Source organism: Gossypium arboreum, chromosome 10 (genome assembly GCF_025698485.1).
Source record: "Gossypium arboreum isolate Shixiya-1 chromosome 10, ASM2569848v2, whole genome shotgun sequence".
Lineage (NCBI taxonomy): Eukaryota > Viridiplantae > Streptophyta > Magnoliopsida > Malvales > Malvaceae > Gossypium > Gossypium arboreum.
Window position 1 is genome coordinate 23,501,754 of NC_069079.1, and position 144,179 is coordinate 23,645,932.

Sequence of the window (144,179 nt, forward strand, 5' to 3'; positions counted from 1 at the left end):
TTAGGGCACTTTACATTTTAGCCCTTACATTTTCACACTTTGACAATTTAGTCTATTTTTCATAAAATCACCAATATGCAAAATTTCTTTGCAAAAAGGGCTAGCTGAATTTTCATGGGTTCTATATAAGCCCATACAGCATGTTCAATTCACAATTTAGTCCTTCTAAACCTCATTTTCAAAATTTAACCCAAATAGCTCAATTTCATCAAAAACTCAATGACAAAACTTATGAACCATCTACCCAACCTTCATAATTCATTCAAAAACATCACAAAACTCATGATATCAACAATCGCATTTCATGAAATCTTTAATAGAAATAGAAATTTAGACATGGGTTTTGAAGAACACGAAGCAACGATCACAGAAACGTAGAAATTATCAAAAACGGACCAAAGTACATACCTTAATCAATCAAATCAATGGCCGAACCCTAGGTTGGTCTTCTTCTTTCTATTTCTTTGTATTTTCGGCAATACATGCATGAAATGGCTTCATTTTCATGTTTATTTTCATTTAATAACTTTAATAATCATTTTCCCATTTTGCCCTTAATGACATAACATTAAATTTACCAACTACATGGCCGTTTTTGTCCACCATTAAAACAAATGGTAAATTTGACATGCAAGGACTTTTATTTTTAAAAGCCAAGCCAATTAGGTGCTTTAGCATCTAGCACTCAACTTTTACACTTTACGCGATTTAATCCTTTTTCATAATTAAGCACAGAAACAGACAAATTAAATCACAGAAATTTCACAGATGTAAATTCACATATCACAGACACAGAAAATAATATTAAAATATTTTTCAGACTCCAATTTGTGGTCCCAAAACTACTATTCAGACTAGGGTCAAAACCGGACTGTTATAGTGGTCACACGGTCGTGTGACACTATTAAAGTCGTATAGTGCAGGGACATGGCTGTGTGGCCAACTATGTACCATTCGAAATAAATTCACGCGGCCGTGTCGTAGGCCCTGTGCTAGCCCATGTAACGTTCAAAATACCCTGTGTTAAACTGTGTTTAACTCGATATTGGGTCACATGGCCATGTTGCACGCCGTGTTCAAAACTGTTTTGAGTCACACGGCCATGTCGCAGACTGTATGGATATTGCACCTAAACACGTTCATAGCACACGCCCGTGTGGGCTACCCATATGTTTCACATGGCCGTGTGTACCCAAAATTGACCTAAATCATACTCATTTTTCACCTATATTCTTAGGTACCTAAACACTTTCAAGCATACGTCTTTATGAGCCATTTAACACCTTTAAGAGCATTCATTTCATGTAAACACAACAACCTAAGTGCCTGACCAATGTGCCATCATTGACACTACTATACAATTCATATCAATTCACTTCTATAGTTGCTTATACAGGTCTCAAATTACACATCAATTCTACATTCAATTCATTTCATACCATAATTCAACATGATATTATTTTATTTCATTCATGACCAACAAACTTAACTATGATGAAACATGCATACTTCATAAGTTATTTAACACAACTTCACAAGCTCAAAGTATAATACTTGCACCAAGCTAAAAACTAATACAACATATCCATAAAGGTCCTATTATATGCCATATAACCATACAAAATCAAAATCTACCAAAGGTTTCCGGATAGTGTGATTTCCCGAATTGACTTGATTTTCCAATTCTATAAAACGTAATCTACAAAAATAGAACCAAATACAGGTAAGCTTACATAAAGCTCAGTAAGTTTGTTTGATTAAACGAAAAACCTTACCAACTTAAACAAGATAAATCAAATTTGTAATTGAGCAATGTAATTCCCCTCAATCACCATTCTCAATAGACAACTAATAATCAGAGCATTACTTCAGTGTATATTTCTGAATCATTAGTACCATGAGCTCTTTATTTCACATAATTAGTGGATATAGCTCATTTGAGCTAACATTCAGTATTTTAATCGGTTCATGATGCTTCTCACATAAGCTGTAGTGAATCTGCAACACATGCAGGACCTCAAGCCATCGCTACAGCTTATATCACTGTTTTAAACCTTGACAGTAATCTCCGACCTAAGGCCTGATAGAAAAGCCGTATTCCACTTTATTCATTTTCAAGGTCATACTACGTACAATATCAATTATAACATTATATTAAAATATAATATACAAGGATCAATAGAAATATAAATAACCATACGAACTTATAGGACTAATTTGTAGAAATGCCAAAGTACAAGGACTACACAACAACTTTTTCTTTTCCACGATTGCCAACTCGTTCTTGATCTAACACAATAATTTTATTCAATTAACTAATTCAACAAAAAAAATTAAATCACTTAAAACAATTAAGTCTTTTTGACATTTTACAAAATTTCCCTCAACTTTTCACTTTTATTCAATTTAATCTCTAAGCCCTAATCATACAATTCCACCATTTCTACTTAGAACCCAACATAACCGAACCTCTTAAAATCTCAAGACAGTTGATATATGTTGTTAATTTACAACAAGTCATTTTAATTTATCATCTTTAACAATTTATTCCTTTAACATTAAAATCATAAAGAATTACTATGCAAAATAGTTTAATCTAACAACAAGGCTTATTAATCTTCCACAAACATTCATTAACTGCTCAACTCATCAATGGAAAAAATTATAACTTTTAACAGTTTTATAAATTGGTCCTCGGTTAGCTAGATTAAACCATTACAAGCTCAAAAACATAAAAATTACTAAAAAGGGACAAAGTTTGCTTACCTAAAGACCAAGCCAAAGTTTGGCCAAATATGTTCTTTTCTCCTCTAGGGTTTTTTGGTGTTGAATTGTAAATAAGAAAATGACATTTGATTTTAGCATATTTTGCTATAATAAGGTTATTTACCTAATTACATATTTACCCCTTTTATAAACAATTGACATTCATAAATTTTAAACCCACTATCGCCCATAATAAATGGCTTAGCTACCACTCAAGTCCCTTAATTAATCTTTTATAGCTATTTAATAACCTTAACTAATGGAGACCAACTCTCACAATTTTTACGATTTAGTCCTTTTTACTTAATTAACTATCCAAACGATAAAATTTCATATCCAAATTTTAATAAAATACTAATAACATCGTAAATGTTAAATAATTAATATTTACAGATGATTACGTTAGAGTTGTGGTCTCGAAATCGCTATTTCTGACACCACTAAAAAACAAGTTGTTATAAATACGACATTAACAGGGAAATATACAGAGGAAGAAGTATTTGCGGCTTTAAGGGATATGGGTCCAACAAAGGAACCAGGTTTGATGGTTGCCCAATATTATTTTATCAAAGATGTTGGCATATTGTGGGATGTGATGTAAGTCTCTATTATTTGGGTGTTTTAAATGATGGTAAAGAACTTAACCTTGTGAATGTTACGAATATTATTTTCATACCGAAAATCCCTCATCCTACTAATATGGTGAATTTTAGACCTATAAGCTTGTGTAATGTTATATAAGATAATAGCAAAAATGGTAGCTAATTGGTTTCAAAAGACTCTTAATATTTGCATTGATAGTGCTCAAAGTACGTTTGTGCCAGGGCGTTTGATTTCGAATAATGTATTGCTTGCTTATGAGATTTTGCATATTTTGAGGTAAAAATAATTTGGAAGGAGAGGTTTTATAGCTTTAAAATTGGACATGAGTAAGGTATGTGATCGAGTTGAGTGGATTTTTCTAAAGGTAATGATGGAACAAATGGGTTTTGCACAGGCTTTGGTGGATATTGTGATTTAGTGTGTCTTGACGATCTCCTATTCTATTAGTATTAATGGGATCATGAGGGAGCTCTTTCGGCCTTCTAGAGGATTACGATAAGGGGACCTTTTAAGCCTATTTTTATTTCTAATTTATAGTGAGGGGTTGTCTTCTCTCATGAGACTTGTAGTTAGAGAAAGCTTGGTAAAATGAGTAAAGGGGAGTAGGAGTGGGCCTCAAATCTCCCATCTACTCTTTACAGATGATTGCATTCTTTTTGGAGAGGCTTTAGAGAGGGGTAAACATGTCATTAAATGGATTTTAGAGGAGTATGAAGACTATCCAGAACAATGTGTGCATTTTGAAAAGTCTATGGTATATTATAGTGCAAATACTTCCGATATGGTAAGAGTGCAAATATCAACAGAATTGGGAGTTCGATACTCAAATAACCTGAAGAAATACCTAGGTCTTCCTAATATAGTGGGTAGAAATAAAAAGACTTCATTTCAGATCTTGAAGGATCGGATGAAAAGGAAAATAGATAGTTGGAATACGAGATTTCTCTCACAATGGGGCAATGAGGTTGTAGCACCCCAAACCCGGCCCAGAAGTTATGGCCGGATCCGGCATGCTACATCAAAAACGTAAAAAAAAAATTTCCATTCTAAGTCCAGAAAATCGTACTTGATGTTCAAAAGATTAATTCATTAAAGGTTAAAATGAATGGAAGCTATGCACCAGGTAGGAAATCGGAAAAGAGGTGGTGAGTCCATCGGACTGCTTAAGTACCAAGCTCCCTTCGGATCCAATCCTAGACATGCATACCGCCATTGCCACACTTTAACGTCATGGATATTTCTAGGAAACCGATTTGATTAAGTCATTTTTAGGAAAAGTGATTAATTTTGGAAAATACTTTCATTGCGGAAGCTTTGCTTGTTATCGTGTTATTTTGAAATCAACTGTTGTTTTTGAAAACGCCTAAAAAGCTATCCAATTTCAACAGTTAAAATAAGTATTACCTATCTTAGTAATACATATAAAAAAACCATCAAAAATAAATAAGCGGCCTTATTACATTTAAAACCCAAAACTTCAAACGTAAATAAAAGGATGTCCATTCACCACAAGAAAATCAAACTTTCGAGCAATGGCCACTCAAGATTCCCTCACGACTCCAAGCCCACTATGGTTGGGGATTACTGCGTGGATGAAAATAAAAGGGATGAGTTTGGGGAAACTCGGTGTGTAAAATAACCCAACCATAGTCTAAATCAGCTCAACCCACGAAGCAGAATAAGTTGGCCTTAGCCTGAGCGAATTGAATAAAGCCCATAGGCCCATAATGAGCGAGCAGATATTACATGTTTATGCGAAACCCAACCATATCCAACCGTATACACCCCGTACCAACCTTACACCGTGTGAGAGACAACTCGACCCACCCAACCGCTACACACCACGAATTTGCAGCATGGCTGCGAGCGAACAATGTGACAGAGTCACGGATCTGAGATAATCGTGGCGAGCCACGAATAGATATATGTGGCAGAGCCACTAGATCAGATATTTGTGGCATAGCCACCAGAAAGCTTCCTCCATAATATAACCCATGTCCCCATGCAACAGATATATAATCATTGCATACATCATACAGAATCAGATCGTCATGCTTTTTAGTCAAAATTAACCCTAGGGGTATAACGGTAATTTTGCACTTAGGGGTATAACAGTAATTTTCCATACATAGGGGTATTATAGTAATTTAGCCACTTTTAGGGTTTTCATGCATATCCTAACTATTTACGTACTATCAGAACACTTACCGCGCATACTTACCAAATTGGACCCGTTGGCCCATGAACCCAATCTTTGGCCCATTAAGCCCAAATTATCAAAATGCACGAAATCGCGCGTACTGCGGTTTATTACTTTAGATTACCAAATATACAAACCCAACTATCTTACGAGCATTCGCACACTCGCAAATTCCCAAAATACCGACTTTTCGGCATTTCGACTTTTCGGCTTTTGCCAATCTAGTCTATGAGAAGGTGTCAGTTACACACCTGTTTGCGACGATATGCTGACGAGATCCACATACGAACTGCCTACAATTGGATTACTAACACGTTAATTTAACTATTCAAATACAAACTACGTATTAACCCCTTACAATATTCGGCCAACCACACCTACAGATCATAGTAAGCTTATAAGAAATCAATAAGCAACTCATTAACAAATTTTTGTCAATGTTTACCACATAATCATAATTTCACTGCAAGCTGTCTTCCTGAGCAACAGTCACTAAATTATTTATAACTGGAGCTACGAAACTCCAAATCAAGTGCCGTTAATTTTCCCTGAAAATAGACTCATATATCTTTTATCCATAAAATTTTAAGAATTTTTGGTATGGCCAATCAATACCAGATTTTTCTTAAAGTTTCCCATGTTTCACTGTTTGACTAATCTGACCACTCTTCATTACAAATCAAATTTCTCATTGTACAGAATTCAAAATATGTTCTCGTTTATTTTATTAGAAATTAGACTCAATAAGCTTTAATTACATAATTTATTCAGCTTCTAATTCATCTCCCAAAATTTATGGTGATTTTCCAAAGTCACGTTACTGCTGCTGTCCCAAGCAGATTTATTACCAAATCACTCTTTCACACCTAACTTGCATGCTTGTTATTTAAACATGTAAATCACCAATCAATCATCACATATCTATGATTTTACTTAAGTATAATCTCCATTTCATCATTTTAAAGCACAACGTGTTAGCCGATTTTTCCCTTTAGCATCTAAGGCACATGCATGCTCATTTGTTTGGCTCAACTTCACCTATCTTCCATTTTCATCAAAAGAACATGAAACAATAACCATTTCCTTCATTTTAATTCATGACTAAATGCTCACAACACAACTAAAAATCAAAATATACTTCAAGAGTTAAGGTAGAATCAAGAAGAACTCATGAACCTCAAAATAGAAGTCATCTATTAATCTAGCTAGCTATCCAACTTAGTCGCCTTCTACTCTTTCTTAGCCTAACTTCCTCTGTTGAGGGATAGGAATGAATCTAAACTACTTAAGAATCTACTTTAAGGTCAATCACAAAGATAAATTATTAAATAAAGTCTCGGCTCGACTTTATCAGATTGGGAATATAAAGTACTTCCTCCCTGTCCTTTCTTCATCTCAACTACTAGGATTGGAAGACTTCCACATCAAGTGGAGAGTATAGAACAAAAAAAAGTGGATGTCGGTACCAGAACTCATGAACCTCAAAATAGAAGCAAGGTACCAAGAACTTACCTTCAATTTTCCTCCTCCTAATGACCAAATACTCAAGAGCTTTCTCCTCTCCTTTCTCTTCTCTAACTTTCAACTATGATGAACAAAGATGGACAAAACTTTGTTCTTTTCACCCCTTTTTCTTTTAATAAAACTTCATATTTCATCCATCTAATTCTTTAATACAAAAGACATGAAATTCTTATCATGAAACATTTACCTAACCCATTATCATGAAACATTTACCTAACCCATTATCATGGAACATTTACCTAACCTATTATTATTGAACATTTACCTAACCTATTATCAATTTGTACCATAAATTATGGATATCAAGTGTACATTTTATCTACAACAACATGATGGCTGGCCACTTCATGTAAAATGGGAGGTTTTTCATGCAAATCCTCCTATTTTGCACTCCTATTTATTTGGCCACTTCAATTTAGCCTATAGCATTTTCAAGCATTTTCACATAGGTTCTATTTCATAATTTCACCCTCTTTTTGTTATGGAACAAAAATTAACTAAAATTGCCGGGTTCTATCTTAAGCTTGGGCTTTCTAGAGGCCCACTAACATAATTAAACCTATGCCAACATTCACAGGATTCCCGAAAATTGGGGCGTTACAGAGGTATTTATAAAGTCAGTACTTCAAGCCATACTGATGTTTTCAATGGCTTGTTTTTTATTGTCGAAGTCTTTGTGTGGTGAAATAGAGAGTATTGTGGCAAGATTTTGGTGGTAGAAGGGTCAAGTGCAAAGGGGTATTCACTGGTGTGAATTGGAAAGAATGTGTGACTAGAAAGAGCAATGGGGTTTGGGTTTTCAAAGTTTTGAGAAATTTAATGTGGCTCTTTTAACCAAAAAAGGGTAGAGACTTATTAATTATCCTAATTCTTTAGTTGTTCGGGTTTTGAAAGTTAAGTATTACCCTCTATCTAATCTTTTCAATGTTAGTTTAAAACATGAGGCGTCGTATACTCGGAAAGGTACTTAGTCAGCGAAGAAGTTGTTGTGTGATGGGACTGGATGGAGAGTGGGTATGGGAGAAAAGATTTCAATTGTTAATCATGCATGGATTCCGGGTTCAGATGATTATAAATTAAGCAATATGGTTCGCAATGACAATTATATGCTTGTTGCTGATTTAATTGATAGTGAAAACAGAGAATGGAAGAGGGAACATATTTTTGATACTTTCTCGAGTGTCGATGCGACCAGAATATTGAGAATCTTATTGGCTAGTATTTTTCATGAAGACGTAATGGTGTGGAGAGGCGAGCCTTCGGGGGGATTTTCTGTACGAAGCTCCTACAAACTATTATAAACTAGTATTTCTACCCTATTTTTAATAAGGCATAGACCAATGCTAGAGAATTATATAGGAAGCTATGGAGCCTAAAACTTCCAGCTAAAATCAAGATTACAATGTGGTAAATTTCGAAGAATTATATTCCTACTTTAGCTAATTTGTATTTTAAACGACTTGTGTCAAGTCTGATATGTCTGAGGTGTGGTAGTGTAGATGAAACTTTGGACCAAGTTTTTTATGGCTACCCTGTAACAATAGAAGTTTGGAATTTACTAAGGTTCATGGGATTATATCAAATTTTGACTAGGGATTTTTCGAATGGCTTACATGGGTCTTCAATGAAGGTTTGGTTATTTAAAGGCAAGTATTCTGTGTTGCATTATGGAGCCTATGGATAGAAAGAAACAAGAAACTGCACGAAAGAATCAGTAAAACAGGTAGGAAAATTGGCACTTCCATATCTTGTTATATAACAGAACTGGAGAACCCCGAGGTAATGGAAGTTACCAGACAATGTGAAGGCAGGAAATAGGAACCTCCTATAGGGGCGAGAATCAAAATAAAGTTTGATACAACATTTGATAAAGTGCGCTTCAAACCGGATCAAGAATCGTAGCTAGAAATACTTTGGGTAAAGGTTTGGTATCTTAATCGATTCTACTTAAGGAGGTTGAATGGGTTTTGCAGCTGAGGCCCTTGCTTGTTCATGGGTAATACAAACGGGGTTAGAAATGGGGTTAACAAAAGCAGTTATAGAGGGTAATTATCTAAAAATCATCAAGAAATGCAACAAGAATATACAAGATAGATCTGAAATAGGCACCTACATCTGAAACATTAAACAAAAGATAAACAGTTTTAATTTTCTTCGGCTTAAACATGCAAGTTGCTTTGAAAATCAGTTAGCCCATCTTTTAACAAAAGAGTGTTTGAGATCTAGTGAAGGTTTTTACCTGGAAGATGCTGTCTCGAGATTTACGATGTAGATGATGGAAGATGAATGGACACGAGAATTGGACTGAGGATAATCTTGCTTCACCCCTTAGATGAAGGAAAGAGAGGATGTGGTCTCTTTTTTTATTATTAATGGTTATATGCAAAAGGGGTGTTGGAAAAAGAAACCATCATATTTTGAAATGACTATTGAGGGAATAAAGATGGGTATACATTTTCTGTTTGGTTGGGCTAGGCTGGGTAATTTATTTTTTAATTGTTGTCTTGGTTTTATGTTTCATTGGTGGTTTTTGGGCTCATTGGGGTTGGCCAGAACTTTTGTTTTGTTTTTTCTTTTAATATAACCTGGTCTTTTATTCAAAGAAAAGAAAAGAAAAGAAAAGAACTAATATACTTTTTCTGTTTGGTTGGGCTAGGCTGGGCAATTTATTTTTTAATTGTTGTCTTGGTTTTATGTTTCATTGCTGGTTTTCGGGCTTATTGGGGTTGGGCCAAAACTTTTGTTTTGTTTTTTCTTTTAATACAACTTGGTCTTTTATTCAAAAAAAAAAGAAAGAAAGAAAGAAAGAAAAGAACTAAGATACTTTGGTTAAACATTGCAATAGATAAAACATGTTTTGAATCTTGAGTAAATATAGGCACAATTGTAACTGCTTGGTGTCACTACTCCCATAACTACCTCAACACAAACTATATTATTTTAAATAATAATTAAATTTTTATTTATATTAAAAATAAAATTAATAATTAATTTTTTTAAAAATAATTAAGGCCGTAAAAAGGATTACTCCTTCCACTTGATGCCTAGTGGAAATTTGAACTCTTATTAGGTGAGTTTTCTCCATTGAATACATAACAAAGGCATTCGTATTGAACATGTAGTGAGGTTGGAGAAAAATCCTCTACAACAAATTTACTTATTAGTAGCATATAAAATATTGTCACCAGAAGCTACATTTCTGTCACCATTTGTTTTTTATGATGCAAAGTTTGTTATCACGACGTTCGTCACATAATGTGTGTCACTAAAGGTTAAATGTGAAAATATATTATTGTTCATCACATACCATAAATATTAAATTTGTCATGAATTTAATGGAATTAGAATGAAAGATTAATTGAGAAATTAATATAGTTAATATAAATTAATAAAATAAAAGAAATAATTATTGAGTTGGATAAAAATAAAAAAATACATATAATTGGATTCAATATATAAAAGACCCAATTTAAGCCTTCCTACATGATAAGGATGACAAATCTTAATATTTTACTAGAGGTACCACTGCCACTTGTATGTCTCGAAGGTCCGCCCGAAAAGTGAGAGGGTTTGGGTAAAAATATAGGCCCAAAAAATAAGTTTGGGCAAAAATAAGGCCCGTTTAGAAAATGGACCGGGCCTCGGGTAAGTCATTTTTGCTCGGCCTGGTCAGGCCCGAATATGCAAAAAAAAAGAAGCAGTCTTTTTTTTTACTGTTTTATTGTTGTTATTATTATTATTTTGTTACTATTTTCTTGTTTTTTTTTCTACTATTTTGCTACCATTTCATTATTATATTGCTACTATTTTGTTGTTATTGTTTAGATATTGTATAACTCTTGTTATGTTGTTAATTTTGTTATTATTTTAGAGACATATATTTGTTAAGTTACATCCATATTAGTGTTATTTAAATATACATATTTTAAATTTATTTTCAATTTGTTGAGAAACATTTATTTAATTTTTAGTATTTTTAATATATTATTTTTAAAAAAATTAGATGTAAAAATGATATTAAAAATTAATATGGGTGGGTCGGGCCCAAGTTTTAGTATTTTTATTCGGGTCAGATTTGGGTAAAATTTTAGGCCTATTTTATGAGCCTAAAATTTTAGTTGGGCCCAACCCATGATCACCTCTGCTTGTATTCTAGGTAAACTAGAATATTGTATCTTGTATTACAATGTTATTATTTAATTAGACTTTATTCGAACATAACTCTTGTACCGATTCCCTACACATAATTCTTAAGTGTCATTATTTTGTTAGAAAATAGTGAAAATTTATTTTACATGATAAATTCCATTTGTTGGAAAAAATGCATGGTTACTGACTATAGAGAGAATTAGCTTTCCTATTGAAAGTTAAATAAAATTTTCATTTTGTGCACTCATTTGATTTGCTTGAGCCCGCACACAAAGTAATTCAAGTTTGAGGATAGCAGAGAAAGTTGATTGATTGAAAGTTGGGGAATGACCTACATCACTTTCACACAAATCACAAGTATAATTTTAATTAAAATTTATTACTATAAACATCACAAAGGCTCAACTTTAAGAAAATTTTAAACTTTTGTTGTGCCTAAAAACACTATTTTCTAAACCAATTTTTGAACAATAGTGATTATACATAGCTATTGAAATATGTCAATCGAATATTCATACAAATTTCATAATCAAGTGATTAAGACCAATAAATAATTTCAATGAAAAATCATATTTATATTTAACTTAGGCTCTAATACCACATGCAAAATTTTTATGATCAATATATTATGTAAATTAAGTTTTTCATCTTGCATAAATAATGATTTTAGAATATTTAGAATAATATGATTTTCACTAATATAGAGAAGTACTTGATGCAAAATTAAAGTCGGCCATTGAATTTGACGAAAAGCACCACAATGAATTGATTTTTCCCTCTTAACCTTTTCTTTAATGTAATAAGCCTATTTTGCCCGGCCCGGGCCCAATACATTAAACAGTCCATTAACAATCCATTTTTTTTAAAAACAAGCCCAAACCCTAAACAGGCCCAAAACTAAAACCCTAGCCTAAAAACTTGAAATTTTTCAAAAACCTAACCTTAACACCCCCATGTGCGCCGCTCCTCACGTGGTGCCAGCACGTCCAACGCCCAAGGACTGACCACCCCTGGCCTCGTCCTATCGCTTCCGTCAACACTTGCAAACATGCAACAGAGACAACAGAGCAGAGAAATATGACAAAGAAATAGTAAATATATTGTAATATATTAGGTTATAAAAGCCTCGAAAAATCAGTGTATTAGGGGGAGATTTTTCAATGAAAAAACAACAGATTCGAAAATAAAAAGACACAAAAGTTTGAAGGTTATTTTCTATACACTCCTTTTCTTAAAAATCCTTTTTTTTTACATGCGAAATAAAAAGAAAGTAAAAAAAGAGTTTCGGGGTTCACCTGGATCGTTCGTCGTCGGACACCAAAAAATCCTTCCCCATTTCGGCATTTTAGGCCATTTTTTGGGAAAGCTAACCCTAGATCCAAAATCTAAGGGTCGGGAAGAAAGAAAGGGGAAATTTTGGGCTCTCGGCCACACGATGGGCCAGCATTGTCGGCCGGCGATCGGCGGCCGCCACGGTGGTCTGGTGACTGAACTTTGTCCAGATATTGGAGAGAGAGAGAGAGAGAGAGAGAGAGAGAGAGAGAGAGAAAACTTGAGAGAGTTTTCTTATGTTTTTAAAAGAAAGAGGAGAGAAAATGAGGTTTAAAAAAATTGATTTAAATAGTAGAAGTAAAACGGCGTCGTTTTAAGCTAGAGACCCAGGCTCCAAAACGACACCGTTTGAGGCCTACCCGCGCTCGACCCGACCCACTCTAGGGGGAATCCGCATGTTTTCGTCTTTTGGGCTATTTATGCCCCTGGTCCTCCCGCTTTTTCCACATGTTTTAATTAGATCCTTTTTATTTTTTTGTTTCTTTTAATTTGGCCTAATGATTTCACTTTTATTTCATTTTAATCCTGCATAAGGTGCCGCGTTTTGGAGGGCGGGGATATTTTCCCTTTGGTCCCTCCACTTCATTCGCGCATCGCAGTATGGTCCTTCCCCTTTCCATTTATTTCAGATTTGCCCCGAATTTCTGTTTTGAGTCCAATTTTAGTCCTTTTTTTTGGTTATTTTTGCTATTTTATTAGTAAAATTAATTAATTAATTATTATTATTGCTAAAATATTATTGTTATCCTTATTAATGTATTATTATTACTATTATTTTATTTTTATTTTTATTACTATTATTATTACTATCTTTGTTATTATTATTATTATTATTATTATTATTATTATTATTATTATTATTATTATTATATTTTCTTTACTTATACATTATTGTTATTATTATATTAACCAATTTAATATTATTATTGCCACTATTATTTTCTTTTTAATTTACTTACTGGTTATTATTATTAGACTAATTTGATATATTATTACTATTGTTATTATTATATTTCTATTTCTATTTATTTTCTTATTCTAAAACTACTATTATTTATTTAATTTTTTATTTGTTATTATATTTCTATTTCTATTTATATATTAATATTATTTTCATTATTATAATCGTATTTTATTTCCACTCTTGTTATTATTTTATTTATTTATATCCTTTTATATAGTTTTTAAACTTTAGATTTTTTATTATATTATTAATATCATTATCATTATTTTTATTATCATTATTATTATTTATTTATTAGTACCTTTTTTAACTCCAAGCTTTAGATTATTTATTACTACTATTATTATTAATATTGTTCACATTATTTTTAAACCATTCTATGTAATGTACTATTTGTTTACATGTTTATTTACTATTGTTTTAATTTTGTAGTTTTCCTTACTATTGATAATCAGTTTGTTTATTTTATTTATTCGTTTATTATATTCTCGTATTCCTCATTGTCATTCGTGTTAGCGCATTGATCGTTTTGTTATGCGTATTATCATCATGATTTCTTTTTATATTTTTTACAAGGAATTCGTGTTACCTAAATTTTACCCAATACATTAAAATTTTATTTTTTGAAATAAGTGATACTCCGTGTTTCGAGATTCGAAAAAGTCGTTCCCTAACTTACAGGGTTTCAATTTTCTCAATAAATCCGAATACACAAACTTTTTTGAAACATGAACTTTAAATAATCTCAGAAATTACGAAACGATCATGTTCTAACTTATGAAATATGATTTTCTTCTAAAACTGAGATAATTAAATATCTTTTAAAATAAATAGTTTTTGGTGTTTATCCTCGTTTCGGGGATTCAAGATATTGTGTCCTAACTTACGGGACATAATTCTTTTTCTCGATTAACGTGAAATACGCTATTTTCTAAAAAAAATTTAATTAAATAATATTTTAACAAAGGATCGTACTTTTAAAATCTTCAAAGTTCTCAAATTTTTGATACCAAGACGTTAATTAATCAACTAGGTACCAATTTTGGGCGTATCGAGGGTGCTAACCCTTCCTCGTGTGTAACCGACTCCCGAACCCGTTTTCTAAATTTTGTAGACCAAAAATGTCGTTTTAGTAAATCAAACATTCAAATGATCATGAGTTGATCCGATCACACCTCATAAAAGGGATTGGTGACGACTCCTACATTTTCATTTTCAAAATCAAAGTTGACCCCGTTTTAAAAAAAATGGTTTCGACACTTAATTACACAAATCGTCAGCAATGAGAGGTATAATTTTTATTTGTTTTTGTATATAACCCTATATAAGTAGATAGATGTTTAGTTTATAATGATCAACTTTTAAATTGAACCACATTATTTTCGACTTATTTCTATCCACATAATTGAGCTAAAAAATGTTAGAAAGTGCGATATAAATTGGTTTGAATATTTTATGGTTTTTAGGAGACTAAGCTAAAGAACGTGAAGAGCCTTTAATATCAACTTTAACAATAATCTTTGATTAAGCTGAAAAAAAACAAAGAATGAGAAAAAGAGGATCGTGGGGGAAAGAGTTGAGTAATGTTAATTGTCATGTTTTATTTTTATTAATTTAACTTTTTATTTATATTAAATATTAAATAGCATGTATTTTATTTTAATTAAATTGCCATGTGTTATCGTTTAATTGGTTTCAACATTTTTTTAAAACAAAACTAATGGTTGGACAAAAATTTTTAATAGAATCAAAGTTTAGTCATCACTTTTAATAAAAAAAAAATTTTAGATACCTAAGTGAGAAAACTTTATAATTTAAGGTTAATTTTTCATTTTTTTTTGGTACATTTGCAAGACCATAAGTTAAGAATGGCTTTGAGTTTCAGAGATCATGGCCAAGAGAAGCTAATAATGGCTTTGGATGCACACGTAGCCCATTGCTTAGTATCTTCCTTGAGATGTTAGTTGTTTCCTTTGCATTGTTGGATCGAGATCGCTTAGAGGAGGTGCTAGATGTCTTCAAAAGTCGGTTGGAGTTTCCATCCTGTATTGGTTCGACCAAGAATAATATTACTCCATTTTTTATTTATTGAGATGTCCAAAGCAAGTGATGTTGTTTGTTTTGAGGAGGGCAAGATACAACAAAGAATAAGAATCTTGACTTGAAGCATGCTGGATGATTTGAAACTTTTGACCTGCAAAACATGAGAGCCATTAGGGCCTAGAGCAATGCCTGCACTACTAATACCACCGTTGATTTTGCACTTGCAAGTATCAAGATAGAGGGTCAAAAGTGGAACCTTATGATCCAAAGGGAGTGTTCTTTTGAGTATGAGGATGGAGATAAAAAGAGGTTTCAGTGTCAAAGAATGCATAATTAATTGGTAGAAATCTTAAATCTATATAAGTGTTCCTATCGGGTTAGGATTATATTTTTGAAGATTAGCTCGTTTTTAGATTTCTAGATAATATAGAGAGTGTTAGCAATAAAAGTGTAAAAGATCTTGGAAACGTGTGAGTTGATGTCATTTGATTTGAGCCATTGGAGGAATTAACTAGAGGCAGAGGCATTGAGAGAGTTCGATCGAAGTGAGAGAGGAGAGCAAATGCTTGAGTGAATTGGCATTGAAGAAAAAAGCGCTCAAAAGTTTCCCCTATTATTTCGCAAATTAGGTAGACATGATCCACTAGAGACAATCACTTTGAAAGTAGATCCTTAGTAGGGAGACAATTATTGCATATCTTTCATGAGAAGGTTGATTTTAAGCGGAAGTTTGAGATACTAAAGGTTCTTTCTGTAGCCGTTAGAAATGGGTGAAAGTTATGATTTTACATTTAATGTTTTATAAAATATATAAAAGAACTAAAAAGTTATATAAGTATATAAAAACTTACAAAAATGTCTAGAATGAATTTATATAAATGATTGTCCAGTTATGTTTGACTATGGACAATTAGCAATTTAAGTTAATTTTTGATGTAAATTTTTTATACTCTTTCATTAATTTATATATTTTAATTTTTAAATTTTATATATTTTAATTTCAAAATAGTAATACAAATAATTTAATATTTTATGAAAAATAAAACATATTAACTTATTAAAAATACGTCGAGATGTATCTAGACAAATGAGTGTCCAATTTTAATATATCCGAATAATTATTATTCAAATTCATTATTGATTTAAAAATATTTATTAATATTTATATTTTTAAATATCTTTTAATTTATATGGATCAGGTAAGTGATTGTCACATAAGATTAAAAATTGATTATCAATTCCATATAAACTAACAATGTTAATGTTAAGGTATTAATATAATTAACAGGACATATGCGACTATACCAAATAAGTATTTAACTTGATCGCTGTTAGCAGTGAGTTTGGTTAAGGTTTAGGTGGTCAATTCCCAAAGGAAACTTCTAAGAAAGTTCCTTTTAAAAACAAAGCGTGAGTGGGGCGACGACTCGTATGGGAAATCAACGCAAAGTCCTTGCCGTCGTTTCGTTCATCAACCAAGCCATCGGTGGTTGGATTTCCCCCTGCTTTGCTGGTAAACCAAACAATCTAACTGTCTTTGTTTTTGGTTTCTTGTTTTATTTTTCTTTTCATTACTGGAGGTTTTGTTCCTTCCACAAAACAATCCAAATAACAAATAACAAAAAGCAATACACAATAAACGAAGTTCAATTTGGCCGTACAAAATAAAGAATCTGGTATTTTCTGTTATTGTGACAGAATGATATTGGAAGCGAATTCCTCCGCTTTTTGTGGATTCCCCTCTAATCCACATTCATCCCTTGCTTCTCTACGGTTTGCTGCTGTTTGATTTTCCCTTTTCTTACTCTGTTTTGGTTTGCTTGTTTTCGAAAAGTTAAAGCAAGTTTAGAAAGAAAAAAGACAGTATATGAAGTAAAGATTTGGATGTGGTTTTCATAACACTAGGGTTCTTTCTGTATTCCAGGTGGCCCAACTTTGTGTACGGCGATTGTGCCATTGTGTTGGACTGGCGAGCCATCTCCGTTGCGACAGTTTTTCTGCTGAATAGCAATCTCCAATATGAGCGGCACTTCATCCGGAAATGGTCTCCTCCACCTCAATGACGTGGAGGCTGGCCTTTCTAAGGACAATGCTGATCTTGACCATCACCTTGATCCTGATGCTGGCACCTCCGATCCCTTCGACATTGCTCACACCAAGAATGCTGCCCCCGAGACTCTCAAGCGCTGGAGGGTAATCCCTTTTTCTCCGTCTGTTGGACTGTCTCTTTCTCTACCTTGTTTCTTCTCTCATTGTAATTGAAAAAAAGAAAAGTTGTTATATAGTATTTAGTGGTAATTAAATGAACTTCCATTTTCACTTGTCTGTTTAAGCTTATTTTTACTTGTTATTCATTGCAATGGGTTAGGGGAACTTTTTAGTGATGCTTTGAATGTTTAAATGCAAGCTTGGAATGATTAAATTGCAAGTTTTTATTTCTTATGTAATGCTTGCTTGGACTAACATCAGGGTGGGTGTTCAGTGTGAAATTTTTGCCCAAGTTGCCATCATGTTATAAATATGTGAGCAAACAGAATACAGAATGAACTGAACTGAATCGTGGGTGAAACATTATGCTGGTTTTAGGTATCATGCTGCATTCTTTGTGTCAATCACTGTGTTGAATAGGTGGTTTCCAATTAAGTGTACAGTATGATCAGTCTGAAAATGGCTGCTCTATGTTTAGGTCTTCTTTTCAGGATACTCACTATATCATTAATCCAAAGGAAGCGTAATGTCCTGCTCCAAACTTAAATATTCAGCGGATGCATTGCTGCAAACAGGAGATAGATTGAGTGCCTTAGATGGGATTTGCTGTTTCTTTCCCTCCAAACTATGTAGTGACCAAGCTAATTTTAGAATCATGATGCTGTTGCAATTTAATTTCATTTTCTACCTTTTTGGTTTTGGCTGTTTTTAAGTATATTTCTAAAGCTAAGTCTTATCTAGGATTATGCTTGTTGAGTCATACGGCCGATATGTCAAGGTCTCATTGTGATTGGGTTGGAGCTTATGGGCCTTTTTGAAAAAAAGAAATTAATTCATGCCTTTATAACCAAGTTTTGCAAATTTCATATTGCTTTTGATTATTTGCTATCCCATATTCAATTCATTATTTTTTCAATATTTTTTTAAGGCATTAATTATCTGTTAGTTTGTGGTCTTTGGGTAAGATGAGGAGAGGGGGACACTTGTTTTTCCTGGAGCTTGGGCTAATTTTTTTATTTTCTTTTACAGCAAGCAGCGCTTGTGCTAAATGCTTCTCGTCGATTTCGCTACACTTTGGACTTGAAAAAGGAAGAAGAAAAAGAGCAAAGAAAGAGGATGATAAGAGCTCATGCGCAAGTCATCAGAGTAATTTTAAATATTTTTGTCAACATTTTAATTGGATCTTTTTTTCCAGTAAAGTTGAACTGATTTCTGCTTGTTTCTGCAGGCAGCATTGCTTTTCAAATTGGCTGGGGAAAATCAAATTGGTATGCTGCTTTACCAAAATATTACCTATAGTTTTTCTCCTCAATTTTATTTTTGTTGACTTTCTTTGCTCTTGTTTTCTCTCCAATGTCCAATTTTAGTAAATAGTAGCAATATAATGGTTCCTTGCAATTTAGCTTGCACAATGGGGAAGTGCTTGGGGAAACATGAACACAAAATAGTACACAGGAATCCTTTCAAATAAGAATTCATTGCTCAAGTGGTGAGAAATAAATTATGTCTTCTAGTTACAACCATTTACTGTTGAGTAGGAATGTAACATATAAGCCAAGGTAATTGAGAGCTACTTGGGCTTGGCATGATGTTAAACCAAGCTTAATTGATGTAACTATGAGTCAAACTCAAGCTCGTGGGGATGATGAATTGGTTGAGCAAAGTTATAAGTATTTTGATGTTTTTACTTGAGCAGTTTGCAATCTTAATAGTACATTTTATACTTTTAAGATAATATAAACATATATGCTAATACAAATACTCCCCATTTTCATTGCACCTGTCTCTTCTTTTCTTGATGCCTCAAAACCACACTATTTTTCCATTTTTGTACCTAATGCTCTTACAGTTTCTTTGCTACCTAGTTTTTTATTTTTATTTTTTACTGTCTTCATGTTAACATATCTGTGCAATTTCAGTATCTAGTGCACCAGTTGCATCGCCAAGTGCCGGTGATGATTATAAAATTGGATTAGAACACCTTGCATCCATGACCCGTGATCATAAGTTATCTGCACTTGAACAATATGGTGGAGTAAGTTATCTATACATGTAATTTTCCTTATTTTCTTGGTGCTTTTTTTATTGTTAATGTCTGTTATTCTTTGTGAATTCCTTCATCAGGTTAAAGGGTTGTCAGGTCTGTTGAGAACAAATTTAGAGAAAGGAATTGATGAGGATGAGGCTGATTTATTGAACCGGAGGAATGTGTTTGGATCAAATACATATCCACGGAAAAAGGGGCGGAGTTTCTGGGTATATTATTTTCTTTGAAGTCCTTATTTTTTTCTTTCAATTCTTGCAATTATGGTTGAAATATTACTGATACTGATCGATACCTATGCTGTTTTGTAGATGTTCCTCTGGGAGGCATGGCAAGATTTGACCCTCATCATATTGATTATAGCAGCTGCTGTGTCACTGGGGTTGGGAATAAAGACTGAGGTAAAACATTTCTTTGCTTTGAATTTACTAATGGCATGTTTGGATTGAGGAGATGGAAGCGAAAGGAAAAGAGGGGATATTGGGGAAGTTTTCCCTTCATTGGGATTGCAGTTGCACAAAAGGAAGGAAAGTGAGGGGAGCTCTGTAACCCTCCATTTTCTTTTGTTTCCCTTCCTTCCCCCCCCCAAATTTAGGGGAACTGAAAAATATAACTTTCATTTCCTTAAAAACTCCCATTTTTTTGGTTCCCTAAATTTGGGGAAAAAGGAAGGGAAGGGAAATGATTAATATTTAAAGGCTTGATATGACTATTATGTTGCTATTGCCTGTTCCATTTTATTACTTTGCATTGATTTTACTTTTTCTTTGTTCTTTTCTTTATCCTTACTGGTAATTGTTTTAATTGATATCATTTATAGGGTTTGAAAGAAGGATGGTATGATGGGGGTAGCATTTTCTTTGCTGTTTTTCTTGTTATACTTGTTACAGGTATCAAATTTGATAATTCTCCGTAAATAGAATGCAATTTGTATCAAAGCAGCTTCCTGTAATTAAAGTTTGGCTTAGTTGTATAATGTTAATGCTTTTACAAGCAGTGTAATTGTTATACTGCAGGATGATCTGTATCTAACTTTTTTTTTAAAACAATTGTTTACCAGCTACTAGTGATTATCGTCAATCACTTCAGTTTCAAAATCTAAATGAGGAAAAGAGAAATATCCAGCTAGAGGTATGTGTAACTTCTTGCTGTATGACAACATCCATTTTTAGCATTTCTATAGTTACCTTAAAATTTGGTTATTTTTTTAATGTCCTTTCAGGTCGTGAGAGGTGGTAGAACTGTAAAGGTTTCAATATATGATCTTGTTGTTGGTGATGTTGTCCCGCTAAAGATTGGTGATCAGGTGTGTTTCTCAGTTTTTCTCCAGGGCATTGATATTCATGTGCACTTGGATTAAATAATAGTTTGATGCTTTTGTTAGGTTCCTGCTGATGGAGTCTTAATCGCTGGCCATTCTCTAGCAATTGATGAATCTAGCATGACGGGAGAAAGCAAGATTGTAAGTTGCTTGTTTGGTAATGCATTTATCTAATGTTAGGCTTCATTGTTTTAAGCCCGAGGTTTCTTGTAGGTTCACAAGAATCAAAATGACCCATTTTTGATGTCTGGCTGCAAAGTTGCTGATGGTTTTGGTACCATGCTGGTAATTAATATCTTGCATTTTTTCTTTACTTGGTGCTCATTGTTAACCACTTTGATTATTGCTGGTAACTTATTAGTTCTATAGATGATGTTTGCCAAGTCCTCTAAGCTTCTGTCTTTCTTGTTACGGAGACTGTAGAGAGATAGTAGGAATTGGTTTGTGCTTTTGTTTTGGCATCGTACTTACGTTTCTAATTGTTGATTGATCTGTCTATTATATTGGGGGGGGGGTGCGTTTATTGAGAAGCTGTGTAAGCTGGTTTTGGTGTGAGATAATCTTTCTTTTTTTATCTCTTATCTCAATTTATCCTTTGTGTTTCATTTATTACCTGATATGATTCTTGTATAGAGGTAGTAGTTTGAGAAAGATTGTTAGTGTTGATCACTTTATGAATGGCAACTAGATTTTGATTTGTTAAGTATGTGTTGGTAAAATGTTCTTTTCTTGTTGGATTTGAAAAACAATTCTGTTTGATCTGCCAAAAATTGTAAGGTTTATAGGATGAGTTGCATAATGTTTGTTTTAAGCTAAGAAGAACAGAAAAAAATTGATGAACTTAATTTGGTGTGCTCGACATGTGGCACTTGATTATCCGTGTCTTAACACGGCGTTTATGTCTTTAGTAGGGAGTTTGTCTTTTAGAAGAGGTCGTCTTTTGTAGATTCTTATCTTTCTTCACTCTGCATTTGATCTTTCTTTAACATCTTGGATAGCTTAGCCTGGTTCGCTGTTTCACTTTCAAACCATTAAAATGTCATCTTTCCTAAATTGTTTGTAGGTGACTGGTGTTGGAATCAATACTGAGTGGGGACTGTTAATGGCAAGTATTTCTGAGGATACTGGTGAAGAGACCCCCTTGCAGGTTTGAGTTTGGTGTATCTTAATATTACCTAGTTCCAATTCTTATGATGCATCTTAAGCTTATTATTTATAACATATTGTAGGTGCGGCTGAATGGAGTTGCAACTTTTATAGGCATAGTTGGGCTTTCTGTAGCTGTTTCTGTGCTTGCTATTCTTTTGGCAAGGTATGCTAAGAATCAATAACTTATTACTCATGATAGATGAATTGCATGCCATCTAACGTCTTACTTTTGATTGGTTTCTAGATACTTCACTGGAAATACTGAAGATCCAGATGGAGCTACACAATTTATTAAAGGACGCACTAAATTTGATGATGCATTTAATGATGTTGTTAAAATTTTTACAATTGCAGTAAGTACACCATGGTTCATTAGGTCTTGTTTGGTATAGAGGGGAATGAGATTGTAATTATTAAGGATTATAATAGTGTGACAATAGAAGGGAATGGCTTATGACATAGGTTTATTAAAATAGAAATACATCTATGCTATGACGTGGTGGGAGTAACCGTGTCTGGTTTCACAAGTAACAACAACTTGTTGAAATTACCAAAAGGAACAAATAAACAGTAGTAAGTGGACCAAAGTAAGCATATAACTGTTTTGCCATCCTATAAATGATTTGGGTCTCAATTTTTATTTGATTTTTCCCATAAATTTCATGTTCCTCCTGCACTATATTTAGCACTTGAACAGAATAGCTAATCCCATGAAGCAAAGGTGATGTTAATATTTTAATGTTTATTTACTAGCAAGTCCAAGATTTTCTGACTTGACTTGTTCAGGTTACAATTGTTGTCGTTGCTGTGCCTGAAGGCCTTCCTTTGGCTGTTACCTTGACGTAAGTTTAATTCGTAGCTTTTGGTACCTATGCATTAAATATTGAACTCATGCAGTTGAGTATATTTTGTGCTTCTTTTCCTACTCTTTTATTCATGGTTCTGTTCTTACATGAACTTTCACTTTCACAGTCTTGCATACTCGATGCGGAAGATGATGGCGGATAAAGCTTTGGCAAGTTCATTAATTCTACTTTTAAATGTTTGATGTCCACGATTGCTTCTATGATCAACGTGTTTTTCTTTAATGGAATGTTTATCTAACAGATACAGATACACAGGTACGCCGGCTTTCAGCTTGTGAAACCATGGGCTCCGCAACAACAATTTGCAGTGATAAGACTGGAACATTGACTTTGAATGAGGTTAGTTCTATATGGTTTTTGTTACACCACTATGATTTTGTGCTTTCTGTTTTCACACTTGATAAATGGGGAAATGTCCAATATATGTTGGGCCCTTTCAATTGGAAAGAGGCTTACAGGAGGCAAGTAGTGATAAAAAAGTGTAAAAAAGTTATTGCTTTCTTTCTATTAAATCAGATAGGGTTAGGGCTTATATAACCTTCTAGTTTCCAATTGTAGTGAAAATATATTGCAACTTTTGTCCAGCCCACCTCATTTATGCCACACTCTCTGAAAGGGTCTCCTGCTCAGATGTAGTCCATTCGTTGCATGTTATTAAGTGTTAAACTTTTTTCAATGAAAACAAGCACTACATGTGAAAAGTCTCTACAGTAGTGATGATGATATATACACACTCTTGATTGCAGTATCTTCATATCTTTCTCACCTTGAATTTGTACCTGGTCTTAATCATTGACAAATTCTTCTTGTGTCTTTTTTCTTCTTCTAATAATGCCATATTTTCATCCTTGCTGCATGGCTTTGCCTCATCAGGGTTGCTCTTATTCGGTCAATTCTTTTACATGGCTTTTAAAGATGTTTGGTTTTTGAAATTTATTTAGCTGTTTCAATTTTTTAATCCAGTTGTTTGATAGCTTTAGATTTCAGTCTGATTAACTAGTATCACAGATGACTGTTGTTGAAGCTTTTGTTGGGAAAAAGAAGATAAATCCACCTGCTGATTCTTCTCAGTTGCACCTATCAGTTGTGTCTCTGTTGAGTGAAGGAGTTGCACAGAGTACCATGGGGAATGTTTTTGTGTCTAAGGTAAGATTGTCTCTGTTCATCTAATTCATTATGCTAAGGTCAAGAGATAAATAATTATTATGCTTAAGAAAATATTAGTTTTTGGCTAGGCTTAAATATTTTCAGTAGGCAATGACCTTTGCTTCTGACTTATCAATTGCTTCTTGTGATTATAGTTGATATTGTTCATAAGTCACACTAGAAATCTCATTGAATAACATTCATTTTCCAGGATGGTGGTGATGTTGAGATTTCTGGATCTCCCACAGAAAAAGCTATCCTTTCTTGGGCAATAGAGGTACCCCATAACTTGGTCTGTCATCTACTTTTGATTTAATTTGCTTTTACATACTAATCATTGAAAATTATATTGCAGCTGGGGATGAAATTTGATGCTATCAGATCAGAATCCACTATTCTTCATGTTTTCCCTTTCAATTCAGAGAAAAAGCGAGGTGGTGTTGCATTACGACGGGTAGTGGCTTCAGTCTCACTTCTTAATGCTTTCTGAATTTGTTGATGCTCCCATGTTAGATTATTTAAAATGCTATAATTAGAAGTAACAAAAAAGAATTACTTTCTTTGTTTATGGCTAAAACACTAATGGCCTTCTGATGATTTCTCTCCTAGGAATATTGACATTTTTGTGCATGTTTATTTTGCATTGAATTCATATTTGAGCAGTTTGTCAGAAGCATCTTGGTTGTTTCCTCAATTTAATTACTTTTTGATAGACAGGTTTCTTAGGCTGGACTTAGAATAAGACATTTTCTACAACACCAGTTTCTGTTTCAAACATATCAAAGTGTGATTGGATTTTAAGGGTGAATTAAAATAAACACTGTTAACGGCATTGAATGAACATTCAATCAAATATTGTGAAATGACAACATTTTGATTCCGTTTATAATTGATATTGTTAGTTGATTATAGGACCGGAATAAGGACATGAATGGTAGAAACATCTGTTGTCCAGGCCTTGTTGACCGGGTAATGCAGGCTTGTCTTTTGTTTTGTTAAGCTGGTGGATCAGGAAATAAGTTGGCTAAATATAGTCTGCTTAATAATTTGGTATTGTGGGATTTGTAGTACTTAAGGTGAAAAGTAAATCCTTAAAAAATGTAGAGAGAAAAACTAGGAGAGAAGGAGAAGAGAGGAGAGTGAAAGGGGCAGCTTTAGCTTGAGAGGCAGCATAGATGGAGGTCTTATGAGGGTATACTAATCTGGCACCTCCATGCTGAACTGTGCCAAGTGAGGCAAGAGCCAGATCTTGGCCCACTCAGCTGTGGGAATGAAGGGATAAAGGAGGGAAAAAAAAGAAAATTAGGTTCATTTTAGCAGGACAAAAAAGTGGTTCTGTTGGGTGAAATTATGTTTGGGTGGGTAATAGAATTTTTGCCTTTTCAATTTTTGGTGAAAGTAGAACTTCAAAAGAGGGGGAAGAAAGAAAAAGAAAGAAGCCAATGAGAAGCCAATGTGAAAAATGAACAAAAACATGAAACTATTATTATCGTCTGTTTCTGGTTTCTCTTTTTCCCTTCTTTTTTTTTCTTTGCTTGACTTTTAATTGTTTTCTTATATTTGTTTATAATTAAGAAAAAAGTAGTTTTAAGTTTTTTTATTGATCTATTGTTTTAAAATAAAAAAAAAAAAGTTTTTGCAATGCCGCAGCAAAATGTGGTGGATTTGCTAGTATTTTATCTTTGTTCAGCCTATGAGATATGAATCTTTCATATGTGATTTGTGATTTTTGGGCCTAGGAAAACTGAGATTTCTTAGCTGTCAAGTATTTGACTTGCCTATGCACTTTGATGCTTACTTGATCAAGTCTTTTTCTTGATGGGAATATAGCTGAAGTGCTCAGGTCCAAGCTCATTTTAGTAGAATTTAGTTAAGGTGATTGAGAACATTAAAAAAAAAAAACGAAGCTTCTTTGCCTAATGTTTTGAACATACCATTGATATTAGTAATTTAAACAATCTCCTTTAATATATATACTTACCTATTTTCTTATGGCAGTCTGATGCAGAAGTTCATATACATTGGAAGGGAGCAGCTGAGATAGTTTTGGCTGCATGTTCTGGATATCTTGATTCAAATGGTTGCCTGCAATCCATGAATGAGGACAAGGTTAGTGATTATGCATTTTTACACACACAAGCACATGCATGCACTATTGAAAGATCTCTTGGGTTAAAAATAAGGGAATTTCCTCTCATTTGCAATACACTGACACAATTTGAGCTCCATAATTAACTTTAGCTTTGAGCTCTTTTTACCGTTTGTATATGTTCATAATTTTTTTATTACATAATTATATTAGTATTATATATTTGCATACAACAATTTTAAGGGGTGTGTGTGTGTGTGTGTTTTTTTTTCTGATTCCTAAATTTGTTTTATCTATTTCATTGTTACTGCTTAAAACCGGTGTTGTCAAGGGTGCATGACACACTCTAGCTGTTAGAAACTTTATATTGTCTGCAGTGCAAAAGTAGTGCTTGCTTGAGTGAAGTAAGATGCAATATGTATGTGTGTGTGTGTATATTTATAAATAAGTTCTAAGATATCTGGTTATGATAATAGAATCTGAAAGTTTCATTTTCTTTTGTTGGTCAATATGGAAGATTTTCTTGTGGGCCAATATGCATCAGTTCCCTCTAACCATAAGTCATGGCTAATGATTTGACATCAGTATATGCTTCAACTTTTATGTTTAACCATCTTTCTGCAGGAATTTTTTGAGGCTGCTATTGATGAAATGGCTGCAAATTGCCTGCGCTGTATTGCCCTTGCATACAGATTGTGTGAACAGGAAAAAGTTCCTAGTAATGAAGAGAGCTTTGATGATTGGGTCTTACCTGAAGATAACCTTGTTTTGCTTGCTATTGTTGGTATAAAGGTAAAATTTTTTTAGTATGGTTCCCACTTTTACCTAATGGTACTTCCCCATAATGGTTGGTCATCTATTAGTAGCTCGACTATTATTGTAGCTTTGACTTTATGTTTGATCTACAAATGAGTTTATGATAAGCTGCGCTGAATGACGATATGGAACTTTTTTTCTGAAAGAAAGCAATTGCTCTTTTCTCTTTTAAGTGCAACATTTTTATGATATATATCACTAAACAAAGTGTTACTTGCATGCACATCCAAGCAAGTAGATCTGTCTTTAGAAACAAAATTACTCATTGAAGTTTACTTAGGTAGATTAATTCTGCCACAAAAGGAGAGCTTTTGCAATGTTCAATGTAACCTGAATATCATAGCTTTTCTCCTTTTTTTCCCACTTTAAGCATTATAGTGCCATTCTTTTTGTGCATGTTGGAACTTAGGAGTGCCTTTAATGATTATCTTATCATGTCTACTTTCTGCCATACAATGACAAATATGCCAAAAATAAACGGAGTAATGCTTATTATTAGATTACAACCATCTAAAGGTGGATTTCCTTGTACACATTAAACAAAAAGGTTCTTTATACAGCTGAACTATGCACTTTCTTTTCCTTATAATTATTAGTTTGGATACGTTTTTCAAATTTGATGTTACTTTTGGTGCTGAAATTTTAGTGTTTGTGTTTCCATGTATACAAAGGCAGTTTTGAAGTGTTTAGGGAGTTGCCGTTTTGTTCAGTTATTATCCTGCTTTATTGAGCTAGACTCATGTGCAAAGTGGAACTGCTTCCTCTTTTAGCTTAATATGATTTTCACCTGCAGGATCCTTGTCGCCCAGGTGTTAAAGATGCTGTGAAAATTTGTACGGATGCTGGTGTCAAGGTAATTTTGATGGCTTTGTAAGATTAGCTTCAGAAGTTATTATATCCTTGGTGCGTAGAATACTAGTTTTGTAGACAGTTGGATGGTCAAGTTTCCATTTTTTTAGAAAAAGAAGTTAAAGATTTTTAATTACTATAATTTAGAATGAATACTTGGAATTTTTATCAATGATAATGCCTTATATGAGCTACACACACTTTGATACATATAACAATTAAATTACATGAAAATCATGAAAATCATGAAAATCATGAAATGGAACCCTAACTTTTTGAATCTTTAGGTACGCATGGTCACTGGAGATAATATCCAGACAGCACAAGCAATAGCTTTGGAGTGTGGGATACTTAGTTCTGCACAAGATGTTACTGAGCCCACTATCATTGAAGGAAGGGTGTTTCGTGCCTTAACTGAAATAGAAAGAGAACAAGTGGCCAGGAAAATAATGGTATCAATTGATTATGTTTCTATATTGGCTTTAGATCCTGTTATCTTTCTCCAAGTGTAGAGCATATTTATTGATTCAAGCATGAAAGAGTGGTTAATTGGGAGTATCATGCAGGTAATGGGGAGATCTTCTCCAAATGACAAGCTTTTGCTTGTTCAAGCCTTACGCAAGGGAGGGGATGTTGTGGCTGTGACTGGAGATGGTACCAATGATGCTCCTGCACTTCATGAGGTTTGTTTTTGTGGTTAACTGACAGATTTATTTATTTATCTTGTAATGATGATGCATTAGGATGCATATTATATTTGGTAAGCATTGGCTTAAGGTGTCTTTGATAAACTAGTGAAAGTTGAAATTTTGAATGGTTTTAATTTTTCAATATGTTCAATAATTATTTGTAGGAACTACTTGATGGAAGATTTTCAAACAATAATTGCTGAAATACTTAGTAGCTTTTGCTACTTAACGTATTAATTCAATTTAAGACATTTTTTGAAACGCAATAATCTTATGTTCTTTCCTTTTTAACTTTTATGAATTGAAAATAATTATAAAACCATAGTTCTAATTTATAAAAGATAAATAAAATATCCAATAAGCATATAATTTTCGATTGCATACTAAATTACCTTTATAAGGTAAATTCTGTAGGTAAATTTTCTAACTAAATTCATCACTTAATTTATCATTATTGAATTTGTTTAGTTATCAAACAGTACCTTAGTATCTCTGTATATGCTTAAAATACTTGCATATTCACTATGGTTCTGATTAACAATTATGCCCTTTCCAGACTAACTTGGGAATTCACCAATGTTATAATGTAAAAATTGTGAGATTGTCAGTGAGTCATATAATTGGGAAATAGTTCTTTTGCTTACTACCAGCTATGTGAAGTTGTGAACCATCATGGACCAATTACCTTCCATTCAAGCAGCTTTGTTCCTAAATCTAATGAACTCATACTCTGCCTCTAGTACTGATTGGTGATTACACCATGTCTTCCATAGCTTAATTTGCTGATCTCCACATTTTTACATTTTATATTCTGTTGATTGCTTTTTTACTTTTTCTGTATTTTAGGCAGATATAGGTCTGTCTATGGGCATTCAAGGGACCGAAGTTGCAAAAGAAAGTTCAGATATCATTATATTGGATGATAATTTTGCTTCAGTTGTGAAGGTTAGCATGCATGTTTCATTCTTTCACATGGATATGATTGTTTCAATTTTCCAGCAATTGTAGCTCAGCTTTGTATTCCTAATGTAGGTTGTTCGCTGGGGTCGTTCTGTGTATGCCAATATTCAGAAGTTTATACAATTCCAGCTTACTGTGAATGTTGCAGCTCTTGTAATCAATGTTGCGGCAGCAATATCTTCTGGTGATGTTCCTTTAAATTCGGTGCAGGTACTGCCCTTTCTTGTAATCAATGAAATTTGGTGTTTTAGTTAACTGTTCAAAGGAGTGTTGAAAGTTATGCTTCACATTAGGACCATAGTATCATCATAGACGGTATGAATGATCTAGGGATTTCATTTGTTGTGCGCATCAATGATAGTTTAAGTTTTGTAGATCAATGTTATCTGAACTGGACCGAACATAGGTGGGACCAGCGAAATGGACTGGTTGAGCCAAGAACCAATACAGACCAGTTCAACCAGGCTAAAAAACTGGTTGAATTGGTTTTTAATATTTTTATTAATTTTTGATGATTTATTTAATCTAACCATCCAAACTGGTGGGTTGGTTTCATAGTTACCCGGAATCTGATATGTCTCAGAAGCTTTATGGGACAGGGTATGCTGTTTAGCAAATGTTGTGTTAAAAGGGGTATAGGTTTGGTTGATAGCTATTTCATGTTTTAGTTAGTGATCATAAGCAATTTTTAGCAAATAAGTTATTTTAATTGAATGAAGGTGATGAGGGGGGTTGAAGTGGTTTTTTCAAATTAAAAATGTAATGAGCTTTTATTTTTCTCCAAGATTATAAATGGACTTTTCTAGTGTTAATTCATTAGGGGCTTTCTTACCATCTAACCCTCACAAAAAAGAAAAATTGAACATTCTTATTTACTACTAAATAAAATCATAATTACTTGGTTGGCCCTCTCAAAATAAATTTTTATTTCTATCTATAACTTAAATTTATGCATTATAAATAAAAAAAATATGTTGTTATTTGTCTTTTCATTTTACCTACCAATCATTATTCATAAACTCTAGATTAATGATTTGTTATAAATATAAGTCACAATCATGTAAGTTTAAACTTTTTCCAAAAACAAGTGTTCTCTACAAAACTTTGACCAAATCAGATTTTCTTAATGCTTTTACTGTTCAATTTCTAATTCACAGCCTACAGTATAGCAATTAGTATTATTACCTGCCGCTCTTCCCCCACAGAAAAAAAAGTGATCAGCCACTGTTTTTATGTTTAAAAATGGGTGTTATGGTTTAAAAGCTTGTATGACATTTGTATAATTGGGTTCTTTCAAGGGGAAAGTTTTATTTAATTTCCTGGAATATAGTTTTGGGGTGCTGGGCCATTAATTAAATAGCTGTTCACTGATCATTTTGTCATTCTGTATGTGGTGATTGAACTTAAAAACTAGTGAGCGTGCATGTTGAATAAAGTTCAAAAATCATGTTTCTGTTAGTATAGAGATAGGAGAAAAACAAGTAGGATAAGTTACTCTGTGGTCAACCTAAGAAGATATGTACGTTCAAACATCTCTTTATGGAGACAAAAATTTGAATGATTGAATTCTTTTGCTACAGTTACTATGGGTTAACCTGATCATGGATACACTTGGAGCACTTGCATTGGCCACTGAACCTCCAACAGACAACCTTATGCATAGGTCGCCAGTTGGCCGAAGGTTTGAATCCTTTCTCATGTGAATGTTTCATGTAATTTGAATCATAGCACTCTAGTTCTATAATTACTATCACTTGTGCAAGCATAGATGTGGCAATTGTCTTCAAGATTATTTATTGATCAAAATTAACTTATTTCTGTTTTCTAATATGTAAAAAGCTACATTTATATATGGCTCTTTTAATCTTTTTCTGAGAAAATTTACAAGGCTTTCAATTTTTGTAAAATTTCAGAAACATTTAATGTTTGGTTTATCTTTGAACATTTCCATCTGGCATTAAGGCTGATATCTTTTTACAAATATTTTAATCTTTATCTGAGAAAATATTCAAGGTTTTTGCTTTTTTTGGAATTTCAGAAACATTTTACATTTGTTTTGTCTTCAGAACATTACTGAATGGCACAAAGGCAGACAATTCTACAATAATTCCTTTTTACTGCTGCTCAATTCTTGGATTATCTGTGTGAAAGAAATAAAGTGTGCACCTCATCTGGATTGTTTTTACATCTTCATATAATTTTTATTGTCAAATATTCAAGTATTTTTTTTTTAATCTAAGGTCACCGACACAATGAATATTTCTGGCTAGCACATAGTGATATGCTGCTGATTTCATTCACCATAACTTATGGTCCTAAAATGTCAAATGGTTGTGTTTCTTTTCATTTGAATATTTTTGGTGATTTCAGTTAGGGAAGGAAGCTTCCAGCAAAAAATAGAACCTGTCTTCTCAGTCTGCAGTATTTTTTTTTTCTAAAATTGATTTCTGTAGGAAATGAAATGCATGTTTGCATGCAGAAACATTGATGTAGAATCAAGCAGGCAAATAGTAAGGGGATTCAGTGGGAAGAAAGGGAAGGGTTTCACTTTGCTTTTCAATGTCACTTACTGTATTCTGTTTTCAACTTGTCTACTCTTTCAAGCTGGTCTTTTTTTGTTTTTTTTTTTGGTTCAAATTAAAGCTAGTATATACATTAGTTATAGATTATTAGAAATGACTGAATGTACCTTATCTAGTTGATCTTTTAATTGTCTTGTGTTGTTGATGTAAATATTTTACTTTTCCAGAGAACCTCTAATTACAAACATCATGTGGAGGAACTTACTAATACAGGTACCTGTTCTTTTTTGGTCCTTGCCATATGACTAATTATTTTCACCTGTTAACTTTTTACTTGTCTTAGCTTGTGCCGCCTTGCAATTCATTTTGATTGAGTGTTGCTAACTCAGACCAAGGTCTGGAATATAGCTCTATGTTCCATGTTCTCTTATGATGTTTTCACATGTCATTTCAGGCTTTATATCAAGTCACTGTCCTCCTTGTGCTCAACTTCAGAGGCATGACCATTCTTCAGTTGGAGGATGATGGTAACAGGGAACATGCCTATAAAGTGAAGAATTCTTTGATATTCAATGCATTTGTTATGTGTCAAGTAAGTACTTGTTGACAAGTTGAGATTTTGGGTCTATTTTTTGGATTTGTTGCTATTAGTTCACCGTCAATTACACATTTGGGTGCATAAGCTATAGTTAAATTCTTGACTTGGCACCTAAGTTGAAATATTCTCAAGTAGACGCTACAATTTTGTCATCATCTCCATCAATTTGCAAACGTGACTAAGACTGTTAGTAAAAAATGGATGACATGTCCAGAAACAGTCTATAACCTACATGCCATGTCTAAAGGGCACTTGTTGCAATTGGATGATTTGGACTTGTGAACAGAGTATACATGACTGCTGAAGCATACCGATCTAAATAATTTTTACATGGTGTAAAGCTTAAGGTTGATAACTGTTCAAATTGCAGATCTTTAATGAGTTTAATGCTAGAAAGCCTGAAGAAGTCAATTGCTTCAAAGGAGTGACTAAAAACTACCTCTTTATGGGAATAATTGGATTCACTTTCATACTTCAGGTGATTAATAATCACGTCCTTTTTTAACTCAATCCATGGACTGTTCTGCTTTGTTTGTGGTCCTCCTTTTTAATTGGTCTACTCATGTTACTTTTTCCAACTCTTTTGTAGATAATCATCATCGAGTTCCTTGGAAAGTTTACCTCAACAGTGAGACTTGATTGGCAACTGTGGCTTGTATCCCTTGGCATTGGCATTATCAGGTAGTTTCTCGCTGTCAATTTTAGTCTCCAATTACCTTCATTGATTGTTCGAATATTGGTATTAACTGTTACTATTTAGTGCTAATGCTAATTGATGTGGTCAAACACAACTGAAAAGTTTTTTTCCCCCCTCATTGCAAGAGCAGTTAGTAGTAAATCTCTATGCCTAGGTTTCCAACTGTCAAATATTTTATTAGTTTTGCTTTGGAAAATGCTTCATTAACTTATTTACCAAAGCCGAGAGAGTGATATATATAATGTTTGTAACCTTACATTGACTGGCAATTATCTTTTGAAGCTGGCCTCTTGCAATTGTGGGAAAGCTGATTCCGGTTCCCAAGACACCGGTTGCCTCGTACTTCATAAAGCCATTTCAACAATGCAAAAGATCCAGGGATGCATGAATTTGTTATTTCTGTTGTTCCTTGCTATTTAAGTAAAATTGACAATCTGAGAATTGCTGAAGCTTGTGTATAGAAAGGGTTGTCTAACCGCAAAGCGGTTGATTGCATCCTAACTTAAAAAGGCAAAACAGAACAGAAGAAAATATGCTTGCCTGAGTGTAATCAAGGCAACTGATTCTGAAAGATCATTTATGTATTTTGTACAAGGTTTAAGTGAAGGGTAAATTACAGATATGGTTTAAATTATGTTTTGATCATCGAACTTTAAAAAGTTACGGTATGATCACTAATATTATTTATTTGCTGTATTTTGGTTATCTAGCCGTTAATGGTATAATGACAAGCTGACATAACATGTTATATCATCATATTATATAAAAATTTTAAGTTGAATTGCACAAGTAGTCTCTACATATATATTTTTTCTTTTCGAGTAACAACTTCATTTTCTTTTATTTTCTTCTTATTTTCCCCTTTTCTCTGTTTTCTTTAATGACCCTAGCCATTACTTATAAAATAAATGGATAAGCAGAAAACGAATAACTTATGGCATAGGGAACCTGCAATCACACACAAGCAACGTTTGTGTCATAAGTGGATAGATATTCTAAAGACAAATATAGTAAGTTCTGAAATGAAGGTTAGAGGTTAAAAGTTAAAGCACCATGTATACCTTTTACTGGTAAGGTACACAAAGAACAAAAATAAGATATCTAGGTTAGACTGGAAACTCAAGTAGAATTTAAAGATGGCTAACCCCTAATTGGGAACAATATGGTTATATAAACTCATCAAGTAAAATATTTATCATCCCGAGCAAATGTAGAAATAAATGGTTCAACTTGACAATAAAGGAGAACTTGCCCCATATTCATAGAAATATTCAACTCTCCATCATAAAACAATATCCCAAGCCATCGAAACCAGGATTGGCCTGTAATTTCCTTTCTTGCTTTAATAGAATGGATGAATTAGCTCCCCCGTAGTTCCAATTAGGCAATTCAAAGTTTCAAACGACTTGCCTTTAACACGGCTAACACTCTGAAACCTTCTTCAAGCTTTTTGCCACCATTGGATCATGCAACTGAAAACACTCTTGTACCTCCCTACCAATGATTGCAGAAGTCTGACTTGCACTCACCAAATCAATGAACAATGAAGAATCACAAGTAACAGAGAGTAAGCTGGAGTAGAGCAAAACAGACTGAGAAGTCAGAATCCATTGAATATTTCAAATAGCTGATTTCAATTGTAAAAATCAACTCATACCAGAGTACAAATGCAAAGTACACATTTATCACGCGTTAAAATACCCTATACTATTTCACAATATTGTAAAGTGGTAAAAGTACCACGGAAGCTTCTATATTTAGAGGCGGATTACATTTTGGTCCCTCTATTTAAAAAATAGGCAAATTAATCTTTATACATAAAATGTGCAAATTAGCCCATCCATTAAATTTTGTTAAATGATGATGTAGAATATTAAATTATTAATTTGGTCCTTGAACTACAGCTAAAATATTAATTTTATTTTATTTTTAAAATTCTTAACAATAATTTTAAAATATCTAACAAAATATTTAAAATAAATATAAATTATTAAAATATATTGAAACAATTAGAAATCATGTTAAAATATTATATTTTTAAAAATAAAATTATAAACAAAAACTTCTAAAAATTCAAAATATATATATGTAAGAAAATCTAAAATATTTATCAAATTTTCATGTTAAAACCCAGAAGCCAAGGTCTTTTTCAAGGATTTCTTCTTTATTTTACAAAATCCAAAAAATAAAAAGATTTCTCCTTGATTGAAGCAAAAATAAAAAAATAAAAATAAAATTATTTATTTTCAAATTTTTATGCTTTCACTAATGTTCAATTTCATCTTCATCATTCATGCTTTCAAAAGGTACATAAAAATTTATTTAATCTTCATCTTCGTATTTAGTTTGTAACTAAACTTTTGAGAGTAAAATCTCAGTAAATAAAGTAATCTGGTCCATGCATAAGAACGGAATTGTAAATTGATAAATAAATTGAGTTTTAACTCATGTCTTGCACTATTAATTTTTAGTGAATTACATTCTAAGGAACCAACTTGTGATTCAAAATTTTTAAATTTCAACCAATGTGTCCTTTCCCCTTTTTGGTAGACAACCAATCTGTCCTATCCAATTTTTACCACACAAGTTCATAGAATCTAGTACAAATATAGAGCCGTGGTAGAATTTGGTAGTTGTCCGTCCTTGTACACTAGAGAAAAACAAGATATTGAGTGTTGACTTTTGAATCTGGTCGTCTCAAACATGATGATAATGATTATGAATGAATGAATTAACAGTAAAAATGGCACAGGCAGAGGGGGAGAACAAACTCAAGCTGTATTCTTACTGGGGAGCTGTTAACTTATTGAAAGAGATAACAACAAGATGAAGATGATAAGGAAATAGAAAACTAAGATGATGAGTACATCGATTCATAATCTAAGAGCCTATTTATATAGGCTTTTACATAACAGAAAAACTAAAAATAGGCACTAACAACTAGAGAAAAAATCTAAACAAAATAAATCCATAATTTTCAATCACTAAAACTTTGATGTGCATCAACTATTTGCCTAGAAATAAGGAAAACAATCCGATTTTATTAACAACCAGATTTATTAACAATCCCTCATTTAAACTGAAAAACTCCTTAAACTTCAATTTACTGGTGCCATTCTTCAAACAGGATCTTCCAAAGTGCAAATTCTCATTAACCTCTTCAAATTTTGGAAGGAAAACAATTTGAGAGGTTTGGTAAATATGTCAGCTAGTTGATCTTCGCTCTGGTAGTACTTGAGATCAATTACCTCATCATTGTTAAGATCTCTCAAAAAATAGTACTTTACATCAATATGCTTGCTTCTACCATGTAATACTGGATTTTTTGAGAGTTTGATAGCTGAATTGTTGTCACAGAAAATTGTTAAAGCTCCCATTCTCTTGAACTTCAGCTCCTCTAAGATTTTCCTTAGCCAAATAGCTTGACAAGCACAGGTTGTTGCAGCAACAAATTCAGCTTCAGTCGTTGACAAAGTAACAATGGATTGTTTCTTGATGACCATGAAACAACTCCGGTTCCCATCATGAAAACATAACCTGAAGTGCTTTTTCTATAATCCAAATCTCTTGCAAAGTCACTGTCAGTGAACCTAAATAAATCTGAAATTTCACCTTTTCTAAAAAACAACCCAAAATCCTTGGTTCTTTGTAAGTAACGAAGGATTTTCTTGACAGCTAATAAATGCAACTATGTAGGAGTCTCCACAAACCTACTAATCAAACTCACAGAATACGTTATGTCAGGTCTTGTACCAGTCAAGTACATTAAGCTGCCAATGATCTGCTTATAAAAAGTGATGTTCACTTTCTTTCCCTCTTTTCTCAACTTCAAACCAAACTCAATGGGGGTGCTTGCTGGATTGCAATCCTTCATATCAAACCTATTCAGAATATCTTGAACATATTTCCTTTGAGAAATAAATATTCCATCAGCTGATTACACTACTTTTATGCCTAGAAAATAATGCATCATACTAAGATTTGACATTTCAAACTCAATCATCATAGACTTCTTGAATTCATTAAACACGGAACTATAGTTTCTAGTGAAAATAAGATCATTAACATATAAACTCACAATAAGCATTTTCTCTTGATCGCCAGTTTTAATAAAAAGTGTAGACTTATAAGGACACTTGGTAAGACCAACTTTCAAGAAATAAGCCTCAATTCGACTATGCCAGACACGTGGGGCTTGTTCCAGTCCATATAAAGCCTTTTTTAGTTTATAAACCTCATTTTCACTTCCATGTTTAACATAGCTAGCAGGTTGTTCAATAAATACCTGCTCTTGGAGCTCACTATGTAAAAATTCCAACTTCACATCCAACTAAAAGATAGGCCAAGAGTACTGGGTTGCAAGCGAAATCACCAATATGATTTATCATGCCTTGCAACAAGAGGAAAAACTTCTTTGTAATCCACCCCAAACTCTTGCTTATAACCTTTGGCCACTAAGCGCCCCTTATACTTGTCAACTTCTCCATTCTCCTTCAACTTTGCTTTGTATACCCATTTGACACCAATTGTCTTGTGCCCTTCTGGAAGCTCAGTCAACTCCTATGTATCATTCTTTTCTATAACTGCAATCTCTTCATCCATTGCCTTTCGCCATTTCGACTCCTTTATAGCAATTTTCAAATGTTGTTGGATCACAATCTGCAAATAAAGCAAAGTGGATGATTGGATCTTCAGTTTGACTAATGCCAGTTACCTCAAAATCTCCCATCCAAGCTAGTTTTCATCGAATACGACTAGGACGAGGTTCGGTTACTTCTACTTTAGTGGTTGTTGGAGCATCATTTGGTGAACTCTCAAGCTCAAGTGTTGCTTGAGCCTGCTGATCTAAAGGCTGTTGCCTTTCAAATTCAATTTCAGTGTCAACAAAGGTTTGAGAAGGTTGTTGGTCATTCCAATTCCAAGTGTTCTCCTCATAAAAAATTACATCCTTGCTAATCACAATTTTCTCCGTTAAAAGATTAAACAATTTATATGCTTTAGATGTTTCACTTACACTTAGAAAGACAGACTTCTCTCATTTGTCATCAAGCTTCTTTCTCTTTGCATGAGGAACATGTGCATAAACTATGCAACCAAAAATTCTGAAGTGATCTACCGCTGGTCTCCTTCCGCTCCAAGCTTCTTCAGGTGTCATGTTTTGAACAAAAAAAGTTGGGCTTCTATTCAAGAAGTGGATGCTCCAATTCACTGCCTCTGGCCAAAACCGTTTTGGGACCCTTCCACTAGCAAGCATCCTCCTCACCATATTCAGTATGGTTCTTGTCGAAACCCTTTTTTAAATTGAGTTTTGGAAAATGGGAATCGACTTTTAAAAATGAAAACGGGAGTCACCACCAATCTTTTTAGGTGTGATTGGATCACCTTTAAAACATTTTGTTTTAAAATAATTAGTTTTGGTCTACGAAATAAAAGAACGGGTTCGGGAGTTGGTTACGTACGAGGAAGGATTAGCACCCTCGTAACACCCAAAAATTGGTACCTAATTAATTATCAAATGTCTTCAAGGTCGGAAATTTAAGAATTTTAAGATACAATCCTCTTTAAAATATTTTGATTTTGAAAGTTGGGGTTCACTTGTATCAAAATATTGACACTAAGTTAGCATTTTGGAAATTCCTATTTCGAAAACAACAAAACGCCATATCCAGTAAGTTAGGACACAACGCTTTGAAATTTTCAAGACAGTTGCTCGTATTTTGAAAATCTTTAAAAACTTAGAAGGGTACCTGACTATTTGAACTCAACGAGAAAAGTTGCAACCCAATAAGTTAGGGCACTACTTTTCTCGATGCTTCCAAATACCAAGCATTGCCTTTTTATTTTTTGAAAACTTTGAAGTCCCTTTTTTAAAACCGATGCATGAAGGAGCATATTAACATAACATACGAGATAACATATAATTCAACATAAAACATAATATGTATTTAAAAAGAATAGGTAAAAATTCCTAAACACATAATTCAACATATATTTAAACACAAATGATGTATGATATACAATTTTAACACGTATATAAAAAATGCATTTGAAAATAAATTATAAAAGTCTAAGATATTACATAACATACAAAATACATAACATAGCAGTAATACATTAATTCTAAAGTAAAAGCAAATATTGTATAATAATAAAAACATAAGTTTTTAAAAAAAAAATGTATAATATAAACAATTGATAAATAGAATGAGCATATAAAATGTGATATTTAATGATAGATTTAAAATATAATATATAATAAAAATATATTTATAAGAATAATACTTATATAAAAATATAAAATATATTGGTTTAGAAAAATAATGTATAAAATATCAAATATGTAAAAGAATTTGTATTTATAATAATTATATAATATATATAAATATAAGTTTAGAGTAAGTGAAATAAGTAATTAATGATGAAATATACGTATTGTACAAATTACAATATTATAATATATTCAAAATGTGTAATAATAGAATATAAGTAAAGTAATTATTAACATATAAATAAAAATAAGTATATAATATAAGTTAAAACCTTTAATGATAATAATGTAGAAATAAAAAACATATAATAGTATAAAAATGACATAATATAAAATAATTATAATATATAATATGAAAATATATATGTAAAAATAATGTATAATATATAAATAATTAATAAAGATATAATACAAGTAAAAATATATAAATAATAATGTAAAATAATAATAATTAAAAATATATAATAAATAATAATAATATGAAATAATATATGGTTAATACAATAGTGTAAAGATATATAAACATTATGTGATAAAATATACTATAATAAATGATATATGTTAAAATATATATTAATATGATAATAGGAAGATATTAAGTAATATAATAAAATATAAGTAAATAATATAAAATATAATACATATATTCATATTAAAATATAATAGTATATGTATAAAGTTTTAAAATAAATAAGTTATAAATAGATTAAAAAGGATAAAATGGGCTAAATTGAACGTAAATAAAAAGTCAGAGGCTAATCTAAAAAGAGAATAACTGAGATCAGACCTAATTGAAACGACCATTGAAACCCTAGGGACTCATCGGGAAATTTTCCCTTGTCCCTAAACGGTATCGTTTTAATCCAGGACTTTAAACAGTTACTGTAAGGACTAAATTAAAACTGAAGCAAAATATCAGGGCTAAATCATAAATAAAATAAAACGAAATTTTAAACACAAAAAGGTGGAAGGACCAATTGGGTAATTAACCCAATCCTCAAAAAACACACGGATCCTCCCCGAGTATTAGGGTCAACGCGCGGATCCTGGGGCCTTAAAATATCGTCGTTTTAAGCTTATCAGACTAAGCTAAAACAGTGTCATTTCTCTTGGGCTATATAAGCCAAATTTCGACCAAAAAAATTATTTAGAAGCCTGGTTTAAAAAAAACTCAGAGAAATCCTTTGTGGGAGGATTTGGGGTCGGCCTTAAAGCCTCGTTGGGCCCCTGTTCTCAGTCGTTACACGCCCACGCGCCACCGCGAAGGCCTCCGCGCACGGTGATCGCAGGGCTAAAAAACCCTCGTCCTTTCTGGGCGAAAATACAGGTAACTCTTTCGTTTTAATATTTTAGTTGTCGATTTGCTGATGATGCTAAATATTTCATAAAAAAACAGTAGAACATGAAGTATATATATCACCTTAAAACTGCTTGTAACCCTCTGAATGAATATGTGTAAGTATATTTTCTATTCTGTCAAAATCTGGTCCCTTTACATTGTTTTGATTTGGGCTTTTATAGCCACTGCTGTTATTACATAAACTAGGAAAGAAATCTTTTTATATCTTTCCATATTTGTTTTGTTTTCTGCTGTGGTTCTTTCCTTCTTTCGCAGGTATCAATGGAGAATCTGGCATCGGAGTTGATTCGGCCGTATATCACGGTGAGGCCAGAGTCACGGCGCTCGGTCGTGAGAGGGACAAACTTATAGACAACGCATTAATGGTGCGTCAATGTACATTGATGGCCTTGATTTGGGGAGTTGAATAGATGCTCCCCGAGGCTTCCAGAAGACGTTGCGGTGCTGCAGTCTTCAGGAAACCCTAAGGTTTCCTGTTTCTCTAAAGTCAATTGGGCCATTTGGGCCCCTGGGTGTAATGAGTCTGCTGGGCCATTGTGTTTTGGTTAAGGGTATAACGGGTATTAGGGTATTTTAGGCTATTGGGTTGTAACTGGGTATGGGACTTTTGCATTTGGGCTTATAAGGTCCTGAGGCCTATTTATTGTAAATGAACTGTTTAAATAAACATTCATTTATTTTCTATTTTTGGTTTTATTTATTTAACCATGGGCCCGGGCAGATTTGGGCTATTACAGCTACCCCTCTTTGCTCATTGCTGTATAACAGGAATCGAGCAAAGACTCATAAAAAGACCAAATTTGCCCGGCCTTATCGAATCATAGTCCTCAATCTACTCGATGCAAACTCAAGACTGCCATGTTGACATCTTCGATCTGTTCTCTGCTGAACACAGAGACGCCAAATCTGCTTCTTCGATTTGTTTTCTGACAATACAGAGATGCCAAATCATCTTAGATTTGCTTTAGCGTAAGCACGCAAAAACCAAATCAGCTATGTCTTCGATTTGTTCCTTGTAAGCACAAGGATACCAAACTATCTTGGATCTTGCTTCAGTAAAATTATCTGAAGGTGAGATCTGCTATATATCTGCTCTCCATCGAAGTGGAGATGCCAGACTTCCATTTTTTCTCTGACAATAGAGATACCAAATCATCTTAGATTTGCTTCAGCATAAACACGTGAAAGCCAAATCAGCTACGTCTTTGATTTGTTCCTTGTAAGCACAAGGATGCCAAATCATTTTGGATCTTGCTTCAGTGAAATCATCTGAAGGTGAGATCTTCTATGTATCTTCTCCCTGCCAAAGTAGAGATGCCAGACTTCGATTTGTTCTCTGACAATACAGAGATACCAAATCATCTTAGATTTGTTTCAGCGTAAACACGTGAAAGCCAAATCAGCTATGTCTTCGATTTGTTCCTTGTAAGCACAAGGATTCCAAACCATCTTGGATCTTGCTTCAGGCCAGATCTGCTATGCTGCGACCTATTACCCTACTGCTTTAGTGGTTTAAGGCGCGTCGTCTTTGATAACCTGTAGAATGATTATGCCTGATAATTAGGATGCTATGATCGAAGTGAGTTGAATGTTCCTAATTAAATATGTTATGATGTAGAATGTTGTGAACATAACCCCTATCCTAGACGTCACCACTCATTTCTTCATTTGTCTTTTCAAAGCATTCTTCTTGCTCAGCCTATAGGCCTGTACCCTTCCTCCAATGCTATGATCCGCTGAGGATGTCTGTAAAACAATCTTTCCTTAAAATCGAATCGTTGGTTTTGTCCATTTTCCTTTTAGACTAGGAGAAGGAAATTCCTCGAGTTCTTTCAACCTTTACTTACGTGAATTTCTAAAACAATTTTCCTGTTTTAGTTTCTTGTATTATCTAGAAATTCCAGAGTAATGCGTAAAACTTCGTTTGTGAACATATTTAGTTCATCTGTCATTATTTCAATGCAACATAATTAAAGAATAATGGAAGATGAATAAAATTTATTGGATTAGAATGAATTATCGAAAAGATACAAAGGAAATTAATTTGAAAGCCTATCTTTAAGAAGAAATAGGATCTAAAGATAGCAAACAGGATAAAAGTTAGGTGCCCAAGATATCGTCGCTTGAGTGTCTATACACCAGCTCCATGAAGTCTTTCTTGAGTTCAACATGTGTTTAAAAGATCCAAAGTACTTTTGTTGATGTCCCAATATGCAACATGCTTCGCTTTTTGTTGGATCAAATATAGCAAGATCACCGTGTACTCTTCAAAATTTGAGCTGCCCTTTCGGGTTTTCAACTCAAAACCCCTTTGGTCACAAGGTGCCCTTTGCAGGTTTTCACTTTGGCCTCTCTATTTTTTTTTTTTAAATCTCAAGGCGCCCTTTGTGGGTTTTCACCTTGGATTCTCTTCTCCTTTAGACAAAGTATTTTTTAACTGAGTTTGAGTTCACTGGGTTGGGTAAACTTTTCCCATCCATTTCCGTTAAGATCAATGCACCGCCAGAGAAGGCTTTCTTCACGACATACGGCCCCTCTCAATTCCGCATCCACTTCCCCTTAAAATCTTTTTGAATGGGAAGAATCTTCTTCAGTACAAGGTCTCCCTCGTGGAACTCTCTGGGTCGAACCTTCTTGTCATAAGCTTGCATCATTCGCTTCTGATACATTTGACCATGTCGAATGGCTCTTAGCCTCTTTTCCTTAATCAAGTTCAACTGGTCATATCGGGATTGAACCCATTCAGCTTCATCTAACTTTATCTCTGTCAAAATTCGAATAGAAGGTATTTCTATTTCAATAGGTAACACTACTTCCATCCCATAAACTAACGAGAATGGGGTTACCCCAGTAGAGGTTCTGAAAGATGTTCGATAGGCTAGGAGTGCAAACGGTAATTTCTCATGCCAATCTCTATAAGTCTCAGTCATCTTCCCCACTATTTTCTTAATGTTCTTGTTGGCGGCCTCCACTGCCCCATTCATTTTTGGACGATAGGGAGAAGAATTGTGATGCTTGATCTTGAACTGGTCACAAACCTCTGCTATCGTTTTATTGTTCAAGTTCAATGCATTGTCGGATATGATCTTCTCAGGTATTCCATACCGAAAAATGATCTCCTTCTTCAAGAATCGACTCACGGTTGACTTAGTAACATTTGCATAAGAAGCGGCTTCTACCCATTTTGTAAAGTAGTCAATTACCACAAAGATAAACCAATGTCCATTCGAAGCTTTCGGTGATATTGGTTCAATGGCATCCATGCCCCATATGGAGAAGGGCCATGGAGAAGTCATAACATGCAAAGGTGAAGGTGGTACATGAATTTTGTCCCCATAAATCTGACACTTATGGCATTTCTTGGTATAGTTAACACAGTCCCCTTCCATAGTAGCCCAATAATAGCCAAACCGCATGATTTGCATTGCCATTGTGAACCCATTTGCATGTGTCCCACATACACCTTCATGAACTTCTTCTAAAATTAGCTTAGCTTCCGCAGCATCGACACATCTCAAAAGTACTTGGTCTTTCCTTCTCTTGTATAGGATGTAACGCTCCAATTTTCGGGAATTCTGTGAATGTTGGCAAAATTTCATGCTTTAATTTTGTCATTTGTGAGTGAAATTATGAAATAGGACCTATGTGAAAATGTTTGAAAATGCTATAGGCTAAATTGAAGTGACCAAATAAATAGGAGTGTAAAATAGGAGGATTTGCATGACAAACCTCCCATTTTACATGAAGTGGCCAGCCATCATGTTGTTGTAGACAAAATGTACACTTGATATCCATAATTTATGGTACAAATTGATACAAATTGATAATAGGTTAGGTAAATGTTCCATGATAATGGGTTAGGTAAATGTTTCATGATAATGGGTTAGGTAAATGTTTCATGATAAGAATTTCATGTCTTTTGTATTAAATAATTAAATGGATGAAATATGAAGTTTTATTAAAAGAAAAAGGGGTGAAAAGAACAAAGTTTTGTCCGTCTTTGTTCATCATAGCCTAAAGTTAGAGAAGAGAAAGGAGAGGAGAAAGCTCTTGAATGTTTGGTCACTTGGGGAAGAAAATTGAAGGTAAGTTCATGGTAGTTTGCTTCTATCTTGATGTTCATGAGTTCTTCTTGATTCTACCTTAACTCTTGAAGCATATTTTGGTTTTTGGTTGTATTGTGAGCATTTGGTCATGAATTAAAATGAAGGAAATGGTTGTTGTTTCATGTTCTTTTGATGAAAAATGGAAGATAGGTGAAGTTGAGCCAAACAAATGAACATGCATGTGCCTTAGATGCTAAAGGAAAAATCGGCTAACATGTTGTGCTTTAAAATGATGAAATGGAGATTATACTTAAGTAAAATCATAGATATGTGATGATTGATTGGTGATATACATGTTTAAATAACATTCATGCAAGTTATGTGTGAAAGAGTGAATTTGGTAATAAATCGCTTGAGACAAAGAAGATAACGTGGCTTTGGAAAATCGTCATAAATTGTGGGAGATGAATTAGAAGCTGAATAAATTATGTAATTAAAGATTGTTGAGTCTAGTTTCAAATGAAATAAACGAGAACATATTTTGAATTCTGTACAATGAGAAATTTGATTCGTAATGAAGAGTGGTCAGATTAGTGAAACATTCGAAAATTTGAGAAAAATTTGGTATTGATTGGCCAAACCAAAAATTCTGAAAATTTTATGGATATAAGATATATGAGTCTATTTTAGGGAAAATTAACGGCACTTGATTTGGAGTTTCGTAGCTCTAGTTATAAATGATTTAGTGACTGTTGCTCGGAAGACGACTTGCGGTGAAATTATGATTATGTGGTAAACATTGACAAAAATTTGTTAATGAGTTGTTTATTGATTTCTTATAAGCTTACTATGATCTGTAGGTGTGGTTGGCGAATATTGTAAGGGGTTAATCGTAGTTCGTATTTGAATAGTTAGATTAACGTGTTAGTAATCCAATTGTAGGCGTTCGTGTGTAGATCTCGCCGAAGATATCGTCGCAAAATTGTGTAACTAACACCCTATTTCTTAGTCTGGATCGACAAAAGTCGAAAAGCCAAATGCCAAAACGGTATTTTGTAGATTTGCGAGTGTCTGAATGCTCGTGAGGTAAATCGATTAATATTTTTGGTAAACTGCAAAATTTGGACCAAAGTGTATGATTTACGTGCCTCGATATTTTTGGGCTTAATGGGCCAAAATTGGAATGATGGGCCAATCTGCCCAATTCGTAAGAACCCTCGATGCGTGATTACATTAGTACGTGAAAAGTAGGAATATGCATGAAAAACCCTAAAATAGATAAATTATGAAATACCTTTAAAAGTGGAAAATTTATAATTTTACCCTTAGTAGATAAATTACCAAAATACCCCTAGGGTTAAATTGACCTAAATGCATGTTTGATTGTTGTTATTTATCTTGCATGCCATGTTGTTATTATCGATGGATGGGATGGGATATTGACGGAGGAAGTAATTGAAAGTGGCTTGTCCACGTCTTGGAGGCTTTGCCTCAATTTATCGTTAACCAAAAAGAAGGTCAAGAATCGTGGAGTGTTAAATTTGGGTGGGTTGAGCTATTCCCCACATGGAGTGTATGGTGGTACGGTGGAGTGTAGTGGTTGGTGGGTTGAGTAGTCTCCCAAATGGGCTTGCATATGTTTACTTGATGTTGCATGTATTTTGAAATGGGCCTATGGGCCATCTTCATTATCTGAATAAGGGCTAGGGCCCGGTTTATTATAATCTGAAAAGGGCTCGCCCAGACCACTGTTCCCCAAATGGGCTTGCATATGTTTATTGATGTTGCATGTATTTTGAAATAGGCCTATGGGCCATCTTATTATCTGAATAAGGGCTAAGGCCCGTTTATTGTAATCAAAAGGGCTCGCAGGCGCACCACTGTTACCTAAATGGGCTTAGGCCCAATAGGCTTGAGTGACTTGGGCTTTGAATGGGTTTTCCTTACACACCGAGTTTCCCCAAACTCACCCTTTTATTTTCATCCACGCAGAAATCCCCAACCATAGTGGGCTTGGAGTCGTGAGGGAATTGGAGTGGCCACCCGTTCTGAAAGTTTGATTTTCTTCTGGTGAACTGGACATCCTTTTATTTACGTTTGAAGTTTTGGGTTTTTAAATGTAATAAGGCCGCTTAATTATTTTTGATGGTTTTAATATGTATTACTAAGATAGGTATTACTTATTTTAACTGTTGAAATTGGATAGCTTTTGGGCGCGTTTTCAAAAACAACAATTGATTTCAAAATAACACGACAACAAGCAAAGCTTCCGCAATGAAAGTATTTTCCAAAATTAATCACTTTTCCTAAAAATGACATAATCAAATCGGTTTCCTAGAAATATCCATGACGTTAAGGTGTGCCAATGGCGGTATGCATGTCTAGGATTGGATCCGGAGGGAGCTTGGTACTTAAGCAGTCCGATGGACTCACCACCTCTTTTCCGGTTTCCTACCTGGTGCACAGCTTCCATTCACTTTAACCTATAATGAATCTTTTAAAACACTAAGTAAGTTTTTCTGGTTCAACAATATAAAATGTTTTGAATGCTTCGATGTGGCATGTCGGATCCGGTCATAACGTCTGGGCCGGGTTTGGGGTGCTACATAGGATATCCCCGTCTAAGATATAGTCGCAACCTAACCTTCTCAAAGTTCGTTTGTTATTTTCATTAGCCTGTTCAGGGTATTTACAATCTCTCACATATCGTAATATATACTGATACCAAGGGTTATCATCTTTTTCTTCAATGTTACAACAATGAGCTGGAGCATTGTAGACACTCATTTGAATTGGTCTTATCTCTTCCTATTTATTCGCCTTAATCATTGAGGCCAAGGTTACTAAAGCATCTGCCATTTGATTTTCATCTCGTGGGAGATAATTGAAGGTGATGTCATCAAACTCCTTAAGTAACCCTAAAACTATCTTTCGATAATTGATCAATTTAGGGTCCCTTGTCTCCCATTCTCCTTTAAGCTGATAAATTACCAATACAGAATCTCCATATACTTTTAGGGTTTTTATACCTTGCTCTATGGCTGCTTGAAGTTCCATGATGCACGCTTCATACTCAGCCATATTGTTCGTGCAATCAAAGTCCAACTTGCACGTGAACAGGTAATGATCGCCATTCGGGGATACCAAGACTGCCCCAATTCCATTTCCAACTGCATTAGAAGCCCCATCAAAATTTAGCTTCCAAAGAGAATCTTCAGTTGTTGCTATACACATTAACTCCTCATTTGGAAAATCAAAATTCAATGGCTCATAATCCTCTAGAGCCCTACTGGCCAAAAAGTCTACTACCGCACTTCCTTTTATAGCCTTCTGACTTGTGTTGACTATATCAAACTCTGAAAGCAAAATTTGCCATCTCGCCATTCTCCCATTTAGAGCCATTGACTCCATCATGTATTTCAATGGATCAAGCTTTGAGATGAGCCAAGTGGTATGGTATAGCATGTACTGTCTTAATCTCCGGGTTGTCTAAATCAGCGCACAGCACAACTTTTCAATTGGTGGATATCTCATTTCACAGTCAGTAAATTTCTTACTGAGACCCTGACTCGTCATGCTGACCAAGCACACATTCCATAGAATTACTGAATACTGACAAGTACAGTATTAACGGTTTATTTGGGCTAAGTGGAGATAATACCAGAGCATTCAACAAATACTGCTTGACGTTTTCAAAAGCATTCTGACACTCCTCATCCCAAGTACCTTGATTGTGCTTTCTAAGGAGATGAAAGATAGGATCGCATTTCTCGGTCAATTGTGAAATGAACCGAGCGATGTAATTCAACCTTCCTAGGAATCCTTGAACTTCTTTTTGAGTTTGTGGTGGAGGCAATTCTCATATTGTTCTGACTTTGTCTGAATCAACTTCTATTCCTTTTTCACTGACTACGAAACTCAATAACTTTCCCGATTTAGCTTCAAAGGTACACTTCGTTGGATTGAGCTTCAACTGAAATTTTCTCAATCTTAAGAACAATCTTCTCAAGACCTCAATGTGTTCTTTTTCTGTGCGTGACTTGGCAATCATATCGTCAATATACACCTCAATATCCTTATGCATCATGTCGTGGAATAAGTTTACCATGGCCGGTTGGTATGTGGCCCCTGCATTTTTCAACCCAAAAGGCATTACCTTGTAACAAAAGGTACCCCACAATGTTATGAAGATGGTTTCATCCATGTCTTCTGGATACATCATTATCTGATTGTACCCTGAGAAACCATCCATGAAGGAGAACAACGAATATCCTACTGTGTTGTCTACCAGAGTGTCTATGTGTGGCAGAGGGAAATTATCCTTGGGGCTAGCTTTATTTAAATCTCTGTAATCAACACACATTCATACCTTCTTATCTTTCTTGGGAACTGGTACAATGTTAGCTACCCATTCGGAGTACTTCACTTCTTGCAAGAATCCCGCATCGAACTGCTTCTTGACTTCATCCTTTATTTTCATAACAATGTCTGGCCGCATTCTCTACAACTTCTGTTGGGCTGGCTTACAATCCTGTTTTATTGGGAGACGATGCACCACAACATCAGTATTTAGACCTGGCATATCTGATAAGACTATGCGAAGATATCCTTGAACTCACGTAGTAATTCGATCAGCCCTTGCCTTGTGTCTTCGTCAATAATCGTGCCAATTTTCACCTCTTTTCCTTCCTCTAAGGCTATATTCTCTATTGCCTCTTTTTCATGTAGCATGATTCGTTTTTCCTCCTGTTTTACTATTCTTAACAAATCAAGAGACACATCACAATCTTGAACATCTTCAAAATCCTAAGATTTCTCTAAATACATGTCTCGCTCGCAAGAGAAATCCGGAGTTGCAGTATTAGTGCTCATATCATTTATATCTAGGGACCTGTGGGGGTATGAAAGAATATATAAAGAATGAATGAATCTAAGAATGATTGTTTATGTGCTATGAATAAAAGAATAAGAATTGCCAAAATTTAAGGAATATTGGTTGATAAAAATAAAACCATATTCGTCCAAATTGATAACATAGTTATGTTTTATTAAAATAATAATAGATGAACATAAGCCTATTTTCAAAAATGATATCTTACTACTCCTAGGCCTTAGAGTAACAGACATGTTTCGAGAATTACTCTGAAAAATTCCTAAAGACTATAGGAAGGTCTTCAGTAGTCCAATTGTTCAGAGAGCTCCCCGGTTCGTAAGGGCGAACGCCCTCGAGGCTTCCTTGCTCCAATCCCTCATCGTGTACAGTATTAATTTGATGACTTTCTTCTACCAGTAATCCTCCTGACTTAAAGGATTTGGATATAGGTGGGAATATCATCGGTTCCCACTCCACTTCTCCTCCGTTCAAACGCGCCTTTCTTCTCGCTTGGCGCCTCTCAATTTCTTGCCTCTTGTGCTTATGGTCTAGCTTGAAGCCCAAACCAAAGCGATCCTTCTTCTCAATCAGTTTTGGGATTTGAATCCCTCTTTGCAACCGTCTTCCTAATCCTTTTCCTGGCAATGCTCCCTTCCCCATCATCATTTGCAGGGCCATCTTTGTGGCTCTAGACATTTTGGGTACCAGCACCTCACTTCCTTCTAAAATGATGGTTGTATTGATGATTTCTAAAGAGCTGAAAGAACACTCAATAGCCTCTTCATTTGCCTCGATGTAAGGGATCTTGCTAGTGACTGCTGCTATAATGTCTTCCTCCACATTGGTGGTTATTAACCGTCATCTGTCACTAACTTCAATTTTTGGTGCAATGAGGAGGGCACCGCTCCTGCCGAGTGTATCCATGGTCTCCCTAATAAACAATTATAGGAGGGCTTGCTATCCATTACTAAGAAATCAACTTCATATGTATTTGGCCCGATTTTCAAAGGGATGTCGATTCGTCCCATCAATTTCCTTTCAGTTCCATCAAAAGCTCTTACCACGTTGTGACATGTTTTCATATGCGAACTGTTAATGGGTAATCTGTTCAATGTGGATAATGGAAGGACGTTCAAAGTAGACCCATTATCAACGAGTACACTTGGCAGCATGTATCTTTTGCATTGAGTAGTGATGTGCAAGGCTTTGGTTGACCCTATGCCCCAGGTGAAATTTCATCATCATTGAAGTAGATGAAATTGTCAGCACTGATGTTATTTACAAACCGGTCTAACTTGTTAATGGATATGTCGTGGGTGACATATGTTTCGTTAAGCACCTTCGATAATGCATCTTGATGTACCTCAGAACTCAGAAGTAGGGCTAATACTGATATATGCGCTAGCTGTTTACGCAACTGCTCGACCATACTATACTCACTATGCTTAAGGAACTTAGGAACTCCTCAGCATCCTCCTCCTTCACCGGCTCATTTATGAGTATTTCAGTCTTTTTCTCCTTCTCAACCTCGACACCTTTTGCCTTTGTGGGTTCCATTCCGACGCCCCCTATATCATAACGTTTCTCACTCCGCGTATGGGAACCTTCATTTTGTACGCCCCTAGACGCACTGGCTATACTCTCCCTTTCAGGTACTGTTACGCTGCAATCATAACTCCAGGACACCCTCTTGCCATCCTTGTAAGGGAAAGGAATGGGTTTATGGATGACAACCCTGGGCCCGATTTGCGCCCCCACTTCATTATTCCCCGGTAAGGAAATAATAATTCTTGGCCTGCTTGTTCCTTGCCGTTCATTTTCCAGCACACATATTTGTCTTTTGTAAGAACTACCTTAAAAAATCTGTAGCTCTTTGTTAAACATAAGGCCTTGCACCATGGCCTTGAACTCTTCACAATTTTGGATCATATGACCTACATCTCCATGGAATTCACAATAAGTCTCTATTCCTCTTCTACCTTTTCCAGAGGTCAACATACCTCTCTTCACCATCTCCTCCCATATTACTTTCATGAGTGTCTTCACCTCAGCAATATCTTCCTTGATTCTTCCTTCCCTTGTTTCATCGATGGCATTTACTCCTTGATTGCCATGATCTGGTAACGGATTTTCAGCATTAGGGGTACTGTCAAATTTTACAACCCTCATCGTGGTAAGCCTCTCCACGGCCTTCTTGAATCCAGTGTAGTTTTCAATCGAATGCCTCAGTATTCCTGCATGATACTCGCATTTAGCATTTGCATCATACCATTTGGGGTACGATGGCTGTAGCAGTTTCAAGTGGAATGGAGCAATGGCATGTGCATCGTATAAGCTTTGATAAAGCTCACGATATGTCACAGGGATAGGCGTGAATTGCATCATTTTTGAATTCTGTCTTGTGCCCGATTTATGTCTTCGGGTACTTTGCTGTTCGACCGCAGCTGCTTTGGGTTGACCAACTGTGATTGCCCTCGAGTTGATACTATTCGTGTTATTCACCTCGTTGTCCTTTCTCCTTGGGGCCGATCTTTTAGCTGTTTCCCCTTCAATTTTACCGCCTCTTATGGCATCCTCAATCATCTCTCCTGCCATAACTATATCCGCGAAACTTTTCGTGGTGCTTCCAATCATGTGAGTGATGAACGGCGCCTTCAAAGTGTTGATAAATAACATGGTGGTCTCCTTTTCTAACAGTGGTGGTTGTACTTGCATTGCCACCTCCCTCCATCGTTGTGCGTATTGCCTAAAACTTTCATTAGGCTTTTTCTCCATGTTTTGAAGCGTGATCCCTGTCTCAGCGCCATATCACCACATGGTTGTACTGTTGCATGAAGGCTTGTGCAAGGTCTCTCCATGAACTGATTCTTGCACGGCTCAACTGATTGTACCATCTAGCCGCTGATCCTATTAAGCTATCTTGAAAACAATGGATCAATAGTTGATCATTGTTCACATACCCAATCATTCTCCTATAAAACATTGTTATGTGTGGCTCTGGGCAAGTAGTCCCGTTGTACTTTTCAAACTCCGGAATCTTGAATTTATGAAGAAGTACCAAGTCTGGAACCAAACTTAAGTCTTTGGCATCAATCCCATGATGATTGCCAGCGCCTTCTAAAACCCTAAACTTCTCCTCCAACCACTTGCAACGATCCTCCAATTGTTTTGAGGATTCGGTTGCCATTCTTTCCTTCTCCATCAGATCTAGATAAGGTGTGATAGGGTTAATCGGGCTATCTTCTAAATTATTTCCTGACCCAGATGGGAAATTCATAGGGATTCCAGCATCAACTGGCCCATGTTGAGATCTCACAGTGACAAATAGCCTTATAGGAGGTGCCTCGGTTTGCAGTGGCACATGAGGCTGTGTAAAGCCTGGAGGAGGACCCTCATTCTCCTCTTTCGTGATTTCCATGGGAGCTTTTCCTTTATCAGTGGCCCTCAGCAGCTGAGCCATTTCAGCCATCATATTTTTCTGAGCCTTTAGCATTTGCTCCCTCATGTCATTCTGCATTTTGGCCAACTGCTCTTGCAATTGGTCTTGCATATCCTTTTGCAATTGCTCGAACCTTTGATCCATACTCTTAGTTTTAGTACGAGTGCCGTAACGATGTGTGATTTCCAGATTTTCTTTTCTACCTTTAGAAGTAAACTTTAACTAATTAGGGTCTTTCTATAACTTTGAATGCAAACGATGCGATGAAATGCTATGAGATGCAAATGCATGAATGCAAAAAGCCATCGATCTCAATTCAATCTCATTTAGAAAACTTTATTTAGAAAAAGAATATCTTTACATATAAATAGATTATATATACGCCTTTGCCCTAATGCCCAAAGTTCTAACTTTATTTAATAAAAGGGCTAACTCTCGACCTTTATCAGACGCTGACTCATACATCATACTCAAAGGATCAGCTCGTACTGCTAAGTCTTGAACATATTCAGCAACCTCTCGAATCTGGGCTAAGGCTTCACCAATGACGTGATCCCTTTCTCCGACCTGTCCTCTAGACTATTGAAGCTCTCCTTTTAGATAATCTTCTCGCGCCTCGGGCTGCTCAATCTGAAGTTTACCATCATGCAATGCCACTTCTAAATCTTCAACTTTACTTCTTATCTCTTTTAACTCGATCGTAGGATCATGGTTTCGATGCCAACGAAGGGATCTTCCCAACTTAGTTACCTTGGTCTTCAACCCTTTATTTTCTTCCTCTAATGCCAAATTCTGTGACCGTATCTCTTGGAACTTCCTCTCCCAATACTCGGCTCTAGCTTTTTCTTCTTGGGTCTCTTTCTGCAACTGGTTTGAAGACCCTCCTACTTTGGCTCTCTTCAAGGATACTTGTGCCTTTTTGTAATGCTCCTTTAGATCATCTCGATCTTCCTCTTTTCTATCCTCTCTTTCTCAACCTCCATCTTTTGAATATCGACGTCTAAGCTCAAGTACATCTTTTCTTCTTCAAGCTTTGCTATCCTCTTCTCGAGCTCCAAGTTCTTTCTCTCGAACTCTTGCTTCATAATTTCTAACTCCGAGGGCATCACTTGCAAATATTCCTCTATCGGTCGAGCTCCTTCCACGTTTGGCTTAGGGATGTTATCTTTAATCCTTTTGCCTCTCCATTCAACATACTCCGGAGTCGTAGCAGGGTCAATAGCTACTCCTTTTAATCATCAAGTCTTATTCCATGCACTAGAGATCTCATTGACTTTCCTCTTGTAGTCAGCTCCTCTATACATGAACTCACTTTGAGCCAGCCCATGAGTTGCTGGTATGAACTGCCTTAATCCAAGCTGCCTCAACACAAGCAAAGGGGCATAACCAATGGCATCCCAAATTCCCAACAGAGGAACCTAATCAAAACTGCCGCATCGGTAAAGAATCTCACCAGGAATCACCCACGGAGCCCTCCACTCAACATCTTTTGACTGAAGGTTCTGAAGTAGCGCTATCCAATTCTCTTCCGGCACATCCACCTTCCTAGATGAGGCTACTATATCTTTCAACGGTGAGTAATCCTCAAAGAAGACCCTAAAAACCACTTTGTCTATCAATCGGAAGTGATTGTAGAACCAAGCTAAAAATAACTGAGCACAACCAACAAACCTGCTTGCACTGTCCCTCTTACATACATTTAAGGACCTGAATGTCTCTGCCAAGATTGCAGGAACAGAAGTGACCTGTTTCCTAAGTGGATGGAAGAGATCCGTGGTTGCCTCGTCTACATATCCCTATAAGCTTAAGGCAAAAATGTCTACCCTCTTTGCCTCGTCTGGATGCGTCTGAATTAGTTCTTTCAGAGCCCCCCACGGAATGTATTTACTCTCACCCTTTTCCTTAATTCTAGCCATGATCCACTGCTCACTCATCCCCGTAATGGTCATCAGCTTCTTACCAAAGGCTGGGACACAAGCGGCTCGAGAATAAATCCTATCACACTGAAATCTAGGACACCGAAGTAAGGCAGTGTACTTTTCTACAGTAGGCATTAAATCCACCTCCTCAAAGGTAAAACAACTGTATGGAGGGTTCCAAAACTGAGCGAGAGCTCGAAACAAGTGCTCATCAATCTGAATATCAAGTAAGTGAGGTAAATCTCCGTAATTACCGTAGAATGACTGTTTAGTCTCATTGCCCCACTGATCCCAAATTTCCTTAAGCTCTTGCAGATTATTCTGTGTGACACTGATGCGAGTGTAGTCTGACAGCTCCAACATATACCCCACAGCTATACTATCCCCCTTTTCTAGTTGAGTTTGCTCAGACCATCTATGGACGTTAGTGTTGCTCTCCACTCTATCAAGAAGTCCGTTCTCCATAATAAAACTTTCTAACTTAGAAACTGACCGTGAATCGATACCTTTAAAATGCAAAATGACATGCACAAAACAAAAGAAAAGAAATAGTTAGTATCACATGATATCAATAAATCTCAACGATAATTTATAAGGGTAATATCTAAATTTTAACTCTAACTAAGTTGGGCTCTTACGGTTTTTCTATATGAGGTTTCTTCTAAAGTTTGTGGTACCCGAACCAACAGATTCCTCGATTCTCACCCATTATAGGCTCATTTGAATCAAGTTCAGTTCAGGGGAATACATTTCCCTATGGCTACACGGAGATGAAAATCTCACGAAACCACAGGTACGGATGTATCCCAAAAGTGATCCACTATCCTGCACGAAGGCAAAAACCTCACGAAGGCGTAGTTTCTCACTCCCACTTAAGGGTGTGACCACAACGGTCATGCAAATGCAATGCGTATCAGAATATAGCAACACATGTAATAATACAAACACAAGTAATGCAAAGAGGATTAAATTTTAAAATTTTTAATTTCCAACATTAAGACAAGAGATAATCAATTACACGGCTTGACTCTTTTATTTGTCCCCAGTGGGGTTGCCAAGCTGTCTAAACCCTTTTTTGAATCGAGTTTTAGAAAATGGGAATCGACTTTAAAAAATGAAAACGGGAGTCGCCACCAATCTTTTTAGGTGTGGTTGGATCACCTTTAAAACATTTTGTTTTAAAATCATTAGTTTTGGTCTACGAAATAAAAGAACGGGTTCGGGAGTTGGTTACGTACGAGGAAGGATTAGCACCCTCGTAACACCCAAAAATTGGTACCTAATTAATTATCAAATGTCTTTAAGGTCGGAAATTTAAGAATTTTAAGATACAATCCTCTTTAAAATATTTTGATTTTGAAAGTTGGGGTTCACTTGTATCAAAATATTGACACTAAGTTAGCATTTTGGAAATCCCTATCTTGAAAACAACAAAACGCCATATCCAGTAAGTTAGGACACAACGCTTTGAAATTTCTAAGACAGTTGCTCGTATTTTGAAAATCTTTAAAAACTTAGAAGGGTACCTGACTATTTGAACTCAACGAGAAAAGTTGCAACCCAATAAGTTAGGGCACTACTTTTCTCAATGCTTCCAAATACCAAGCATTGCCTTTTTATTTTTTGAAAACTTTGAAGTCTCTTTTTTAAAACCGATGCATGAAGGAGCATATTAACATAACATATGAGATAACATATAATTCAACATAAAACATAATACATATTTAAAAAGAATAGGTAAAATTCCTAAACACATAATTCAACATATATTTAAACACAAATGATGTATGATATACAATTTTAACACATATATAAAAATGCATTTGAAAATAAATTATAAAAGTCTAAGATATTACATAACATACAAAATACATAACATAGCAAGAATACATTAATTCTAAAGTAAAAGCAAATATTGTATAATAATAAAAACATAAGTTTTTTTAAAAAAATGTATAATATAAACAATTGATAAATAGAATGAGCATATAAAATGTGATATTTAATGATAGATTTAAAATATAATATATAATAAAAATATATTTATAAGAATAATACTTATATAAAAATATAAAATATATTGGTTTAGAAAAATAATGTATAAAATATCAAATATGTAAAAGAATTTATATTTATAATAATTATATAATATATATAAATATAAGTAATTAATGATGAAATATACGTATGATACAAATTACAATATTATAATATCTTCAAAATGTGTAATAATAGAATATAAGTAAAGTAATTATTAACATATAAATAAAAATAAGTATATAATATAAGTTAAAACCTTTAATGATAATAATGTATAAATAAAAAAATATAATAGTATAAAAATGTCATAATATAAAATAATTATAATATATAATATGAAAGTATATATGTAAAAATAATGTATAATATATAAATAATTAATAAAGATATAACACAAGTAAAAATATATAAATAATAATGTAAAATAATAATAATTTAAAATATATAATAAATAATAATAATATGAAATAATATATGGTTAATACAATAGTGTAAAGATATATAAACATTATGTGATAAAATATACTATAATAAATGATATATGTTAAAATATATATTAATATGATAATAGGAAGATATTAAGTAATATAATAAAATATAAGTAAATAATATAAAATATAATACATATATTCATATTAAAATATAATAGTATATGAATAAAGTTTTAAAATAAATAAGTTATAAATAGATTAAAAGGGATAAAAGGGGCTAAATTGAACGTAAATAAAAAGTCAGAGGCTAATTTAAAAAGAGAATAACTGAGATCAGACCTAATTGAAACGACCATTGAAACCCTAGGGACTCATCGGGAAATTTTCCCTTGTCCCTAAACGGCATCGTTTTAATCCAGGACTTTAAAGAGTTACTGTAAGGACTAAATTAAAATTGAAGCAAAATATCAGGGCTAAATCATAAATAAAATAAAACAAAATTTTAAACACAAAAAGGTGGAAGGACCAATTGGGTAATTAACCCAATTCTCAAAAAACAAGCGGATCCTCCCCGGGTATTCGGGTCAACGCGCGGATCCTGGGGCCTTAAAACGTCGTCGTTTTAAGCTTATCAGACTAAGCTAAAACGGTGTAGTTTCTCTTGGGCTATATAAACCAAATTTCGACCAAAAAAATCATTTAGAAGCCTGGTTTAAAAAAAAACTCAGAGAAATCCTCTGTGGGAGGATTTGGGGTCGGTCTTAGAGCCTCGTTGGGCCCCTGTTCTCAGTCGTTACGCGCCCATGCGCCACCTCGAAGGCCTCCGCGCACGGTGATCGGAGGGCTAAAAAACCCTCATCCTTTCTGGGTGAAAATACAGGTAACTCTTCCGTTTTAATATTTTAGTAGTCGATTTGCTGATGATGCTAAATATTTCATACAAAAAAATAGTAGAACATGAAGTATATATATCACCTTAAAACTGCTTGTAACCCTCTGAATGAATATGTGTAAGTATATTTTCTATTCTGTCAAAATTCGGTCCCTTTACATTGTTTTGATTTGGGCTTTTATAGCCACTGCTGTTATTACATAAACTAGGAAAGAAATCTTTTTATATCTTTCCATATTTGTTTTGTTTGCTGCTGTGGTTCTTTCTTTCTTTCGCAGGTATCAACGGAGAATTTGGCACCGGAGTTGATTCGGCCGTAAATCACGGCGAGGCCAGAGTCACGGTGCTCGGTCGTGAGAGGGACAAGCTTCTGGACAACGCATTAATGGTGCGTCAATGTGCATTGATGGCCTTGATTTGGGGAGTTGAACAGATGCTCCCCGAGGCTTCCAGAAGACGCTACGGCGTTGCAGTCTTCAGGAGACCCTAGGGTTTCCTGTTTCTCTAAAGTCACTTGGGCCACTTGGGCCCCTAGGTGTAATGAGTCTGCTGGGGCCATTGTGTTTTTGTTAAGGGTATAACGGGTATTAGGGTAGTTTAAGCTATTGGGTTGTAACCGGGTATGGGACTTTTGCATTTGGGCTTATGAGGTCCTAAGGCCTATTTATTGTAAATGGATTGTTTAAATAAACATTCATTTATTTTCTATTTTTGGTTTTATTTATTTAACCTTGGGCCCGGGCAGATTTGGGCTATTACAGTTCTATTTTTCCTCTCTGATACGCCATTTTGTTGGGGGTATATGCAGTGGTAAGCTCTTTTCGAATGCCATGAATTTTACAAAATGCTTCAAATTTCTTGGAGCAATATTCTCTACCACGATCAGTGTAAAGAGCTTGAATGGTTTTCTCGGTTTCATTCTTGACAAGTGCTTGAAGCTAGTAAATATATTAAATGCTTTTGATTTCTCCTGCAAGAAGTAAACCCACGCTTTTTGATAATAATCATCAATGAAAGTAAGGAAATAATTTTTACCTCCATTAGATGATGGTTTTATTGGTCCACAAATATCTAAATGAACCAATTCCAACACACGTTTTGCTCTCCAAGACTTTCCTTTGGAAAATTGTTCACGATGTTGTTTGCTAACAACACAATCTTCACACACCTGGGATGGAATGACAATTTGAGGAAGACCGCAGACCATCTCTTTCTGTCTAAGAGTCTTCACACCCCCTAAATTAAGATAACCATAGCGTAAATGCCAAACACAATCAATCAAGGTTGAACACAATCAATCACTAATGGAAACAACCTGTTGGTATTCATAGGAACCACTACAATAGCACCTCTGGAAGGATCATAAATTTCACAAACACCTTTTGATATCATAATCACATATCCTTTTTCTTGCAATTGACCAACATTTAACAAGTTACTTTTTAAAGCAGGTACAAAGAAATCATTGGAAATTGTCTCTATAAAACCATTCTTGGTTCTTATACTAATGTCACCCTTTCCCACTACATGAACAATAGATTTATCTCTAAAAGACACAGTAGTGTGAAAATCTTCATTTAGATAAGAGAAAGAAGACTTATTACCGCACATATGGTTGCTACACCCCGTATCCACATACCATAAATATACGTTTTGGGACTCCTCTTGCTTGTTATGAACTGCCATCAACAAGGTTTCAACTTCTTCTTTTTCTAGAAAATTTGACTTTTCTCCCTTTTCCTTGTCATTAGACAGATTAGTACGACATTCAGAACGATAATGATCAAACCTATAAGATCTAAAACATTCTACGTTTGATTTGTCAAATTGTTGATCCCATTGTTTGCCTTTATCATTTGGTTTGGCATGCCTACTACCATCTTTATTCCAACTGTCTCTTCTACTTCTTCCCCTTCCCTTCCCTTTCCTCGACCTCTACCCCTTCCTCTAAAAGAATGAGTTGAAACTTTCAAAGCCTGCTCTATTGAGGTAGAAGTTCTGTTCATCTTCTGCTCATGGACCAACAAGGAGCTCTGAAGTTTATCAAGAGTGAGTTCATCAAGAGTAATGAGTTGAAACTTTCAAAGCCTGCTCTATTGAGGTAGAAGTTCTATTAATATTCTGCTCATGGACCAAAAAGGAGTTCTGAATTTCATCAAGAGTGAGTGCATCAGTATCCTTAGATTCTTTAGTCGAGCAGACAACATACTCATACTTTGGTGATAAAGACCGCAGTATCTTCTCAACAATGGTTGTGTCATTCATCTTCTCACCATGAAATCACATATTATTTGCGATTCCCATGGTTCGTGCACAATAGTCTATAATAGACTCACCATCCTTCATCTGAAGAACCTCAAAGTCCCTCCATAGGACCTGAAGCGTGCACGCTTGAAATATCCTTGGAAGTTTCTTTGCAAAGAATGGTTTCTAGGATCGAATAATAAATAGCCTGAAATAAGTAATTCTTTGCTTTCAAATGTTTCAGTTTCAGCCGTTCCAAGACCTTTTGCTGTGCTTCTATAAGCCTTTCTCCATTTGTTGATGCTGTTACATCGTGCTCAATGACCTGCCAATATTCCTTAGACTGTAAGAAGTTCTTCATCAACATGTTCCAATGATCATAGTGACCATCAAAACATGGAAGAGCTAGCTGCACAAAATTTTCAGAAGCCATAGGAACTGTTTCCTCTCACTACCACTGTTAACTTACTAAAAGAGATAACAGCAAGACAAAGATAATAAGAAAATGGAAAACTAAGATGATGAGTACATTGATTCATAATCCAAGAGCCTATTTATATAGGCTTTTACATAACAGAAAAACTAAAAATAGGCACTAACAACTAGAGAAAATAGCTAAACAAAATAAATCCATAATTTTCAACCACTAAAACTTTGATGTGCATCAACTATATGCCTAGAAACAAGGAAAATAATCTGATTTTATTAACAAGCAGATTTTATTAACAGGAGCTCCTGCTGCTGTCGTATCATTATTTCCCTTAACCTTAAAGGTAGCTTTCCTATGGGTTCTTTTCTCCATTTTAGTCTATTACTTGCAACTATTAGTTTCCGCGTTCTTTTCGTTTTGCAGGTCTGGAATACTAGTACATACCCGTTAACTTACATAAGGGGGAGCAATTCAGTCCTGGTAAGAACTGTTTTTTCATTTTTGCTGGTTGCACTAATTCATTAATTATTGTAATTAAAACATTGTGGAAACTTGGAAAATGGGTAGAATTCCAAAAGCTGAAACCTATTGGTTATGTGCCGGTGCTGGTGGATGGTGACATTATCATTTTAGACTCTTACAATTTTTATGGTCATTTTCCTGTTCCACTACCCTATTCTTTTCATTACTTGGCTTGAATGGTTTGCTTTGGATAAATCAAAATTTTGATCCAACAGTATTTGGAGGGGAAATACCCTCAACACCCTTTATTTCCATCTGATCTTGCAAAGAAGGCACTCAATTTCCAGGTCTCTGCTTTCCTTCTTTGATTCACTTTTTCTTTACCTTTTTATTTCCTCGTCCTACTTAGCTTTGTATGATTAAATAACTATATTTTACTAATTTGCGCTACACTAATGAGTACTCGCATCATTTTATAGGCTGAAAATATTGTTTGCTTTAGCATTCAGCCTCTTCAGAATCAAGTTGTATTGGTTCGTTTGTCTTAAGTGTTCATTTCATTTATGAAAGCAGACATATCTTCTTTTTTGGTATTATTAAAATATTTAGGAATTGCATTTGAGTTGCCACTTTCCCCTGTCTAGGAGTACATTGAGGAAAAAGTAAGTCCGGATGAGAAAATTCCGACAAAATTTCATATTGAGAAAGGCTTTGAAGGTAAGTGATTAGTAAGGCATCCTCCTACGGTTAAATGCCATGAGGATTATTGTTTACTCTAGTGGATTTAGCATTTGATTTGATTAATGTTTCTTTGTTTCAGCACTTGAGAAGCTGTTAAAAGATCATGCTGGGAGATATGCGACTAGAGATGAAGGTTCCTTGGTTTTTTCATCCTCTCCTGTTTATATATACAACTTCATGCTCAGTTTACATGGTAAATCTGTAAAACTTTATAAATTTGATATTATGCATACAAAAAACTTAATATTGCATAAATAATAATTTTAGGATTTTTAGAATAACAAAATACAAAATATAAAGATTTACCTGATAAGGAATTGTAGTCGACTATTGAATTTGACAGAGAAGAACACCACAATAAACTGATTTCTTCTTGACTTTTTCTCTTGATCACACAAATCCTAAGTGATGTAGTCTATAATTTTTCTGTATTTTTTTTCATTTGTTTATGTAACCCTAATAGGTAGATAGAGATAGATCAATTTATAATGATTTAACCTTTAATCAGATACATTCATCAACTAAGCGAATGATCGAACAAGATTTAACTTCTGTTAAAGTATAATGCTTAATCATTTTAAAATGGGCTACTTGATTTTAGACGGAGTCCATAAAATTGGACTAAAATATTACATTCTCCCACTTACCTCAATGTAAAAAAAAAATTAATAGAATCAATGTTGAGCACACAGAAATAATATATAACATTGATCATTATTACCATATTATAGTGAATTGCAACTGTGAGTAATGAAATTTGTATATAGTTTAAATCACATACCCCTTCCATATGCTATGAAATTATAATCCAATATATAATAGGTCTTTAAATAATATACATATCAAATCATGACCATAATAATATCTTATAAAGATTTTCCTATTTCAAATAATTTCAAAATTTATCTGCACACAATTACATTAAACATAAAATAGGTCAATGTTATATAAGAAACACAATAACTAAGTTCAAAGTGTCTCATTATCATAAAATATAATTCATTAATACAACCCAGAGATATTCTATGTAGATGTTCTTTACATTGTTTTCGTAAGACTTCAATTAACATATCTACAATCATGAGATCGGTTCAAATGTGTTTTATAGACACTCTTTACTTTTGGACTTCCTTCTTAACGATAAGATATTTTAACTTCGTATGTTTTGCACTTTTGTAATATTTTTGTCATTGGAGAAAATACTACTGTGAAATTATCACAATAAATTTTTAGCAACTTGGTAATGGTGTCAAGTCGACTACCCAAGTCCTAAAATAAGTTCTACAATCACAATTCATGAATTGTAGCGTCAAAACATCCAACAAATTCTGCTTCCATCATAAATGATGCAATAACATATTATTTAGCACTTTCCTATTATTTGACTCTTTTAATAAAAAAATAAATAAATAACCAAAAGTGTTGCTACTATCTAAGGCATCCTTACTAAAAAAATTTAAATCCAAATTTACTTTCAACTACTTAGATATATTATAAACGAGCATGTAACTATTTGTTCAAACTGCTCATGACATATGTATAAGGAATTGATTCATTTTTTATTCTATATCATTATTTGAACATTGCATAAGACTAAATTTATCCCTCTTTTGTTTAGGAACAATTCCTCAACAATTATGCATATTAAATCTCTTTATAACTCTTAGATATGTTTGTATGAAATAATCCTAACAATCAATGTGATATATCATGGTATATTTTATTTCCTTCACACATTTGTATGTTTAAGAGAAAAACTTTTGTATCATGCAACAAACCTAAATAATTTGCAGCAAGCAAAATATTGTCAATGCATAGAATTAAGTATATAAACTTGCTTCCATTGATCTTTTGATATAAACACCTACCAATAATGCTTTCATGAAAAACAAAAGACTTAATGGCATCATTAAACTCGATGTACCACTATCCTGAACTTGTTTAAGTCCATAAATTGATGTATTAAGTTTACATTGTTAGAAAAAATTCAGTTTGAAAATGATTCTCTATCACAACAGAAAATAAAAATTTGAAAACTGAGTTGGTTTGTAATATTTATAGCAATAAAATTTTCTCGAAAAGTACTTGTACACTACAAGAAAATAGACTTTTAGCGGCGTTGGAAAGCACAACTAAAAGTCATGGCTTTTAGCGGCGTTTGTTGGGAAAGCGCCGCTAAAAGTCATAACTTTAGGCGTTTTTTGGCAAACGCCGCTAAAAGCCATTACTTTTAGCTGCGCTTTTCCCACAAACGCCGCTAATTTTGGCAGATTTGCAATATATTTTTTCACCAATATCTAGCCCTTCCTGCATTAAAATCCAACCAAATACAACAAATATAGTATAAAATGCAGCTAAAAACAACAAATTTAGCGTAAAAAATACAACAAAAAACATTAATTCTAAATGATACTTCAAATTTAACGAAAGATATATGATATAATTAATAAATAAAGTATAATTTAAAATATTCTTACAATAATGTTAAACGTGACAAAGTTAAAAACATTCTTACAATGAGAAAACTAATGTCTAAGATGGCGACTTTTGCGATTGCTGAAACATCTGCATCATCTGCTGAAGCTGTAGCTGGAGGTCATCGTACTTTTTTCTCTGCTCTGCTGCCATCGCTGCTGCCTCTACCTCCTTCGCTCGTGCCTCTGCCTCCCTCGCTGCTGCCGCTGCCTCCCTCTCTGTTGCCTCCACTCTAAGTGTTGCTGGAGTTCTTCATATTTTCGTTGAACCTCGGCAATTTGCTCAACCATGTTCGCTTGCATCTGAGCTATCTGGTCTCTTAACCTCTGAACTTCAGCTTGAGCTTGACTTCCGGAAGGCATGTATTGCTGGGAGCCGGATCCAAAATATTGGGTCGGGGTAACACCAGATCTTTGAAATCGAACCCGACCGTACCTTTCAGGACCCAAAACTTCAGTGATAATTCTGTTATCAATGTTCTTAAGACTAACAGAATTATCAGTCTAAGTAATTGCTTCATATTCCGCCTTCTTCTCCTTTAGTTTCTCCTAAAAAATCAATTAAAGAGTTAGAAACGAAATATATAATAAAAAGGAATGCAACATAACTTAACATTATTTAAAACTACTAATGATGAATTGAATTAAACAATTATAATTAAACATTATAAATATTTAGAATAAATCAAATATTATTAAGTAAATATACCATAATTTCTCCAGCTTCGGATGTCATAGGAGATCCATCTTTCTTCCTATGCGTAATCTCAAAAAGCTGAAGGCGTCCAACTTTTGGTCCAGATTTGACTTCCTACAATATAGTAGTAAAAATATTATTTAATAGTAGAAAGTTATTAATATTTGAAAGAATTAATAAATTCATAATACCTAGACCTCAGTTACAGAAGCAAAACTTCTCGACCCTGCCGTGTGCGTGAATTTTTGTTTTTGTCTGCTGCTTGTTCCAATTCGCTCACGGTCCTACACAATGAAATTATTATTACGTATATAGTAAACACTATATATAAGAGTTTGGAAATACGTAATACCTCTCCTTTATTTGAATTCCAGAATCTAACCGCATCTTCCCATTGGTACCTCAGCATTCCCGGCGGGACATTTCTCAATTTTTCCTCGAGGCTTATGTTTTTCTTAAAATATTGTTTTTTTAAAGTGCTTTTTTTGTCTCTCCATTTTTTACCCAATGCCTTCTTGATATAATCATCAGAGACCTCTAAAGCAAATCTCTCCTAAAAAAACACAAGTTTAGAATGTAAATATAAATGAAACTTAAACCGAAGTATTATAAATTACATTCACATTTTGTTACCTTAATATTAACGAGAGCCTGATTTTTGTTGCTATCAGGCATGTGATGCCATGATTCGTAGTTGATGGGCAACATATTGGCATTTCGTGCTAAAATGCCCAAATAGCCTGCTAAAAGTCGTGCTTCAGATCCAACAGGCTGACCATGAGTATTTCTACTTACTTTGACACGCTCGACAGGATCTAAGTCGTATAAATCTCTAAGCAGCGTACGTCCTCGAACTCTGCGTGTCCCACCACTTTTAGCTGAAAAATGATATACTATAATTATATTAAAATTGACAAATAAATCAATAATAAAAGTCAACACATGTAAAATGAACTTAACATTACTTTGAAATTCTTCAGGCTCGTCAAGTGTCTCCAGCACATTCGAAGATCCAACAACTGTCTGCTGTTCACTATTTCCTTCTTCCTAATTTGGAGTATTCTGGACAATACTTAAATATTGTAATCTTCTTTTACACATTTTTCCTGCAATACACATAAAATAGTTAAAGTTTTAGTAACAAATTACAACAATAATAGTACATATAAAATAGTTAAATTATATAACATGAGCAAGATTAAAATTATAATATTATATATAATTAAAAAATCGTAAAATCTTACTACATAATTATTCGTAAATATCTTCATCCACATCATGTCGAACTCATTGATGTTGTGTACTAGTACTAGGGATATTTTCATCTAAGTTTTGTTCTGGAAAAGGTAATGTTTCTGATCTTTCGACGATGTCATCTCTACTTCCATTACCCATGTCAAACAAGTCTCTAGGGGTGTTCCGGAGTACAACATACCAATCCTCATCATTTGGATCTTTCGAATAAAAAACTTGTTTCACTTGAGATGAAAATACATATGGCTCGTCCATCAATTGTTGTCCAGTGTGAATCAAGCGAGAGAAATTCACCATTGTAAAACCAAATTGATCTTTTTAATTCCTCGAGCAGTATTAACATCAGCCCAATCACACCGAAATAAGACAACTTTCCATCTGCCATAGTAATCCAACTCAATAATGTCGGTAAGAAGTCCGTAATACTCCATATTACCCTCAATCGGATTACTGTCCTTAGCCCTAGCATAACTTGTAATTGAAGAATTAACAACAACTCCACAATTTTGAGTTCTTCTCATTCTCTCGCGATACTTTGTATGAAATCTGTATCCATTGATGAGGAAGGCACTATATCTTTTTATTACTCTGTTCGGACCTTGAGAAAGCCATTTAACTTCATCATTGACGTCCTTCCCACTCCAAACCTATTGAATCGAAAGTAAATTGAATAATTATAAATGTATTATGTAAAAACGTTCTTATTTTATTAACTAAATTTCGCGATTATATGTAACTTATTCACTTTAGTTACATACCGTTTGGCTTAACCATTCATGAAAAGATTCTGTGAATAACTTATTAATCTCTCGATGTTGTAATCTTCGAGAGCGTGCACGAGATCTCAAAATTTGTTTGTACTCACTATGTTAAAAACAAGTTTAATTGGTTAGAAGATAAACAAATCAAAACAACGAATATATGAGGAAATTTTAGAACTTACTTGCATAACGGTTCAACTAAATCATGGTGAAAAAGTACATATCGATGTGCTTGTATCCACGATATATCATCTAATTCTTCAATTTCAACTTTGCCAATTGGTTCTCCATAACTTTGGAATAAATAAGTTTCGGCCAAGTTATGATCATTGAGCCCAGCATTTCTACTTGGTCTATTTAATCGTGTTTCAGCATCTTCTAAATATCTAGAACAGAAGGTCATGCACTCCTCTGCCAAGTAGCCTTCAGTAATTGATCCTTCTGGATAATGCTTATTGCGACAATATGACTTCAATTTGCTTAGGAACCTAAACACGATATACAATATTTATCAAAATCTGTAACTACATGTATAGAGGTGAATGAATGAATACTTGAGAAATAAATTAGCACCTTTCTATAGGATACATCCATCGATAAAAAACTGGTCCACTGAGTATTGCTTCGTGGCGGAGATGGATTACCAAGTGCACCATAATAGTGAAGAAGGAATGTGGAAAGATCTTCTCCAAATTGCATAAAGTCAAAGCCGCTCGATCCTGTACTTTCTCAAGTTCTTCAACATCCAAAACTTTGCCACAAATGGCTTTCATTATATTGGATAGTTGAATTATACAGGACGTTACATTTTTTGACATACAGCATCGTAAAGCAATTGGGAGTAAATCTTGCATCAAGATGTGGTAATCATGTGATTTTAATGAATATAATCTTTGATCTTTAAGACTCACACATCGAGATATATTTGACGCATATGCATCTGGGACCTTTATATCCTTCAACACCATGCAGAACACTTCTTTCTCTTTCTTTGACATTGAAAAAATAGAAGGCGGCAACCGATATTTCCCATTCAGAAGTACTTGAAGATGAAGATCACGTCGAATTCTCATGTCAACTAAATCAAGTCGGCTCTGAAGATTGTCTTTTGATTTTCCATTGACATTCAAAATTGTCCCAATTATGTTCTTGCAGACATTCTTCTTAATATGCATGACATCAAGATTGTGGCGTAAAATGTTGTGCTTCCAATAAGACAACTAAAAAAAATACTCATTTTTTTCCATAAGTCCGCCTCATTAGGGTCATCCTCTCCATCAGATTCATCATCGGATTCATCCCTCGATCTTCTCTTTGTTTGCGTGTTAGGTGGTTGATTCATCTTCCCATAACTAAAATTCATATCTTTTAACATAAACAAGATTTTAGATCCAATGGTTTGCTCAGGAGCTCCTCTGTACTCTTCAGTACCGTCAAATAGAGTCCTCTGAAATCTAAATTTATGATTTCCATCTAACCACTGACGATGGCCCATGTAAGAGAACTTCTTCCCTTTGTACAACCACTTCGAACAAGTTTGTGCAGCACAACAAGGACAAGCATAACGTCCTTTAGTACTCCAACCTGATAAATTAGCATAAGTCAGGAAATCATTAATTGTCCACAACAAAGCTGTATGTAAATTAAAGTTCTCCTTTATCAATACATCATATGTCTCAACACCCGACCATAATTGTTTTAACTCTTCAATAAGTGGCTGCAAATAGATGTCAATATCTTTTCTGGGACCTTTCTCTCTAGGGATAATCATTGATAAAATAAATGAAGATTGCTTCATGCAAATCCATGGAGGCAAATTATAAGGAACAAGCACTATATGCCAAGTACTGTACGAAGTACTCATGATTTTAAATGGATTAAAGCCGTCAGCTGCTAGCCCAAGCCTCACATTCCGAGGATCGCTTGCAAAGCTTGGAAATTTACTGTCAAATGATTTCCAAGCTAAAGAATCTGCAGGATGTCTTAATAATCCATCATCGATCCATTGATCATTATGCCACCTCATAGATTCGGCTGTCTTTGACGACATGAAAAGCCTTTGAAGTCTTGGTATTAGGGGAAAATATCGCAAGACCTTGACTGGCTTCTTTCTTAACCGTGCTCCACCTTTATCTGTATTCACATCTTCTGTATTACTATTCATCCAACGAGACTTACCGCAAACATGACAAGACTGTTGGTTTTTCTGATCACCCCAGTACAACATGCAGTCATTTGGGCAATTATGAATTTTATAGTACCCAAGGCCCAGATCTTTTATTAGTCTCTTCATATCTTTACAAGACTGGAGAATTTTTGCAAACGGAAACATCTCTCTCAGAAACTCTAGCAGCATTGTAAAAGAGTTTCCGGTCCACCCTCCCAAACATTTTAAGTGAAATAGACGAATGCAGAAGGATAATTTCGAATATTTTGATCCCTCGTAAAGTTTTTCATTCATTTCATTAAGTAAATTGTAGAACTTCGCCGCTTCTTCATTTGGCTCCTCATCAGGTGCACTTGTTCCCATTTCGTAAAAAAAACATTTCCACCAATATTACAATCATCGGATGCAATAAAGTCAGCTGGAAACGATTGCTCACCATGACTACGCATATTAAATGCATCCCGCAACATATCTTCTATGTCATTTTGTCTAACATACTGATGGTAATCAGTATCAGGATAAGTCGAATTAATCGTTGAAGAAGTTCCAATAGATGTACACTCTCCATGGAAAATCCATTTTTTATACCCCCTAATAAAGCCATCAACAATTAGATGTTCGTAGACAACTTCACGAAAATGCCAATTGATGTTGCCACACTTTTTACAGGGCAAAGAATCATATTCTCTTGGCTTGCATTTTGAAATGCAAAATTTAGAAAAGTTTGTACTCCATTTTGATAGGCATTGCTTACCTTTGACAATTTCATCCAACTCCTATCCATTTCGTAGATCTTGAAATCTAAAGTTGACAACATATTACAGTTACTTAAATGTTCTCAATTGATTTAAATCATATCATTATACTAAATATCCAGTCTCAACTGGGTATAAACTAATTCAGGCAAGTTACGGGATTTTCAAGTATAGATTTATGTATTATGTAAGTGAAGTAAGTTTCGTAAGCTAGTTATGTAAGATATGAATGATATATATTTAAGTATTATGTAAGTTATTTAAGTTATGATATGATATATATTTATGTAAATTATATATTATCTAAGTTATATAAGTTATGTAAGTTATATAAGTTATATATATGTAAGTTATGTAAGTTATGATATGATATATATTTATGTAAGTTATATATATATGTAAGTTATATAAGTTATGTAAGTTATATATTTATCTAAGTTATATAAGTTATATAAGTTATGTATGTTATATAAGTCATGTAAGTTATATAAGTTATATATTTATCTAAGTTATATAAGTTATGTACGTTTATTAAGTTGTGTAAATTATGATATCAAATATATTTATGTATTATGTAAGTTTTTATTTGACGATGTGGAAAATCACATGGATAATACATATCAAGTATCAAGTATTAAGTATCTACAGGTAAGTTGCGGGATTAAATGATATATAATTAAATAATATTTATAAAAATTATTTTAATTAAATAATATACATGTCGTTCGTTTTTATTTGACAAATCACATGTGCAGTTAAAATAGTCCACACTTAATTTAATTTATGTTTTACAAGTCATCTTTTCTTAAGTACATGTTAAAGCACTGTGTGGACATCCGTATTTAGCTTAAAAGCTATGATTTATTTTGAATAAAAAGTTTAACTTAAATGATAAAACGAACGACAATATTTGTGATAAAACGGACAATAATATTTGTTATAAAACGGACGAGAATATTTCAATAATAACTTAAATTTAAGTTAAAACTATATATAATATTTTATTAAATATTTGTATATTAGATGGGACATATTATATTAATAAATAAATTTATTAAAAATCGTGATAAAATATTTGTATATTAGATGAGACATATTATATCAATAAATAAATTTATTAATAATCGTGATAGAAATATTTGTATATTAGATGGGACATATTATATCAATAAATAAATTTATTAAAAATCGTGATAGAAATATTTGTATATTAGATGGGACATATTATATCAATAAATAAATTTATTAAAAATCGTGATAGAAGTTACAAAAATATGGTAGAAAAAATTCACGTGGCAAGCATACATGTCGAGAGGTATAATATTATTAAAAGGTTGCAAATTGAGCAGAAATGATCCCTTTTATAGTATTATTGTAAGTAAGAACATACGCATTGGAACCAGTAGCAAAGAGATCCCAAGGATAAGTAGAATAAGCTAATTAAAAAAATTAAAGACAGCATAACAAGTCTCTAAGGATAAACAACATAAGCAAATTAAAAAAATAATCAAAGGACAGACTTCAAATAAGTTAAAAACATGATCCATTAATGATCTATTAGAAAATAAGTTAAAACAGATTTAACAAATTAAATATACATACCTATTTGAAATTGTAATTCCCTTGTACTTAGCTAATGGAATACATACTAAATATAATCTCCTAGAAATAAAGATTTAGCAAATTAAATATACATACGTCTTAGAAATTGTAAATTGGATGGAAGAGTCAATTCTAGCAAATTAAATTACACCTGCAAACAATGAACAACCATGAAATAAAAAAAATCTAAGGATAAACAAGAATTAAATAAGAATTAAAAACATGATCCATTAACGAATTTTCCAAAGCAAAAAGCTATTAATTATTTAATTTAAGGATAAAAACCAAATTTATATTTATGTATTATGAAATACATAAATAAATTAATGAATCCTTTGGATAATTTCTTTGTTTTTGCTTGTTTGGTTACTGTAATATTACTCAGTTGCTGCCAATTTCAAACTCATAAATTGAATTTGCACTAATTACTCAGTTTAGACCTTGCCCGTTGCTGGTAAAGATTAGCAGCCTTCACTTCAATGCAGCCCCTTAGATTATTTTGTAGAAACACCAATTGATCAACAGCAGCTAGATGCAACCTTACAGTAATAGGGTGTAAGAGTTTTAGATCATCAGAACAAGTCCTGCCTGAAATCAATGACAGCAGTAACAATCAGAATAGCAAAAATGGAACACCATGTACTCTTCCCTATGTTTAAGCCACACAACCCATATGCAAGAAGCAGACTGCAAATAAAATGTTAGAAGGATTTATTTATACTATGACGATAAATGATTTATTTCAACGAGAGTTGCTCTTTGACCCCTTTACATCAAAACTCAAGTATTTTGACAAGAGCCAGCACGAACTAGAGCAATAAATTAAAATATAATCCATAACAAATTTTTTTACCACATCCAAAGCCACTGTTGTGATTTAGACAATTAAACCCTTTCTGGTTGTATAACACATACAGCAAATTTCCTTTTGACCATGATGCCAAGTATCATCATGTAGAAACCCAATGGCAGTGACCCAAAGCATTTACTGACAGTTAAAGAGGACTCAGTTGCATATCTCTACTCAATTTAATGCTGTTAAGCCTTTTAGCTAATAGCAATGAGATTTTTCAAGCTAATTTTTCTCCAAGTAAGTGACTCAAAGCCTTCAGCAACAGCTAAAGGGAACTAGTTTAATATGATGATATGCAAAAATTAAAGTCAATACCTTCATAATATTATGATAGTAACCAAATTATTATAAGAAAAAAGCAGGTAAAGCATGTAGAAATTTCTACCATAGTTTGCCAACCGTTGAGAAAGGCAAGAAAAACGAGAGTGATTTTTTCCAAGAGTCAATGCATATGATGAGTTGATGACACTCCACAATTTTTAGGGTTTATTTTTTCCGATGCTTACTTTTAACTAACCCAATCATATATCGATTTGACAAATTAACCATCTCTTTAAAATTGAATACTAACATTTTTCAGTTTCTTAAACAAATTCAAAGATTCCATTGACAACAAGAGACAAAGCTAAAAGGACTACCCTTTTCTAGAGAATTCATTTGAGATCAATTAGAATCTTATTACTTCAAATTTTTTTGTGTGTAGCAGCCTTTTACAAGTAAGATTGGGGGGTTAGGTGTTTTTCAATCATATGCTTTTTAGTTATGAGCATGCATATACGCTTATACATACAAACAAACATAACAGTACGTTGTAATGTGAAGGCACTAGTATGTTGTATATTAATAAAAAAAATTAAAAGTATGAATGCAAACATAATAAGACAAGATTATCATGTTAAAGCATATATTCGACAACAATTATTAACTCGTAAGTTATTAAAGAAACAATGTTTCAGCCAGCCGCCTTAAGCCATTTCAAACATTTTTAAAAATGTATAGACGTAATTATCATTCTAGGATGGTTTTAGAACATCCCCAAGGAAGTCTAATTACCGTACTACACAATTGGAAAATTAAGTTGAATTTTTATTATGACCTACAAAATATCGAGTTGCAGGGTCATCATTAATTCCCAGGGGGAAGGGCTATATTCCAACCAAGATGGGCTAACTAGTTTGGAAATTAGTAGTGTTGGTCCTACTTTTTGGTTTCACTGCTGTGCTCATTATCAACTCCTCAACTCCTTTTTGGTCAATTTTTTCAACTCCTCAAGTCACTGGGCATATGTGAATGGATCTAATGAACCTCCCACAAACAGGTTTCATTTTGTAGTTTGATGGGTTACATTGATAAGATTTGCAGCAATAAACATGATTTCAACCAGAAGGTATCGGATTTAATAAATGAGTAAAACAATTAAGAGAAGGTAAATAATGATAATATCCCCACATCTATCAAATCAAATTAAGAAGGTCTAATTACTTATCCTAGTTTTTATTCCTTTCTCTGGTCTAATTTCAAGGAAAGAATATGAATGATTGACGTATGTAGTCGAAGTTTAATACTATATATGTGACAACCCTAATTTGACCCTAGTCGGAATGTGGTTTCGGGACTACAAAACCGAGTCATAAAAATTTATTTTTTATTTAATTGCATATATTTTATATGCTTAATGACTGAATTAATATGTTTGAAAATTTAGTATTTTAATTTTGTCTTTTGGACGTAAAATTAGCTAAAAAGGACTTGTTTGAGAACTTTAAAAATGTGGTAGGTAAATGTCCAAGGGATTAATTTGTTGAATTACTAAAAGGGTGGATTTGCATGTCTATTTTACCTTTTTAAATTATGGGTACGGTAATGGGGTTGGCATACAATAATTATATGCTTTTTATAATAATAGATTATATAATTGAAATATGTTATAATATAAAATAAGTTATAATATATTAAGTGGGGGGTGATAAAAATAAGGAAATAGAATGTTTCTCTTCCATCCTCATTGCCGAAAACATAAGGGAAAGAAGAAGGAAAATGTCAAGGGCATTCGGCCATCTTAAAGGTTAATTAAGGTAGGATTTTATGTTATTTTTATTAAATTTTATGAAAATTGAGTTAGTAGTCAAGCTCTTATTATAACCCATATGAAAATTGAGTTAGTAGTCAAGCTCTTATTATAACCCATATGTGAATTTTTTTTGAATTGGTAACAAAATGCATTCGGTTATAATGGATAAATGCTAAGAAGATAGTGTTTTTATGTTTTGGATAGAAATATTAAAAAGGTGAAAATGAGGTAGCTAAATAGATATTGGTGAACTTAAATGATGGTATGAACAAATGTGGAGCTTTTGATAGTTTTTAGAAGTATTTAGTCAAGGTGGTTATGTGTTGAAACTTTGTGTTAAATGACAAAGTGATGTGCAATTGTTATTTTGGTAGTGATAATGCCGAAAGTGAAAAGATTGTTAAGGAATTATGGTTTAAATGTTTAGTGAAGATGATATTCGGCTTGTTAGTATGTGAATAAATTATTTAAAGTATAAACTTTATATGTATGCTAAAAATTTATACGCATTCGGCCTTGAGACATTAGATAAACTTTAGTTGAAGATTCAATGTCTTGAACAACGATGGTTATAAGATGAAATGGAAATTATTAAATTTATATATATATATGTGAGTAATTAGCAAGGAGTGGTTACCGTATGTACATATATATAAATATAGGTGTTTTATTGAAATGTTGATTGGGTTATGGATAGTAATGTGGTATTAGGTGAACAATAGCCGAATGACTTAAAAGCCTAAGGTGAAAAAAATAAAATTTTAGCCGTGTGATTCTCGTGATATGAAATCATTAATATTATGGGACATAACTAACTAGAAATGTAATTAAATTAGTTAATTTATTTATTATAGCTCAAGAACCCAAAGGAGGGGAATCAAGTAAGGGCAAAGCAAAGAATATCGAGTAGCCGATTGCAACCGTTTCATCTAAAATGATGTAAGTCTATAAGCAATTAAACTTGGTTATTTTATACATAATTGGTGTATGCATATCGTGAAAGAATTACTCTCGTTTATGTATTCTTTTGATTGAAAGGCATGTGACCGATTATACTTAGTTAATTGAATAAATCACTTATTTAAACGAAATGATTTTGGCACTATGTGTGCGAATTTGAATGGCACTATGTGTGCGAATTTGTATGGCACTATGTGTGGGGATTTGTATGGCACTATGTGTGCGGATTGGAATGTCAATATGTATGTGAATTACTAAGGCACTATGTGTGCGGGTTAACATGGTACTATGGATATGAATTTCCTTGCTTGAGCACTACGTGCGCGAAATTGGTTGTTGATAAAATAAATGCAGGAACTGAATGGAGGGCAAAACTATTGTCGGAATAGGAAATTGGGGACATGAAAATTTAATTATAGGTATATGAATACATCTATTTCATCGTTGTTAAATATTACAGGGAGGAATTAAGGTATTCGGTTATATGATACCTTGAGTTAACAGTAAGACTTGACTAGTAGTTGAATTGATAATTTCGATAATCTATTAACCTTTCTAGATTCTAGATCGACATATTCAGCTAATTGTTTGTATTATATGGCTTATGACTTACTGAGTTGAAAACTCATTTGGTGTGTTCACTTGTCTCTTATTTAGATTTCTTTTCGATCCGCTCCATACTCGGGACCATTTTCGAAGTCATCACACTTGCCAGCAACGTTTTGGTACCCCTTCTTAGTTAATCCTAAGTTAACATTATGGCATGTATAGGATAATATTTTGGGAGACTTTGTTGTTTTGATAGCATTGTACATAAAGGCCATGAGAAAATGGCTTAACTTACATGCTTAAATTCGATTTTGTTGGATTATGATTAAGCTCTTTGTGGTTAATTGGCAATGTGTTATGGTGGAGTGGTATATATATATTTTTATGAGTATCAAATTTGTTTAATGTCTTGAATGTATGAAGTGGATTGATTCGATTTTTGCTTTGCACATTGAATGGATTATTTGAATTTTGATTGTTGTATAGGTTAATGAGTTATATGTGATATGGCATTGAAAGTAGTTTAGTTATAACCGAACATGTATATGTTTATTTTAAAATGTTCACGGCTTGATATGGGTAATTCATGTTTTTGAATACATATATATAGATATTGACTTATAAAGTTTATATGTTTTAATATTATACTAGATTGTGTCAAAGTTACAATTGGCTATGTGATATTAATAATAGTTTGATTTAAAAGTTAGTCCAAGTGTGTGCATGTATTAATGTTAAAACAAAAAAAAAATGATATTTAGTTCAAGTAATACCTTGTAACCCCAATCTGGCGACTGATACGGGTTAGAGGTGTTACATTTATTGGTATCAGAGCTACGGTTTAATCGATTCTAGGACTACCGTAGCGCGTGTGAGTCTAGCTGTACATGGCATAATGCTAGTATATGATAGTGTGATGACTTCTGACGGTTGAAATTGTGGTTTTGGTTAGTAAATGGAATCCACTTCGGAGAGAGCATTAGTGGATGACGTTGAGAGTGTAGCGCCTTGTAACACCCGTGCACTCCCGCCTGCATCGAGTCGAACACAAGGTGCACACAAACTCAGCTAAATTGTTTTCACAAATCCATAAAAATTTTCCAGACTAGCTGGTTATCGCATCTCTGTCTCTTCAAAAATCATATCTTGAGTTTTAAAGCTCTAAAATCAGTTTCGTAATTTTTCCTGAAACTAGACTCATAAGTCCATCAACATATTTTTTCTAGAATTTTGGTCAGGCCAATTAGTACAGTTTATTAGTTAAAGTCTCCCCATTGCGGGGATCGACTACACCGACCTTCGTATGCTACTTAATTGGATATCTCCTCTGCACAAGGCAATGCTGATGTCATTTATTTATATAGAAACTAGACTCAGAAAGGAATCTATAAATATATGGCATGACTCCTAATTATCTCTGGTTAATTTACAATGAATTTCTAAAGTCGAACAGGGATCCGAAATGCAGTTCGGCCCTATTTCACGAGAACTTTAATATTTCTTAACATATAATTCATATGACCATTTCGTTTCTTCCATATGAAAGTAGATTCATCAAGGTTCATTTACATAATTTATTCACTATTTAATTCCATTCCTACAATTTTAGGGATTTTTCAAATTCACACCACTTCTTTGTCAAGATCTGCTTTTCGTGTAAACCTTACCTATTTCGTGGTTTCTATGGACCAACTAAAGTTTTGTCATACATAGGTCCACATATAATCATTTTAGCCATTCCAATGGCTGATCATTTGCTCACACTTCCATTCAGTCCGTAGTAACATCATAAAACCATACATATATACATAAGCACAAATGGTCTAATGCCATACTCCACTTTTACGAGCCATCTTCGCATGGTCGCATACACATACATCACAAAAGTACTTAAAACGCAACAAAAGGGTAGTCCTATACATGCCATTTCAAAATCCAACCAAAATATATACCGAAAGGGACTTTGATAGTGTGGGAGACTTCAACTTCCGAAATCCCGAGTCCGATGGTGACGAGCCAAAATCTATAGACAGAGAAACAGAGAAACGGAGTAAGCAATTTATGCTTAGTAAGTTAAAGCAAGGATTCCAGACAACAAAAGCATAACATTCATATAGCTAACGGATAATTTCATATGCACAAATTCTCAATATCATACTTATTTCACATTCCAACCCCTATATTCATACATAAGGGTTCATCTTAGCCAAATGCCGAAAGCTCATTTCTCGATTGAGCGAATATTATTCGAAGGGAATCAACTATTCCAAAGCACATACGAACATACCTCGTTGCTGGAATTTTCAAGCGTATTAGCTGAAATTTTACAGCAGTTCATTCATTCTTGAATCACGTATCTTGAGTTTAACCGGATATGGCTACACATTCAAATGCCTTCGGACATAGCCCGATTCATAATAACTCGCATCGAATGCCTTCTGGACTCAACTCGGATTTAGTAGCTTGCTCGAAAGCCTCCGGATCTTAGTCCGGATTTAGTAACTCGCACGTATGCCGTCGGATCTTAGTCCGGATTTAGTCACTTAGCACAAAGCCTTCGGGACTTAGCCCGGATATCATTCGAATAACCATGTACATTTATCAATAAACCATAACACATTCACATTTCATTTTCATTAGCAAAATTCAGACACAAGTCACTTATCACATTTGTAATTTCGCTCAATAGCCACACACAAAGAGCATGATTTTAATTTGCTTTAAACATGATCTAATCAATTCGAATTTAAGCTCTATTGCTCAAGAACTTACCTCGACGTGGTCGAACGATTTCGACGGCTATTCCACGACTTTTTCCTTCCCCTTATCGGATTTAGCTCCCCTTTGCTCTTGAGCTTAATTTAACAAATAAATTGGTTTTATCATGTGAGCATCGAAAGAGGAATTCAAGATACTTAGCCAATATATATACTCATTAGGCATCAAAGTCGCATATGTATGAAATCATGAATCGAACTCAACACATTAGTTAATATTCCTCTTAGCCAAATTTTCTAAGCCAAGAATAGGCATCAATATGCTTGCCTCTAACCGAATGCATGCACACCAATTTCCCCTCATGTGGCCGAATATACATGTCCAATTTGAGGCAAATTATACACTTAATACCACACAAAAACAGCATACATTTTACTACTAACGCATTACATATCGTAACTCATTGCACATCTCTCATTTACTTCATAATCGAGACATCATCACAAGCAAATATACACCTTGAAATAGCATATATGTCATACCAATACATCGTAAAGTAACATATATACATATATATATGCTAGAGCCAATTCTCAAGTGGCTTATATCCAAATATATACACATATCCAAAGCTTAAATCTTACTTACCATGCAACATGCATGAATCATACTTATGGATATAACATGGCGAATACCACAACACCATACCATTTCAATTTGGTCATGGTAAAACAAAGAACTTAGTATCTCATTCAAAAAATGCTAAAAGAAAATCTAAGAATCCTCAATCCTCCATCACATGTATCATTATCAAGCTTGATATTTAGCATGCAATGGCATTAACACCATATTCACTTTGGCCGAATTTCATTCCCATGACATAACAAAGATTTGAACCATGGGCTAACAAGAACATCAAGCTAGCAACTAAAAACATGCATGAATCTCATGGCACAACCTCAAACATACTTAATCTTGATGCAAGTATAGCCAACCTCTTCCTAATCCTCTTCCAAACCAAGTATGAAGCAAAACTCCCTCCTTATCCTTAGTATTTTCGGCCAAAAAGAGAGTGAAAATGGATGAAAAAATTTTTTTGTTTTCTTTCCTACCTACACGGCAATGGGGAGGTAGAAGCCTTCACACACACACATTTTTTTTTTATTCCATACTCCTTATTTTATTTATTCCAACATAACCCACTTACCAAACATGTTTCATGACATGATTTTTGCCCATAATTCCTTGTCATGGCCGGCCACTAGCTATTGGGGGAATTTGACATGCAAGTCCATTGTTTTGCATGCATGCTTTAATTAGTCATCACACATTTCCCCATCATACTTTCAAAGTTTACTACTAGGTCATTTCTAGTGAAATTCACATTTATAACTCTAAATCAAAGCATAAAAAATGTCACACATGGGTTAACACACATTATAGGCAATAAAATAAATATTAATTTATTTTTATGCCTCGATTTTGTGGTCCCGAAACCACATTTCGACTAGGGTCGTTTTAAGGTCATCACAACTCTCCCCACTTTAGAAATTTTCGTCCCGAAAATTTTACTGGTAAATAGGTTTGGATATCGCTCTTTCATAGAGTTCTCGGGTTCCCAAGTAGCTTCTTCTATCCCGTGTTTGAGCCATAACACTTTCACTAGCGGAACCCTTTTGTTTCGCAACTCTTTCACTTCACGAGCTAGGATACGAATCGGTTCTTCTTCATAACTCATATCGGCTTGAATTTCAACCTCTGATGGACTAATTACGTGCGACGGATCAGATCTATAGCGTCAAAGCATTGAAACATGGAAGACGTTGTGAATCTTTTCGAGTTCAGGGGGCAAAATCAAACGATACGCAACTGGGCCAACTCATTCGAAGATTTCGTACGGCCCAATGAATCTCGGGCTCAACTTGCCCTTATGGCCGAATCTGAGTATCTTTTTCCACGGCGAAACTTTAAGAAGCACTTTATCTCCCACCTGATACTCAATGTCCTTTCGTTTCAAATCCGCGTACGATTTCTGACGATCTGTGGCCGCCTTTAGACTTTCACGGATTACCTTTACCTTCTGTTCAGCATCTTTAATCAAATCCACTCCGAAAATTTTGTTTTCACCGAGCTCGGTCCAAAACAATGGTGTACGGCATTTACGCCCGTACAAAGCCTCGTAAGGCGCCATCTTAATACTTGATTGAAAACTATTGTTGTAAGCGAATTCAATCAAAGGTAGGTACCGTTCCCATGAACCACTGAACTCAAGGATGCAACATCTCAACATATCCTCAAGTATCTGAATTATACGCTCGAATTGACCATCGGTTTGGGGGTGAAAGGCGGTGCTGAAATGCAACTTGGTACCCAAAGCTTCTTGCAATTTCTTCCAAAATCGCGAGGTGAACCTCGGATCTCTATCCGACACAACAGAAATCGGTACCCCGTGTAATCTCACAATCTGAGAAACGTACAATTCAGCTAGTTTATCCAATGAAAAATCCGTACGCACAGGGATAAAGTGAGCCGACTTAGTCAATCTATCAACGACAACCCAAATCGCATCCTTCTTACTTGTCGACAATGGCGGTCGGACACAAAGTCCATTGTGACTCGATCCCATTTCCACTCGGGTATCGTGATCGGTGAAGTAACCTCAAGGCACTTGATGTTCCGCTTTCACTTGTTGACATATTAAACATCTCGAAACAAAGTCGGAGGTGTCTCGTTTCATACCATGCCACCAAAACCGACGTTTCAAATCGTTGTACATCTTCGTACTCCCGGGTGGATTGCTATTCGCTACAATGGGCTTCGTTCGAATTATCGAAATAAGTTCAATTCTTTGGAACACACAAACGACTTCGAACCTCAAACAATCGTCATCATCAATTTGAAACTCGATTCCTTGTTCGTAACACACTCAAATTTTTTGCAAGCAACTCGCATCAACTTTCGAGCTTCACGAATTTGATGAGTCAACAATGGTTTGGCCTTTAATTCGCTACTAACACATTGTCGGGCAGAATGGACAAGTATACATTCATAGCTCGTAAAGCAACAAAGTGATTTTCGGCTTAAGGCGTCCGCAACCACATTAGCCTTTCCCGGGTGATGATCAATGACAAGCTCATAATCTTTTAACAACTCGAGCCAACGTCTTTGTCACAGATTTAAGTCTCTTTGAGTCATCATATATTTGAGACTTTTGTGATCCAAATACACATGGCACTTCTCACCAAATAAGTAATGTCGCCATATCTTTAAAGGCGAATACGATGGCGACCAATTCGAGATCATGGGTCGGATAATTTTTCTCATGTGGCTTTAATTGTCTCGACGCATAGGCCACAAATCAACCTTCTTGCATCAATACGCAACCTAACCCAAGTAGGGAGGCGTCACTATAGATGACAAACTCTTTGCCGATTCGGCCGTACTAGTATCGAGCTTCCGTCAAATGAGTTTTCAATTGGTCGAAACTTTTCAGTCCATTCAAACTTGACATCTTTCTGAAGCAGTTTCGTCATGGGTGTGGCTATCATCGAGAATCCTTTTACAAACCGTCGGTAGTAACCGGCAAGTCCTAAAAAGCTCCAAACCTCAGTAATATTTCTTAGAGGTTTCCAGTTAAGTATGGCTGAAATTTTGCTCGGTCGACTCGAATACCCGATACAGATACCACATGACCCAAGAAGCTAACCTCTCTAACCGTAACTCACACTTGCTGAACTTAGCATATAACCGCTTATCCGTAAAATTTGCAACACTAATCTCGTGTGCTCGCATGTTCGGTCTCATCTCTTGAATAGACCAAGATGTCGTCAATGAACACAACTACGAACCGATCCAAATATGATCTCAAGATCCGATTCATCAAATCCATAAATACCGCAGGGCATTAGTGAGCCCAAATGGCATCACTAAGAACTCGTAGTGACCATATCTCGCTCAAGGCGGTTTTGGGTATGTCCGAATCTCGGATTCATGAATCGATAATAGCCCAATCTCAAATCTATTTTTGAGAACACCGAGGCTCCTTCAGTTGATCGAACAAATCATCGATCTGCTGATAACGGATATTTGTTCTTTATTGTCACTTTATTGTCGACGATAGTCGATGCACAACCTCATGGTTCCGTCCTTCTTTTCACAAACAACACCGGTGCACCCCAAGGTGAAAAACTCAAGCGAGCAAAACCTCTATCCACCAACTCTTGCAACCGAGCTTTCAAATCCTTTAATTCCGTTGGTGCCATACGATACGGAGCTATCGAAATCATGTGGTCCTGTACAAGCTCAATACCAAACTCTATCTCCGAACAGTGGCAAACCCGACAATTCTTCTGAAAAACATCCGGTATTCACAAACCACCCAAGACAGATGCGGGTTTTATTTCTAACTCCTTATCATCAAGTACATACGCAAGGTATGCTTCGCACCCTTTTCTTACATATTTCGGGCCAACATTGATGATATTACAAATGGCAACCCTTCAAGTCCGTAGACTCAACTCGGATCATCTCGTTATTTGCATCTCAAATCAATAGTCTTGCTTTTGCAATTCACAACCGCATCATGCACAATCAACCAATCCAACCCAAGAATAACATTAAATTCATCGAACGGCAAAAGCATCAAGTCCGCCGGAAAGCAGAACCTCGAATTACTAGGGGCATTTCTTACACACTTTGTCGACCAAAGACGTAACGACCCAAAGGATTTGACACCGAATTACGAACTCGAGAGACTCAATAGGTAAAGTCTTCTTTGGATGCTAAGGTTTCGCATATATAAGAATGAGTGGAACCGGGGTCAATCAAAGCAATCACATTAGTATCAAAGAGAGTGAAAGTACCCGTAATAACATCTGGCGATGAAGCATCCTTGCGGGCACGTATAGCATAAGCTCTAGCAGGAGCGCGAGCCTCGGATCTAGTCGTAGCATCTCTAGATCCTCTCTGACCACCACTAGCATTGCCCATATTTCTAGATGGTCTACCTCGAGCAGTGGTAGCGCCCGGTTTCCCACTCTGATCTACATTCTATTCAGACAACCTCGGGCAATCTTTAATGAAGTGATCAACTGATCCGCACTTGTAACAGGAGCGATCACGGAATCTACAACTTCCGAATGCCATTTGCCACAATGTCGACACTCGCTCTATCTCGACGTTCATTCCCAACACCGGCAACCGGTGCCTCGTGTACCCATTGTGGGTCGATCACGATCTCGTCTAAAAGGCCCAAGTGCCTCTAGACCGCCCACATCATCTCGAAATTTCTTCGATGCTCGTTAAAGAGACTTTCCGAGGATCTTTTACGAAACTCTCCAGCCCCCACATCAACTGCTTTGTTTTTCTTTTCTAAGCTCCTCGGCTTTACAAGCTCGCTCGACAAGTACTACGAACTCTCGTATTTCAAGAATGCCAACGAACATTTTATATCTTCATTCACCTATCCTCGGCGTTACACATGATAGCCTCGGACGAAACACATTCCGGCGTATCTACTAAGTCTAACAAATTTTCACTCGTAGTCAAGAATCGACATAGAACCTTGCTTAAGCTCAAGAAATTCCTTCCGCTTTTGATCAACAAATCTCGACCGATATACTTCTTCCAAACTCGGTTTGGAAAACTCCCAAGTTACTTGCTCTCGGGACACAACAAGTCGAGTACTCCACCAATAGTAGGCGTAATCGCGTAGCAAGGAGATAGTACACTTTAGGCATTCATCGTGTACAAGATAGCTCATCGAGTACCGGAGAGTGTTGTCCAACCAAAATTCAGCTTGCTCGGCATCGCCGCTATCCGTAGCCTTAAATTCAGTAGCCCCGTGTTTCCAGATTCTATCAACTGGGGGCTTACTTGACCTTATTTGGTCAGTTACCAGAGGCATTGTAGGTGCGGGGGTTGTATTTGTTGGGAAAGGAGGTTGTGGAATAGCCGTATTTGTTCGAATGTATTGGTTAAACCAATCATTCATCACGCTATAGAAAGCTTGTCTAGCTTCACATTAGGATTACTAGCATTAGGTTGAGAGTCCACGAGCTATCCCTTGTCGGAGCAAGCGCTACACTCTCAAGATCATCACTACCGCTTGGTCGGGATCGGGATCCATTACTATAAATAAACACATTTCAATTGTCAGAAATCACCACACTATCAAATAATCACATAAAATGGCATGTATAGCTAGACCCAACACATTACGGTAGTCCTAGAATCGACTAAACCGTAGCTCTGATACCAATAAAATTGTAACACCCCTTACCCGAGCCCGTCACGAGTCGAACACAAGGTGCACACAAACTCAACTAAATTGTTTTCACAAATCCATAAAAATTTTCCAAACTAGTCGGTTATCTGCATCACTGCCGCTTCAAAAATCATATCTTGAGTTTTAAAGCTCGAAAATCAGTTTCGTAATTTTTCCCTGAAACTAGACTCATAAGTCCATCAAATATTTTTTTCTAGAATTTTTGGTCGGGCAAATTAGTACAGTTTATTAGTTAAAGTCTCCCCTGTTGCAGGGATTGACTACACTGACCTTCGTGCGTTACAAATTGGATATCTCCCTGTACAGGGCTTAAATGCTGATGCCGTTTATTTCTATAGAAACTAGACTCAGAGAGAAATCTATAAATATATGGCATGACTCCTAATTATCTCTAGTTAATTTACAATGAATTTCTAAAGTCAGAACAGGGGATCCAGAAACCGTTCTGGCCCTGTTTCACGAGAACTTTAATATTTCTTAACATATAATTTATATGACCGTTTCGTTTCTTCCATATGAAAGTAGATTCATCAAGGTTAATTTACATAATTTATTCACTATTTAATTTCATTCCTACAATTTTTAGTGATTTTTCAAATCCACACCACTTCTGCTGTCAAGATCTGCTTTTTCAGTAAACCTTACCTATTTCGTGGTTTCTATGGACCAACTAAAGTTTTGTCATACATAGGTCCACATATAATCATTTTAGCCATTCCAATGGCTGATCATTTGCTCACACTTCCATTCAGTCCGTAGTAACATCATAAAACCATACATATATACATAAGCACAAATGGTCTAATGCCATACTCCACTTTTACGAGCCATTTTCGCATGGTCGTACACACATACATCACAAAAGTACTTAAAACGCAACAAAAGGGTAGTCCTATACATGCCATTTCAAAATCCAACCAAAATATGTGCCGAAAGGGACTTTGATAGTGTGGGAGACTTGACTTCCGAAATCCGAGTCCGATGGTGACGAGCCAAAATCTATAGACAGAGAAACAGAGAAACGGAGTAAGCAATTTATGCTTAGTAAGTTAGAGCAAGGGATTCCAGCACAACAAAAGCATAACATTCATATAGCTAATGGATAATTTCATATGCACAAATTCTCAATATCATACTTATTTCACATTCCAACCCCTATATTCATACATAAGGGTTCATCTTAGCCAAATGCCGAAAGCTCATTTCTCGATTGAGCGAATATTATTCGAAGGGAATAAACTATTCCAAAGCACATACGAACATACCTCGTTGCTGGAATTTTCAAGCGTATTAGCTGAAATTTTATAGCAGGTTCATTCATTCTTGAATCACGTATCTTCGGAGTTTAACCGAATATGGCTACACATTCAAATGCCTTCGGGACATAGCCCGGTTATAGTAACTCGCACGAATGCCTTCGGGACTCAACCCGGATTTAGTAGCTTGCTCGAAAGCCTTCGGATCTTAGTTCGGATTTAGTAACTCGCACGTATGCCGTCGGATCTTAGTCCGGATTTAGTCACTTAGCACAAAGCCTTCGGGACTTAGCCTGGATATCATTCGAATAACCATGTACATTTATCAATAAACCATAACACATTCACATTTCATTTTCATTAGCAAAATTCGACACAAGTCACTTATCACATTTGTAATTTCGGCTCAATAGCCACACACAAAGAGCATGATTTTAATTTGCTTTAAACATGATCTAATCAATTCAGAATTTAAGCTCTATTGCTCAAGAAATTACCTCGGACATGGTCGAACGATTTCGACGGCTATTCCACGACTTTTTCCTTCCCCTTATCGGATTTAGCTCCCCTTTGCTCTTGAGCTTAATTTAACAAATAAATTGGTTTTATCATGTGAGCATCGAAAGAGGAATTCAAGATACTTAGCTAATATATATACTCATTAGGCATCAAAGTCGCATATGTACGAAATCATGAATCGAACTCAACACATTAGTTAATATTCCTCTTAGCCGAATTTTCTAAGCCAAGAATAGGCATCAATATGCTTGCCTCTAACCGAATGCATGCACACCAATTTCCCTCATGTGGCGAATATACATGTCCAATTTGAGGCCAATTATACACTTAATACCACACAAAAACAGCATACATTTTACTACTAACGCATTACATATCGTAACTCATTGCACATCTCTCATTTACTTCATAATCGAGACATCATCACAAGCAAATATACACCTTGAAATAGCATATATGTCATACCAATACATCGTAATGCGAACATATATACATATATATATGCTAAAGCCAATTCTCAAGTGGCTTATATCCAAATATATACACATATCCAAAGCTTAAATCTTACTTACCATGCAACATGCATGAATCATACTTATGGATATAACATGGCGAATACCACAACACCATACCATTTCAATTTGGTTATAGTAAAACAAAGAACTTAGTATCTCATTCAAAAAATGCTAAAAGAAAATCTAAAATCCTCAATCCTCCATCACATGTATCATTATCAAGCTTGATATTTAGCATGCAATGGCATTAACACCATATTCACTTTGGCCGAATTTCATTCCCATGACATAACAAAGATTTGAACCATGGGCTAACAAGAACATCAAGCTAGCAACTAAAAACATGCATGAATCTCATGGCACAACCTCAAACATACCTTAATCTTGATCCAAGTATAGCCAACCTCTTCCTAATCCTCTTCCAAACCAAGTGTGAAGCAAAACTCCCTCCTTATCCTTAGTATTTTCGGCCAAAAAGAGAGTGAAAATGGATGAACAAAATTTTTTGTTTTCTTTCCTACCTACACGGCAATGGGGAGGGAGAAGCCTTCACACACACACATTTTTTTTTATTCCATACTCCTTATTTTATTTATTCCAACATAACCCACTTACCAAACATGTTTCATGACATGATTTTTGCCCATAATTCCTTGTCATGGCCGGCCACTAGCTATTGGGGGGGGAATTTGACATGCAAGTCCATTGTTTTGCATGCATGCTTTAATTAGTCATCACACATTTCCCCATCATACTTTCAAAGTTTACTACTAGGTCCTTTCTAGTGAAATTCACATTTATAACTCTAAATCAAAGCATAAAAAATGTCACACATGAGTTAACACACATTATAGGCAATAAAATAAATATTAAATTATTTTTATGCCTCGGTTTTGTGGTCCCAAAACCATATTTCGACTAGGGTCGTTTTAAGGCAGTCACACGCCTGCTCCCACGCAAGGGACAGTGCCTGTTGAACCTCAACCATCTGTGAGTAATCAAGATGATGGGGCTAAGCAAGCCTTCTTTACCATGATGATTAAGTGGGTTGCACAATATGCCCGAACAAACCCGGTTGCTCAACCATTTCTGAATTTAAATAATCCTCCTCCGGTGCCTATAATACCAGCAGCTACTGATCCCTTAAGGCTGAGTAAACCTCCTATTGATTTGATAAGGAAGCGCGGGGCCGAGGAATTTCGAGCCACAGCTATTGATGACGCTGAAAGGGCTGAGTTTTGGCTTGATAATACCATCCGCGTTTTCGATGAGCTGTCTTGCACACCTGATGAGTGTCTAAAGTGTGCAATATCCTTATACGAGATTCAGCCTACTATTGGTGGAGAACCCTGATTTCGATTGTCCCAAAAGAACGAATTACTTGGGACTTCTTTCAGACGGAGTTTCGTAAGAAGTATATTAGTCAACGGTTCATTGATCAAAAGCGCAAAGAATTTTTAGAGCTTAAACAAGGCCGGTTGACGGTATCCGAATATGAACGTGAGTTTGTAAGACTCAGTTGTTATGCTCGGGAGTGTGTAGCTGATGAAATTGCCATGTGTAAAAGATTTGAAGAGGGATTGAACGAAGATTTAAAGCTGCTGGTGGGTATTCTAGAAATAAAGAAATTCGTAACACTGGTTGAACGAGCTTGCAAGGCTGAAGAGCTTGGAAAGGAGAAAAAGAAAGCTGAATATGAAGCTAGGGACTTTCGTAAAAGATCGGCAGGTAAAAAATTTTTACGGCTGTAAAGAAGTTCAGAGATGATACTAACAGATCAAACACGACTACAGTAATTTCTATTAAGGAGCGACTATTAATAAACTCTCGAGCTACTTCGGTTGCTAGTGTTGGCAACAATCGGCAAGAAAAACCCGAATGTTCACAGTGTGGAAGACGACATGTAGGTGAATGTTGGGGTAAGTCTATTAACAGAGCCTGCTATAGATGCGGTTCGCGAGATCATTTCGTTCGAGATTGCACGGAACTTGATGAGAAAAATAAGGTGCAAAGTGTGAGATCGAGTGGTACAACGACGAGAGGTAGACCACCGAGAAATACAAGAGGCAGGGATGGTAGTCAGAGAGGGACTTTCGATACGGCTGTTTGATCTGAGACTCGTGCTCCTGCCAGAGCTTATGCCATCCGTGCACGAGAGGAGGCATCTTCCCCTGATGTTATCACTGGTACATTCACTCTCTATAGTACTAGTGTGCTTGCTTTAATTGATCCTGGTTCAACTCATTCTTATGTATGTGAAACATTAGCGTCCAGTAAGACTCTACTTGTTGAGTCTACTGAGTTCGTAATTCGAGTGTCGAATCCCTTGGGTCGATATGTGCTTGTCGACAAGGTGTGTAAGAAATGCCCCCTACTAATCTGAGGTTCCTGTTTTCCAGTCGATTTGATACTTTTACCATTTGATGAATTTGATGTTATTCTCGGTATAGGTTGGTTGACTGTACATGATGCAGTTGTAAATTGCAAAAGAAAGACCATTGATTTGAGATGTGCAAATAATGAGATAATCCGAGTTGAGTCTACTGACCTAAACGGATTGCCAGCAATAATATCCTCGATGTTGGCTCAGAAATATGTGAAAAAGGGGTGTGAAGCATATCTTGCGTACGTACTTGATAGCAAAGAGTCAGAAAAGAAACTTGAATCAGTGCCAGTGGTTTGTGAGTATTCAGATGTTTTTCCTGAGGAATTACCGGGATTACCACCCGTTCGAGAGGTAGAGTTGGGCATCGAACTTGTACCTGGGACTACACCAATTTCGATAGCCCCATACCGTATGGCACCAACGGAATTGAAAGAATTGAAAACTCAGTTGCAAGAGTTGATGGATAGAGGTTTCGCTCGACCAAGTTTCTCACCTTGGGGTGCACCAGTATTGTTTGTGAAAAAGAAAGACGGAACCATGAGAATGTGCATCGACTATCGTCAATTGAATAAAGTGACAATAAAGAACAAATATCCGTTACCGCGTATTGATGATTTATTTGATCAGCTGAAAGGACCCTCAGTGTTTTCAAAGATAGATTTGAGATCGGGTTATTATCAGTTGCGAGTCCGAGACTCAGATATACCTAAAACTGCTTTCAGAACGAGATACGGTCACTACGAGTTCTTAGTTATGCCGTTTGGGCTCACTAATGCCCCTGCGGTATTTATGGACTTGATGAATCGGATCTTCAGACAATATTTGGACCGGTTTGTAGTTGTGTTTATTGACGACATTTTGGTCTATTAGCGGGATGAAATCGAACATGCCGAGCACCTGAGATTAGTGTTGCAGATTTTATGGGATAAGCAATTTTATGCTAAGTTCAGTAAATGTGAGTTCTGGTTGAGAGAAGTTAGCTTTTTGGGACATGTGGTATCCGCATCGGGTATTCGAGTTGATCCGAGCAAAATTTTAGCCATACTCGATTGGAAGCCTTCAAGAAATGTTACTGAAGTTCGGAGCTTTTTGGGACTTGCTGGTTATTACAGACGGTTTGTAAAGGATTTCTCGATGATAGCCTCACCAATGACGAAACTACTTCAAAAAGATGTTAAGTTTGAATGGTCAGGAAAATGTCAGAAAAGTTTCGATCAATTGAAAACTTATTTGACTGAAGCTCCAGTGCTAGTGCAGCCCAAATTCGGTAAAGAGTTTGTCATATGCAGTGATGCATCCTTACTTGGGCTGGGTTGTGTATTGATTCAAGAAGGTTGAGTTGTAGCTTACGCGTCAAGGCAATTAAAGCCGCATGAGAAAAACTATCCGACCCATGATCTCGAATTAGCTGCCATCATATTCGTTTTAAAAATATAGCGACACTACTTGTTTGAAGAGAGGTGTCATGTATACTCGGATCACAAAAGCCTCAAATATTTGATTACTCAAAGAGATTTGAATCTGTGACAAAGATGTTGGCTTGAGTTGTTGAAAGATTATGAGCTTGTCATTGACTATCACCCGAGAAAGGCTAATGTGGTTGCCGATGCTTTAAGTCGCAAGTCACTGTTTACCTTACGAGCAATGAAAGTACATCTGTCCGTTTCATCTGATAATATGTTAGTAGCAGAATTGAAAGCCAAACCATTATGGACTCATCAAATACGTGAATCTCAGAAAGTCGACGATGAATTAGTTGCTAAAAGAGCTGAATGTGCTTCTAATGTGGAATCAGAGTTTCAGATAGACGACAACGATTGTTTGAGGTTCAGAAGTCGATTGTGTATTCCAAAAAATTCAGAACTTATTTCGATGATTTTGAGTGAGGCTCATAGTAGCCGAATGTCAATCCACCCGGGTAGTACGAAAATGTACAATGATCTGAAATGTCAATTTTGGTGGCCTGGTATGAAACGAGACATTTCTGACTTTGTTTCGAAGTGTTTGATATGTCAACAAGTGAAAGAGGAAGATCAAATGCCTTCAGGGTTACTTCAGCCGATCATGATACCCGAATGGAAATGGGATCGAGTTACGATGGATTTTGTATCTGGGTTGTCGTTATCGTCAAGCAGGAAAGATGCGATCTGGGTTGTTGTTGATAGACTGACAAAGTCGGCTCATTTTATTCCCGTACGTACGGATTATTCATTGGACAAGCTAGCTGAATTGTATGTTTCTCAGATTGTAAGGTTACACGGGGTACCTATATCTATTGTGTCAGATAGAGATCCGAGATTCACATCGCGATTTTGGAAGAAATTGCAAGAAGCTTTGGGTACCAAGTTGCACTTTAGCACCGCTTTTCATCCCCAGACTGATGGTCAATCTGAACGGATAATTCAGATACTCGAGGATATGTTGAGATGTTGTATCCTTAAGTTTAGTGGTTCATGGGAACGATATTTGCCTTTGATTGAATTCGCTTACAATAATAGTTTTCAATCAAGCATTAAGATGGCAGCTTACGAGGCTTTGTACAGTCGTAAATGCCGTACACCGTTGTTTTGGACCGAGCTTAATAAAAGTAAAATCTTCGGAGTTGATCTGATTAAAGATGCTGATTAGAAAGTAAAAGTAATCAGTGAAAGTCTGAAAATAGCTTCAGATCGTTAGAAATCATATGCGGATTTAAAACGAAAAGACATTGAATATCATAAAGTTTCACATTGGAAAAAGGTGCTCAGATTTGGCCGTAAAGGCAAATTGAGTCCGAGGTTCATCGGGCCGTATGAAATATCTGAACGAATTGGGCCAGTCACATATAAATTAATTTTACCCCCTGAACTTGAAAAGATTCACAATGTTTTTCATGTCTCGATGCATCGACGTTATAGATCCGATCCATCGCACATAATTAATCCATTTGAAATTAAGATTCAATCTGATTTGAACTATGAAGAAGAACCGATCCGTATCTTAGCTCAAGAAGTGAAAGAATTATGGAATAAGAAGATTTCCTCAGTAAAAGTATTATGGGTCAAACATGGAGTAGAAGAGGCTACTTGGGAGCTCGAAGACTCTATAAAAGAACGTTATCCGAATTTATTTGCTGGTAAGACTTTCGATGACAAAAATTTTTAAGTGGGGGAGAGTTGTGACAACCCTAATTTGACCCTAGTCGGAATGTGGTTTCAGGACCACAAAACCGAGTCATAAAAATTTATTTTTTATTTAATTGCATATATTTTATATGCTTAATGACTGAATTAATATGTTTGAAAATTTGGTATTTTAATTTTGTCTTTTGGATGTAAAATTAGCTAAAAAAGACTTGTTTGAGAACTTTAAAAATGTGGTAGGTAAATGTCCAAGGGATTAATTTGTTAAATTACTAAAAGGGTGGATTTGCATGTCTATTTTACCTTTTTAAATTATGGGTACGGTAATGGGGTTGGCATACAATAATTATATGCTTTTTATAATAATAGATTATATAATTGAAATGTAACGCCCCAATTTTCAGGAATCCTGTGAATGTTGGCATAGGTTTAATTATGTTAGTGGGCCTCTAGAAAGCCCAAGCTTAAGATAGAACCCGGTAATTTTAGTTAATTTTTGTTCCATAAGAAAAAGGGGGTGAAATTATGAAATAGGACCTATGTGAAAATGTTTGAAAATGCTATAGGCTAAATTGAAGTGACCAAATAAATAGGAGTGCAAAATAGGAGGATTTGCATGACAAACCTCCCATTTTATATGAAGTGGCGAGCCATCATGTTGTTATAGACAAAATGTACACTTGATATCCATAATTTATGGTACAAATTGATACAAATTGATAATAGGTTAGGTAAATGTTCCTTGATAATAGGTTAGGTAAATGTTTCATGATAATGGGTTAGGTAAATGTTTCATGATAATAGGTTAGGTAAATGTTTCATGATAATGGGTTAGGTAAATGTTTCATGATAATGGGTTAGGTAAATATTTCATGATAAGAATTTCATGTCTTTTGTATTAAAGAATTAAATGGATGAAATATGAAGTTTTATTAAAAGAAAAAGGGGTGAAAAGAACAAAGTTTTGTCCATCTTTGTTCATCATAGCTGAAAGTTAGAGAAGAGAAAGGAGAGGAGAAAGCTCTTGAGTATTCGGTCATTAAGAGGAGGAAAATTGAAGGTAAGTTCTTGGTACCTTGCTTCTATTTTGAGGTTCACGAGTTCTTCTTGATTCTACCTTAACTCTTGAAGTATATTTTGATTTTTAGTTGTGTTGTGAGCATTTGGTCATGAATTAAAATGAAGGAAATGGTTGTTTCATGTCTTTTGATGAAAAATGGAAGATAGGTGAAGTTGAGCCAAACAAATGAGCATGCATGTGCCTTAGATGTTAAAGGGAAAAATCAGCTAACATGTTGTGCTTTAAAATGATGAAATGGAGATTATACTTAAGTAAAGTCATAGATATGTGATGATTGGTTGGTGATATACATGTTTAAATAACAAGCATGCAAGATATATGAAGGAGTGATTTGGTAATAAATCTGCTTGGGACAGCAGCAGTAACGTGACTTTGGAAAATCACCATAAATTTTGGGAGATGAATTAGAAGCTGAATAAATTATGTAATTAAAGCTTATTGAGTATAGTTTCTAATGAAATAAACAAGAACATATTTTGAATTCTGTACAATGAAAAATTTGATTCGTAATGAAGAGTGGTCAGATTAGTCAAACAGTGAAACATGGGAAACTTTGAGAAAAATCTGGTATTGATTGGCTAAACCAAAAATTCTGAAAATTTTATGGATAGAAGATATATGAGTCTATTTTCAAGGAAAATTAACGGAACTTGATTTGGAGTTTCGTAGCTCCAGTTATAAATGATTTAGTGACTGTTGCTCAGGAAGACAGCTTGCAGTGAAATTATGATTATGTGGTAAACATTGACAAAAATTTGTTAATGAGTTGCTTATTGTTTTCTTATAAGCTTACTATGATCTGTAGGTATGGTTGACCGAATATTGTAAGGGTTAATACGTAGTTCGTATTTGAATAGTTAGATTAATGTGTTAGTAATCCAATTGTAGGCAGTTCGTGTGTGGATCTCGTCAGCATATCGTCGCAAACAGGTGTGTAACTAACACCCTCTTTCTTAGTCTGGATCGGCAAAAGTCGAAAAGCCGAAATGTCGAAAACCGGTATTTTGTAGATTTGTGAGTGTGCGAATGCTCGTAAGGTAAATCGATTAATGTTTTTGGTAAGCTGCAAAATTTGGACTGCAAAGTGCATGATTTCTGTGCCCTCGATATTTTTGGGCTTAATTGGTCAAAATTGGAATGATGGGCCAACGGGCCCAATTCGGTAAGAACCCTCGGTACGTGATTCTGTTAGTACATGAAAAGTAGGAATATGTATGAAAAACCCTAAAATAGATAAATTACTGAAATACCTTTAAAAATGGAAAATTTACAGTTTTACCCCTAGGAGATAAATTATCGAAATACCCCTAGGGTTAAATTGACTTAAATGCATGTTTGACTGTTGTTATTTACTGCATGCCATGTTGTTATTATCTGATGCATGGGATTGGGATATTGACGGAGGAAGTACTGAAAGTGGCTTGTCCACATACTGGAGGCTTTGCCTCAATTTACTGTTAACTGAGCAGCAAGGCTGCAATTGTGGAGTGTTGGGCTGGGTGGGTTGAGCTATTCCCCACATGGAGTGTATGGCTGGTACGGGTGGAGTGTAGTGGTTGGTGGGTTGAGTAGTCTCCCCAAATGGGCTTGCATATGTTTACTGATGTTGCATGTATTTTGAAATGGGCCTATGGGCCATACTGTTATCTGAATAAGGGGCTAAGGCCCAGTTTATTGTAATCTGAAAAGGGCTCTGGCCCAGTACCACTGTTACCCAAATGGGCTTGCATATGTTTACTGATGTTGCATGTATTTTGAAATGGGCCTATGGGCCATCATTATCTGAATAAGGGCTAAGGCCCGGTTTATTGTAATCTGAAAGGGCTCGCCCAGCACCACTATTACCCGAATGGGCTTAGGCCCAATAGGCTTGAGTGACTTGGGCTTTGAATGGGTTTTCCTTACACACTGAGTTTCCCCAAACTCACCCTTTTATTTTCATCCACGCAGGAAATCCCCAACCATAGTGGGCTTGGAGCTGTGAGGGAATTCGGAGTGGCCACCCGTTCTGAAAGTTTGATTTTCTTCTGGTGAACTGGACATCCTTTTAATTACGTTTGAGGTTTTGGGCTTTTAAATATAATAAGGCCGCTTAATTATTTTTGATGGTTTTAATATGTATTACTAAGATAGGTAATACTTATTTTAACTGTTGAAATTGGATAGCTTTAGGGCGCGTTTTCAAAAACAACAATTGATTTCAAAATAACACGACAACAAGCAAAGCTTCCGCAATGAAAGTATTTTCCAAAATTAATCACTTTTCCTAAAAATGACTTAATCAAATCGGTTTCCTAGAAATATCCATGACGTTAAGGTGTGGCAATGGCGGTATGCATGTCTAGGATTGGATCCGAAGGGAGCTTGGTACTTAAGCAGTCCGATGGACTCACCACCACTTTTCCGGTTTCCTACCTGGTGCACAGCTTCCTTTCACTTTAACCCTTAATGAATTAATCTTTTGAACATCAAGTACGATTTTCTGGACTTAGAATGGAAATTTTTTTTTTTTACGTTTTGATGTGGCATGCCGGATCCGGCCATAACTTCTGGGCCGGGTTTGGGGTGCTACATGAAATATGTTATAATATAAAATAAGTTATAATATATTAAGTGGGGGGGTGATAAAAACAAGGAAATAGAATGTTTCTCTTCCATCCTCATTGCCAAAAACATAAGGGAAAGAAGAAGGAAAATGTCAAGGGCATTCGGCCATCTTAAGGGTTAATTAAGGTCGGATTTTATGTTATTTTTATTAAATTTTATGAAAATTGAGTTAGAAATCAAGCTCTTATTATAACCCATATGTGAATTTTTTTTGAATTGGTGACAAAATGTGCATTCGGTTATAATGGATAAATGCTAAGAAGATAGTGTTTTTATGTTTTGGATAGAAATATTAGAAAGGTGAAAATGAGCTAGCTAAATAGATATTGGTGAACTTAAATGATGGTATGAACAAATGTGGAGCTTTTGATAGTTTTTAGAAGTATTCGGTCAAGGTGGTTATGTGTTGAAACTTTGTGTTAAATGACAAAGTGATGTGCAATTGTTATTTTGGTAGTGATAATGCCGAAAGTGAAATGATTGTTAAGGAATTATGGTTTAAATGTTTAGTGAAGATGATATTCGGCTTGTTAGTATGTGAATAAATTATTTAAAGTATAAACTTTATATGTATGCTAAAAATTTATATGCATTCGGCCTTGAGACATTAGATAAACTTTAGTTGAAGATTCAATGTCTTGAACAACGATGGTTATAAGATGAAATGGAAATTATTAAATTTATATATATATATATATGTGAGTAATTAGCAAAGAGTGGTTACCGTATGTACATATATATAAATATAGGTGTTTTATTGAAATATTGATTGGGTTATGGATAGTAATGTGGTATTAGGTGAACAATAGCCAAATGGCTTAAAAGCCTCAGGTGAAAAAAATCAAATTTTAGCCATGTGATTCTCGTGATATGAAATCATTAATATTATGGGATATAACTAACTAGCAATGTAATTAAATTAGTTAATTTATTTATTATAGCTCAAGAACCCAAAGGAGGGGAATCAAGCAAGGGCAAAGCAAAGAATATCGAGTAGCCGATTGCAACCGTTTCATCTAAAACGATGTAAGTCTATAAGCAATTAAACTTGGTTATTTTATACATAATTGGTGTATGCATATCGTGAAAGAATTACTCTTGTTTATGTATTCTTTTGATTGAAAGGCATGTGACCGATTATACTTAGATAATTGAATAAATCACTTGTTTAAACGAAATGATTTTGGCACTATGTGTGCGAATTTGAATGGCACTATGTGTGTGAATTTGTATGGCACTATGTGTGCGGATTTGTATGGAACTATGTGTGCAGGTTAACATGGTACTATGGATATGAATTTCCTTGCTTGAGCACTACGTGCGCGAAATTGGTTGTTGATAAAATAAATGTAGGAACTGAATGGAGGGCAAAACTATTGTCCGAATAGGAAATTGGGGACATGAAAATTTAAACATAGGTACATGAATACATCTATTTCATCGTTGTTAAATATTACAGGGAGGAATTAAGGTATTCGGTTATATGATACCTTGAGTTAACAATAAGACTTGACTAGTAGTTGAATTGATAATTTCGATAATCTAATAACCTTTCTAGATTCTAGATCGACATATTCAGCTAATTGTTTGTATTATATGGCTTATGACTTACTGAGTTGAAAACTCATTTGGTGTGTTCACTTGTCTCTTATTTAGATTTCTTTTTGATCCGCTCCATACTCGGGACCATTTTCGAAGTCATCACACTTGCCATTAACGTTTTGGTACCCCTTCTTAGTTAATCCTAAGTTAACATTATGGCATGTATAGGATAATATTTTGGGAGACTTTGTTGTTTTGATAGCATTGTACATAAAGGCCATGAGAAAATGGCTTAACTTACATGCTTAAATTCGATTTTGTTGGATTATGATTAAGCTCTTTGTGGTTAATTGGCAATGTGTTATGGTGGAGTGGTATATATATATATTTTTATGAGTATCAAATTTGTTTAATGTCTTAAATGTATGAAGTGGATTGATTCGATTTTTGCTTTGCATATTGAATGGATTATTTGAATTTTGATTGTTGTATAGGTTAATGAGTTATATGTGATATGGCATTGAAAGTAGTTTAGTTATAACCGAACATGTGTATGTTTATTTTAACATGTTCACGGCTTGATATGGGTAATTCATGTTTTTGAATACATATATATAGATATTGACTTATAAAGTTTATATGTTTTAATATTATACTAGATTGTGTCAAAGTTACAATTGGCCATGTGATATTAATAATAGTTTGATTTAAAAGTTAGTCCAAGTGTGTGCATGTATTAATGTTAAAACAAAAAAAAAAATGATATTTAGTTCAAGTAATACCTTGTAACCCCAATCTGGCGACTGATACGGGTTAGAGGTGTTACAATATATGCTCCACTGCTAATAGTTAGCCTTCATACTAAACCTTTTATTTCATGGGATTTGCATTATACTTTGAGGAAAAGAAGGAAAAGAAAGACTTTTTTGAAGAATCGAGAAGAAAATGGGTGAAAAAGTTGAGTAAGGGTTTCGGCTTACCAATTCGTTGGGAAAGAGGAGTGCGACGGTGACGCAGCAGATGGTCGAGTCGATGGCAATACAGCAGATGGTCGGGTCCGGCGATGGAGAGATGGGTTGGGGATCGATTTGTTGAAAATTTAGGGTTAGGGGGAAAATTTTAGGGGGAAAACACTTAAGGTTTTTCGGGTGTAATTTTGGGGAAAAACAGGTGGAAAAAAAATGACACCGTTTAGTTAGCAAATTGAATACGGTTTGCGGCGTTTCAACAAAGCGCCACTAAAAACAAAGTAAACGGCGACGTTTTACTCACGAATTACACATATTTGTGGCGTTTTTGAAACAAACGCCGGTAACACATAGCTTATTGCGGCGTTTTGGAACAACCGCCACTAACAACAGTGATAAAACGTCGTTTCAAGGATTTGTAATACAAATTTTCGGCGTTTTATGAAAGCGCCACTAAATAAAAATGATAAAACGTCGCCGTTTTGCTAACCACTTATCAGATTTTGCGGCATTTTCGGTAAACGCCACTAATAACAAGAGCAACACACCACCATTTTATGAAAACATAACACATATTTGCGGCGTTTTCTATTAAAACGTCGGTAATAAGTACCCTATTGCGGCGCTTTATAAAAACCACCACTAAAGCCTTAAAAATTAGATTTATTTAATATATAATTTAAAAATAATATAAATTAAAAACAATCAACTATATACCTAAAAAATTTAAAATTATTTTAAATAATAGTATTTTAATTTTTTCCTTTTAAATAAATAATTTTTAAAATTTAACTATTATTTAAAATAGTTAGATAAAATTTGAAATATTGAAAATTATTTAAAATTTGAAATCTTGAAAATTATTCTAAATTTGAAATCTTTAAATTTTGAAATTATTTAATATATAAATTAAAAAACCAATCATATACCCAAAAAAAACTTTAAAATTATTTTAAACAATAGTATTTCAAATTTTTCACACTATAATTACCTTAAACCCCTAACCCCTATCTCTTTAACCCTATAACCCCTAACCCCTAAACACCTATCCATTTAAGCCCTAAACTCATAACTCATAACCCCTAACCCCATTACCCCTATCCCATGCATACCTTTTAAACCCCAAACCATAAACCCCTAAACCATGAAACCTTAAACCATGATTAACCACTAACCCCTAAACCTTAAACCCCAACCCTTAAACCATAAACCAAAGTCCCTAAACCTTAAAACATTAACTCAAAAACCATAAACCCCTCTCCCATGTCCCCTTAACCATTAACTAAACCCTTTAACCCCTAACTCCTATCCCTTTAACCATTAAACCCATAATCCATAACCCTTAACCTTTACCCACTAATCCCTAAACTTTAAACCACAACCCCTAAACCCATAATCCCTAAACACATATATAATCTCTAAACCTTAATTAAAATATTAGCTCATAAACCATAAACCCTAAACTATAATGATAATTAATTCAATATTTTAAAATTAATATTATGTCTTTTACGATCATATAAGAATTTCTTTAATATATATTTTGACAAACAATCAGTCATATACTCAAAAAGCTTTAAAATTATTTTAAATAATAGTATTTTAATTTTTCATTTTAACATTTAATTTTTATTTTTTATTTTCAAATTTTTCTAAATGTCATTATTTATTTCTAAAGAATTTAAATATTCAATTGAAAATAAATTGTATTTTAATCAATATAAATATAAATAAACCATTTAAATAATAAATATATAGATAAAATACTTTTTGTGGCGTTTTTATAAGAAACGCCACTAATACTAGACCTATAGCGGGTTTTTATAAAAACGCCGCTAATGTCACTAAGGTTTAAAATAAAACGACAGCGTCTTGTTGATATTTTTTGCGGTATTTTTAGAAACGCCACTAATGGTCAACCTATAGCGGCGTTTGTTAAAAAACGCCGCTAATACTCAACCTTTAGTGGCATTTTTTAGAAACACCGCTAATAAAACTAAGGGCCAAAACGAAACGACTGCGTCTTGCTGAAATTATTAGCGGCATTTTTTGTAAAATCGCCGCTAATACTCAACCTTTAGTGGCGTTTTTTTAGAAATGCCGCTAATAAAACTAAGGGTCGAAACGAAACGACTACGTCTTGCTGAAATTATTAATGGCGTTTTTTGTAAAAGCGCCGCTAATACTCAACCTTTAGTGGCGTTTTTTAGAAACGCCGCTAATGAAACTAAGGGTCGAAACGAAACGACTGCGTCTTGCTGAAATTATTAGCGGCGTTTTTTGCAAAAGTGCCGCTAATGCTCGATCTATAGCGGCACTTTTGAAAAAACGCCGCTAATGTCTTATCTATAGTGGCGTTTGTGTAGAAACGCCGCTAATGCTGAACTCTAGCGGATTTTTTTGTACAAACGTCGCTAAAAACCTGTTTTGCTGTAGTGGTACTTTGTGTGAGATGGATCTTTGTCATTTCCGACTTAACCTAACGACCTTCTCTGCTATTCTTGTACCATGAATCGCTTCAAGTATGGTCTTGAATAATCATGAATCAAACATATAACCAAAAATAACTTTCTTACTTTCAATAGGAAAGTAAATTTCTCTCTTTCTATAGAAATAGGTAGAATTGTTATCCCTGGAAAATAGAATTGATACTTAGAAATAAATTCTGACTATTTTTTAGCAAAATAGTAATATTGAAAACTTACATGTGAATCGATCTATCAATGTCATCTATTTATAGAGAGACACCTAAGAATACTGGTTGAATTAGTAGAATAAAATAATACTTATCTAGTAGAAAAACAAGTCCCCTAGTTCTACTAGGAGAGAGGGGCGGCTAACCCTAGTGGGTCTAATTGCATGTGCTTCTTGAACTTTTAATCTAACACATTATAATTTATTCCAACCCAATACATATTTTTCTATCGCAAAATAAATATTATTCATTAAATTAATTTAAATTAATTAATTTGTTAATTAGATAATTTTCTCAACTAAATTCTAATTCCGTTAAAGTCATGACAACTTTACCGTAAAAGAACCGTGAGAAAATATATTTAATTTTCATATTTAACTAATTCACAATGACTAATTAATTTAATTTCATTTTTGAACTTCAGTTATTTACTTAAATAATAATTCGAAAAACTTAAATTAATTCTTAGGTCATTTCATATCAAGTGAGAAACCACATTCATTTCTAAATGTAACTAATTTCTCTAATTTTATCATTTCTATCTGTTTTAGTTCATTTGATTTTATTTTCAATGAGCTACTAGAGGGAACGATTGGACATATGCAATTAAGGATCAAATGATTTATAATTAAGTTCCAACTTTTCACCTATTAATATAAACTAATTTAGTTACAAAGTCATTCCACTATAGTATTATGACTGAGCTCTTCTTCATTACATACCATTACGGAAGCTATTTGATCAGTACTTGTCCAATGCCTTTGTCATAAGTATGTTACCCTCATAGGATATCTTTAATATCTTTGAGATAATTCTATTTTCCAAATATGATCCTATTTTATGTCATAGTAGCTATTATATCTTTCTTTATGAAAAATCAATTACTATCGAATAGTAATTAAACCATTCATTATAAGGACAAACGACCCGTCACTATGTTTACTTTTCATCTATCATGTAATGTCAATGAGAGGATATCATTTACCGATTTCTTGGGTTATGAATTCCACTATTGTGGATAGTGCTATAGACTATAGAAGTTGTATACCCAACGTACCAACTTTTGATTCCTTATCTTTTTGAACTTTGGATTTTACGTACATCAAAGTATACGAGTCATACATACATATCCACCATCCATTTTAAGATTAAGGTATGTCACACTATGAATGTCACTACATGGGTCCTGTCCGATGTATTGTTAGTCCAGTAAATCACATTTATGTCTCTATCTTTTTGGAGTCATTCTCTCCGATGCTAAAGACAAAACAACTCTCCAATTAGACTTGATAGACGACATATTAGTCTTTCAATCAGTTTACTCATTTTTGATTAGACTAAGGACATGTTTAGTTTCATCTATTAATATAAGTTTTCTTTCCATATTATGATCTGAACACATAATATCGTTTAGTAGTAGTTAAACATTAGATAACTAGTGAGCTAATATTTACTTCTATTTTGCTTTGAATGCAAAAACGTGCGAAAATCATTGAGGACAATATAAAAAGGGTATTAATGTAATTCATGGATAATTTTATTAAACTAATTTGTTTGAAAAAAATACAAGTACAAAAACGAATATACTACACTTAGGATACGAGACCAACATACACACCATATGATAATTTTCTTCAATTAAGAAATCTTCAAGTTGGTCCACATGAAATTTTTTCCTAAAGATCTCCATTTACAAATTCACATCGCTTTGGCGTAAGTCTAAATCATAATAAGCCACCAATGTCATAATAATTCTTAAAGATTCTTAACTATTGTTGAGAAAGGCTTTTTATTGCCAGACTCATCACTATTTATCATTTGTGAAAATGAAACTAGAACTTTATTGATTCCAATACCAAAATATGAATCTTGCAAATAAACCACATAATCATCATGAATAGTCTATTTTCTTTGAACCATTTGTACTTTATTTCATCAAACCTTTTTGAGTTATTTTCTTTTATGGGTGTTTCATCATTTAAATGTTGTTCATTATTATTAGGAAGCTTATAAATTACTGGAACAACATTTATGATAGTGGTAGATAAATGAAAACTTATACGTATAAAAATAAACTTTAATTTCTTGTATATCCACAACTTATTTTGAAGCACTTTTTCTAACTTCTCATTCTTATAGAATCTTGCAAATGCACTTGAATTTTGTCCTAATTTAGTGTATTTCCCATAATATTCATCACATCTACTTTATCTTACTATTTTCAATTTTCTATCTAATTGCCTTCAAACCTCATTAATGTATACCTTTAGGGCATCTACTACTTGAGATTTTTCATTAAGTAAATAGATGTAATAATATCATGAAAAGCAAAAAATAAAAGTGATAAAAAGAAAAAGTGATAAAATATTTTTTGAATTAAAAGGTAAAACTTCAAAAAGGTCGACATATAATTTGTGCACTATTTCAAGAAGTTGGGTACTTCTTGTGTCGACTTTTTAGTATGTTTAGTTTGCTTTCCCTTAATACAATCCACATATACACTAAGATCAATAAAATATTGATTCGGTAGAATCTCATTTGGACTAATCTTTCTAATCTTTCTTTGGATACTTGACTTGAACGTTTATGCCACAAGTAAGAAGAATTTTCATTTAGCATATTATGTTTAATTCCAACATTGTTATAATTAGCAAATAAGGATTTGTAAAAAAAATGATCAAGTTTTGATTTATATAAACCATCAATAAGGTTTTTAGAACCAATAACGTACTATTCTTAAATAAACTGGAACAACCATGTTCGAACTTAACATTAAACCTAGAAACATCAAAATCTGAAAAACAAATAAGGTTCCTAGAAACTGAAGTTACATAAAAGTCTAAAATAAGTTTAAGTGATAGCTAGTATCCAAGACCAAATGATAAGTCCCTATATCTTCAATCAAAGTCTTCATACGGTTCTTCATATATAGAAAATTCTCATTTGGGTTAGAGGTTTGAATCATAATGAATCCTTGCATCATGTTGAATACATGAGTAGTAGCACTAAAATCAAATCACCAAGTATTATTAGGAAATTCAATTAAGTTTGTTTTGAAACATATGAAAGCATAAAAATTACCTTTCTTTTAAAACTAAGCTTTGCTTTTCTTTTTTTTTTTTTTGGGGGGGGGAGGGGGCAATCATTTTTATAGTGTCCTATTTTCTTACAAAAGTGATATGCATCTGCCATTCATTCCTTTTTCTCGCCATCAAAGACATTAGTATGTGTGTTTTTCTTTTGCTTAAGTTTGTTGGCTTTCGCCTTAAGTCCTTTGTTAGGTCATTGACTATAAGATTGATGGAATAACTTCCTTGAATATTTAATCCTACTTCCTCTTGAACGAGCTTACTAAAAATTCATTAGCATCCCACCTATTTTTAATAATGTTATAATTAATTTGAAATGGATCATAATTCAAAAGTAGTAAGTTCAATTAAATTGCACTAAAAAAAAGTCATCAACCATCATCCTAAGGTCTTTAGCTTTGTTGTAATATTAGTTATCTTAATGATATGTCAACCTATCAAACTTCATGGTCATAAGTTGTTCTATTGAAATACCAATGAGTTACTTGTTCGCAGAACGAAAACATTTTCCACAAATATAAAATATTCTATAGCACTTTTACTTTGTCTAATTTTGGCCTGAATATTGTTTGCAATAGTCATTCAAAAAAAGAAAAGAAAAGAAAAGAAGAAGCTCAATTTGTTAGATCGTTCACATTATTTATGGTACAACTTCTCTTCCTCATTGTTTATGTTAGTAATAGCAGCAAATTTATCTTTTAATAGTAATAAGTCAAGATTCAAAACATCTAAATGGAACTTAACTTGTTCACTTAATTCATTTAAAGAAGTTTGACCCATTAAATAAGGCAATAAATAAGGCATGTGAATGAAGCGATATGACTTCAAAATAATAGGTAAATGCAAAACAATGCATAATTGTTCAAAACATTAAATTTACTTTATGAATCCACGTAAGCAAACAACTTAAAGCATATCTTAATTCTCCCTTTGAGTAAATGCTATAGTATACTATCATAAATGAATGCTAGTAACTTTAATAGACAAAAAATAACATCAAATTAATATATACATTGTTTTGGACACAAAAAGTATATATCTAGCAAAGATATTAATTTGTCACTATAGTTTTCACTATTTCTAGAGTAAAATATTCATTTTGGGTAAATTCAAGTTCTAATAGTAAAAGTTAATTATTCATTTTTCCATTATAAGCATTTCATTAATTTCATGGATATTGATAATTAGACATGCATAATTTAATTGACATCTACTGAAACTTTCTAATTTAGCCACTTTAATGACTAGTAAATTATATACTTTATAGAGAATCAAATTAAACAATTTCAGTTTTAGAAGAAAAGAGCTTTAATACTTATTTGTGTAAAAATACTTAAAATCTATCTGAATTTTATAGTAAAGTTTAAAATCTAATTTACAAACTATTAAACTAAATATAATTAGTGCTATAAATAAATAACAGTTGCATACTAAAGCAATAAAATCCGAGTATCCTTTACTCCTTCAGAAGCATGGTAGCATAATGGAAATTTATCCATAACCTCGCATTGAAAATCTCATCCATCAAATTATCAAAGCAAAAGGCACATTCTCATTCTCTTTCTCTCTCCCAATAAAAAACAAAAACTTTATACTTTCAATGTTGTAACTTCAAAGAATTAAGAGAGGATTTTATTCATAAAACACTCGACCTTAAATCAAGGATACATAATACTATATAATATCAATTCATGCATTAAACCTTTTAAAGCTATATTTACCCATGCTCATGGTCCATGAATTTATAGTACAAAATGCAAAATATTAAAATACATATTTAACTTAAATTGTAAAATCTTAAAAAACAACATTAACATAAATACTTAAAACTAAAAAATTAATATAGATCAAAATTAGAGATTCTAACCTATAATGGTTTTACATGAAGATTAGGAGTTCATTTAAAACAATAAAAAGTACAATAAAACCATATCAATCAATGAAAAATCATTTAGTCTTCAACCTGGATCGATACCACATGTAAAACTTTATGATTTTGATATTTTGCAAACCAAAAACTTAATATCTCATAAATAATAATTATAGGATCTTTAGAATTATATTATTTTAACAAAATATAAGATTTACTTGGTGTGAAATTGGTGTCGGTCATTGGATTTAATGAAAAATACCATGATAATTTGATTTCTTCCTCTTAACTTTGTCCCTTAATTACACAAACCTTAAATAATGGAGTCTAGATTTTTTATATTTTCTTTTATGTAACTCTAATAAGTCAATGGAGGATCAATTTATAATGATCAACATTTGATTGGTATGTCTATCAAACAACTGAATGAACGGATAAGGTTTAACTCCTACCAAAGCATAATATTTAATCTCTTTAAATTGAATCACTTAATTTTAAACTTAATTGTACCTATAAAATTAGGCTAAAATCTTAAAAATTAATGCACAAATGTGTATGTGTTCAGAGTTTTAAAAGGCTTGTATCTTTGTTGCATATTGTAGATTAAAGGATTTTTGGCATCACTTTGAATGAATGTGGTTTGATTGTTTTGTTAGGTTGAGACAACCAAGTGTAAGGAAAGGGGAGGGGGGTTGAGGATATGAACACTAAAAAAGTCTCTTTGCTTACAAAGTTTGCAATTGAAGATCTGGCAAAAACTGTTATACTTTCATGCAGCAATATGTGATTAGGAAAATGTAAGTAAGGCATCATCTAGTGTTAAATATGTGATCCAAATTCATTTTAAAAAAAAATAGTGGCAAAATAGGGGGATTTGTGAGGGCGAAGGCTGCAGCCCATCATAGATCCCCATTAAGCAAGATACTGGGGTTATAATCGGGGTGTGACCTCTGTGGTACGGTACAGGTTGTACAAGTGAAACCCAAATAGAAGTATACTTTCTCAGTTTAATATTTTTTTGAATAAGGTGTTTCGACCTTACTGTATTGCTTCTATTAACAGTTGATTAGAATAAGGTTTTTGTAACCTATAAATAGACGTGGTCTATACTCTTCTTGAATTATTCGAATTCAACATAGTGAATTATCTTCTCCTTTGGCCGTGATTTTTTCCCGAAAGGGTTTCCACGTAAAAAATTGTGTGTTCTTTATTTTTATTTTTCTTTTCTTTCCGATACATTGTCATTATCGACGTTCTATTTTTCACATCTAATTTCCATTCAACCCCTGAACTATATATGCCTTTGCATTTCGGATGAAATGAATTAGCAATAGATTTAAATTTTGTTTGACATTAGCTAATATCATTAACCCTTTAGAAGTTCACTTCTAATGTACCATAGAATAAGAAATATCTAGAACTATTTATTTAGAAATATTTTGAATATATACATAAATATGACTGGTTGACTTTATTTGCAGGCAGATTTGTTTCTAGCACCACAGCTTCATATTGGGATTAATCTATTCAATGTTGACCTGGTAATTTGTTTTTTCAATTAACTACTATTTTCTCCATCTAATTGATATTTGTTCACTTTTAACTTATTTGAAGTTTCCATTCTTCTCCGCACACGCAAAATTTATGCATCTCTGGCTTTTCTATTTGCTCTTAGGTTTCAAAATTTTTTGTGAGTTGGAGAAATATTGCTTCACATTTAAAATCTTTGGCATTTTATGCTAGAATTCCATTACTGATAAAAGTTTTCCATGGTTTGAACTTTTGAAGTCGATATCTCTTTTATGCTTTAGCTCCAATAGTTTTTCTTGCTAACATGACTTCTCTTTTTTCTATTATTTTGTAGGCAAAATTCCAACTTTTATCTAGAGTAAAGGAGGCATATAATGAGCTACCAGAATTCCAAAATGGCATGCCAGAGAATCAGCCGGATGCTCCTTCAACATAAGGCACTCATTATGATGGTGGATGGGACATATCTACTGTTGAATGGTCCATTTGTTTGGTGGCTCGAAATCTTGAACAAGGGCTCTTTGTTGTTCCTTCCAAATATTATCAATGATAATAAGGATTATGTAGTCCGGAACTAGAAGTTAAAGACATACTATATATATATATATCCGAATTTGGTGGTTTTCTCGATCTCCATATTCACGTCTTTGTTTGCAGAAATAATATTAGGTTAGTTCGAAAGTCTCACATAATTGGAAAGACAGATAATTTAATGTGCATTTGGAACTACTTATGTTGAAAGAAAATAGAATAATGAATTCTAGACATCATGCTTAAAAATATTGAAGAGAGTTCATCATTGGTTTACAATTTATTATGAATCTATATACCTCCTATGAGACAACAATGAAAGCTTCAAACTTCACTTATAATCTAACCATGTAAAACAATACATAGCATTTTTTTCAAATAATATTTCATCACAAGAATTCGTATGCTACTTACTTTGCAATTATTGAATAATTTTGCTAAATAGTCGCAAAGATTCGATTTTAAAAAAAATTAACGTAATTTACTAAAAATAGAAAATATTGTAAAGCCCCACTTAAATTAAGCATTGCCCTCCATGTTTAAAAGCATAAAGAAAAGAGAAACTTTCTCTATTTAGGCTTGAATCTACAACTAAGGGCAGTCGCCTCTCCACAATCAAATCAAACAATCTTTATGGTGAGCCTACAAAGACACAAAAATCCTAAAGTAACAAAATAATTATTACAAAATCCAAAAATAAAAATAAAATTGAGTTCAAGCCCCTCAAAATTAAAATTTGTAAACTTTTATGTTAGTTGAGATTGTTGGGTGCTCAATATTCTTTCACTCATGCTTTCATCAACTCCCTTGGCCACTCATCTAGTGCATTTTCATAGTTGAAACTTTCTTCCTCCTCAGATTAGGACAAATTTGCTAAATCTTCCATCCTCTCCTCTTCATTATCATGAAGATCATAAATATGGCTTTTGCCGTTCTCTGTCAGCTAAATCTGATGCTTTTCACGATGTCCTTTGGTTAATTATATCTGTAGGTGTTCTAATTGCCTTTGGTCTTGTGATTCCATGTTAAATCTTAGCTGCATGTTGGCATCCACCAATTTCTCTTTTACTTGGACCATACTACTCATGGTTTCTCACACTGCAACGAGATTAAGCTATCATTAGAACTTGCCGACAGTTTAATCATGGAATTGATGATCTTCCCCACATTGATGGGTTTCCCTTCCAAAAGTAATGTACAAGTACCGAGCATTACACATAGAACTATTTGTATTGTTAGTTGGTAGCCGTTTAGAACATATGAACATGAAGAAAAACTTGAAGTTTACAAGTGGAAATCACGACTTAAAATAAGTGTATCCTTCACTCTAACTTAACTTCCATGTATCCCAACCCTATGTCAATGATTTAATTATCTCATTCAAATCATAATCAACTTAATAATCTATACAATGTCTAGGGTGTCAAAAACTATGTCAATAGTTCTTGCATCAAAAGCCACTTTTCTTTCTCGCACAATAACCTCATTACAGGCCAAATTCAAATTAGCATAAAATTTTCTAACCACCTTATACTAGGAACAACCATAAATGGTATAGGGAAAGGATTATATGAAACAGTGACGCCACATCATCTGTATCCCTTTCCAATAGTTTTATGCCACATCAGTACTCTTATCCTGAATTTCAGGATTTTATCCTTAAAAAAATCAAATCCAAATTAAAATAATAAAATCCTGAAATTCAGGATAAGAATACTGATGTGGCATAAAACTATTGGAAAGGTATACAGATAACCTGGCGTCACTTTTTCATACAATCCTTTCTCAAATGGTATAATGATAAATTTAGCTCTCAATTTTACTTCTTTTTGTCAATTTGATTACTATTCTTTTTGTAAGCTAAATTTAGTCATTAACCTTTAAAAATGAGTCAAATTATTTTTTAACAAAAAAATTGATTAAAAAATTAATTATTCAATGATGTTGGCGTGGCAACTTGTGTGATTGTCTCATGGGTACTCCATGATGGCATGTCAATATTTTATATTATATGTCATGCCAATAAATAATTAAAAAATTATAAGAATATTCAAAAAATAAAAAGTTCATAAAAAAACTAATAGAATGAAGTACATGTGGATTGTCAAACATGATGTCATGTTTAAAACTTGTGTGATTGTCTCATGTGTGCTTCATGATGGCATGTCACTGTTTCATTTTCTTGAATGATTGGCTAAATTTACCATTTTTCCTTCCTAAATTTATCCGGATAAAATTAAACTATTTTATCCACTATGCCACTCATCATTTGAGTCGTGCTAGCAAGCCTGACTGAACTAGTATAGATTTTCCTTGCCTAACCTTCTGGTATATTTCACTAGCTTTAACAATTATGAATTGTAAAGGCCCAAATCTATCCGACCTAAACAAAAAAAAAGTCCATTTACAAAAGACATACTGGCCCCCAAATTACAAGCCCAAACCTAACTCAAGTCTACTCAAGCCCAAACCAATATCAAACCCTAAAAGGCCCAAAACAAAAAATGACAGAAACCTTAGTTCCCTAAGGCTATCTGCCCCGCAGCCTCCACCTCGTCAGCGAGCTCGTCACTCAAGTTCTGACGCCTCGTTTGCCCTTTCACCGAAATGGCAAGGCGCGGCTCCCCAATGCTATTGACCTTGCCATGGATACCTGCAAAGAAAGAACAAAAGAGCAGAAATAGCACAGAAGCAGAAAGTAGAGAAAAACAAAAAAAGAAAAAGAAAAAGAAAATATTGTAATTAAAGTGGCTATAAAAGCCAAACTCTTGTAAGATCCAAAAGGAGGATATACAAATACAAAAAAAAAAAAATAGCAACAAGTTTAAAAAAGGTAGTTTTTTTTTATCTATTTTATTTTTGTGAAAATATAAATAAAAAATATTATTTCTCACATGTGTCGCTTTGTTCTTCGTTGTGCGAGGCCGAGGCCACTATTTCTGATGAAAAGCAGTCTCGTCGGAGGAGAAAATAAAAACGACCTTTCAAGAAATCAAGAAACCGAAAGGTTTCTTAAAAATCTCTTAGGGTTTCGTCGTTTTACTTTAAATCAGGGTCCCAGGGGGTTAAAAAGTGGTAAAAAGGGCATTTTCTTTTTGCAACTCTGGCCACCGGAGGCAACGGCCACCGTCGCTGATGATCGGTTGCCACGACGGACTTACGACGGCTCAATGATCGGACTGAGGGAATGATTGAGAGAAAAAAAAAGGCTTAATTATTTTTAAAAATCTAAGTTGAAATGAAATTTTCAAAAAAAAATTGGCTTAAATAGGCATTACCAAACGACGTCGTTTTGGCTAGGGTTCATAAGTCCCGAAATGGTGTCATTCAGGCCTAACCAGCCAACACGATCCAGATCCCCTAGGATCCGCGTGTTTTCGTGGGAATGGCCTCTTTGCTGCCTTAGTCCTTCCACCTTTGAACCCTTTTTAATGTGGTCCTAATTCTATTTTTTTTCTTTTTTAGATTATACCATTTAATTTTAACTCGCTTTCAATTTAGTCCTCAGTTTGCTGACCTTCTGGGGAATGATGCGTGTCCTAGGGTTTGGAATAATTACCCATTTGGTCCCTATTTATTTTTGCATTTTTTATTTTAGTCATTTATTTATTTGTTTATTTATTTTTATATATAATTTATGCTTTTACTTTCATTTAAATTTAAATTCAATCCTTCATTTATTTAATTTCACCCTTTATTAACTGTTATTTATTTATTTTATTATTATTATTTCTTCACCTTTTTTAAAATACTTAAAATTTATGTTATTTATATTTCTTTTATTGTGCATTTTTACCCTTATTATTATTATTATTATTATTATTATTATTTTATTCACATTAATATTAATATTATGATAGTAATCATGACATCTCGCTATTATTACTATAAATTGATGTTTTACTATCATTATAGTTGCATTATTATTACTCACTAGCATAACGTTTTTTTATTTTATCATTTATTTTATTTATTTATCTATCATTTTAATATTAGCATTTCATTTTTTTTCAGCTACTATGTTACTTCATTTTGCTAATATCCATGCTATGTATCGTCTTAAAATATATTTATCAATTTTATTGCTAGGCCTAGACAAATTAAAAAGGATATCGTTTTAAAAGGTTACATTCGTTCTACCTAATGAATAGGAAATATTTAAAACCGAGGCAATACTCATTATTTTTGGGATTCGAGGAGTCGTGCTCCTAACTTACGGAGTATGGCTTCTTCCTAAAACTAAAGTAATCGAATATCCTATTTAAAAAAATAAAAAACGAGATTTAAGTAAGGATCAAATGGTGATTATTCTTGTTTTCGAGGATTCAAAGCATCGTGTCCCTAACTTACAGGGTACGATCTTTTCTTCTCGACTAACTCAAAATAAGGCCTTTTTGTAAAATTTAATTTAGTTAAGTGATTTTAATTAAAAAGAACCTCATGCAAAGAGGGATCGTATTTTAATTTCTCTTCGAATTTTCCACTTCTGACATCAAAACATCAAGTAATCAACTAGGTACCAATTTTGGGCGTTATGAGGGTGCTAACCCTTCCTCATACTCCCGAACCCATTTTTTGGATTTGTAATACCGAATATTACCATTTTAGTAAGTCTAACGTTTTATTAAAATGACCGAGTTTTGAGGTGATCCAATCATACCTAAATAAAAAAGGATTGGTGGTGACTCTATTTTCGTTTTTAAAACAAAAAGTCGATTTCCAAATAGGTTTTGACAGCTTCGCGACTCCACTGGGGACAAATAATAGAGTCAAGCTGCGAGTTGTTTACTCTTTGGTCTTTTTGTCAGAAATTGATAATTCAGTTTAAATTGATGATCCCTTCCTTGCATTTCATCCTTCATGTTTTATTTTAGAGGTAAATAATGTCTTTGTTATCTCAGGTTACATAATGATTTAGTATGTCCACTTTATTGGTTCGAGTTTCTCTTGGTATATTTTTGCACATTGCATAGCATGTTCGTTTCATTTTACCCTTATTAAGTGGGAGTGGGAAGCTATTCCTTCCTGAGGTCTTCACATTTGTATAGGATAGTGGATCGGTTTCGGGATACATCAATACCTATGTCTTCGTGAGGTCTTCACCTCCATACAGCCATAGGGAAATGTATTCCCCTAAACTGAGCTCGATCCGTATGAGCCTATAATGGGTGAGGATTGGGGAATCTACTGGTTCAGGTACTCTTACTTTAGAATCGAACCTCATAAAACAAGCCTTAAAGGACCTACCCTAGGTAGAACCATATCAAACCCTTAGTGATCACCCGAATAGATGTTCTATTTACTATTTCTTGCTTTGTATTCTAGCTTTGTATGAAATGTATTGACTTGTTTTTTTTTTTTTGTTTTAACTGTGATTGCATTGCATTTTCATTATAGAAAAGGGTATTGATTCGCGTTTAGTTACTAAATATGGTCCGAGAAAACATAACAAGAGAAGGGTGACAGCCTGACGGAGGGGTATATGTCAGAATTATGGGATTTCACCCGCATTAGTGCGACTCAGAATAATCTTCAAGAGTTGAAAGAAATATGAGATCAATTGGATGACGAAATCAAGTAGTTATTCTACCGTGAATATGGTGATTTTCCTTATTTACTCGATGTTAAAGTGGATATGCACCTATTTCGAGCTTTTGTCCACTATTGAATCCTACCTACAACTACTTCACTTTTGGGAAGGTAAACTTGGTGTCCACTGTAGAAGAGTACACAACTCTACTTCATTTCCCGAGCATTCAAATCGACAAAGCTTATTCTAGAGCCGCCAATGTCCAGACTTTCTTAAAGAGACTAATGAACATAACTAGAATAAGCGAGCAATGGGTCGCGAGCCAGATTAAACAAAAAGGGAATAGTAAATACATCCTTTGGAAAAGTCTGCGGGATTTGATCTTGGTACATCCAAATGTGAGGAAAAGAGTCGACGTTTTCGCCTTGAGTATTTATGGGTTAGTCATCTTCCCCAAAGCATTAGGGCACATTGATGATGAAGTTTCTGATCTATTTGATTGGCTTGACAAAAGGGTCACGCCTGTCCTGACAATTTTGGTTGAAACTTTTAGACTTTTGAGTGCATGTCGGAGAGTGGGTAAAGGAAGATTTACCGGATGTGCACAACTCTTGCTAGCCTGGTTCTATAACTACTTTTGGAATGTAGAAAAAGTATCTTATTGAGTGTTCTCCGAGGACCACTCTCCGTTGAAAGAATTCGTGGCTAGCCCAAAACGAGACAACATTTCTGAAGAAAAGTGGATGACAATTTTCTACAGTCTCCAAGACGAAGAGGTTGAATGGAGGGCCCCTTGGATGATCCCTGATGAAATTTTGTACCGATGTAGGGACTTTGACTGGGTCTTCTACTCGGGATATGGGGAGCTGTTGGATATACCACTTTACTTATATTGAGACAGTATAGGTCAGGGTAGTTTATACTAGTAACGCAAGTGTTGGCTCAATGTGAGTTTGCGTACAAATGTGACAACTACAAAAAGGAAGTTTGTGAAATTTGGAACGTGTGGAACCAAACTCACAAAATGAAGAGATTTTTTGCGAATCCCATGATGACCTCAAAATATGATTGGTGGTGGGGTAAAAGAATCAATGACAATGTCCCTTCAACAAGCCAAGAAAGTACTCGGTCGATAAAAGAACACTTGTAAGTGATCCCATCTGAATTAGAGATTGGAAAGAAAAACTTCGAAAAGAAGAGTTCGGAGCTACGGAAAAGGATAAAAAAGTTGGAAGAGGAAAAGGTTCAGCTAGAATTAGACGTTGACGACCTGAAGTTAGAAGCTGAGAAAAGGAATGAACAAGGCTGAGGAAGACTTGGACAGTTTAAAAATGAATTATAAGAAATTATGTTTGTCGATAAGGACTGCTGGGTTGGGTAAAACATCAGAACAATGGTGGCAAGAAATCCAAGAAGAAAAGATTAGAGTTGATTAGTGGGAAAAGAAATTCCAAGATGCTAGAGTTCGAGACAATGCTCTAAAAAGGGATTTGTTAGAAAGCTGAAATGAAAATGTTGGATTGAGAGCTCGGGTAATAGAATTAGAAAGGTCACTGATCGTAGTCAGAACTTTGTGCTTGAGTTGAAAGAAAGCCTGACTAAGATTGAAGAGTTGAAGGGAAAGATAGAAGAGCTCGAGGCCACACTACAAAATTGTGAATTTCAAGTTGAGCTTCTTGAAACAAATAATGAACATGGGAAAGAGCAACTCCAATGCTCTCAAGGTTAGATCATGAATAGAGATCACATTATAACACCCCTAACCCGTATCTATCGTCGAAATAGGGTTATGGAGTATTACCAGAGTTTACAGAACAAATATAGTTAATTTATGTCATTTACTATTCATATCCAAAACTAAACATATTCAATCATATCGTCCCCAATTCAGGAGTTAGAAACAAGTCGGATTAAATAAAAAACTCAAAAAAGTTTTCGCAAAATTTTAAAATTTTACTTAGATGTAGGGGACACACGCCCGTGTGGCCAGACCGTGTGATTCAGATAGCCAAGTGACACGCTTGTGTCCCAGGCCGTGTGGGCATTCAATGTGAGGCACATGGCCTTGTCCCAACCTGTGTCCATTCCCATGTAATTTTCTGACTTGGGTCACACAGCCAGCCACACGCTCGTGTGCTAGGCCGTGTGGGCAATTTAATTTTCAAAAATTAGGTGCAGGGGACACATGGCCAAACCACACGTCTGTGCACATGGCTGTGTGTCACAGATGGCTGAGACACACGCTCGTGTGGATGAAAAATAAGCCATTTTCAGGCTATTTTCTCACCCAATTTACCTTTCACATACAACATCATTCAAGCACATTCGCAAACCAATTCATACTCCTCAATTCAATGCCAATATCAAGTTTTATAAATGAAATACTATCTCAAATGTTCATGTAACGCCCCCATACCCGAGACCGTCGCCGGAGTCAAGTACGAGGTGTTACTAAACTTAATTCATTAATTAAACAGCTCAAACAATTTATTTTAATATTTCCAGACAAGCTAGCCAACTGCGTCATAGTCGCTTAAAAATTCATATCTTGAGTTCCAAAACTCAAAATTAAGATCCATAAATTTTCCTTGAAACTAGACTCATATATCTATCTACTAATTTTTTTCTAGAATTTTTGGTTGAGGAAATTAGTACAGTTTATTAGTTAAAGTCTCCCCTATTTTAGGGTTTGACTTCTTTGACCTCTGTGTATTACGAATCATATTTCTATCTATACAGAATTTAAATGACTATTACGTTTGTTTCTCTTAAAACTAGACTCAATAAGGAATCTATACATATAAAGAATGACTTCTAATTATTTTTTTAAAATTTTTGGTGAATTTTTAAATTCAGAATAGGGGATTCATAAATCACTCTGGCTCTGTTTCACAAAAATTCAAATATCTCATAATATATAATTTATATACCTATTTTGTTCAATCCATATGAAAATAGACTCATTAAGCTTAGATTACTTACTTATTCATCATTTAAGTCAATTTGTACTATTTTTAGTGATTTTTCAAATTCACATCATTGCTACAGCAATATTCTGTTTTATAACAAATTTCACTTTACTATAGATTTCCATAGACTAAATAGCATTTTAAACATACATGGCATCAAATATGATTTAGATTGGCCATTCCAATGGCTAATCATTCACAAACCCTTTTCTTACCAAACCATAACCATGTCATAAAATCATTTACACAAATTGAGTATTTTGCCATACCCGTAGCTAGACAAACTCAATAGCCTGCGGAACTTATGTAGCCAAGCTACCATGTAACCCGCCCATAAGTGAACTCGGACTCAACTCAATGAGCTCGGGCGTTCGCATCCATAAGTGAACTCAGACTCAACTCAACGAGCTCGGATGCCTAGTTACATCTCACGAACTCGGACTCAACTCAACGAGTTCGGAACTCAAATATCCTACTGACATGTCACTTGTATTCTAATCTATTCCCAAGGTTCAAACGGGCTTTTTCCTCGATTACACATCTTTGCCATCTTCCACGAAATATCGAAATTGATACTTCGGTGATAGTTCATACTTATCAAGTAATTCACATAATTACATATTATTCAACAATAACCACAAAACATAACATTTCATGATAATAATAAGCATCATATCATATAAACAACATTAAATTGCTTAAAATGACAATTATGTTACTACATTTACACATGAACTTACCTCGATACAAAATATTAGCAATCGAGCCTATTCTTCGTAAACTTTGTTTTTCCCTCGATCACGACTTGAATCTCATTTCTCTTGATCTGTAATGCCAAATTAATCTTATTTAATACATACATTCATCAAAACAGTCTTTAATATGAACTTTGGCAAAATTACATTTTTGCCCCTAAACTTTTGCATAATTACATTTTTGCCCCTAGGCTCAGGAATTAAACTTCATCCCTTATTCTTATGTTTTATGACATGCTGATGATTTTTCCCTTCTATAGCAACATCAAATTCACACTCTAACATGCACTTATGACTATTGGGTATTTTTACCGATTAAGCCCTTTTACTCGTTTTCACTTAAAATAGAGTAGTACAAGTTGTCTAACATAATTTAAAACCTCATATTCTATCATAAAACACCAAAATACACAAATTTCACCTATGGGTATTTTTCCAAATATGAACCCTAGGTTGAATTATTGCTAGCATAAGCTTAATCGAGCTACCGGGATTCCAAAAACGTAAAGAACATTAAAAACGGGGCTTGGAATCACTTACTATGGGGCTTGGAAGCTTGAAACAAACCCTAGCTATGAAGAACCCTTGAAATTTCAGCCTAATGAAGAAGATGGACAAAAATTGGCTTTTAATTTTGTTTTTAATTCATTTTAATAACTAAATGACCAAAATGCCCTTCCTACTAAACTTTCATAAAAATTCCATCCATGTCCAATTTTTGTCCATAGACTTAGAAATTGGTTAAATTTCTGTTTAAGGCCTCCTCATTAACATTCCAAAGCAATTTCATACTAAAAACTCCTAGAATGCAAGTTTTGCAAATTATTCGATTTAGTCCCTAATTTCAATTGAAGCACTTTAGGCATATGATTTCATCACGAAATTTTCACACAATCATGCAATCATATCATAAACATCAAAATAATTATAAAATAGTTATTTCTATCTCGAATTTGTGGTCACAAAACCACTATTCCGTTTAGGCCCTAATTCGGAATATTACAGTTCAAGTGTTTAAACTTGCCAAAATCACATTTATGCTTATAGGTATTCTTTATCAATTATGCCAATTTCAAAAAATTCATTAATAGGTTTGATACTTCCTACCATATAACTATTTCAACACACATCAAACATGATAAGGCCTTATATATTTACATCAAAATATGCTTAACATTAGCCAGTCCAATAGCTAGTTACAACCAAAGTATATATATATATATATATATATATATATATATGCCAATATTGACCAATTAACCTATACATGCCATTATAACCATAATTGATTAACCATATATACCGAAATGGGCCGATGGATAGTGTGAGTGATCTTTGTCAAGCTTCCAATCCAACGAGCTTCCGAATTACTGTAGAACAAAAGGAAATAAAAACAGAATAAACATGTAATGCTTAGTAAGTTTGTATAACATGGTAATTAACTTACCACTCATTCAAATTCAAGATAAACATGCAAGGCACATTCAATCAATTTGATCACGAGCCCTAACACATATCCTCGTCACTCTTATTAGTTATATATTTCATATAAATATCAAGAAACATGTATGGGCTCAATAATAATTAGATTTCCACGTACATATAGGGCTCAATAATAATTAGATTTCCACGTACATATACTTTCCATGTCATGTATTCATATAAATCATATCTTGTATTTCAACTACATTTTCACAATAATTCGTCTTGAGTTCAGATTATTTCATGTCAGAACTTTACCCATTAAATCATTTGAAATATCAATGTCACATGGGTAGTACACTCAAGGTGTACAAATATATAATCATGGATGAACATGTTCATCAAACAAATTCCATGTTCATATATCATTATCTCATATTTCCATATATCATGTATCATCATTTTCATGTATTTCAAGCAGATACATGTAATGATTTGTTTTGTGTTCATATTTTCTCATGTCAGGATTTTGCCCATTAAATCACTTAAAACTTCGATGGATACACAGGAAGTACATTTGAAGTGTACAACATTAGAATTCGTCAATTCATATTCAAGAGTGCTCTTTAAAGCACATAATCGAGAAATCCTCTTTCGAGCCATATAATAGGAAACTCATATAAGCCATGAAACGGGAAGCATATCCGGGCTATATAATGGTAAGCTCATAAGAGTAATAATCAGGAAGTTTACAAAGAACTTTTAATTAGGATACTCATGAAGAGCTTATCGGGAAGCTCATAAAGAGCCATGTAATGGGAGCTCCGAATAGCCATATATCGGGAAGTTCAAGCAAACAATATCCGAAAGCTCCGGAGAGCCATATAACAGGACGCTCATAAAGAGCTGGGGTATATCCCCAACATATACAGGATCACTACCAATCATATAACAGGACGCTCACAAAGAGCTGGGTATGTCTGCAACACATGCAGGATCAATACCGATCGAGATGCTCATTAGAACCATGTAACGGGAAGCTTGAGAGGAAAAATATCAAGATGCTCATAAGAGATATGGTGTGTCCGCAACATATGTAAGACTACAACCCGTTCAGGAAATCATGTATCCATCGAATTTCATTATTCAAACGGGATTTAAAATTTATCAAGCTTTTTTTGGATTTATCATTAATTTCTTAAACATAACAATTACACAATTCAACATTCACATATATAACATTTAATTCATACATATGAATGTACACAATTTAGTTACACAACTTACCTCGACAAATGTTCGTGTACATAAAATCTACTAATTCGACACTTTCTCTTTTCCTCGTTCTAACCCCGAATTTGGTCTATTCGAATCTATACGAGTAAATTTAACATCAATTTAATAAAATTTATACTCAATTCGGTCCAATCACATCTTAGGCAAAATTATCGTTTTGCCCCTATACTTTTAATTAATGATAATTTCGTCCCTAGGCTCGGAAAATGAAATTCATGCAATTTAATCCTTATTCCAAGCCTAACCGAATTTTTCATAGCATTTATATCCCATTTATTTCATAAAAATTTAGAATTTTCCATGAATTTTACAACTTTACAATTTAGTCTTAAAATCATAATTTCATCAAAATTCACTTTACAAAAGTTATTTATCTATCAACAACCTCTCATTTTCTACCATAAATTTTAAAATTTTAGCATACTCGTCCATGGAAAAACCCTAGTACTTTGATAATTTTACAAATTAGTCCCCGAGATAGCTAAATTAAGCTATTATGATATCGGAAACATGAAAATGACTAAAAACAGGACTTGTATACTTACCCAATTAAGCCAAAATAGCTTGCTTGAGCTCACTTTCTCTTAGCTAGGGTTTCCATGTTTTATTTGGGAAAGATGATGATAAAAATAATGATATTTTTATTTTTTTAATCATTTATCATCTTTTAAAATTTCACTTTCCAATTTCATCATTTTCTTTAATTAATTTTCCATGGATGAATCATCATCCTTAACCGCTAAGAATTTTTAATGGTCTATTTTCCATATAAGGACCTCAAATTTTGGATTCCATAGCTATTTAATCCCTTTACCTATTAGAACTCAACTTTTTCACTTTGTGTAATTTGGTCCTTTATCAAATTAAACATATAATTGGTAAAATTTCTTTACAAAATTTTCATACGTCATTATTATTGTACTGTAGATCATAAAATAATATTAAAATAAATTTTCCTTCAAGAATCGGATTTGTGGTCCCGAAACCACTGTTCCAATTTCATTGAAAATGGGCTATTACATATATCATGGGTGAAGCTTTGACTCAAGTATGGGAAGTAGCCTACCATTTGCAAACTTTAGCAGTTCAAGCTGACATGCTAAGCTTGAGATACGAATCAAAATCAGATCGGGGCTGAAAATTAGTTTGGCTTCTTAGGAAAGTCAAGGCTTTGAGTATTAGGGTGAGGCTGTATATGTAAAATATATCCGTTTTATGTGAAAAAAATTGTTTTCTAGTAAAGTTATTCTAATAGAATTTAATCAGAATCAACGCCTCTTTTTGCATTTATTTTTCATTCATCAACATTACATTTCATCACATGCCTTAAATTTCATAAAAAGACCTTAATTAACCGAAATTATGACAGTTACCCTGGAAACCAACATGAATCTGCCAACCAAATATTGTTATGGTACATGCGGCAAAACCAAAACCATGGATCAAAGGTTAGAGAGACTGGAAAAAATTTAGAAAGAAATGCAAGATCAGTTGCAAGCACAGTTGCATGACCAATTAGCTAAGGTACAGTAGGACATGAAGGACCAAATAGAAGATTCCTAACAAAGCATAAGAAGCCAGTTGACCCAATTACTGGTTAAAGGGATTGAAAAAGGGAAGAGTACTATGATTAACTCTGGGATGATAATAAAGACATTACATACCCCCAGGCTTTACCCCAGTGAATGTCCAAGCCCAACCGAATACATACCCACGAAGGGTATGTGTTACCATATGACCACAACAATACCAGGCCGGCACCTCAGGACCAGTAAATTACCTAACGAGCTCAAGTTCCAATCTTAGAGATAATCCTACCAACCCCGTTGTTCCAAATTTGGACGACATGGCATAAATGGATAGAGAAAGAGTAGAATTGCCAAAACAGCTAGAAGATCGGTGCAAGTGGTTGGAGGAGAAATTCAGAGCTATGGAGAGTACTGACTACCTTTGCGGGGTCAATGCCAAAGAATTGAGTTTAGTCCCAGATCTAGTGCTCCCACCAAAATTCAAAACTCCAAAATTCAAAAAATACAATGGGACTAGTTGTCCTGAAGTCCATATCATAATGTTCTGCTGAAGAATGATGGGATACACTAATAACGACCAATTAGTAATCCATTACTTCTAGGATAGTTTGATCGGGTCGGCTTCCAAATGGTACAATTAGCTAAGTCATGGCAAAATCAAATAATGGAAAGACTTGGCACAGGCTTTCATAAAACAATATAGTCATGTGACTGACATGACACTTGATAGAATTACGCTGCAAAACATGAAGAAGAGGCAATGTGAAAGCTTTAGGCAATATGCTCAAAGATGGAGAGAGGTTGCAACCCAAGTTCAGCCACCCCTTCTGGAAAAGGAGACGACAATGCTTTTCATAAACACTTTGAAAGTCTCGTTCATTAACCATATGCTGGGTAGTGCTGTAATCACCTAAAATTCACGAGCATCGAAAAAGTGCAATATTGGGCCTCTATTTTAGTGAAATAAGTTCATAAATAATTATTAGAAACATTTATGAAACTAGTGGTGTGCCTAATTAGGTTCTAATTAGGTGAATTTAGCTTAATTAAAAGTAATTAGGAAAAAGGATTAAATTGAATTAAGGGTAAAAGTTTAATTATAAATTAATAAAAAGAAAGGGGGATCACAATGGCAAATAAACCATTTCTCAATGGTTGATGTAACACCCCAAACCCGGCCTAGACGTTATGACCGGATCCGGTGCGCCACATCGATGCGTTAAAACGTTCCGTTTTACTTAGTTTGGAAAACTTAGTTGGGGTTGTAAAAGATACTTTTAAAGCGGTTAAGGTGAATAGAAGTCATGCACCGGGTAGGAAACCGGAAGAAGAGGAGGTGGGTCCGTCGGACTGCTTAAGTACCAAGCTCCATTCGGATCCAATCCTGACATGCACACCACCATTGCCACACCCTAACGACTCGTGTAATTTTGAGAAAACCGTTTGGTTATGTCTACCTTAAGAAAATGATTAAGTTTGAAAACGTTTGCTTAGCGGAAGTCTTACTTGTAATCGTGTTATTTTGAAATCACTTAATGTTTTTGAAAACATGTCCTAAAGCTAACCCATTTTCCTTAGTTATCATAGTTTTCTTCATCATAGTAAAATAAAATAATAAAAGTAATTAAAACCATAAAAATAATTAAAAGGCCTTATTACACTTAAAACCCAAAACCATAGATGAAATTAAAAGGACGTCCAGTTCACCAGAAAGAAACCAGGTTCGTAGAAACATGTGGCCAGTCCAAATCCCTCACAGCTCCAAGCCTACTATGGTTGAGGATTACCTGCGAGGATGAAAATAAGGGGTGAGTTTTGGGAAACTCAGTGTGTAATTCAACCCAACCATAGCCTAAATCAGTTCAAACCACGAGATGAATAAGTTGGCCTTAGCCTGAATGTGTTTCGAATAAGCCCATAGGCCCGTAATCGTGATGACCCAAAATTGACCCTAGTCGGAAGGTGGTCTCGGGACCACAAAACCGAGGCATAAAAATAATTTAAAATTTATTTCGATGCCTATAATATGTGTGTATTCATGTATGACATTTTTGATGATTGGTTTAATGTTATAAAGGTGAATTTCACTAGAAAGGACCTAGTAGTGAACTTTGAAAGTATGATGGGGAACGTGTGATGACTAATTAAAGCATGCATGCAAAATAATGGACTTGCATGTCAAATTCCCCTTTATAGGTGGTGGCCGGCCATGACAAGGAGGATGGGCTAAACATGTCATGAAACATGTTTTGTTGGTGCATTAGGGTGAAATAATAAACAAAGGTGTATGGGTGATAAAAAATGAAAAAAAAAATGTGTGTGAGTGTGGTAATCCCCCCTGCCGTGAGTTGAGAAAGAGGAAGAAAAAATTTTGTTGTGTTCATCCTTTCTCATCCTTTTTGGCCGAAAATCATAAGGGGAAGAAAGAGGATTTTTGCTTCATGCTTGGTTTAGAAGAGATCTAGAAGGTGATTTGGCTAAATTGGCATCAAGATTAAGGTATGTATGAGGTTGTGTTAGGAGTTTCATGCATGTTTTGGTTGCTAACTTGATGTGCATGTTAGCCATGGCTCAAATCTTTGTTATGCCATGGAAATGGTATTTGGCCAAAGTTGTTATGGTGATAAAGCCATTGCATGCTAAGTGTGAAGCTTGATGATGATGCATGCAATGATGGATTGTCTACTCTTGAGTAAGATTTTGAGTTTTCTTTTTGTGTTTAACCATGATTGAAGTTGAAAGGAGCATGATTGTCATATTCGGCCATGATGCATTCATGAGCATGGTTCATGCTTCTTGCATGTTAGTTAAAATTTGTATTTTGGATGGCTATGGACACCTTGAAATTCGCCATGCTCATATATGTATATATATGTTTGCACATGATGTTTTGGCTATGAAGTAAGTGATGAATATATTGGTTTAAAGAAGAAGATGTTGAGGAATGCTTGTGAAATTGCAAGCACAATTCGCCTAGCACACATATAAGTGCTTGATGCTATATTATAAGTTTTAATACAATGTGCAAAGCATTAACTAGTAAAATGCATGCTGTTTTTGTGAGGTATTAAGTGCAAAATTGGCCTCAACATGTACATGAATATTCGGCCTTGGGTAGCCTATTGAAGGCCTTAGCATTTCCTTGATGCTCGAATAAATTGTATTGAATTGCTCGATGTAGTATAAAATGTGCATGACCATTGTGTATTCAAGCTAAAGGGTGGCCATATGACCATTTAAACTCCTTGTCATATTCGCCATAAGATAGCACAATGAGGTTTTAATAAATTGAATTTGTTTGAATTAGCTCAAGAGCTAAGAGGGCCACAATTGGACAAGGGGAAGGAAAAAGTGATCGAATAGCCGTAAAAGCCGTTCGACAACATCCGAGGTAAGTCCTCAAGAAGTGACCTTACTTGAATTATGTGAGATGAAATATGGATGTGTATGATTATTAATTATGTGTGTATGAGTATTTGAATTCCACCCGGCTAAGTCCCAAGGCGAATATGCTAATGATTATAATTGTGTTTGAGCCTTAGTAACGAAAATGAAATATGTATGTCCAATGATTATTGATGTATGTGTGCATGAGAAATTGAATGATATCCGGGCTAAGCCCGAAGACAATTATGCTGAAAATTTTATCCGGTTAAGACCCAAGGCAATTGTGCTAGTAGCTATATCCGGGCTTAGACCAAGGCATTCGTGCAAGTTGTTAAATCCGGCTAAGACCAAGGCATTTGTGCAAATCGTGATATCCGGGTTAAGTCCCGTAGGCCTTGGTGCGGGTTACCATAACCGGCTATGTCCCAAGGCGATTGAACGAGTAGCGACATCCGGATAAACTCGAAGGTATGTGATTTGAAAATTATAAGCTTGCTGGAAAATTTCAGCTAATGCACTTGCGAAATTTCCCAATGACAAGGTAAGTGCGGTGTGTGCTGCCAAGCGCTAGGAGTAAGAGCGTATGAATATCCGCTCCTATGATGGAGCGAGATATCGGCCTTAATGAAGCCGTTATTTGTGTATGAACATAAGAATTGGGATGGTGAAGTAAGTATGATTATGTGAATGTGCACTAATGAAATGATGCATTTGGCTATGTGAATGTATTGCTTTAATTAAAGCTGATTATATTCCTTGAGACTTACTAAGCATAAAAATGCTTAACCCGTTGCTTTGGCCCTCTGTTTTATAGATTTCGCCGATAGCAATCGGATTCGGGATCAATAAAGTCAAGTCATCCACACTATCCACGCCTCTATTTTGGTATAAATTTTGGTTGAACTTTGAAATGGCATGTATAGGACTACCCCTTGTTGGTTGAATATGTTGTGATGTATATATGTACGGCCATGCAAAAATGGCTCGTAAAAGTGAAGCATCGACTTAGACTAATTGTGGTTTGTATATATATATTTGGTGTCATGATGTAGCTATGGCTTGGAAATGGGAATGTTGGTCACATGATCAGCCATTGGCATGGTTAAAATGATCATATATGAACCTATGTATGGCAAGACTAGTTGGTTCATGGAGACTACCAAATAGGTAAGACCTACCTTAAAACAGATGCTGCCAGCTGCAGTGACGTGAATGTGAAAATCACCAAAATTCGTAGGAATGGAATTAAATAGTGAATAAGCTATGTAAATGAACCTTGATGAGTCTATCTTCATATGGAAGAAACGAAATGGTCATAGGAGCTACATGTTAAGAGATATTGAAGCTATTGTGAAACAGGGCCAGAACGGTTTCTGGGTCCCCTGTTGCAACTTTAAAAATTCACTATAAATTATCCAGAAAGAATTAGGAGACATACCTTATATGTACAGATTCCATTTTGAGTATAATTTCATTAGAAACAAACGGCACCAGAATTAAAGTCCTGTACAGTGAGATATTCAAGTTGTAACGCGAAGGTCAGAGCAGTCGATCCCTGTAACAAGGGTGATTTTAACTATTAAACTGTACTAGTTGGCTCGACCAAAAATTCTATAAATAAATCCATGGATGGATATATGAGTCTAAATTCAGGGAAAATTTACGAAACCAGTTTCCGAGTTGTGAAACTCGAGATATGATTTTTAAGCGACGGTGACGCAGTCTTCCAGCCTGACTGGAAATGTCAAATTGGTGGGCAAAACATGTGAACTTGGCTTGTTAACCTCGTGTCCGACACCGCAATGGTCTCGGGTTCGGGGTGTTACAATTTTATTGGTATCAGAGCCACGGTTTAGTCAATTCTAGGACTACCGTGATGTGTTTGGGGTCTAGCTATACATGCCATTAAATGATGAGTCGATAGTGTGGTGACTTCTGACAATTTGACTTTGTGTTTGTTTATAGTAATGGATCCGATCCCAACCGAGCGATAGCTGATGATGTGGAGAGTGTGGCGCCTACTCCCGCGCAAGGGACAGCCGTGGACTCTCAACCTATGGCCAGCAATCCTAATGACGAGGCTAGGCAAGCCTTTTATAGTGTGATGAACGAATGGTTTAATCAATACATTCGAACCAACACGGCCGCTCCACAACCTCCATTCCCGACAAATGCAACCCCGACCTACAATACCTCCGTGATCGACCAAATAAGGTCAAGTAAGCCCCCAGTCGATAGGATTCGAAAACATGGGGCCACTGAATTTAAGGCTACGGATGATGATGATGCCGAGCGAGCTGAATTTTGGTTAGATAACACTATCCGGGTGCTTGATGAGCTATCCTGTACACCCGATGAATGCTTAAAGTGTACCATCTCCTTGCTACGCGAGTCCGCCTACTATTGGTGGAGTACTCTGACTTCTGTGGTGCCTAGAGAGCAAGTGACTTGGGAATTCTTTCAAACCGAGTTCCGAAAAAAGTATATCGATCGAGATTCATCGACCAAAAGAGGAGGGAATTCCTTGATCTTAAGCAAGGTTCGATGTCAATTACCGACTACGAACGAAAATTTGTGAGGCTTAGCCGGTACGCGCGAGAATGCATTTCGTCCGAAGCTATTATGTGTAAACGCTTGAGGATGGGCTGAATGATGATATAAGGATGTTTGTTGGCATCCTCGAGATACGAGAGTTCGTAGTACTTGTTGAGCGAGCTTGTAAAGCCAAGAGCTTAGAAAGGAGAAACAAAAAGCGATATGGGAACCGGAGAATTCGAAGAGGTCCTCGGAAAGTCTCTTCAACAAGCATCGAAGAGATTTCGAGACGATGTGAGCCGGTCTAGAGGCGTTCGGGCTTTTCTAGACGAGGACGCGATCGACCCTGTGACCACACGAGTCACCTCGATCACGGTGGTGGAAATGATCGCGAAAGAGGGCGGAGTGTCCACATTATGGCAAATGGCATTCGGGAGCTGTTGGTTTCGTGATCGCTCCGCTATAAGTGTGGATCGGCCGACCACTTTATGAAGGATTGCCCAAGGATGCATGAACAGAATGTAAGTCAGAGTGCAAACCCGGGTGCTACCATCGCTCGAGGTAGGCCACCTAGAAATATGGGCAATGTCGATGGCGGTCGAGAGGATCTAGAGATGTTACCATCGATCGAGGCTCGTGCTCTGCTAGGACTTATGTCATCGCGCACGCGAGGATGCTGCCTCTCGGATGTTATTACGGTACTTTCACTCTTTTCAATACAAATGTGATTGCTTTGATTGACCCTGGTTCTACTCATTCATATATATGTGAAACCTTAGCATCCAAAGAAGACTTTGCCCATTGAGTCTCATCGAGTTTGTAATTCGGTGTCAAACCCTTGGGTCAAGACGTGCTTGTCAACAAAGTGTGCAAGAAAAGTCCCCTAGTGTTCCGAGGTTCTTGTTTTCCGGCGGACTTGATGCTTTTACCGTTCGATGAGTTCGATGTTATTCTTGGTTTGGATTGGTTGACCATGCACGATGCGGTTGTAAATTGCAAGAGCAAGACTATCGATTTGAGGTGCGCGAATAATGAAATAATTCGGGTTGAGTCTACGGACTTAAAGGGGTTGCCAGTTGTAATATCAGCGATGTTGGCCCAGAAATATGTAAGAAAAGGGTGCGAAGCGTACCTTGCGTACGTGCTCGATGACAAGGAATCAGAAAAGAAACCCGAATCTGTGCCCGTGGTTTGTGAATACCTGGATGTTTTCCCCTTGTGAATACCCGGATGTTTTCCCCGAACAATTGCCGGGTTTACCACCTGTTCGGGAAATAGAATTTGGCATCGAATTGGTACCTGGTACCACTCCAATTTCGATAGCTCCGTATCGTATGGCACCAACGGAATTAAAGGAGTTGAAAGCTCAGTTGCAAGAATTGGTGGATAGAGGTTTTGCTCGCCCGAGTTTTTCGCCTTGGGGTGCGCCAGTATTGTTCGTGAAGAAGAAGGATGGAACCATGCGGCTGTGCATCGACTATCGTCAGCTTAATAAAGCGACGATAAAGAACAAATATCCGTTGCCACGTATTGATGACTTGTTCGATCAACTGAAGGGAGCCTCGGTGTTCTCGAAAATAGATTTGAGATCGGGTATTCGAGTCGACCCGAATAAAATTTCAGCCATACTTAATTGGAAGCCTCCGAGAAATATTACTGAGGTTCGGAGCTTTTTGGGGCTTGCCGGTTATTACCGACGATTTGTAAAAGGCTTCTCAACGATAGCCACGCCGATGACGGTTACTCCAAAAGGACGTTAAGTTCGAATGGACGGAGAAATGCCAAAAAGTTTCGATCAATGAAAACTTATTTGACCGAAGCCCCAATTCTAGTGCAACCCGAGTCCGCAAGGAGTTTGTCATCTATAGCGACGCCTCTCTACTTGGGTTAGGTTGCGTATTAATGCAAGAAGGTCGAGTTGTGGCCTATCGCGCGAGGCAATTAAAGCCACATGAGAAAAATTATCCGACTCATGATCTCGAATTGGCCGCCATCGTATTCGCCTTAAAGATTTGGCGACATTACTTATTTGGTGAAAGGTGCCATGTATACTCGGATCACAAAAGTCTCAAATATTTGATGACCCAAAGAGACTTAAATCTGCGACAAAGACGTTGGCTCGAGTGTTAAAGGATTATGAGTGATCATTGACTATCACCCGGAAAGGCGAATGTGGTTGCGGATGCCTTGAGTCGTAAGTCGTTATTCACTTTACGAGCGATGAATGTGCACTTTTCTGTCCGATCCGACAGTGTGTTAGTGGCTGAATTGAAAGCCAAACCATTATTGACACACCAAATTCGAGAAGCTCAAAAAGTCGACGACGAGTTGGTTGCAAAAGCGGGTGCGTGTGTTCGAACAAGGACTCGGAGTTTCAAATCGACGATGACGATTGTTTGAGGTTCAAAAGTCGTCTGTGTGTCCCAAAGAATTGAACTCATTTCGATAATTCAGATGAAGCCCATTGTAGCCGAATGGCAATCCACCGGAGTACGAAGATGTACAATGATTTGAAACGTCGGTTTTGGTGGCATGGTATGAAGCGAGACATCTCCGACTTTGTTTCGAGATGCTTAATATGTCAACAAGTGAAAGCGAAACATCAGGTGCCTTCAGGATTACTTCAGCCAATCACGATACCCGAGTGGAAATGGGATCGAGTCACAATGGACTTTGTATCCGGACTGCCATTGTCAGCAAGTAAGAAGGATGCGGTTTGGGTCGTGGTAGATCGATTGACTAAGTCGGCCCACTTTGTCCCCGTACGTACGGACTTTTCAATGGACAAATTAGCTGAATTGTACGTTTCTCAAATTGTGAGATTACACGGGGTGCCTATTTCCATCGTGTCGGATAGAGATCCGAGATTTACCTCGCGATTTTGGAAAAAGTTGCAAGAAGCTTTGGGTACCAAGTTGCATTTCAGCACCGCCTTTCACCCCCAAACCGATGGTCAATCCGAGCGGATAATTCAGATACTTGAGGATATGTTAAGATGTTGCGTCCTCGAGTTTAGTGGTTCATGGGAACGGTATTTGCCGTTGATTGAATTCGCTTACAACAACAGCTTTCAATCAAGTATTAAGATGGCACCCTCGAGGCCTTGTACGGTCGTAAATGCCGTACACCATTGTTTTGGACTGAGCTCGGTGAAAGCAAGATTTTCGGGGTGGATTTGATTAGGGATGCTGAATAGAAAGTGAAAGTAATCCGTGAAAGTCTGAAGATAGCCTCCGATCGTCAGAAGTCGTACGCGGATCTGAAGCGTAAGGATATCGAGTATCAGGTGGGTGATAAAGTGTTTCTCAAGGTATCGCCTTGGAAAAAGATACTCAGGTTCGGCCGTAAGGGCAAGTTGAGCCCGAGGTTCATTGGGCCATATGAGATATCAGAGCGAGTCGGTCCAGTGGCATATCGTTTGATTTTGCCCCCTGAACTCAAAAAGGTTCACGATGTCTTTCACGTTTCGATGCTTCGACGCTATAGATCCGATCCATCGCACGTGATTAGTCCATCAGAAATTGAAATTCAAGCTAATATGAGTTATGAGGAAGAACCGATTCGTATCCTATCACGAGAAGTGAAAGAGTTGCGAAACAAGCGGGTTCCGCTAGTGAAAGTGTTATGGCTCAAGCACGGGATAGAAGAAGCTACTTGGGAGACCGAGAACTCTATGAAAGAGCGATATCCAAGCCTATTTACCGGTAAGATTTTCGGGGACGAAAATTTCTTAAGTGGGGAGAGTTGTGACAGCCAAAATTGACCCTAGTCGGAAGGTGGTCTCGGGACCACAAAACCGAGGCATAAAAATAATTTAAAATTTATTTCGATGCCTATAATATGTGTGTATTCATGTATGACATTTTTGATGATTGGTTTAATGTTATAAAGGTGAATTTCACTAGAAAGGACCTAGTAGTGAACTTTGAAAGTATGATGGGGAAATGTGTGATGACTAATTAAAGCATGCATGCAAAATAATGGACTTGCATGTCAAATTCCCCCTTTATAGGTGGTGGCCGCCATGACAAGGAGGATGGGCTAAACATGTCATGAAACATGTTTTGTTGGTGCATTAGGGTGAAATAATAAACAAAGGTGTATGGGTGATAAAAAATGAAAAAAAAATGTGTGTGAGTGTGGTAATCCCCCTGCCGTGACTTGAGAAAGAGGAAGAAAAATTTTTGTTGTGTTCATCCTTTCTCATCCTTTTGGCCGAAAATCATAAGGGAAGAAAGAGGATTTTTGCTTCATGCTTGGTTTAGAAGAGATCTAGAAGGTGATTTGGCTAAATTGGCATCAAGATTAAGGTATGTATGAGGTTGTGTTAGGAGTTTCATGCATGTTTTGGTTGCTAACTTGATGTGCATGTTAGCCATGGCTCAAATCTTTGTTATGCCATGGAAATGGTATTTGGCCAAAGTTATGGTGATAAAGCCATTGCATGCTAAGTGTGAAGCTTGATGATGATGCATGCAATGATGGATTGTCTACTCTTGAGTAAGATTTTGAGTTTTCTTTTTTTGTTTAACCATGATTGAAGTTGAAAGGAGCATGATTGTCATATTCGCCATGATGCATTCATGAGCATGGTTCATGCTTCTTGCATGTTAGTTAAAATTTGTATTTTGGATGGCTATGGACACCTTGAAATTCGCCATGCTCATATATGTATATATATGTTTGCACATGATGTTTTGGCTATGAAGTAAGTGATGAATATATTGGTTTAAAGAAGAAGATGTTGAGGAATGCTTGTGAAATTGCAAGCACAATTCGGCCTAGCACACATATAAGTGCTTGATGCTATATTATAAGTTTTGGGCCACAATGTGCAAAGCATTAACTAGTAAAATGCATGCTGTTTTTGTGAGGTATTAAGTGCAAAATTGGCCTCAACATGTACATGAATATTCGGCCTTGGGTAGCCTATTGAAGGCCTTAGCATTTCCTTGATGCTCGAATAAATTGTATTGAATTGCTCGATGTAGTATAAAATGTGCATGACCATTGTGTATTCAAGCTAAAGGGTGGCCATATGACCATTTAAACTCCTTGTCATATTCGGCCATAAGATAGCACAATGAGGTTTTAATAAATTGAATTTGTTTGAATTAGCTCAAGAGCTAAGAGGGCCACAATTGGACAAGGGGAAGGAAAAAGTGATCGAATAGCCGTAAAAGCCGTTCGACAACATCCGAGGTAAGTCCTCAAGAAGTGACCTTACTTGAATTATGTGAGATGAAATATGGATGTGTATGATTATTAATTATGTGTGTATGAGTATTTGAATTCCACCCGGGCTAAGTCCCGAAGGCGAATATGCTAATGATTATAATTGTGTTTGAGCCTTAGTAACGAAAATGAAATATGTATGTCCAATGATTATTGATGTATGTGTGCATGAGAAATTGAATGATATCCGGGCTAAGCCTCAAGACAATTATGCTGAAAATTTTATCCGGTTAAGACCAAGGCAATTGTGCTAGTAGCTATATCCGGCTTAGACCAAGGCATTCGTGCAAGTTGTTAAATCCGGCTAAGACCAAGGCATTTGTGCAAATCATGATATCCGGTTAAGTCCCGTGAGGCCTTGGTGCGGGTTACCATAACCGGGCTATGTCCCAAGGCGATTGAACGAGTAGCGACATCCGGATAAACTCCGAAGGTATGTGATTTGAAAATTATAAGCTTGCTGGAAAATTTCAGCTAATGCACTTGTGAAATTTCCCAATGACAAGGTAAGTGCGGTGTGTGCTTCGCGCGCTAGGAGTAAGAGCGTATGAATATCCGCTCCTATGATGGAGCGAGATATCGGCCTTAATGAAGCCGTTATTTGTGTATGAACATAAGAATTGGGATGGTGAAGTAAGTATGATTATGTGAATGTGCACTAATGAAATGATGCATTTGGCTATGTGAATGTATTGCTTTAATTAAAGCTGATTATATTCCTTGAGACTTACTAAGCATAAAAATGCTTAACCCGTTGCTTTGGCCTTCTGTTTTATAGATTTCGCTCGATAGCAATCGGATTCGGGATCAATAAAGTCGAAGTCATCCACAGTATCCACGCCTCTATTTTGGTATAAATTTTGGTTGAACTTTGAAATGGCATGTATAGGACTACCCCTTGTTGGTTGAATATGTTGTGATGTATATATGTACGGCCATGCGAAAATGGCTCGTAAAAGTGAAGCATCGACTTAGACTAATTGTGGTTTGTATATATATATTTGGTGTCATGATGTGGCTATGGCTTGGAAATGGGAATGTTGGTCACATGATCAGCCATTGGCATGGTTAAAATGATCATATATGAACCTATGTATGGCAAGACTAGTTGGTTCATGGAGACTACCAAATAGGTAAGACCTACCTTAAAAACAGATGCTGCCAGCTGCAGTGACGTGAATGTGAAAAATCACCAAAATTCGTAGGAATGGAATTAAATAGTGAATAAGCTATGTAAATGAACCTTGATGAGTCTATTTTCATATGGAAGAAACGAAATGGTCATAGGAGCTACATGTTCAGAGATATTGAAGCTATTGTGAAACAGGGCCAGAACGGTTTCTGGGTCCCCTGTCGCAACTTTAAAAATTCACTATAAATTATCCAGAAAGAATTAGGAGACATACCTTATATGTACAGATTCCATTTTGAGTATAATTTCATTAGAAACAAACGGCACCAGAATTAAAGTCCTGTACAGTGAGATATTCAAGTTGTAACGCGCGAAGGTCAGAGCAGTCGATCCCTGTAACAAGGGTGATTTTAAATATTAAACTGTACTAGTTGGCTCGACCAAAAATTCTATAAATAAATCCATGGATGGATGTATGAGTCTAAATTCAGGGAAAATTTACGAAACCAGTTTCCGAGTTGTGAAACTCGAGATATGATTTTTAAGGCGACGGTGACGCAGTCTTCCAACCTGACTGGAAATGTCAAATTGGTGGGCAAAACATGTGAACTTGGCTTGTTAACCCTCGTGTCCGACACGGCAATGGTCTCGGGTTCGGGTGTTACAATTTATTGGTATCGAGCCACGGTTTAGTCAATTCTAGGACTACCGTGATGTGTTTGGGGTCTAGCTATACATGCCATTAAATGATGAGTCGATAGTGGGGTGACTTCTGACAATTTGACTTTGTGTTTGTTTATAGTAATGGATCCCGATCCCAACCGAGCGATAGCTGATGATGTGGAGAGTGTGGCGCCTACTCCCGTGCAAGGGACAGCGCCGGCGGACTCTCAACCTATGGCCAGCAATCCTAATGACGAGGCTAGGCAAGCCTTTTATAGTGTGATGAACGAATGGTTTAATCAATACATTCGAACCAACACGGCTGCTCCACAACCTCCATTCCCGACAAATGCAACCCCAAGACCTACAATACCTCCGTGACTGACCAAATAAGGTCAAGTAAGCCCCAGTCGATAGGATTCAAAACATGGGGCCACTGAATTTAAGGCTACGGATGATGATGATGCCGAAGCGAGCTGAATTTTGGTTAGATAACACTATCCGGTGCTTGATGAGCTATCCTGTACACCCGATGAATGCTTAAAGTGTACCATCTCCTTGCTACGCGAGTCCGCCTACTATTGGTGGAGTACTCGACTTCGTGGTGCCTAGAGAGCAAGTGACTTAGGAATTCTTTCAAACCGAGTTCAAAAAAGTATATCGATCGAGATTCATCGACCAAAGAGGAGGGAATTCCTTGATCTTAAGCAAGGTTCGATGTCAATTACCGACTACGAACGAAAATTTGTGAGGCTTAGCCGATCTGCGAGAATGCATTTCGTCCGGCTATTATGTGTAAACGCTTGAGGATGGGCTGAATGATGATATAAGGATGTTTGTTGGCATCCTCGAGATACGAGAGTTCGTAGTACTTGTTGAGCGAGCTTGTAAAGCCGAAGAGCTTAGAAAGGAGAAACAAAAGCTGATATGGGAACTGGAGAATTCCGAAAGAGGTCCTCGAGAAAGTCTCTTCAACAAGCATCGAAGAGATTTCGAGACGATGTGAGCCGGTCTAGAGGCGTTTCGGGCTTTTCTAGACGAGGACGCGATCGACCCCCTGTGACCACACGAGTCACCTCGATCGCCGGTGGTGGAAATGATCGCCGAAAGAGGGCGGAATGTCCACATTGTGGCAAATGGCATTCGGGGAGCTGTTGGTTTCGTGATCGCTCCTGCTATAAGTGTGGATCGGCCAACCACTTTATGAAGGATTGCCCGAGGATGCATGAATGAATGTAAGTCGAGTGCAAACCGGGTGCTACCATTTGCTCGAGGTAGGCCACCTAGAAATATGGGCAATGTCAGTGGCGGTCAGAGAGGATCTAGAGATGTTACCATCAGATCTGAGGCTCGTGCTCCTGCTAGGACTTATGCCATACGCGCACGCGAGGATGCTACCTCTCCAGATGTTATTACCGGTACTTTCACACTTTTCAATACAAATGTGATTGCTTTGATTGACCCTGGTTCTACTCATTCATATATATGTGAAACCTTAGCATCCAGTAAGACTTTGCCCATTGAGTCTACTGAGTTTGTAATTCGGGTGTCAAACCCCTTGGGTCATTACGTGCTTGTTAACAAAGTGTGCAAGAAAAGTCCCCTAGTGTTCCGAGGTTCTTGTTTTCCGGCGGACTTGATGCTTTTGCCGTTCGATGAGTTCGATGTTATTCTTGGTTTGGATTGGTTGACCATGCACGATGCGGTTGTAAATTGCAAGAGCAAGACTATCGATTTGAGGTGCGCGAATAATGAAATAATTCGGGTTGAGTCTACGGACTTAAAGGGTTGCCACCGTAATATCGGTGATGTTGGCCCGAAATATGTAAGAAAAGGGTGCGGCACGTGCTCGATGACAAGGAATCGAAAAGAAACCCGAATCTGTGCCGTGGTTTGTGAATACCCGGATGTTTTCCCCTTGTGAATACCGGATGTTTTCCCGAAGAATTGCCGGGTTTACCACTGCTCGGGAAATAGAATTTGGCATCGAATTGGTACTGGTACCACTCTAATTTCGATAGCTCCGTATCGTATGGCACCAACGGAATTAAAGGAGTTAAAGCTCGGTTGCAAGAATTGGTGGATAGAGGTTTTGCTTCATGAGTTTTTCGCCTTGGGGTGCGCCAAGATTGTTCGTGAAGAAGAAGGATGGAACCATGCGGTACAGATCGACTATCGTCGACTTAATAAAGCGACGATAAAGAACAAATATTCGTTGCCACGTATTGATGACTTGTTCGATCAATGAAGGGAGCCTCGGTGTTCTCGAAAATAGATTTGAGATCGGGTATTCGAGTCGACCGAATAAAATTTCAGCCATACTTAATTGGAAGCCTCAGAAATATTACGAGGTTCGGAGCTTTTGGGGCTTGCTTGGTTATTACCGACGATTTGTAAAAGGCTTCTCAACGATAGCCACGCCGATGACGGCTTACTCCAAAAGGACGTTAAGTTGAATGGACGGAGAAATGCCAAAAAGTTTCGATCAATGAAAACTTATTTGGTGAAGCCCCAATTCTAGTGCAACCCGAGTCCGCAAGGAGTTTGTCATCTATAGCGACGCCTCTCTACTTGGGTTAGGTTGCGATTAATGCAAGAAGGTCGAGTTGTGGCCTATGCGTCGAGGCAATTAAAGCCACATGAGAAAAATTATCCGACTCATGATCTCGAATTGGCGCCATCGTATTCGCCTTAAAGATTTGGCGACATTACTTATTTGGTGAAAGGTGCCATGTATACTCGGATCACAAAAGTCTCAAATATTTGATGACCCAAAGAGACTTAAATCTGCGACAAAGACGTTGGCTCGAGTTGTTAAAGGATTATGAGTGATCATTGACTATCACCGGAAAGGCGAATGTGGTTGCGGATGCCTTGAGTCGTAAGTCGTTATTCACTTTACGACGATGAATGTGCACTTTTCGTCCGATCCGACAAGTGTGTTAGTGGCTGAATTGAAAGCCAAACCATTATTGACACACCAAATTCGAGAAGCTCGAAAGTCGATGACGAGTTGGTTGCAAAAGCGGGCTGCGTGTGTTCGAACAAGGACTCGGAGTTTCAAATCGACGATGACGATTGTTTGAGGTTCAAAAGTCGCTGTGTCCCAAAGAATTGAACTCATTTCGATAATTCTGAATGAAGCCCATTGTAGCCGAATGGCAATCCACGAAGTACGAAGATGTACAATGATTTGAAACGTCGGTTTTGGTGGCATGGTATGAAGCGAGACATCTCCGACTTTGTTTGAGATGCTTAATATGTCAACAAGTGAAAGCGAAACATCGGTGCCTTGAGATTACTTCACCAATCACGATACCCGAGTGGAAATGGGATCGAGTCACAATGGACTTTGTATCCGGACCGCCATTGTCGACAAGTAAGAAGGATGCGGTTTGGGTCGTGGTAGATCGATTGACTAAGTCGGCCCACTTTGTCCCCGTCGCGTCGGACTTTTCAATGGACAAATTAGCTGAATTGTACGTTTCTCAAATTGTGAGATTACACGGGGTGCCTATTTCCATCGTGTCGGATAGAGATCCGAGATTTACCTCGCGATTTTGGAAAAAGTTGCAAGAAGCTTTGGGTACCAAGTTGCATTTCAAAGACCGCCTTTCACCCCAAACCGATGGTCAATCCGAGCGGATAATTCAGATACTTGAGGATATGTTAAGATGTTGCGTCCTCGAGTTTAGTGGTTCATGGGAACGGTATTTGCCGTTGATTGAATTCGCTTACAACAACAGCTTTCAATCAAGTATTAAGATGGCACCCTACGAGGCCTTGTACGGTCGTAAATGCCGTACACCATTGTTTTGGACTGAGCTCGGTGAAAGCAAGATTTTCGGGGTGGATTTGATTAGGGATGCTGAACAGAAAGTGAAAGTAATCCGTGAAAGTCTGAAGATAGCCTCCGATCATCAGAAGTCGTACGCGGATCTGAAGCGTAAGGATATCGAGTATCAGGTGGGTGATAAAGTGTTTCTCAAGGTATCGCCTTGGAAAAAGATACTCAGGTTCGGCCGTAAGGGCAAGTTGAGCCCGAGGTTCATTGGGCCATATGAGATATCAGAGCGAGTCGGTCCGATGGCAAATCGTTTGATTTTGCCCCGAACTCAAAAGGTTCACGATGTCTTTCACGTTTCGATGCTTCGACGCTATAGATCCGATCCATCGCACGTGATTAGTCCATCAGAAATTGAAATTCAAGCTAATATGAGTTATGAGGAAGAACCGATTCGTATCCTATCACGAGAAGTGAAAGAGTTGCGAAACAAGCGGGTTCCGCTAGTGAAAGTGTTATGGCTCAAGCACGGGATAGAAGAAGCTACTTGGGAGACCGAGAACTCTATGAAAGAGCGATATCCAAGCCTATTTACCGGTAAGATTTTCGGGGACGAAAATTTCTTAAGTGGGGGAGAGTTGTGACAGCCCAAAATTGACCCTAGTCGGAAGGTGGTCTCGGGACCACAAAATCGAGGCATAAAAATAATTTAAAATTTATTTCGATGCCTATAATATGTGTGTATTCATGTATGACATTTTTTGATGATTGGTTTAATGTTATAAAGGTGAATTTCACTAGAGAGGACCTAGTAGTGAACTTTGAAAGTATGATGGGGAAATGTGTGATGACTAATTAAAGCATGCATGCAAAATAATGGACTTGCATGTCAAATTCCCCTTTTATAGGTGGTGGCCGCCATGACAAGGAGGATGGGCTAAACATGTCATGAAACATGTTTTGTTGGTGCATTAGGGTGAAATAATAAACAAAGGTGTATGGGTGATAAAAAAATGAAAAAAAAAATGTGTGTGAGTGTGGTAATCCCCCCCCCTTGCCGTGACTTGAGAAAGAGGGAAGAAAAATTTTTTGTTGTGTTCATCCTTTCTCATCCTTTTTGGCCGAAAATCATAAGGGGAAGAAAGAGGATTTTTGCTTCATGCTTGGTTTAGAAGAGATCTAGAAGGTGATTTGGCTAAATTGGCATCAAGATTAAGGTATGTATGAGGTTGTGTTAGGAGTTTCATGCATGTTTTGGTTGCTAACTTGATGTGCATGTTAGCCATGGCTCAAATCTTTGTTATGCCATGGAAATGGTATTTGGCCAAAGTTATGGTGATAAAGCCATTGCATGCTAAGTGTGAAGCTTGATGATGATGCATGCAATGATGGATTGTCTACTCTTGAGTAAGATTTTGAGTTTTCTTTTTGTGTTTAACCATGATTGAAGTTGAAAGGAGCATGATTGTCATATTCGGCCATGATGCATTCATGAGCATGGTTCATGCTTCTTGCATGTTAGTTAAAATTTGTATTTTGGATGGCTATGGACACCTTGAAATTCGGCCATGCTCATATATGTATATATATGTTTGCACATGATGTTTTGGCTATGAAGTAAGTGATGAATATATTGGTTTAAAGAAGAAGATGTTGAGGAATGCTTGTGAAATTGCAAGCACAATTCGGCCTAGCACACATATAAGTGCTTGATGCTATATTATAAGTTTTGGGCCACAATGTGCAAAGCATTAACTAGTAAAATGCATGCTGTTTTTGTGAGGTATTAAGTGCAAAATTGGCCTCAACATGTACATGAATATTCGGCCTTGGGTAGCCTATTGAAGGCCTTAGCATTTCCTTGATGCTCGAATAAATTGTATTGAATTGCTCGATGTAGTATAAAATGTGCATGACCATTGTGTATTCAAGCTAAAGGGTGGCCATATGACCATTTAAACTCCTTGTCATATTCGGCCATAAGATAGCACAATGAGGTTTTAATAAATTGAATTTGTTTGAATTAGCTCAAGAGCTAAGAGGGCCACAATTGGACAAGGGAAGGAAAAGTGATCGAATAGCCGTAAAAGCCGTTCGACAACATCCGAGGTAAGTCCTCAAGAAGTGACCTTACTTGAATTATGTGAGATGAAATATGGATGTGTATGATTATTAATTATGTGTGTATGAGTATTTGAATTCCACTCGGGCTAAGTCCCGGCGAATATGCTAATGATTATAATTGTGTTTGAGCCTTAGTAACTAAAATGAAATATGTATGTCCAATGATTATTGATGTATGTGTGCATGAGAAATTGAATGATATCCGGCTAAGCCCAAGACAATTATGCTGAAAATTTTATCCGGGTTAAGACCAAGGCAATTGTGCTAGTAGCTATATCCGGGCTTAGACCGAAGGCATTCGTGCAAGTTGTTAAATCCGGGCTAAGACCAAGGCATTTGTGCAAATCGTGATATCCGGGTTAAGTCCGTAGGCCTTGGTGCGGGTTACCATAACCGGGCTATGTCCCGGCGATTGAGCGAGTAGCGACATCCGGATAAACTCGAAGGTATGTGATTTGAAAATTATAAGCTTGCTGGAAAATTTCAGCTAATGCACTTGTGAAATTTCCCAATGACAAGGTAAGTGCGGTGTGTGCTTGGCGCTAGGAGTAAGAGCGTATGAATATCCGCTCCTATGATGGAGCGAGATATCGGCCTTAATGAAGCCGTTATTTGTGTATGAACATAAGAATTGGGATGGTGAAGTAAGTATGATTATGTGAATGTGCACTAAAGAAATGATGCATTTGGCTATGTGAATGTATTGCTTTAATTAAAGCTGATTATATTCCTTGAGACTTACTAAGCATAAAAATGCTTAACCCGTTGCTTTGGCCCTCTGTTTTATAGATTTCGCTCGATAGCAATCGGATTCGGGATCAATAAAGTCGAAGTCATCCACACTATCCACGCCTCTATTTTGGTATAAATTTTGGTTGAACTTTGAAATGGCATGTATAGGACTACCCCTTGTTGGTTGAATATGTTGTGATGTATATATGTACGGCCATGCGAAAATGGCTCGTAAAAAGTGAAGCATCGACTTAGACTAATTGTGGTTTGTATATATATATTTGGTGTCATGATGTGGCTATGGCTTGGAAATGGGAATGTTGGTCACATGATCAGCCATTGGCATGGTTAAAATGATCATATATGAACCTATGTATGGCAAGACTAGTTGGTTCATGGAGACTACCAAATAGGTAAGACCTACCTTAAAAACAGATGCTGCCAGCTGCAGTGACGTGAATGTGAAAAATCACCAAAATTCGTAGGAATGGAATTAAATAGTGAATAAGCTATGTAAATGAACCTTGATGAGTCTATTTTCATATGGAAGAAACGAAATGGTCATAGGAGCTACATGTTAAGAGATATTGAAGCTATTGTGAAACAGGGCCAGAACGGTTTCTGGGTCCCCTGTCGCAACTTTAAAAATTCACTATAAATTATCCAGAAAGAATTAGGAGACATACCTTATATGTACAGATTCCATTTTGAGTATAATTTCATTAGAAACAAACGGCACCAGAATTAAAGTCCTGTACAGTGAGATATTCAAGTTGTAACGCGCGAAGGTCAGAGCAGTCGATCCCTGTAACAAGGGTGATTTTAACTATTAAACTGTACTAGTTGGCTCGACCAAAAATTCTATAAATAAATCCATGGATGGATATATGAGTCTAAATTCAGGGAAAATTTACGAAACCAGTTTCCGAGTTGTGAAACTCGAGATATGATTTTTAAGGCGACGGTGACGCAGTCTTCCAGCCTGACTGGAAATGTCAAATTGGTGGGCAAAACATGTGAACTTGGCTTGTTAACCCCTCGTGTCCGACACCGGCAATGGTCTCGGGTTCGGGGTGTTACAATTTTATTGGTATCAGAGCCACGGTTTAGTCAATTCTAGGACTACCGTGATGTGTTTGGGGTCTAGCTATACATGCCATTAAATGATGAGTCGATAGTGTGGTGACTTCTGACAATTTGACTTTGTGTTTGTTTATAGTAATGGATCCCGATCCCAACCGAGCGATATCTGATGATGTGGAGAGTGTGGCGCCTACTCCCGCGCAAGGGACAGCGCCGGCGGACTCTCAACCTATGGCCAGCAATCCTAATGACGAGGCTAGGCAAGCCTTTTATAGTGTGATGAACGAATGGTTTAATCAATACATTCGAACCAACACGGCTGCTCCACAACCTCCATTCCCGACAAATGCAACCCCGCACCTACAATACCTCCGGTGACTGACCAAATAAGGTCAAGTAAGCCCCAGTCGATAGGATTCAAAACATGGGGCCACTGAATTTAAGGCTACGGATGATGATGATGCC

The 144,179-nt window shown here is 35.3% G+C and overlaps 1 protein-coding gene, 1 long non-coding RNA gene and 1 pseudogene across 3 annotated transcripts; all 3 read left to right on the plus strand.

The window, feature by feature from the left end:
• Positions 1-16,837: 16,837 nt before the first annotated feature.
• LOC108450823 (calcium-transporting ATPase 9, plasma membrane-type-like) lies at positions 16,838-34,194 on the plus strand. Of its 2 annotated transcripts, XM_017748604.2 has the most exons (35): positions 16,864-17,094; positions 17,280-17,354; positions 17,506-17,774; positions 18,819-18,935; positions 19,018-19,057; positions 19,709-19,824; positions 19,914-20,045; positions 20,145-20,234; positions 20,654-20,723; positions 20,894-20,964; positions 21,056-21,139; positions 21,218-21,295; positions 21,368-21,439; positions 22,218-22,301; positions 22,384-22,466; positions 22,548-22,656; positions 23,090-23,145; positions 23,276-23,318; positions 23,425-23,508; positions 24,178-24,315; positions 24,527-24,592; positions 24,671-24,769; positions 26,314-26,424; positions 27,029-27,196; positions 28,014-28,073; positions 28,357-28,521; positions 28,636-28,752; positions 29,605-29,703; positions 29,791-29,928; positions 31,299-31,399; positions 32,468-32,513; positions 32,695-32,832; positions 33,209-33,316; positions 33,428-33,519; positions 33,818-34,194. In XM_017748604.2, the coding sequence occupies exons 3-35, from the start codon at positions 17,601-17,603 to the stop codon at positions 33,921-33,923; spliced, it is 3,255 nt and encodes a 1,084-aa protein (XP_017604093.1). In that variant the 5' UTR covers positions 16,864-17,094; positions 17,280-17,354; positions 17,506-17,600; the 3' UTR covers positions 33,924-34,194. The 2 variants fall into 2 exon arrangements, with proteins under 2 accessions (XP_017604087.1, XP_017604093.1); XM_017748598.2 differs by lacking the exon at positions 17,280-17,354 and having other exon boundaries at positions 16,838-17,094.
• A 2,084-nt stretch (positions 34,195-36,278) lies between these two features.
• Positions 36,279-109,443, plus strand: LOC108473728 (glutathione S-transferase zeta class-like; annotated as a pseudogene).
• LOC128282351 (uncharacterized) lies at positions 94,509-96,946 on the plus strand. The gene is made up of 3 exons (XR_008272605.1): positions 94,509-94,685; positions 95,595-95,636; positions 96,657-96,946. It is a non-coding gene; the product is annotated as an uncharacterized LOC128282351 (long non-coding RNA).
• Positions 109,444-144,179: the final 34,736 nt, after the last annotated feature.

What these genes read in the sequence shown, in the direction of transcription:
- LOC108450823 (XM_017748598.2), top strand. Translation starts at nt 17,601, where the DNA reads ATGAGCGGCACTTCATCCGGAAATGGTCTCCTCCACCTCAATGACGTG. An exon ending in AGACTCTCAAGCGCTGGAGG is followed by an intron (nt 17,775 to 18,818) that starts GTAATCCCTTTT and finishes TTTCTTTTACAG; the next exon opens with CAAGCAGCGCTTGTGCTAAA. An exon ending in AAGTGGCCAGGAAAATAATG is followed by an intron (nt 28,522 to 28,635) that starts GTATCAATTGAT and finishes AGTATCATGCAG; the next exon opens with GTAATGGGGAGATCTTCTCC.